This window comes from Bactrocera dorsalis, chromosome 4 (genome assembly GCF_023373825.1).
Source record: "Bactrocera dorsalis isolate Fly_Bdor chromosome 4, ASM2337382v1, whole genome shotgun sequence".
NCBI lineage: Eukaryota > Metazoa > Arthropoda > Insecta > Diptera > Tephritidae > Bactrocera > Bactrocera dorsalis.
Window position 1 is genome coordinate 27622557 of NC_064306.1, and position 119802 is coordinate 27742358.

A 119802-nucleotide genomic window follows, 5' to 3' on the forward strand; every position below is an offset into this window, starting at 1 on the left:
CTGGGCGATGTCACGAGATGCCACATGCCGGTCTAACATAATGTTGTCCATGATTTGATCGGTATTCGTCGTCACAGGCCTTCCGCCGGGTGGCTTATCCATATCGTCGTTTTCACCCGCTCTGAATCGTCGAAACCATTTGTACGCAGTTCGAAGTGATAGAGTACCATCACCCAAAACAACATTAATCCCACGGATTTCTCTTGCGTATTTGTGAAGGAAAACTTTAAAATAGCGTGAATTTTGGCGTTAGTGAACTCCATGTTTACACGTCTATAACTGTTGAACGCAATATCCAAACTAATTATGCATAGCGTCGTTTTGTAGGTTATGTCAAGACCTTTCAAAGTATGTTTAGTATTTCCAGATACGAGCTCTGCAACGCCTTATACATAGCTGCGAAATTCAAAAAACAAAAACTTGTATGAAAGTCTCTTATAACTAAATGTTATTATAGTGTTGCATAGCCTTCATAACAAAAACAATATTTTGAAGACAAATGCTGCGGGGCATAAAATGAAAAAAAAAAAAATAATAGTATTTCGGGATCCCGAAGACACAGTCCCGAAATTTCGGGATTCAGACCGGATTGCACATTATATATCTTTAAAAGAAAGCGAAATTATTCAAAAAATGCAAAATCACATTTCGCAGATTACATGTAGAAATGAATTTCTATTATCTGCGTGGAAAATACATTAATGCTGCTTTTAATTAAACAAAAAAAACTCCCAACTATTACATTACGCACACAATGCGAACTTCACTAAAGAAACAATAACAACAACTGACAACTGAATGCTTTGCAACGCGCCGCCATTGTGCACACCCAATATAAAATGTAATATGTAATTGCCCACCTGCGCTAATAAAAAATTGCAAGTTCGTTGCTTAAGTCTTTTGTGTAACAGGCGTTTACGCCAACCTGACAGCGCTGAAGAAACAACACAAGACACACGTTTAATATGTGTGTGCAAGCAAGTATGCGCAAATATTTAATGTGCAATTGAATGGACGAAGGTTCTCACGTATGTATTACAACAACAACATACTGTGATTACATACGTTCATATGTATTTCATTTGTTATCTGCCAGCACCTGTGGGGCTCAATAAACTGGTTGTTGTTAATAATAAAAAAATGGAAACGACTTTGCAGCGAATTACGTAAACATTGATGCTGCACACAGCCACACGCACACATATGTATATGCACAACTTTATGCTTGCATACAAAATCAAATTAAAAGCATAAAAGCGAGGAAAAAGCGGCAACAACAAAAATTATATAAAACTTTATGTTAAAGAATTCGAAAAATTTTCGCCGGCTACATTAAACAGCAGCTCCCAGCAATGGGCAACGGACAGCGGGCAACGTGTGACGGCAGCAAGCGGGAAAGTGCCAGAAGAAACGAGAAGCGAGCAGTGAGCAGCAGGAAAGGGCAGACAGCAGGCGTACACTGAGTGATGTTGATGGGCCGATAGGTTGGGCAATTGTTCGATTGGTCCCAACTTTTTTTTTTGTTTTTGCTTTTTGTATTTTTTGGGACACAGGTGAACCGGTATTAACGGTGTGGCGGCATTGCAAAAGCAAAAGGGTGAAAGTGACGTGCAACAATTCAATTTTATGCGCCACCGGCGCTGATAAAGGTCCACAACCATGCATATACAGGCACCTATATTTATGTATATTTTCATATGTATGTGTGTGTGCCTTTCAGCATTTTAATGGCCAACATAAGAAATCAATACACGTTGAACTCACCTGACAAGTGTTGTCGACTTTGACGTCAAATTGCGGTTAGTGATGGGTTCACGCCTCACCTCTGCTGCGGCAGCCAGCATTCTCAGCCTCAGCTGTGCTTTTTGCTGGTCGTGCACGCACGCTAACGTTGCCGCTACACGCTTTAGCGCTGCTTACTTCAGCTTGTGATTGTGTTGTATAATAAGTACAATGCGATGATATTTTCTTTTGCATACTTTGTAAATATATAATTATGTATATTATGACTGACTGCAACGGATGTTTGTAGCTGCACACATACATATGTATATACCTACCTGAAAAATATTGGTTTTGTTTTCATCTGCCATTGAAGTTGAAGATGTGCCACCACACCTCAAATTAACAGAAATGAAGAGACAACTAAGCGGCCATCAGTATTACTTGAATGTCAAACGGAACCTCGAAGCAATTACAAAGACAAAAAAAAAATAAAATTAAAAAATTAAGATGAAAAAGACAAAAGTTAATGATAATAGTCATTGACACTGCTTGTTGCAGCTGCAAGAGCTTCTACAAACTTCTCGAATACTTATTTGCATCTTTTGCTAAGCTTGATTGTATCTGTAGAAGACGTAACAGTCGTGCATTCTTTAATTAGCCGTGGACATTGCAAACTGTAAAACAAAAAAAGTGTTTCAGTATTGTAGTCTAGAAATTGTAAAAAAAAACGAATTTTCTTCAATACTCATAATCTCCGCCAACTACCGTGGGATAAGCCTGCTCAACTTCACATAAAAGGTTCTATCGAGAGTATTGTGTGGAAGAATAAAGCCCACCGTAAACAAACTCATTGGACCTTATCAGTGTAGCTTTAGACCTGGCAAATCAACAACCGACCATATATTCACCATGCGCCAAATCTTGGAAAAGTCCCGTGAAAGGAGAATCGACACACACCACCTCTTCGTCGATTTCAAAGCTGCTTTCGACAGCAGGAAAAAAAGCTGCCTCTATGCCGCGATGTCTGAACTTGGTGTCCCCGCAAAACTAATACCTGCTATATGGTGTAGAGGCTTGGACGATGACAACATTTTTCGACATCAAGAGAAAACTTGGCATGTGTCTTCTGACAGAGCATGATCACCATATGCCTCGACTGGCATTAGATGCAACACTGCAGCACTTTTCTTTAAATGGAAACAAAAAATCAATGCTTTGCGCAAATCATCACTTTTCGGTACAAAATTTGACATTTTCAAGACAATGAAAAAATATGGTGTTGTTTTTTAAATGACTGTAAAGTTATTGAATATGTTTGACAGATGTCATGCCAAAAACAGCAAAAATTTAAAGCTTGTTTACGACAAATGTTCCCTGCCAACATACTTATATCTTAACACTAACTTCATACTGGAAAAAACTAGCTTGTACGATTCATGACTACTCTGTTCTTTGGTGAAATATTTACTTAAAAGGGCTTTAGTTTCGAATTGCTTAATTAGTAAAAAGCAAAATTGGCGTGGTATTGAAAACTCAGAAGTACTCCTAGATTAAATCCAATTTCGTTTTGCTCAACCATACCACTTTTCCGGTGTCTCTTTTAAGACATTTGATAAATTTATCAAATTTAAGGTCAGATAAGATCATTTGTCGAGTACAATACATATTTGTCCGACATCAGCACTAGAGGCCATGCTGCAACTCACACCGCTCCAGCTAACAATCAAACAAACAGCGAAACATACTATGCTTTCAAATGACAGCAGAAGGTTGTGGTAGAGAGAAGTTAATCTCGTTCCAGCAAATGAATGCCAATGGATCTCCTCCCGAGGGAAAGCATTACCAAAAGCGTAAACTTCACAAGTAAGTTGAAAGTTACCGTCGGCCTTTCGTCTTTACTGGCGTAGACACCGCTTACGCGATTATAGACGAGTTAACAACAGCAAGGCTGATTGTTAGTTTTCATTGGGGGTGTTTTTTTTACGTGGCGGGTCCCAAACCCAGCCCACAAACCTATGTAGGGGATGTTTCGCCTTTTCACTTTAGCTCGCCTTCAAAAGGATGTTCTTAGGCTACTCAGAGGATACCTGGTCAAAGACCGAAATTCGTCGAAAGAAGGCATTGGTGCAGGCGTCGCATGATCGCCTATCAAACTTTTCATTTCTATGGCCCGTGACTAGTATTTTCCAAGCAGAAGTATTTGCTATTAGTCAGTGTGTAGAGATAAACGTACAACGCAGCTACCACTATGATAGTATCGCCATATTCAGTGAAAGGCAAGTGGGACTCAAAGCGATCTCAGCGTATGAGATTAAATTGTTATTGGTGAAGGAGTGTACAAAACGGCTGAACAGCCTATCAGCTCGCAACTAAGTACCCCTCATCTGAGTGCCTGGTTAAAAGGATGTAGTCGGCAATAAACTGGCAGATGTGCTTGCACGCTCCGTACTATAAAGGAGCTGCTCCGCAAGGAGAAGAGCGTAGACAGGGAAAGGTATTGGCAACAGCTCACAGGCATGTGCCAAGCAAAGTTGCTAATGGGTAGTTACAACCTTCTGAGGCAATCAACCTTCCGAATGACAAATTCCAGCTACTTGTGGGCACTGTGGGTTGTTTAAGAAGCACCTATCTAACATGGGTATAGCCTCTCGTGCTAACTGCCGGTTCTGCGACATGGAGCAGGAAGCTCCCGAGCTCATGTTGCTAGACTGCACAGTCTATCACGAAGATCCATGTATCCGAATAGTGATCACAACGCCTCAATAGCACCCTGCAATCTTGGTTTGCTCCAATATGCAGAAAAAAATCTTTTCCGCCGTATATAGTAGTGTAACTATGTATGTATATATGTATATCACAACACATTTTTCATACTAAATTAACTTAATTTTTAGTATTTCAATATCACGAAGACCGTGGAGAGACGATTCGGCGCCGTTCGCAGCAACTCGGAATGTCGTATGGATTTACTTGTCGCATTTTAAGTTGAGATGCTAAATTGAAAGCGTACAAAATATAGCTTGTGCAAGATCTGAAGCCACTCGACCTTCTCAAGCGACATAGGTTGGCTCTATGGGCTCTTAAAAAGTTCCAAGAAGATCCGACGTTTCGAGACAGAATTTGTTTAGAGCGATAATGTCCATTCCTGGCTCAATGGGTAAGTAAACAAGCAAATTAGCCGCATTTGGAACGAACAGCAACCTGAAGAGATTCAAGAACTGCTATTTCATCCAGAAAACGGTTTGGCGTGGTTAGCAGGCCTGTGAAATTATCTTACCATATTTCTTTAAAAATGATGCCGCTGAGAACGTGTCAATAGCGACCGTTATCGCGCCATGATAACCGACTATTTGATGCCTGAAATTGAAGCTTGTGATCTCAGCGACATTTGGTTTCAACAAGACGATGCCACTTCTCACACATCGCATCAATTAATGGATTTATTGAAAAAATACTTGGGTGAGCAAATAATTTCACGTTTTGGACCGGTCGATTAGCCACCAGGATCGTGTGATATCACATCGTTAGACTTTTTCCTGTGGGGATATGTAAAGTCTAAGGTCTATGCGGACAATCCCGCTTTGATTCAGGCCTTGGAGCAAAATATCACGCATATAACTCACCAGTTTTCAGTCATAAAGCTCGAACGAATCATCGGAAATTGAACTTAACGAATGGATTATCTGAGACGTAGCCGCGGCCAAAGTTTGAAAAAGATAATCTTCAATATATGAATTTCAAAGAATGTTCTTTCGAATGATAATAAACATTTCCCATTTAATTTGAAGATTCTGTACCGATAAAAAAGTTTCTATAAAAAGTAAGAAACCTCGAAACGAATCATCATTTATATGATCAATAATTTTATGTGAAAAAAACTCTTTTACAATGGATTGAGGTCGAATGACCTTACTGCATTCGTACCTCTACGGGCTTTGAGAATTCCCATTATACGGCAATGATAAAGTTAGGATATTGCTGTTACAAAGCTTCCTTGCTCAGAAATAATGCGCTTCAAGAAAATTGCAATTCCTGCTCTATTGTGTATTGAATTGCATTTGTGGCAAAACCTCAAACACCCAAGTCTGATGACAGCAATTACGACAACTAAAAAACGATCAATAAAATAAAAACTAATAAGTAACTGAGGATTGCACGCAAGCACTGAAAAGATTTGCGATATGGCTGCGCCTTGGAAGGAAAAAAATCGTTAAATGTCATAAAATCAACAACAACAAAGTACAAACAGCATTGCAGTGGCAGCGGTACAGATTTACGCGAAAAAGCAACAAAACCTTAAGTTATGTACAACTAGTTAACAACAACAGACATAACAACAACAGCGGCTCTTGAGCTGAAAGAACACACATTTTACAAGTATTTTCCTTGCTGTCAATGTGGTACATACAGTCAAGCATTGCGTGTTGTTGTTTTTAGTTGTCAACGTTGTGTTTACTGCAATTATTGTTGCCGCCATTGAGTTGGTAGTCATTTTTCTAACTCAGCGTATTGCAAATTGTTTACTTGTCTATTTGTGGCTTTATTTATTTGTACAAGCATAATTGCGCATTGTTGGCGTTGTTATTAGTGGGTTGTCAGCAGAGTTGTTGCTGTTAGTTTCAGTTATGGTTGGCGCTTTTTTTTCAATTTCCTTTACTTGGATTTTCTGCAGTGCCATTGCAGTTGTTACTGTAGTTGTTGTTTTGTTTTGATTATACGCTTTGCTTCGAGTGAAGTTGTTAGCGACCTTCAAGGCTTCATTGAGAATATCTAGCACATCATTTGCCAGCGATTGAGAGCGATTACAACTGAGTTGTTGAAAATAAACAATTTCGCAGGTCAGCTAATAAGCGCCGTTTCATGTGAGACAGTTACGTGTGTATGTCGGTGACAAGGGTATTACAATTTTTTAACCTATATATAGGTCATACTCGTATTAAGCAATTATAGGTTATATTAAAAAAAAATCTAAATGAACAGAATAAATTGGCGAATTAATTAGTGCCGGCTTGTCTATCTGTGGAAATAATACATACGACTAAAAACAATTATCTTTATACTTATTTCGATATTCCCGGAACACTTAAATGTTCATATACCCTATATGAGGGGGCGTCACTATCATAGAAAGAAAAAAAAACAGCTACCGGGGAATGGTCTTCTGATGTACCGTAATGCTCGATCTGGTTTCTAGTGACTTTTTCTTGTTTTCAATTTCAAGTGATAAAGAAATTATCGACAACGTGGTAGAATTTGAACCAAAAAAACAATACAAGTATACTAAATACCGAAAAGTTGAAACAATCGTTGTTGAATAATAAGATATTTGCCGAATAATGGCGATAAAGATTCGATGAACTACTTTCTGAGTCACTTGTCATCAATGTTTTCACTTTATAGGAACACGAATTTATTATAACCGACCTTCGAAAGGTAAATTTTATTAGAATATGACTTCTTCTAGGTTAGGTAAGACAGGCTTCCGCGCGGTGCATACTGGGTAAAGTTAAATGTGGCTTTCACGACCTTGTAGAACCCCTGAATGACACGGATTATGAATATGATGACGTATTTGGATTTGGTTTACCTGAGTATGCAGGGGTGATACCATTGCAGAAATGGCGAATGGGTTAATACCAAGACGGCAGTCTCGTTAAAACTCCGGAAGGCCTCGGAGTACGCTCCTCTCCCGTCAGCATTATGATATGTGTGGTAGGAGTAAGTTGAGATGACCACTTCTTCGCGCTAGTCGGCTCTGAACGGCTCATATGGGCGCAGGTGAAAACCGACCTACTCGAAAAAGGGCAGTGACTCTGGCGGCCGGTTATTGCTTAGGAAGACGGATCCGTCAAATACCAAGGTTATCGGAAAATTCACGTGACGGCAACGAAAAAGCTGAAATCGGATCGTCTTTTAGCAGCTAAAATCTTAGTGGTAAGAAGCACCCTTGATTGGGCCAAGAGCGGCGCTGATGAAAGCAGAGCGGGATTGAGCGATACCCAATCTTCTTTGAAGCGACAAGAGGGGGAAGCCTCCCTCTGTCAGGTGCGGCACCAACATTTAGCGAAGTCGCTAAACTCTTGCGGCTACAATGAACTCGACTTGAAAGCGATTCGCAGCGGCTATATCCGCAGTTTTCATGAAAATGGTAAAGGAAAATACCGGATCACCTCCCTGGTGTAAAAGTGCTGGATGGCAGCACGGCCTGCATAAGCTGGTAACGTGTGCCGATAAGTGGTTAGCATACCTTTGCAAAGAAGCTGTCAGCAGATTGGGGTAAATTTGGAAGGGAGCAAAACCAGAGGCGGTGGATAAAATATATCTGTCACTACGCCTTCGAGGTAATGCCTGGCACCCAGCTTTCCACCCGTAAAGAAATTGAGGAGGTGCTGCGATACTTCAGTCTATCTCTGGCCCACTTACGACTGAGGAGTGATCAGGCTAATGCTCCTTATATTCCTGAATAAGGAGTCCCTCAGTCTTCTCAGCGACACTAAAGGAACCAAAAGTTATTCTACGAATCTTCATAAGAGACGTCCGAGTGGATGATCCACAGATTCCAGGAGTGACGGTGAAGTGAGGAAGCAATGTTCAAACATGCCCAACATAGAAATTGACTCCGTCCCATTGGACGTGGTGAGTTCTGAAAGCTAATCGTCGACTGACGGTACTGTTTTCAATCGGCTGTTCGAAGAACTCGCATTTCTGGAGAAGACTTTAGATGCTGTAGGTCCTTCAGATTAATCTCCATAACAAAAGGGCGGCCGCCGCCATTCTCTTGTCTTTCGTTGTCTTAATTCAGGAGTCGTGGCTGAGAAGATACGGTATCTTTGCGTGAAAGACAAAAATTCACAGGCTGTTGGCGAACAATAACAAAGGTGGAATCAGAGCTTGTTTATTGGTTCGAAATGTTTTTCTTTTTACTAAATTTCAGCAAGAAGGTTGTCGGCCTATATGCCTTCTGAAGAAGAGCTCAGGCAGAGCAAAGTGGAGCTAACGTAGTCATTGATTTGGACGCTAACTCGACACACTCAGTTTCGGGGAGCGCGTCCATCTATATTACCATTTAGAAATTTCAGAGACACTGATTGGGATCTGTACTGCAGGAAGCTTCGATCAGCTCTTGTAATCGCGGCAGCTTGCGATTTAGCGCTCACAGCCATCGCGATAGATGAGTATTTTGCGGTCTTCAGTTTTGTGTGCGGAACCTTTATTGAAAGCTCATGTACGTTGAGAACTCAGGAAGACAAAGGGAAACCACATTGGTGGACATCGAAGCTGTCGGAAATCAGATCTTCTAGCAGAATAGGCATCTGTATATCATCAACTTTTGTTTTGTTCGAAGATTTTATTTTTGAATTCCACCGCTTATTTGTTAGAGAAAAGTTCTATACCATTGAAATAATACATATTTTTTTACCATATTAAAGAAATTTTTTCAAAAATATGGGACCTCGAAGAATGACATTTCACATACTCAATCTCTCCGCAAGAATTGTGCGGATAGGTTGATATAGATCGAATTACGAGTGGACGCCACGAGCATATTTTTAAATAAAATAAATTGTAAAATATATTTTCTATCACTATATTTTATTTATTTTATTCGTATTGTACATATGCATACATTTTTAGATTAACAAAAAAATACATTGTTTTATATGCGATTATTTTATTTCGATAATTTTGACATTTCGAATTATTTTCGTTGAAATTTCCTCATTATTAAAATTCAAAAAGTCGGAAGTGCAAAGTAACAACATCATTTTAAAATACTTATTGTTGATGTATTATATTTAACTATTTTAAAAATAATTATTGAATTATTAATTTTGTAGCTATAAAATCATACATATTATGGCTATAATTACATTAAAATTTTCGTATATTTATAATTCAAGTTTTTATTTTAAAGTTAATATTTTTTAATAAAATTATGCTTATAAGCTACTGTTACTTATACATACACATATAAATATAAATATATATTTTTAGTAAATATGCACAAAAATAACGGTGATTCGCAATCAGTGTTTCATTCTTTCTAAAACTAAGTGTATCGATACTGCTATTGGTTGCTTTTAGTTGATAGTCCCATTTTACAAGGGACTGCTTCGTGTTAAGTTGATTTAGATATATAAAATATATATAATATTTGTGTAAGTTATAGATATAGAACTGTAAGTAAATGTGCTTTGTGTGCATACATATTAACATTTGCTTACATATAATGCTTTTATTTTATTATTTTTTTTTTATTTTTGTGTGCACATATAAAAAGTGGGGAGGAGGTATTTTTGTAGTCAATATTTACAGTTAATCAGGTATAGTTAATTAAAACGGTAATAAAAAGTAGCAGTAAGAGCGCCTGCAGCGTTCATTGCATACATAAGTACTTGTATAAAGGCAGTTTGATAAAAAGTATATAATTGCTATAATCCATATTTGGATGTTTTATATTTTATTTTAATGCAATTGTAAGAATTTTTTTTGGAAAATATTTTGTTTTTTCAAACTTTAAATAGGTATAAAAATAAAAATAAAATTATTAGTTTATTTTTAATATTTATTTTTGTTATTTATGTATATTTAATATTTTATTTTTTATTTAAATATTTATTTTTGTCAATATGTACACAATTCATAATATAATATAAAAATATTTTTATACTCGTTTATATTCATATTTTATTATATTACTGCACAATAACTCCTTGTGGTAAACGAGCACTTTATTTTTTTATTAAAAAAATGTATATTAATTAATCTTTTAAATTCATTATTTTTATTTTTTTTCTTTTATGATCCACTAACTATTAAACTTCGTTGGTACTTTATAATATTTGATGATTTATTATTTAATATTTTATTTAAAATATTATGGTTGCCAATTCACCTCGGTTTGTATAATTTTATGAAAAATTGATTAAATTACAATAAATATTAAAAAAATGTGAAAGTAGGATTTAGCAAACTCATTATAAATTGGAAATGAAGCTTGTCACCATGTCTTATTTGGCTCCTCCACAACTTTTATTCGCTGCTTGATGAAGCCTGCGGTTCTACGCCACTTTAACTGTCTTTAGTTCTCAAAGTGAATCTATTAAATTATTAAATTCAAAGTTACGAAAAGCTAGGGTGTTCAAATTCCCTTTTTGGCTTTTGAGAAGTTAAAATTATGCGAATGTCGGAAAACTTTGAAATGAAAAAAAAATAATAGTAAATAAAGGCACTTTAATGTTGTTTCTCGAATATGCCAAAGTCGATTGAGGTTATGCTCATCAATTTCTACGAGTCTCGAAATTATGTATTATATGTACAAATTTATGACAAGTTTTAGTATAATTCAGGTAGTAGGTTAGGTTGGTTTAGGTTAGATGGCTGATCGAAAATCGCTCGTGAACTTGTACATAGGTAGGAAACTTGCTTGCAATGTTTGGCTTCGCAGCTGATATTAAAAAATAAAAGTATTTTTTTATTGCGACAATGATTGGGGATCTTTAATCAATATTTTCGAGAAATTTGAGCACTTCAGCGCTTGCGATCTTATAAACTATACAAACACACGTGAATTGACCTAATAAATTCTGGCTATTTTTTAATATTAGCATAAACGCATATGTATAGGTAAATCATATTATTTCCAGCTCAATAACTCAATTTATCTTAACTGCTTTGCCTTCGTTGCTTAATCTTTTATTTATTTATTTATTTTTTTACTTTTATTATTGTTTTATTTGAATATCTGTTTTAAATTATCACAACCGTCACATTTGCCGCACAAACAAACGACGATAAACAATAAATTCGTAAACGCTCGTGACCGTCAATCAAATCGAATCTACTTTTCACATGCACACTTTTAATTACATGTATTGTATATATATAATAAATTTACATATGTAAATATATAGCGAGTTAATTGGGCAGTAAAAATATAATAAAATCAAATTTCAAAAAAAAAAATTGCTAAGGCCATCAATGACGAATTGATTGCTTTTGTTTTCCAAAATTAAGTTCATGGCTGCACTTTTAAAATAAAGAAAAAGTAAAGACAATATCCGAAAACAAATTTGCTTGGCAATCAAACATCGCTAATTACATCTTTAAAGTAAAATTAATTATACAAAATAAAATCTATAAAGTAAAATCAAGTACAAAATATGCAAAATTATATATCAAATGACTCTTTCGTTGCTTAAGCTAATTATTTCTATATATATGTAGTTAGAGATTACGCCTATAAACACACATACGTCCAATAAAAACGATAAGGCCCATATGAAAAACGTTAAATGTCCGCTCAACATATTGGCCCGCCCGCATGAGTAGCTGTCAATCAAGTTTCGCATTGCTGCTCTTCAACTTCGGACACAGTCGCTTGCAACGTCGTGCATTTGCTTAGCAATTGTGACATTTCACCAGCCCAACTTCGTCGCAATTCATGCATTTCAGTGCCACAAATTCGGCCGTGAAGTGATTTCGATGCACCGATTTTTTCGAGCCATTACACGAGGGGCATGGCAGTAGGCGGTAGCCGCCGCATGTTTGACACGTGAATGTCGTGGCAATTGACTGTAAAACAAAAAATTGGAATTAATAATTAAAATTCATTCAGATGTATAATTAACATAAAATTAAAAATCATATAGTGCAATGTATTATTCAATAACAGCAAAAATATTTCAAAAATTAAATAAAAATTAAAAAATATATATATATAAATATTTAAAAAATTAAAATTTTTAAAAATAAAAAATATTAAAAAAATAAAAATAAAAAAAAAAAAATAAAAAAAAAAATAAAAAAAATTAAAAATAAAAAATATTTAAAATATAAAGTTAATTATAAAAAAATGACTCAAAATAAATAAGTCAAAACTCAAATATAAAGAAGAATATTAAATACATATTAAAAATCATTAAAATGTATTTCAACGTCAATCAAAAATTAATCACGCTGAAAAATACAATTACAAATAAAATTGAAAAAATAAATAAATAAAATACAGTAATAAATGAAAAACAAAATCCTTAAAATATAATATAATTGTAAAAATTTATCAAACTAAAATAAATAAAAATCAAATCAATTAAAAATAATAATAAACAAAATCGTTAAAAAATAAAAAGAAAACACGTATAAAATTAACAAAATTCATAAAATAAATTTCTATGAAAAAATTATTAAATAAAAAAATAACAATAAATTGGTAAAATCAAAAAAATAAAAAATGCACAATTATTAGCTAAAAATAAATGTGATAATTACTAAATAAATATAAAACTAAAATAAAAAATTTAGGAACTAAGAATATCTTAAATGCAGTCAGAACTAAAAAAGGTTAAAAAAATATATTTTTCAAAAAAATAGGAATATATTAATTAATAAGAAATTTTGGGTTTTTGAAATAATAAAAAATATAAATTAAATTTAAAAAAAAGTTAAAGAAAATATTTCTTAAAAATTAAAAAATTTAGGAAATTATTAATTAATAAAAATTTTCGGGTATTGGGTTATATAAGATATAAAAAAAATTAAAAAAGTTAAAAAAAAAAAAAATATTTATTTAAAATAAAAAATAATTACGAAAATATTAATTAATAAAATTTGTTGGGTTTTTGGGATTAAAAAAATTATAAAAGTCAAAAAAAATATTTCTTAAAAATTAAAAATAATTACGAAAATATTAATTAGTATACATTTTCGGGCTTATGATAAAATATAAAATATAAATTACTTAAAAAAAATTAAAAAGTCAACAGAAAAATATTTCTTAAAAATTATAAAAAAATTGTAAAATATTAATTAATAAAATTTTTTGGGGTTTTGAGATAATATAAATTAAATTAAAAAACTATTAAAGTAGTAAAAATAGTAAAAATATTTCTTAAAAATTAAAAAAAAGAAAATTAAGAAAATATTTTTTAATATAAATTTAATATAATAAGTAATTTAAATATAAAAAAATTAAAAAAGTTAAAAAAAAAATATTTTTTAAAAATTAAAAAACAAATTAAGAAAACATTTATTAATATAAATTTTCGCGTAATGAGATAATATAAAAAATGAATAAATTTAAAAAATATACATATACATGCATATATCTTAAAAATGAAAAATACGAAAATTTTAATTAATTAATTTTCAGGTTTATGTATAAGTACATATATTCGTGCGGTTTGAGATGGTGTAGCATGTGCTCACCACCTATTACTGTGTGTTTTCATTTACATTGACCATGAAATGCCACGCGTTGACAAATCAATATTTATTTGTGCGCGAAGGCATTTCCTTTGATCAAACAGCAATGTGCCATGGGCAAAGCGCTGAACCCACGTGTTGACAGAAAGCCAAACAAACGACTTACCTTGTATGGTTTGAGCAGCTGACGCAGTTCACCGGATTCATTCAGCCGTTCCACAGTGTCAGCATCCTGCAAACAAAAAAAAAGAAATAATAATACATAAATAATTAATGTTAACACGCGCAGTTAGGCGACAAAGCTGTTGTTGTTATACATAAATACACATGCACAAGCAAAAGACTTATGAAGGAAACTTGCTTGCAATGGTTGGCAACACTTCGCTTGCGTGAGGCTTTGCAGCGGATATTTTCGCAGAAATAAAAATAAAATTTTCCATTGCGATAAAGACAGTAGAAAATTATGTTATCTACGTCAAATGCTGACAACATATTTTTATAATTATTTTTATTTGTTTTGTTTTAATTTATCAATTCAAAACGGTATAGATAGCTATATTCATGTACATATAAAAAAAATCACACAGGCGAAGCAAAAAATGCTAAGAAACTGTTAATTTGAATATTCAACGTTACGCATTATTAAAAACACAGACACACACAAACATATGTTCTCACATATGTACATATGTATGTACGTATATTTAAATGATTACTTAATTTTGTTTAAAATTCTGTCGATTCCTGTGCGTGAATCAATCAATGTTACGTTATAATTTCCAGACGCTCATTAAATTACACCACACGCATCTTTCATTACGTAATCAAATAAAAAAGTGAAAAGGCAAAGAGAAATGGGAAATATTGATGGTTTATGGGAATTCAAATGTAATCACTGTTTTTGACTTCCCATAAACATTCACACCATTTTATTCGAGAAAAATAATATCGCAAATGTCTTAAGTAAATTATGATGTTTTGATGTAATAAGTCGAAGAACTGGTAAAAGAAGTGCGCATAATGTACTCATTTGTGGGGTGAGTTAAAATTAACATATCGAGTTAATACCTAGGTTAAAATTAATCAATAGGATACAAGTTTTTACATCGTGAATTCTTATAGAGTCTACAGTTTACCTAAAACTCTTTTTCAGTTGAAATATTCGTATATTTAAGAGCTTATAATATTTTTCTCTCTTACTCTTGCAACCTGTTGCTACATAGTATAATAGTTTTGTTCACCTAACGGTTGTTTGTATCAATGCGAATAATCGAGTTAAATATATGGTTATATAGGCATATAAAGGGTTATCCGTTTCGAGGTACTAAACTTTTTTAAAGAAAAAATACAGAAACTTCAAATTCAATGCGGAATGTTTATTATCATTCGAAAGAACATTCGTTGGCATTTATTTTTTGAATTTATTTATGTACGTAGGTTGCTATATACATATATTTTTGTATACTAAGTGTTGCCAGGTGCAATCTGACATTTCCATTGGAAAGTTTGACATTTTTTAGCATAACATCACTCAGAACGTTTTGTCATTTAATCGTGAATTGCTTTATTTACAGGGAATTAAAAAATTCATCTCGCCCAAAAAATGGAATTAACTCGTGAACATTTTAGTGCGATCATTTTTCACAACTTTCGACGTGGATTATCACGACAAGAGTGCATCGATGAACTAAAATCTTTGTATGATTATGAAGCACCATCCTATAGCACTGTGAAAAACTGATACAACGAATTCAATCGTGGCCGACGCTCGCTCAAAGACGAATTCCGTGAAGGTCGTCCAAAAACAGCCGTTGTGCCAGAAAACATCGATGCCGTACGTGAACTGATAATGCAAGACCGTCATGTAACATACCTTCAGATAGAGGCATGCCTATGCATTTCTCCCACCAGCATACATTCGATATTGCATGAACACCTGGCCGTAAAAAAGGTTTGTTCTCGTTGGATCCCGCACAATTTGACAATCGCTCAAAAAAAGGCTCGTGTGGATTGGTGTAAAGAAATGCTGAAAAAATACGATCGCGGTGCTTCAAAAGACATTTATAAGATCGTCACAGGTGACGAATCTATGTGTATGAGCCCGAAACAAAACAGCAATCGACCTTGTGGGTCTTCCAAGACGAGCCAAATCCAACGAAGAAAAAAACAAACAAACCATTTTCGTTGATAAATATGCCTATTTTCATTATTAGGCCAGAAATATATATAGCAGCCCTCGTACTACGTTTTTTTTATTTTTTTCTACTTAACTTTTCAAGATTAAATTGTTATTATTTTTAAAACTTATTTTGCAAGAATTAATTTAATTAAATTTAATATGTAAATTTAATATTTATCTAAATCGTCATTATATTTATTGATACTCTATCTTGTTTTAGTTTTCAGTCTATATTAACTGTAATTTATTTTTTCATAAATAATAATATAACAAATATGAAGGATTAATTTTTTATTTAATAATAAAAAATAGGATTCTTGTTAATAAAAATATCTACATAATTGCCTTTTAAGTAAACAATTTGAGGTCTCGTGGGAATTACATACAGATATGACAGTATCTATATACGTATGTACATATATATACTCACTTATGGAAAGAAATCAATTGTACAAGTAATCGGCAATTTCACTTTCTTCGTGAGTAAATTACGAGATGACGAACACTTGCTTTCGCAGACATCGATTGTTTTCGACTTTTGTTGTAACAATATACAATACATATATGTATATACATATGAATGTGTGTAATTGCACAGCTACTGCTAAATATTGGCCATGATAATGGCAGTGAGAGCAACGGTACGCGCAGACAGTGCGGCAAGAAGGTAATTGCAACTCTTTTTTATTAAAAACAAATATATGTACATACATACATATGTACAGTAGTACATGCGTGCTATGGTCAACATAACAGGTTTATAGTGCACGCGCAACTGTATTGAATGTTTTTTATGATTTCATTTATTTTTATTGCATTTTTATTTTTAAACGGACTGAGCGCGTAAACCTTGCGGTACTCGCATGAATTTGCAATGGAAATTGTAGCAGTACATTTGTTGAATTATTAATAACAGCGGGTGGTAACCACTACTTCACACGCATGCGCATGAAGCTGACAAGGTAGCGAGCGCTCAGGCGGCAAAGCAAAAAAGACTAAAGAAAACAGTTCAATGTGAAAAAGGCAGATAATGATGCGCTAAAATTGCGCTAATGTATAATGCATTTATGCATATGTATGTATGTATGTATGTATGTGAATGTTTAATTTCTATGCAGCGAGTGCGTCCCTAAGACTGTACTTCTGTATGTACGTATTTCTCCATGGGTGTACATATGTATGCGAAGCACTCGCAGCCTTGAGCAATCCGAAAGGCTCATTAATGCAAATTGCTGCACAAAAATTGAAGTGTCACCAGTAAACCCCTGCCTCACCTCTAGCTGCGACGTGCAAATATTTACCTTCCACGGTATTTATAACTAAAATTGAAATTTTCCGTTTTTTTATTTTTTTTTTTTGATTTCACTTTCAAATTCAAGCAGTAGAAACTTCAAAATTATTGCTTGGAAACAGTGGCTTAAGTCAATTTTTTCCTTTTTTTTGAGTTGTTATCTTTTGATTTCCTTGTTGACAATCTAGTCGTTTCGTTATGCTGAGCAGACACAAATGGTTTGTTTTAAATATTTAGTGTGTTAAGCGAAGAATTGTCTGGAAATATTACTGAGCACAGCTCGACAAAGCAATATTCGTCCGTTACTACAGTGTGTCAAATAGAGAAAAACTAATCTAGTTCTAACGTAAAGGACTTTACAATTACAAACATATTACTTTGCGTAATGCTAGCTGCTTCGAAGTTTTTTTATTATATATACCTTAGGTATTTATGTAGTACTTATTAGGTGTTCAAAAATTATATAATATAAAAATGTTATTGCAATAAAATTAAATTTTATATTTAGCATAGATATAGTCAAATATTATATTGACAGATGGTAGCGTTAATACGGATTAATTCAGGAATTGGTGAAGTTAACTCTGTTGCTAACTCCCAATTAGTCCTCAAAGAGTTAGTTGCATTTTCGTTGGTTAATAATGGCCAATTGTAGTCTATTGTAAATGAAAAACATGCAACACTGTTTTAAAAATAACATGTTGATATGTTTTTGTAATAAAAAATAGTTTTGTAGCAATTGGTCGGCTAACAACCGCAATGTTTATCTTCTATCCATTTTCTTTGAAAATATTATACAAATTACAATCTGCTGTTCAATAGAGTTTCAAACACGCATAGCTGCCGTTTGTCACCTACAAACTTGGATCTGATTAAGTGCGCAGTTAATCCGGATTAACGATGGCGGCTGTCAAGTCTATTATTCGATAATTTGTAAGTAAATTTTTAATGTCACTCTCATAAAACCCATTTGACAAAAAGTTAGTACAGTCGATTTTTACAAGACATTCGTCATAGACTGGAACAAGTATAATTATTTGGCACCAGGTTTGGCCAAAAAAGTGGATTCATAAGACATCCCAATCAAGGAACAAAAATCCTCTTCTATTACCCAAAGCTGGTCGTTATAGTATTAGGGCTATAAGCACTATTTACAGACAACTAGATTCTGTAGTAGTCCGAATAATTTGTTCAGAGATCATTGTGATTGCTAAGATCTAGTCTATGCCAAATTTGGGTCAGATATTTTGTCAAATAAAATATTTTACCATACAAGGGCGGTTCCGACATATGTATGAGCAGATTCTTGGAAGAAAAGAACGTGAGCAAATTGTCTAATCGATATTTCAAAAACAAAGAGACTAGGCCGCGTATATGTATATTGAAGGAACGACAGACGAACATTGCTAAATCGAGTTAGTTCTCATTTAACATTACAATGCAGCATATTATGATTCCATTTGCTGAAGAGGCCATGCCGCTGAAAAGAATATTTCACCAGGATAATGACCCGAAGCACACATAAACATATATTGTACGTATTCAAATCTAAATATTTTTAGTGGTAAACATAGCCTGGAAAATATGATCCATTTTTGCATTTCAATGGATGTTAAAACTGTTTGACATTTTACATAACTCACAGATATGTAAAGCTCTAACACCCACTACTATTTCACTGCTCGCAGCTGTATATTGAAGAAAAAATAGATGACCATTGCTAAATCGAGTTAGTTCTCATTTAGTCTTCGGGGACGGTGTAATAAAATAAATAATATTCGAAATTTATAAATTGGTTGGTCCATGGCGTTATGTAGTAAATATCTTCGCATAATAGTTCTAAATTTTTAATTAATTTTTTTTTTTGAAGTAATAATTTTTTACTCTTTGTGTTGGATAAATCGCAACATTAATGGTTAAAGATCAAAGATAGTCAACTGAGCTTAAATAATTAGTACTATTTGGCAGTTTCCTAAAAATATCCTGGCTTTGTTTGTGAAAACTTTTTTGTGTAATAAACCAAGTTTGATTCGGGTTTTAGTTGATTTTATTTGATTGGGCAGGGAGCATTTTTTTAAATATGTGCTATTTTAATAGTATGTGTAACTGGGAAAAATAGATAAAATCGAGTCAATACTACCCCCAACTCCATATTTATCTGAAAGAATTTGCAAGTTGTAAAAGTATAAAATGTTCGATTTCGATTCAAATGAAATGTTGACATTGACATCATTAAGCGATACTCTGCATTTATTTGGAATTTTCGGCTTTCAATACAATATATTTTGCATATAATTTCATTTGTGTTTCAAGACATCATTATTTTTTAACTTCTGCGAAAATGGGGCGCTTCGTCATCATTAATCCCTTAACTTTGCTTTTTATTTGGAATCAAGAAATGAAATTTGTAAGTATATTCCAATAGAACTTTTCATATTGTCTTGCCATATACATACATTTTATGAGGAATATTTTGCAAACTCGTTTCTTAGACTCAATAATTTGTTTTTGCGGCGTCCAACTAATCGTCAGAAAGTGTTGTTTTATTAGCGTCTATAAACTTATTTTTATGATCGATTTTCATTGTGCAACTTTGTATGCTTCCAAGAATGTGTCGACAACAAGATAATGCTTGAATAAGTGAAAAAAAAAAACAAAACAAAACTGAAAAGCCACAACAATACTCGAAAGTCGAGAGCGGTCTGAGAAGTGTGTCTATGCGAAAGGATGTCAAGTGGTCGCAACGCATTTTCAGCCTGATACAAAACGCTTAGTTATTGCGAAGAATTAAAATGAAAATCTGCAACAGCAACAACAAGTGTGTTAAGATAGCGCACTGACAGCTCGCTGCTGCAACATTGGCTCGCTACAATGCATAATCCATCACTTTGTGCTAGTGTTCATAAGCGTGTGTCACAACTGCGCAAGCCTACTTGTTTAATTTGTCCGAGACTAAATACCATAAATATCTGTTGTTGCAATAATAACAAACACTGCAGTTGCAGCTGCAGATTTAATGGTTTTAAAGCGACTTCTTAAGATTGTTTACCAATTGTCTTCTTCTGGCATTTTTTGCTAGTTATTTTTCATTGGTGAATGGCGCAACAAAAGAATCGCATCAGCACGCAATGAGGTGCTAGAAATAATTGTGTAAAAATGAGTTTTTCGCAATTTACGCTTTTGAAAATGCAATGGAAATTGCAATCCATTAGACAGTCTATTAGTTCCCTATTTGCACCAATGTATGGGTGTATGACTTGAAAAGAATATTTCGTGATTTATTTGTTTTGCGACAAGGTTTATGATAGTGAATTCGCAGACACTTGATACGCCTTTAAGAAGGTACTTTAAAAATAATGACAATAACGGTACATAAATCTTCGATTTTGAAAGTGCAAGCTGTGCAAGCTAAATAGCATTTTTTAAGTAGTTTTGAGTTGAGATTGCCATCAAGAAAATATTGGTTAACAAAAATTAGTTCCATTCGATTCGCTAAAATTTTTGTGAGGAGCGAATTGAGCTAACAGCTGGTGTAGAACTAATTTGGCCTTTAAGAATTTAATAGTAAGGTAGTAGTATAACATCTTGTTAAGGTGGCACCCCTACTTCCTGTGTTGAACAAGATAGCATTAAATGACCCCGATAATCGTATGAGTTTTAAAAGTAAAAATCAGTATTCGTTAAAGTAAATCGGATTCGAAAATTGTTTGTATTTAATTATCTTATGATAATGGTAAATGTGTTTCTAGTTTCATTGATGTATTGGACTTAATTTCCGAATATATCCACTTTAAAGCCATTTGTACAGACGGATGTCCTCGTTATCGGTATATGGGGGGAAAACGTAACTTTTCCCTAAATTTCATAAAGATATCTCGAATTATTGACCCTTAATGTTCCAATGCCAAACTAGTTAGTTCCACTTAAAAGTCAGAAAAAAAAGAGTTTTTTACATAAACTTCACAAAGAAGTTCATGCTTACCCTTAGTAGTAAGACTGAATGAAATGTTTCCACTCTCGAGCTACTACTTAGGGAGAGTACAATCAAGTGGTACACCGACGGCTCGAAAACGTCGGAGGGAATTGGTACAGGAGTCGCCACAAACTAAATACTCCATACTTATGGGAAATTTTCCGAGCATTCTTCAAGCAGAAATCTTTACCTTAAGTCGGTGCGTAGAGATAAACCTCCAACGCAACTATTGCAACAAACGTATGACCATACTTAGCGACAGTTAAGCGGCACTTAAAGCAATCAAGCCTACGGGATCAAATCGCTAGTAGTGCATGGGTCAAACTTAGGCTATTCGTCGCATTCTACACTGGCCACTGTAAGCTTAAGTAACACTTATATAATATAGGCCTAGCTTCTTGTGAAAATTGGCGGTCCTGCGACGGGGAGTCTGCAGCTCCAGAACACCTACTAGTTGAGTGCTAGAAGTCTGCAGACGCAGGATAACGACCCTTGGATTCAAATAGGGATCACATCGCCTCACTAGCACTAAGCAGTATATTGGAAATTATCCATATGCTGGAGCTAAGTGGATCCTTGTGGATTAGGAGAGGACACAATAGACCCAAGGTCTCGGTGCAATTCTTATTTATTTATCTTATCTTTTCTTAGTTTTTATTCGGGTCTTAGATAATAAGCTGACCCTGAACGCCTGATGGATAGATTATAATCTTTCTCATGCAGAAATACAGTCAGCGGTCTGCCTGTCAAAGGCAAAGAAATGTGTTCCCTGCGGTAGTGTTGCTTCGTAGTAGTAATGAGGCCCCATAATCACTGCCCTAAAACGGTCGCCTTACATTACTCAATTTAAATCCTTTTCGCCAAAGATTTCCAAGCTGTTAGAAGCTATCTCAGATCAAAGCATTATTACTAACTGTCTGACAATGAGTGCTTGTCGGGCATTGAAAAAATGCGAGCATTCATTTCAGAACAATTAGTCTCGCAATCAGACTGAACTAACAAATCGCGTAGTTTACCTAACTCAAATCAAGTTATTTAGTGTTGCAATGGAAATAATGCAATAAAAGTGTGATGTTATTGTAGGTGTAGTACCTAAAGGGTGATCCATGAAGAGTTATTTCAATGAATGGTTCTGGTAAAAACAAGAAAAAATGTTGGCCTCGATCGAATGGCAGCTATATGCTAGCCGATTCTGACAAATCATCAATGTGTGCATAATTTCAGAATGATATCTCAAAACGGATGGACTACGTTACGTTAGTATATGAGCTATCAGCTTTTGCTTGAGGTGGCAAATAATCCCGTCAGACATCACAGTCTTGAAAGTTTTCTTTGCGTTTCCTTTTATAGGGCCTCAGGACAATTACTTTTAAAATTTTGAGCTCAGATTTGGCAAGAAGCTGAACCCACTTATAACTTAAACTCTCTAGGTTCATACTCTCGAAGGCATGTTTCGTCAGGAAAATATTAAGTGGCATCATATGCTTCAGACTTTCTGTTTAGTCACCCTGTATATAAAACATTTTTAAGCGCATAGAAATTCATAAATGTGTTTGGTTACATGTTGACACATGTCAGACAAGTCTGCAGACAACTCTTTGAAGACAAAAGAGCGCGACAAACGCGACAAGCGCTCCCTTGCAGATAATTACAGCAGCGCGCCTTGCCGCGACACACGTTTTGGCCTTGCATGCGCGGCAAAGGAGGACGCTGCATAGGCGGAGGAGGAGTGATGTGCAGCAGCCACTTCGTGACTTATTCACCTTTATGGTTTTACTTTTGTCTTCATTCAAACGTCAGCTTCAATTGAGGTAGCAATTCTTTAAGGTTGTTATTGTACGACTTATTACTACCGAAACCGTTACAATGCTCGCTGAAAGAAAATGCTTGTAAGCAAAAAACTATATTATTGCAACATCTGTAACAACAACAAACAAAAAAAATAAAAAGATAATCTACAACAACAATATTTGGCCCTTTGCTGGCAAATGTTTACCACGAAAATGTCAAATGCAACGCTGTGCATCAAAATTGTGGCGTTGCAAGTTGTCAGCGCGGAAATTTTATTATAATTTATTATTGCAACGTGCTCAAACTTCTGTTACAAATGCCCGGATAATGCATATGTACATATGTATAACGACATGTACAGTACGTGACTTTTGAAAAACGGTTTTTATTATTTAAATTTTTATACCCCGTACAGGGCATACGACTTATGCATGGTGTAAGGGATATTAAGTTTGAATCGAATTTTGTGGCACTTAGTGGGACAGAACAATGAAACAAAACAAATGACTTTTTCGGCAAAATCAATTTATTTTATTCAAAATAGTCTCCTTCTTCTTCAATGCAGCTTTTTGCACGGTCCAAAAGCATGTCGAACGAGTGTTTTAGCTCGTTGGCCGGTATGGCCGCCAGTATGCCGGTGCAAGCCTTTTGAATGGCCTCTACGTCTGCATAACGCTTTCCTTTCATGGACAAATGCATTTTTCCGAAAAGGAAGAAGTCGCACGGTGTCATCGTCAGGTGATTACGGGGAGTGGTTAATGGTTAAAATGTGATTTTTGATCAAATAATCGGCCACAAGATGTCCTAATGTTGGATTCAGAGCAATTTTTGGTCGTCAGCCAATTTGTGCGGAACAAGCCATGCACACACCTTTCGGAGGCCCAAATGTTCGGTCAAAGTGCGATAAATCGATGTTTTGGAGATGTTCAATTCAATTTCCATGAATTAATGAATGATGATTTCGTTTGATTTTTGAGCAATTCACGCACAGTTTCGATGGAATTTCCGGTGATCAGGGATTTTGATTGGCACACATGTTGATCGTCATTTATGTCCTCACGACCACTTTGAAGCCACTCGCGCACTCTCCTACGGGATAGGCAATCATCGCCATAAACTCGTTTCTCAATTGAAACGTTTCGGTAAAAGTTTTACCAATTTTAAAACAAAATTTAATGTTGGCTCTTTGTTCGAAGCTCATTTTCGCACCGATAACACAAACATACTGACATTTAAAACGCAATAACTTCACTTCCAATCTATGAAAGTCATCGATAAAGATAGCAGATTCTAACGCATCAGTCGACATATAGATGGCGTCACCAGGAGGCGGTAGATTAAAAAAGTCATGTTTACTTTGGACACCTTGTACATTAAGACATTAAAATCACCCGGAAATTGGAATTAAATTCCCCGGTTGAAAACATGCCTCGTTCTGGACGATCTTCGACCAATTCAACTGATAAAAATATTTAAAAAAAAGTGTAGGATATAGTGCTAAATAATTGTCAGGCAAATATTAGAGAGACGACAAGATAGTTCGACATCTCTCACAAGTCTGTTCGAATGATTTTGATGGATATTTTAGGTATGAAACGTGTTCTTGCTCAACTCTTCTCGATAAAGCTGAATTTTTTCAAAAATAGTAAGATTGTGACCGAATTTAAAGCCAAAAACGCAAATAGTGCCATTGATCAACCACTATATTCACCAGATTTGGCTCTGTGTGATTTATTCTTATTCCCTAAACTGAAACTGCCGCTCCATGGAACCTGTTTACAGTCGATCAAAGAGATAAAACAAAATTCGCTGAAGGAGCCGTAGGCCACCCCAAAAAGTGCTTATAAAAAGTGTTCCGAGGACTGGGAAAATCGTTGGCATAAGTGTATTATTTATTTTTTCAGAAAACTGTCTTGTCACAATGTATACTTAAATTATCAGCGTGACGAGCTGAGTGCCTGTCTATTTGTGTGTTTGTTCGTCGCTTTTTTGTAAATGTATACTTACACCAATGTGTTGGCCTTCCACAAAGAGTTGAGGTACTTTTATCGCTTCCGAGTGCATTCGCTCCTTTATCTCTTGCTGATACTCAATGCTCATGAAGACATCTCGTTCTTCGAATTTCACAAGCAGCGTACGCAATATCTGCTTGACATTCGCACATTTGGCATATGTGTCACGTATAATACCCATACTCGTGGTGTAGAGCACCACCTTGCCGGCATCCTTTTCCTTGAAATTCTGTAAAAAATAGCAAGATAAAAAAAAATTAGTAAACTAGTTAATATAAGCACTATTTATTTATATTTGTTATTACAAAAATGTTTATTATTAAATTATTTAATAAATATTTATAGAAAAAGGAAGTAAGTATCGTGACAATATAAATATTTAGAATCATTTAACTGGCATCTGTATCATATTCTATTCGAATATTTCGATTCTTTTTTTCTAATTTCTTTTTTTCAGTTTTGAAACGGCGACTTTGCAGCGTGAGAAACCCTTTACACAAACAGTCTTTACAATTTCATTATCATACACTCTTTGCGAAACTTGTACACTGTGCGTCGAAGGATTTGGAGAATCATTTTTCTTTTAGGTTGGTGGTACTGTCAGTCATTTGGTGATCAGGCTATGTCTAAAAAAAATGTTTACAAGTGGTATAGTGAGTTCCAAGCCGGCCGTGAACGTGTCGAAGACGAAGAGCGTCCAGGGCGACCATCAACCTCAACCGACGAAGCTCACGTTCAACAAATCAAAGATTTGGTGTTGAAAACCGTCGATTAACAATTAGAGACCTTGCTGATGAAGTTGGCATATCAAAAGGCTCAGCCAATACCATTTTGAAGGATGTTTTGGGCCTCAAGCGCGTCAAATCTCGACTGGTACCGAAAACATTGAATTTTTTGGAAAAAAGGCGTCGCGTTGAAGTGTGTGAAACGATGCTTTCCGACTACCAGGTGTCATGAAACGCATTATAACTGGCGATGAGACTTGGATCTATGCTTACGACCCCGAAACAACCGATCAATCGAGCGAATATCGTGCCAAAAGAGAGCCGAGACCAAAAAAATCACGCCAAAGTCGCTCAAAAATCAAGGTCATGTTGACTGTTTTCTTCGATTATCGTGGTGTTGTGCATTATGAATTCCTTCCAACCGGTCAAACAGTCAACAAGGAATATTATTTGAACGTTATGCGTCGTTTGCGTAACGCTATCCGCCTAAAAAGGCCGGAATTGTGGAAAGACAATTCTTGGTTTTTACACCACGATAATGCACCATCCCATACTGCCCTCGTAATTTGTGATCATTTCGCCAAAAACTCGACCCATATCGTTTCGCAACCACCGTATTCACCTGATCTGGCGCCGTGCGACTTCTGGCTGTTCACCAACCTCAAAAGCACGCTCCGGGGACACCGTTTTTATACGATAGAGGAGATTCAAGCCGCAGCGAAGACGAAACTGAAGGCCATCCCGGAAAGTGACAACAACCAGTGTTTCGAAGATTGGAAAATCCGTTGGCATAAGTGCATTGCATCGGGAGGGGATTACTTTGAAGGGGATGAAATTGATTTGGAAGAACAAATAAAGAATTTTCAAAATAAATACAATGCCATGTATTTTTTGGGCACAGTATATATTCGTCCAAATGGCAGTTGAAATCAGTTGTTTTTCTGATGTTATGTTTCTTGCGGTAGAATACTAAAGGTCTTTGCATAAAATGAGATTAAAATGGTCACCACGGCTCAGTTGCATATCTCAACCCGTGTGCGCAAATTTTCGATGACCTTGACCCTATAAAAATGAAATATTTTATGAGAACTTTTATTGTTACAAATATACTCTATTAACAAAGAAATTCTGAAATTTTTAAAAATAATATTTTAAACGCCGCCATTGCGACGCAATTTCCTGTGACCCCTTTGGTAAAGTTCTCGAGAAATCTTGCCAACTGCCTTGAAAAACACAGTTGAGGCGGTGCACGGTCTAGTTGGTTGGAATCGTTCGCGTCGATTTCATGAAACTTCGGGAAGAGAGACTGACAATAAGGCCCAATGATGCAGCCATACCACAATCCGCACCAAGCGGTCAATATTTGGAATGCCATTTAATATGCGTTATATGATTATGTGCTTCAGCTAGCTTTAATCAATTTAGAAATAAAATCAAAGTTCAACCTGCATTCTTTTATTGGCGCCTACGAACTTGGCTGAGTTAATTAATTTTTATTTTAATTAGCAAATTTTTTTGGTCAAAATTGGTATGCCCGCAGCTAAATAAATGGGCGTCCAAGGCCATCCTTCGTAACAAACCAACAGCTGCCCACTAAAAATAGCGCAAAGCAACATTTTCCATGGCTTCATTAAAAATATATGAAATGTATGTTTGTGTGTGTTAGCTGGCTTTTGGACTGGGCTGCCGATGCCACTGCTGCGCAATACCTGTGTTACTATGTATGCGTTTGGTTGCAATTATTTTTAATTAAATTTGCAAATTCTCTATGCAATGGCATGCGTTCACCTAAAAGTGGCAGCGGCAAGCGGCCAGCGACCATGTAGCGCTGGCAACAAACTTCTCTTTAAGTTGCGGCAAATGCGCTCAGCAATGTTTGTTCCTTGTGCGTGATCACAGTAAATTGACTGCTAACATCTTTTCGAGTTGTTGTACTATAATTTTTTAAACTTTTTTTTACATTTTTTTTCGTTGCAAATTATGTGAACCTGTGCGCACTTCCATTGCCTTTGCATGCATGAACTGCTCTTGCCATCTTCAACTAATATGTTGCTGCACTGCAAGCAACAACAACAATAATACATTGACATTAAGGAGTAAATAGTTGTAGTGGCAGTTCAAAGTGGCGCAAAGTCTAGTTGATGAGCGCATCTGGTTTGCACCGGTGCAAGTTAGCTATACACATATGTGCGCGCACACACACACACACATGAGGCCCTCATTTGGTTTCCAGTTGATCCTGTTTGCATTCGTTGTTACTTTGTTTTTGTTGTTGCATGTCGTGCGCCTTTGTGGCGTAGCCGGTGCACGCATACCGGTTGCGAATCAAGATCATGGCTGCTATGACTGCAACAACAACGCACATGCATAGCCCGGCGCATGCTAACGGATTTTTTTGGTTAAAATAAGACTTTGCTTTTTGTGAAAAGCGCAGCCAAGGTCTAGTTTGAATGTGTTCCTACGATTTTATTTTGTGGTCGGCTGGCTCAATCTCATTTCTCGCATTGGTTTCTTGTACGAAAATATATTTTTAGATTTTTTATTATTAGTTTTTCTGCTTTTTTTGGGCCTTTGGAATTTGGTTCGTGGTGAAAATGCCACTATATATGTATGTATATATTTGTAGTTTTTGTAGGTTGTTAAATATGTGACATTCCATTGGCTATTGTAGGTCAATTGGTATTTCCTTGGGAGGATTTTATAACTCATAGAGGATATGTGAAAATGAATTATGGGGATTTGTTATTGTAAAAAGTTTATAGTATAAGTTAAATATAACTTTCAGAGACATATTTATGTTAGTGAACCCAAAAAAGAGAAAATAAAGCAAAGAAGTAAGAATAATTAAATAAAAAATTTTCGAATTCCTACAATAACAACAAAGAAACTATCATAAATATTATACAGCGGAAAATATATAAAGGGTGATCCAAGTAGAGGTACATTTTCCAATATTCTTTTTTGGCAGATCACGAGTGAGTCCTGTCAAGTTTTCATGTTATTTTTGTCCAGTATTTCAATTCATACAAATCGTTCAACTTTATTACGAAAATGCAATCTGTAATCTGTAAGGAATGTGTTTCGGCGCTTCGCTCGGCTCATGGTGAGTATATACGACCTACTGAGCGTAATATTCGCAACACCATCACACAACTTGAGACCCAGCATTCGTTATTGGAAAATATTCGACCGAAAAATAATGAAATAAATATAGCTGTCGCAGCTGAGAGTGCACCCAAAGACCGTGGAGAGCCAATTCGGCGCCACTCACAGTAACTCGGACTGACGCATGGAACGATTTGGTGCATTTTACGTCGAGATCTTAAATTGAAAGCGTACAAAATCTGCTTGTGCAAGAACTGAAGCCGTTCGACTTTCCCAAGCAACAAGCTTTAGCTTTATGGGCTCTTGAAAAGTTTCAAGAAGATCCGACGTTTTCAAGCCAAATTTTGTTCAGCGGTGAGGCCCATTTCTGGCTCTAGGGGTATATAAACCAAGAAAATTACTGCATTCGGGATGCAGAGCAACGTAAATAGATTCAAGGTTTGGTGCGGTTTGTGGGCAGATGAAATCATCGGTCTCTATTTCTTCAAAAATGATGCCGTTGAGAACGTAATCGTCAATGTTGACCGTTATTGTGCCATAATAATCGACTATTTGATGCCTAAAATTTAAGTTCGTCACCGTTAATCCTTTTCGTGTGGAAATATGTAAAGTCTAAAGTCTTCGATTCAGGTTTTGGAACAAACCATCATGAGTGTCATTCGCCAGTTACCAGTCGAAATGCACGAACGAGTCATCGAAACTTTTCTTCGGGGCCAACATTTAAAAGAGATAATTATCAAGAACTATATGCCAAAGAATGCTCTTGCGAGTGATATGAAACATGCCCCATTAATTTTGAAGTTTCTGTGTATTTTCATTAAAACAGGAGGGAATCTCGAAGTGGATTTTAGTTCAAGGTGCTTAAAGCGAAAGCTAAAGTTTTCTGCCAATAACAGGATAAAATAATTATATTCTTAACAAAAACATTCAAACCCGTTTTTCCAAAGTGCCACTGAATTTTTTCAACATATCCGATAATTTTTATGCAAACATTTGAAAACAAAACTTTTGCTAGAAAAAAAGTAAAATTGCGCCTCGATTGCTTGAGTGGTTACTTGGAGACAAATGAAGTTAATGAGTGTTTGAATAGTTGATAGTTCACCAGCTTTAACCCACGAAAAACGACCTTATCGACTACTTTAATTTTTTCTTTGAAATTTTTACGGTATCTTCAGAAAAAATATTTAAAAATTGATACAATACGCCTTTATTCAGGCTCCCAGCCAAATAATAAATGCAGCCGCAATAAGTCATGATCTGTTTTGCCTAATGGAGCTTTCGGGTAAAGTTTCCGCCTGTAAGAATTTTCAGGGCAGCCATTATAATTTATATTTTTTTGGTTAGGTGATTGCAAGCCTAAACTACTTTTATTTCTAAGGGTTGTTCATCTATTATAATTCCTAAATATGCTCGTAACATGATGGTGTGTTTGGATGATTTTACTGATCACTCACAAGCACACGATGCCTTAAGTAGAGAACAAACAGAAAAACAATAATAGTATAAAACCGGCGCGGTGTAGAAGCCATTAGTAATTGAACTCTATGTGTATAGACCCGAAAATAATTGTACAGTCAGTTAGAAAAGCTCGCCTGAACAGTAGGAAGCACTAGAATTCCCTGCCTCTCGATATCGGTTTTGTTTGAAAAGGCTTTTCATAAGAATGAGTTCAGAATTCTTGGAAAGATAGTGGGTGATGGTAATTTGGTATTCAAACAATTTATAGCTTTCTTAAAATTTATGCAATTTGGTAGTTAATGATCGTGATCCTGATAAAAAATGTTGTAAATTTTATTTAAGTGATATTCACTGTTCGAATTGTAGTCTATTGGTTAGTTATGCAAATTTCAAATCTCTACAAAATGCTTGATTTTAATATATTTTTGTGATTTTTACGAGTTTATTTTTTTCATTCCTCACACAACTAGACGAACGCCTTCATTAGTGCCAAAAAATAAAAATAAAAATGATATTGAGGTTTACCATATTCTCTTAGAAATGATCTGAGTGCGAAACTATCTAATCTCTGGAATCTGGAACACAACTAACATTCCAAGCTGTACTTCAAAAAAGTTAAAAAAAAAACCATAAAATTTGATGAGCACCAAAATATTTTCATATAATTTTCATAATTTAACCAGTGAGATAACATAAGCATCCAATTTCTTCATTACATGCGTCTTAAATTTGCATTGGCGAAAGAGAAAGAGATCATTACACAGAAGCAGATGAAAAACAAAACATTTACTGTAATCAGTAAAAGCAAATCTTATTAAAGTGTGAAAAGAAAGAAAATAAGCAACTACATATGTAAGTATGTATGTATGTATGAAGCTTTTCTTACTGCGCATTAGCCACACTTTTAGTGACCTCTTTCGCTGGTTGGGTAAAATGTAAAAAATAGCATACAAAATCATTATCTTCAATCAGGCGCACTAAAATCTCCAAAATCGACGTAAACACTCTACTGTACTACATACAAGTATATGTGCAGATACTTGAAGTATGTCTGTGTGTTTGGCTGTAGAAACATTTAAATGCGCATTTGTTCGTAAGCTTTTAAGCGTGCATAGCAGCACTTAACGGTTTAATGCCTTCTCCAAAAGCCATAAACAAAAGCGAATGCGCGTGTAAGTGAGAAAAAGGTGAAAAAAAACAAATTGGCAAAAGTTCTTAATGCGGAAGAAAATTATGGAGAATTAAGTGGCAACGTTACTGGTGAATGGCCATAAAATAATTATTGACGCCGCAGACAAGCTTTTTGCATGAACAGAAGTAATAATTTCTCTGTTTTTGTTGTTGTTGTTGTTAATTAGCGAGGTAATGAAAATGAAAAGCTACTAATTTATTTACTATAATCATAACTAGTAATGATTATACAGTGTTAAATTATTAGTAGAAAAAAATCAATAAAAAATATGTTACGTATACGCAGTGGCAGCGCAGCGCTCTAGGCAGTTTTTCATTTAAAAATATTACTATAACGGGTTTTAGTGTAAATATATAAACATGTATATATATATACACATCTCACAACAACAACAACTATCAACTGCCGCGCTCTTATCTGAAAGCGCGCTCATTCACTGTCCGTTTGTCGCCACTTAGCTGTTTGCCAATGTTCTTTCTTTATTGATGACAATAGAAAAGTGGGTTAACATGGAACATGTTGACCTTATTAGAGCAGCCGCTTGGCCTTCTTGCTTTGTATGCGTTTGTGCGTTTGTGCGCTTAAGCGCATTGAGTGTACTCAAGATTATAACGGCACATCTCGATAATGCTGTGTAATTATTGTGACAAGCAGGTAATGATGGTGATAAAATCATGACATTACTCTTGATTATTAACTGCGCAAATATTGCTGGATCATTTCTTGCTCGGCGAACAAGCGAGTAATTACGCGTGGAGTATGGAGTGTGCCGTTGAAGCTAGTTCGCAGAATGTTTGCGTTAGAATTGTGGTGTTGTTGAAGTCTAAATATGATTTGGCAAATATGTACAATTATAGAAATTGATTTCTTTAAAAGGTTTTCCATATTTCCATGTAAATAGTAATTGTTGCGTAATCGCAACTAACACTTAAAGTACCACTTAAAGTACTATTGGATTGCAATAAAAAATATATCGAATCAATTATTTTATTTAGATATATTTTCCCACACATCTTTTTCTATATTTTACAATAACTATTGAATATAATCACAATTGACTATAAATAATGCCTCAGCGAATCTTTTTCAATAATATCAGTAGTTTTATGTGAAAATATTTACTCTTACACTTCAGAGTGGCTCAAAAAATCTGGTTATTCCTTCGATCATTACCTGACAAATATATCTCGGAAGGTCGGGTGAAATTTTCAAGTCGTTAAGTATTGCCGGTTACTCAGCGACACTAAAAAGCAGCGTGTCCAGAAAAAAGTTTCAGTACCCAGTATAGTAGATTAATTTCTTCTGCTTACAAATACTTTCATATCTTCGAAACTAAAGAGTGAAACTAAAGGTAAAGATTTAAATTTGCCATCTTTCACAGTTTACGAAGTTAAAACACTATTCCCACCTTATTTTGTATGAAATTTTCGACCTGTGGCCGCCAAGCTTTCTTTGTTTTTTAAGATATTTTTCAATAATAAAGACACGTTGTTCTATCATGTAACCCTCCATTTTTACTAAGCATAAACTGCCAACTGTTGATTTGTTTTTTTTTTTTTTTTTGTTGGCAACAATTTACTACATAAATCGCAGCAATATTACCCTAAACTAATACGGCTGTGTATACTGATGTTGAACAATATCAAAAACTCCTTCAGAATCGGGAAAGACCTCTCCTAGTCTTTCGATTCCGCAAGGCGACTCCCTATTGTGCGACTTCTTTCAATCTACTTTTGGAGAAAATAATTCGATCTGCAGATCTGATTAGAGAAGTTACAATCTTGTATAAAAGTGTGCAGCAGCTAACGTATGCCGATGATATTAATATCATTGGCCCCAACGGCCGTTAGATCTGCTGTTTCCACACTAGACAATGAAGCAAAACAAATGGGTTTGATAGGGAACGGCAAGACAAAATATCTCCAGTCACTAAACAAACGGTCATCGCAATCTGGACTTGGCTTCCACGTCACTGTTGACAGTCATAACTTCGAAGTCGTAAATAAATTCGTTTATCTTGGAACCAGCATTAATACCAACCTTAATGTCAGCCTTGAAATCCAACGCAGAATAACTTTTGTCAACAGGTGCTACTTAGGAGTTAGTTAGTAGACAATTTAGAAGTAAAGTTCTCTCTCGACGATGTCGTCCGTATGGATGAAAATAATCCAGCTCTGAGAGTATTCGACGCAGTACCCGGGGGACGCAGAGAAAGATCTTAAGCTCTTGTAACTATTACAAAAGGCATTGAAAGGAAAAAAATTCTAAAAAAAATTTATGTCAAGTAAAAGAGGGTCATCAAGTGCAGCAAACCTATTGAGTTCCCTTTTAAGCTGCTAACTTTAATAAGTTTGATAGTCTTCAATTTTGTTGAAATAAAAATTTAAAACTCAGCACGATAAGATAAGAGATAATGCCTCAAATATACATACATATGTCAAATAATCCGAATTCTGCACCAATACATGCATTTATTTTTACTCGTACTTCTATCTCCAAAGCTAAATATTAAACAGCAATTTTGAGTGATTTATGATTTCTTGGCGCAGAAACAGGCAACTGGCGCTTAAAAGCAATGACTTTTTTACTTCTGTTTTAGCACAACTTCGCACGCACTCACCGACAGCTTAACCTTATTTTCACAACGTGTTACCTCTTTAACGCCACTTTGCCAATTCGAGAAACAGTGACTATGTGTATTCTTAGCAATAAAAATGTTCATAAAAGTAAACCAACGAATATGTGGCGACTCACGGTCGGTCTATTTGTGGTGCAAACCAGTTTATTAACAGCACGTGCCAATACATTTTTTACAGCATATAACAGTGATTAGTTGTAATATGTGGCAATCAAGGTTAAATGACGTGAGCCCTTTTAAAGATATTAGTTGTAAGAAGAAACAGTGTTCGTATAAGAAAATTAATTTGCATTCCCAAACAGTCTATCTATGGCTGGGAAAATTTCGATACCATAGAAGTAACAAAAATGCTATTAATAATGAATGAAACTTATTTCTTAATGAACAAACAATTCAAGATTTGAAGAGTCAATCTTTTAAGCATTAGGTCGTAATAGATTCAAAACTAGAGTTGTATGGGGTCTATGACTATATTCTCGCAGTTGTACAATTATTATTCCCATTTGATGCTTATTATTTTCCCTTCTTCTGATAGTTTGTGGATTCCATCCCAAAAGAACTCGACTAAATGAATGAAGCCAATCCTTGATGCCTTATTTTGATGTGAACTATATGAGGGCTGAGGGTTTTGCATCGACTGAACCAAATGTCTGTCAGAAGGGACAATATCTACACTGTACGGCAGAAGAGGCAAAGCTTCGCAAAAATTCATTTCGATTTTTCCAATTTACTTAGATAGTAAATGGCAAAAATAACTAAAACTTAAATAAAAACCGAGATGAAACATGACACACCCTGTATACTTTTTATTTTACCCATTTGTGAAAAAATATAAATACAAAACCATTATTTACAATATTTGCCTATAAATATATATCTATTGCGCTAATAAATTGTCTTTAAACAAGAAAACATAAAAAACAGTGAAAGAAAATGTTTATGCATGTGTATGTATGTGTGTGGTGAAATACGTGCAAAGAAATGCATTCATCTAAGAAATTGCTTTTTCTATTGTGCCGACCACTTGTGGCATGCGGTTATTTTGCATGCAATTAGTGCTTCCGTTATCTGACCAACTTGCTGCTTGTTGTCGAGCTGGTTCAAATGCTGTCAGCCAGCTGCTTGCAGCTTGTAGTGGTAGTTAGTGGTCTGCTGCCCATTGAATTTGCTCGCTGCTCGAGCGAGTGAGTAGAACAAACTCACTGCTACTTTCAAGTGGCGCCACAATGTGGCAATTTGTAAAGAAGGTTCCAGGCATGTTCCTGCCTTTCTTTCACTTAAGAAGTCACAAGGCGCTCGAAGATCTCGTTAATTGATTGAGGTGCGCCAAAAGTGTTTGGTACAACAGGAAAACAATAAAATAAAAATTATCGCAGTGTTGCGTGCAACATCCAGTTGGCTTTGTTTGGCGTGCTGAACAATAGGCGTGTGATATTTATTTATCTTTATTTCTTTTAATGACTTCGGTTTATTGCGTTTACAGGGAGTGACAAATTCCGGTTAAGCCGTGAAAGCGAAGAGCTTGAAAACAGAAATGCATAAACGAAAGAAATGTAAATGACTAATGCATCATTTGCAATGTGATATGTTGAAGTTTCGAAAAATGAGGAAAACATTTAATGCAATTGATTTTATTAACAACACAAAAGTCATTACGGTGTTTTGCTGTTTCCGCTATTATTTAGCATTTAACTGTTATATTTGTTGAGCTGCAGGAGTAGGTGGTGCGGCGTATTGGTTTTATCTCTACCATACTTTGAAGAATGAAGACTGCCACTGTTAGGGGGGAAATATTTCAGTTCGATTGTTTTTCTTTTTTTTTTAATTACACTGGTTTACAGTCAAAAATTTTCCATGAACGCCACTATCCAATTTGTATGTGAAATGGCTCGCTGATTTCGAAAATCGAGTTAATTTTTTTTTTTATGGATACGTTTTTGAGATATTTGCAATTTACCGTTATTCGACCAAAAAAAAAAAGGTGTCTTCATTTAATCATGTATATCTCACTGACCAGTTGAGCAATCTTACTGCAAATTATAGAAAATAAAGTGAATGAAATTTTCTAAAAATATTGTCTACTTCATTTTTCCATAGGCCTTATAATTTCTGAGAAATTGATTAATAACTTCGTGTTTTTAAATTTTTTTATGAAAAAATTAAAAAAAAATAAACTTTGGCAAGAAAAAAATTTTAAAACAAAGATATTTTTAAATTCTTTTTGTATTTTATATGAAGTCCTGTTTCTTTATAAAAAACGAAGCTACCAACGAACAAAATCCATGGATAAATAGAATTATCCAAGGAAAAAAGCTGAGCTACATGCCTCTCGTATGCAACAATTTCAATTCGTGTCACCCCATGTTAAGGTGGCAATATTATAGAAATCGCCACGAACCATTTGGCAAACACTATACGAAGGAAGACAATGTATGCTATTGCAAAGACATTCCAGGGTTATTCAAAGAGTTTGGTCAACCATATGATTCCGAGGAGTGGCGATTGTTCATAGACAGCAATAAACTGAGCTTGAAGGCCGTATTACTGCATAATGGCAACAAAAAGCCCTCGATCCCGCTCGCGCATGCGAGGTAATGGAGAAATTGTTAAAATTCATCAAATATGAAGAGCATGATTGGAAAATATGTGCCGATCTTAAAGTCGTTGGAATGTTATGCGGTCTACAAAGTGGCTACACAAAACACTGCTGCTTTCTCTGCAAATGGGATAGCCGAGCTCGTAAAGACCACTATTGCATTAAGGATTGGCCGGAAAGAGTTGAATTTACAATTGGTGTGGATAATATCAAATACATCCCACTTATAAAGAAGGAAAAAATCATTCTTCGCCATTGCACATCAAGCTCGGCCTCATTAAAAATTTTGTTAAGGCGTTGGACAAAGAAGGCAAAGCATTCAATTATTTGCAAAATTTTTTTCCAAATATTTCCCAGGCCAAGATAAAGGAAGGTTATATTTGTTGGACCCCAAATAAAAAAGTTGATAAATAATGACCAATTCAAAGGACTATTGTCACCAGTTGAGGCAGCAGCGTGGGATTCCTTCGAAATGATCGTTTCTTCTTTTCTCGGTAAACACAAAAGTCCAAACTACGAGAAGATAGTGAGCGACTTAATCAAAAATTATGCCGAAATGGGTGATTATTCAAAACTAATTTAATTGAATTATATAAAATTGTATAATTTTACTTATTTACATTTTTCTTTTTTCTCCAGGCGTAAATATGTCTCTAAAAATTCATTTTCTGCATTCCCATTTAAGTTTTTTCCGGCAATCTCGGAGACGAAAGTGACGAGCATGGCGAAAGGTTTCACCAGCAAATGAAATTAATTGAGAATCGATACCAAGGTTTCTGGGACGTCGGTATGATGGTGACTACTGTTTGGTTTTCTCATAAGAGAAACCGATCCTAAACTAAATAAACGACAAAACAAAACACATAATCATTTCGACTATAATGTAAGAACATCAACTTAAGACAAAAATAACACATTGTTTTAATATACAGTGGCGGACAAAAGTCTACATACACCCCCTATTTCCATTGATATGAGAGTACAAAAAGTTTTTAGAAAAATGTGTTGATACAGTTTTATTCTAATATCTATTATAATAACAATTAACTAAAAAAAAATCATTATTTAACATAAAACAACAAATTTATGGAAGAAAAACTCAAAAATTGCTTTGACAAAAGTCTACATACAGTTCTAATCTCCTACTTTGTACATTGCAATATTAACAGTAAGGTAACGTTAGCCTTTTTCTTTTATTTCAATATGTTTATTGTTTGATATTTATTGAATTTAGTTGTGGTTTAAAACATTTCAATAGCTATAATGGCTCCGCGAAATGAAATATCAATTGATGTAAGAAATTTGGTGATAAAGAAAGAAAAGAAAAAAAATCATATGGTGAAATTTCTAAAATTGTAAACTTGAGTCGAGCAACAGTACAGACAATTCTAAAAAAACTTTAAAAATAATGGTTCCAACGAAAATAAACCGCGCAGTGGACGCCCAAAAAAACAATCTCGTAGAGACGTCAGCCTGATTCTCAACGAAGTAGACCAAAATCCAAAAGTAAATGCTCCAAATATAGCCGAACGCGTAGTAAGTACATCACAAATGAGTATCCAACCAAAAACAATAAAAAAAAAAAACTCTAAACGATAACGGATTCCACAATAGAACACCACGGAAGAAACCTTTTATTTCTGAAAAAACCGGAAACTTCGTTTAAAGTTCGCCAAAAAACACAAAGAAAAGGAAATGGATTTTTGGAAAAAAGTTTCATTTACAGATGATTTCTAAATTCACTCTTTTGGTAGTGATGAAAGTGCTAAAATTTGATGGAAAACTAACGCCACGCTTGAACCGAACAAAGTAGTATAAATTGTGAAGCTCGGTGCGGCAGCGTAATGGTTTGGGGAGTTGTTGCGGCTCTGGAGTTAGAAATTCGGACTTTATTGAAGGTGAAATGGACGGTACTTATACTTAGTCTCTGTTGGAACATAATTTGAGGCCTTTGGTGGATAATTTAGGGCTCGGTTCCGGTTGGATATTTCAACAAGATAACGATCCGATGCATGCGGCGCAAATTGTCAAGGATTGGTTGCATTATTATACTCCAAGTGAATTAAATACACCACCTCAAAGTCCAAATATGAATATTATTGAACATGTATGGGAGATTTTGGAGCCGTAGAATTAGAAAGAACCAAATTTCTAGCTCTGCTCTACTCTAAGAGCGCATATTGGGACCTTGGAACAGCATTACATTTGCAGCGTTGACAAATTTAGCAGAATCAATGCCACGGCGTCTTCAAGCAGTTTATAGATACCAATGGGGACCCAACTAAATACTAAAACGTCTTAATACTAGCATTTTTTACAGTTTTTCGCACTGAACTAAGATATTTTTGTACTGTATGTAGACTTTTGTCAACACAATATTTGAGTTTTTATTCCATAAATTTGTAGTTTTATATTAATTAATGGATTTTTTAAGTTTGTTGTTATTAGGAAGAAGATTAGAATAAAACTGTATCAACACATTTTTCTAAAAAGTTTTTTGTACTCTCACATCGAAGAAAACAGGGGGTGTATGTAGACTTTTGTCCGCCACTGTATATTACTAATATATAAATAAATGAGTTTATAAAAACTAAAAACGACAGGAAAATTGACTTTTTACTTAACAGAAACATCGCCTTTACACACTACATACGCATATACGAATACATTGACTTTGCGCGACTTGGATATATTTCTTTGATCATGTACAACTCTCCTATTTATCCATGGATTTTGTTCGTTGGTAGCTTAGTTTTTTTATAAAGAAACAGGACTTCATATAAATAAAAAAAGAATTTAAAAATATCTTTGTTTTTAAAAAATTTTTTTCCTTGCCAAAGTTTTATTTTTTTTTTAATTTTTTTCATAAAAAAATTTAAAAACACGAAGTTATTAATCAATTTCTCAGAAATTATAAGGCCTATGGAAAAATGAAGTAGACAATATTTTTAGGAAATTTCATTCACTTTTATTTTCTATAATTTGCAGTAAGATTGCTCAACTGGTCAGTGAGATATACATGATTAAATGAAGACACCTTTTTTTTTTTTGTCGAATAACGGTAAATTGCAAATATCTCAAAAACGTATCCATAAAAAAAAAATTAACTCGATTTTCGAAATCAGCGAGCCATTTCACATACAAATTGGATAGTGGCATCCGTGGAACAAAAAACAAATTCAAATTTGTGATCCAGTGTTATAGAACTTTAGTATTAGCGATATTTCTCTTACATCTACTTGTTTATACATAAATATACATGATCCCACTTTTCAACTGGGAAACTGGAAAAAGATGGCGAAAAGGTATGTTAGCTAAGCGCAACACTCTAAATATCTATACGGATGGCTCGAAAATAAGCGATAGAGTTGGTGTGGGATATACTGTCTAGAATTAGGCATAAAGGAGTCTTTTAAGTTGCCGGACCACTGCAGTGTATTTTAAGCTGAGATCTTTGCTATTGCAAAAGCCGCGGAGCTGGAGTGTAATCCACCTGCAGGCAATTCCAGAGTCAAAATATACATAATCATCTAAGCAACAATCAATGAAGTAGTGGAAATGCCAAAAATGGTGTACGGCTAATATCCGAAAACGTGATCAACATTGGGACGCTTATGCTTTGTCTATACGACGATCTGAACAGAATCATGGCAAAGAAAATCAAAGCCAATGAAACGAGCTACCTGGGTGCAAAACTGCAAAAGTCATGTGCAAAGCGCTAGATCGAAAGTACAGAAAATTCCTATTGGCACTTGATAACAGAGACTGTAATAACATGATCGGAATATTAACCGGTCACTGTCTGGTGGCGACACATGCCCGCACAATGGGGCTGACAGATCGCGAAGACTACAGGAAATGTCAAGAGCAAGGCATGATACACTGGAGGAGGTACCGATAGTGAGGCCACAGAGCTTGTTAAAATTCGCGACAAGCTTAGGCATCCTAAAGTATGACTTCTCCTTTTGGACCTAGTAACTAAACTGCATCTGGTATCACAAAGGACCAAAACTGGCCCATGTGAGGCTCATTGGCCCAGATTAACCTAACATAACCTAAAAATTTTGTTTGAGAAACCTCTAATGATACAAAATATTGGAAATAGATGTAATATTTGTAGTAGAAAGTAATACAATATTGCTCATTTTAGTATTGGAATTTATTTATCATTTATTATCGGAGATAAAAAAGTGCATTTACAAGCTTGCGCTAATACTGAAGCATAAAAAAAACTTTCTCACAATTTGTCGAAAGTTTATTGGAGTTAAGTCTTGTCAACACTTCTGGATTTAAAATTTTTTTGTTTCATTGAATTGACTTGTCAAGTAGACAAAGACAAGCGAACGGACTCTTTGTACTTTTATAGACATTCACTCACTTTTTACTGCCAATAATAGTAATAGACGTTATCTATATACATATGTACAAGTTAAGCTTAATTTAATCTAAAAGTGCAATTAATCAGTGAGCGCGCTTTGAGCGACGAAATTGTGGCGATAAAAAATCGACTTGCCATTTCAAGCATTAAAACCTACTTATACATACATATATATTATATGTACATGTGTATAATATAATATAATATCAGCTAATTAAGCTGCAAACGGCATAAAACATTTGTGAAATTTTTTCCACGAGCCTTTACGTGCCGAATATATATCTTATTACTCATTATAATCGGGTGAAATAACTGTGTGTGTTCACACTTATTTGGCTGGCTTTACACTTCGAATTAGTGTAAAATGTGTAAGTGTGGGTATTTCACCAAAATCGAATGTAAATTACTAACATAAATATGCACATAAATACATATATACATATATATACATAGCATATGAAAGCAAAGTTGCAACAGAAGTAACGCTAGCTGAGGTTAATGTGAAATGTTGTCGGCATGCAAAGCTGAGCTTAAGCTGCATTTTTGCATTTGTTTGTATGCAAAGACAGACAGCTGATCGTGTGAATATGTATATATCTGCATCATTTGGCCTAATACATTATATAAATACTTAAACGTATGTATGTATTCATTAACCACTGCAAAGTTCAAAGCCACGGATGCAGAAAAGTGATGGAAGTTGGCAAGAGACTGAAGTCAATGATTGCTACTAGCAGGGTTGCCATTTCGGTTTAAATTAATAAGTTATCAATTAAAAGAAAAGAGACTTTTAGTTACTTCAGATAAAATTTTACGGATAATTTTTGACATTAACTATGATATAACTCGGCTTGGTCATGTTGTCCGAATGGACGAAAACCTCAAGCTCTGAAAGTATTCGACACAGTACCCGCCGGTCAAAGAAAGGAAGACATCCTCTTCATTGGAAAGACCAGGTAGAGAAGGACCTGGCATCGCTGAATCTCCAATTGCCGCCACGAAATTGGCGAAAAGAAAAAACGATTGGCGCGTTTGTTAACTCGGCTATAACCGCGTAAGCGGTGTCTATGCCAAGAAATAAGAAGACGTAGGTCGTTGGGCGGTATAATGTAGACTACCCTTAATTTGAAGACAAAGTTCTAGAAGTTTTGCCGTAATTAGTAAATGATGCCAGGCTAATAAAACTAGATAAAGCAAGTTACTTGAGGCTTGGTGCTTAATTTAAACAGGAAGCTTTCATGGAAACCAATCTTAGATGCAAAGGTAACGAAAGCAGCTACAGCACTTCCATTCCATTCACTGCGCTTAGACTTTTTCTGTAAGTTGCCAGCAGAGAAGTCAGGACTTAAACCAGTGGTCGGCATGAGAGGATCTGTTACTGTGTTGGTGAGCACTATAAAAAAAGTAGCCCAGTGAGAAATTGGAATTAAAATTAAGCATCTAATCTAAATAATTAATAGTATAATGAAAATTAACAAAATGTCTTTTAAGAATATATTCCCTATTATCTTTAAAATACTTGGAACATAAAAGGTATTTAGAATCATAAAATATTTCTCGCAGGGCATATTTGGTTTTGCGCTATAGTCTTACGTGATGTTAATCTGTTGCTGGCTCGACAACGACTGAACGATAGAGCGTAAGCGTACGTGTGAAGTTAGTTTGCAAAATTTTGCTAAGAAATGCCGACCACTGACTTAAACTTAGGGAAATCTCCCTATTAAGTGGCTGTAATAAAGCATATTTTTAGACACTTAGTATGTTCTCGTTTTTATCGAAAACCATGTTATACCGAAATTCTATACAGCTAAACTCAAACTTGCTCTCCAATATTGCTTTTCCTTTCAGAAAAGAGTGTGAAAGGGGTGTGGCGGTCAGAGACAAAATGATAAGCAGTTACATAGATGAGTCCAAACTAGATAATCGAGTGAGAAGTGGTGAATTAGGTTGATACCAGGATCGCCTTCCGACTACCAGATCACCGCAGTGGCTTCCAAGCTGAGATCAAAGCAATTAAGAAAGGCCATGTTGCTCTGACAAAGAGTAGATATATAGATAGACAAACGGCTTTGACATCACTAATGCCTCTTAGGGTTTCATGGAAGATAGTGAAAGAATTCCTTGATGTCTTAAGTCTTAAATATGGTTAATCTAACATTCTTTTTCATTGGTTCCACGATATAGTGATATTCCTAGTAACTTCTAAGCAGACGAACTAGCCAGAGCAAGCACTAGTCTACAATTAGACCCAGAAAAAGACGGAATATATATGCCTATAGTTGCTTGTAGTATTTTAATCGATATAGGTATAGCTGAGTCTCGCTGGACTCAATCTCTAGTTTGCTCAGCAAGTAGGCACAAGTGGCATAAATGGAATGTGGTATGCACATGCCGACTATTTAAAATCAAAACGAATGGCATAACAACACTGTGAGTGTTAACAGGTCACTGTTTAATTTGCAGACAATACAATGATTTTGGTAGAAGCTCAGGAGATGGTAGAGGAAGATACTATAGAACATCTGCTATGCCTTACATTAGGCTTTGTATAGGAAAATAATCACAAACATTGGAAAATAATCACAATCAAGGGTATCCTATAAATGCCTCAGAGGTTGCTCATATAAAACTTTTTGTATTCTAATTTAAAAGTTATACGAAGTGTCTCATAGTCTTATGTTATATCAAATCTTGATTACTGACAAAAATTGTGATTTTCGCATTTTAACCTTGCCTAAAAGAATTATTAAGGAGGATGGAACCATGTGTAGAAGTTCACGAGAATGAGGAAACTTCCCTGACCGCCATTCACTTGGAAGTGGCCAGAAACAATTATTTTACACATGGCTCAGCAGCTCACCGGCTTTAAGACTTCCGGTCTTAGACCAAATATCTTCTGGGTAGCCAAAAAACATCCGTTTGAAGGCGAGCGAATGTGAGAAGGTGAAACATGCCTCCCCAAGGTTGGGCGCTGGGTTTGGGAGCCGCCAAGTAAAAAACCCAAATAAAAAAGGGAAACAATCTCGGCTATAACCGCGTAAGCTGTGTCTACGCCAATAAAGAATAAAGGAATTTTAATTATATTGAGTTCAGTTTAATTGGTTATCTATGAAAGTTCTAACTCCACGCTGACTAAATAATTAAGATATTTTATCAAATTATTTCTTAAGAGAAATAAGTTCCAACTTTTAAATTTAGAGTCCAACCGGAATTTTGTGAAAATTTGTATGCTACGCTTTTACTATTATTATTATTATTTTTTAACGTGGCAACACCGACTACCATGTCGTGCTAAAAAGAGCAGTACCCTCAACTTGTTCGTGCAGATTCGCAGAAGTATGGTTTTTAATTGGCAAAACGTTTTACAATAGCAACAACAAAGACCGCATCAGCAGCCATAACGAATTGCCTGACCACTTTGCTGACAATGATCGTCCGCCAACATCTTGTCCAACAGAAAAAGAAACCGTTAAACAAATCTGGCCTGAGTTGGTGGTAACTAACAAGCGCGTTTCAACGACGGCTTACGGGTGAGTGGGCTAGCAGCTGGCACAATGTGAGTGTAAATATACATATGTATGTATGTATGTAAAATCACACACCTGCGGCAAATAAATTTATAAGTGTTGTTAAAATCCATAGGATATAAATAAGCAAATAAATAAAATGGGAAATTAAATAAATCAACAAGTGAGCGCTTAAGAAATACTTTAAGGCAACAAGCGGACAATGCTTACAAATTTACAAACATACATACAGATGTGCAAGAATGTAAGCAGACAGTTGGCACTTGGCTGGCTCGCAAGCGCACAAATTGGTAATGGACCGCCTGCAGAGACGGACGGTCAAAGCCAATGACATTGCCGGTTGCCCAACTAGACAGTCGTCTATATATGTACAGTAAATACATATATAGTATATAAGCTATACATACATATGTACATGTTGTGTTCACTTTGCTGTTGGCGATAAATCCAGCAATTTCTAAAAACTGTCTATTAACTTCATGTCAATTTTAAACGAAATTTGTTTGTAAGCTTTTTTGGCAAATTTTTGGTGAAAAAGTGACTGCCAAACTCACTGTCGCTTATAAGTTGACTGGCATTGTTGGCGATTGGCATGCCTGGAATGCCTGTGTTTTTGACACTTTTTCACTTTATTTGTCTTGGCACTTTAGCTTTGCTTAATGTTACAATTAGCATGTTTGGCATTTACCAAAAAAAGTATAGTGGATATACAGTTAAACTCATTATGTCTGCGATTCTTAAATGTTTTTAAGAAACTTCAATTTTGTGCATAAATATTTACTGTTTTTTATTATCTGAACTGGCAAATTCTTTCGTTTTGTTAGTCAATCGTGACTTTTTAGCTATTTTTCTTTGTTATATATTTGTAATTTACAGAAATAACAAAATACAGTTGACGGCCAACTAATTAGCACAGGCCATAAAGTTGTTCACTTGTGTGTAAATAACAACTAACAATGAACAGCTGTTTCACTTACTTAAGTATCGCTTGTATTATGTCATACATAACGTGTCAAGACTATGACATGAAATGTTAAAATGTCAAAGTTTGCAAGTTTGCTGTCACGGAATATTTAAATTGCACCGAATGACAAATATTTGAAATGCAATTTACTTAAACTGAAGTAGTAAACCTATAGCAAGAAGAGGAGATCCAGGCTTAAAGGAAACACTTTCCTATTTTTTGTATTTTGACAACTCAAAAAGCCTTAACGAGTCTAGGATTTTCCCAAAAGACTAGTATAGGATTTGGTTTGAACTACACTTTTTTTTATAAAATGAAAAATGCTTTCCGCATCATCAGTACTGTCATCACAGCAACGGTATGTGCCATTTGCAGTTCACTGAAAACATCTCCTCTAAAGAACCGTTGCCCACCCTGTATCCACATTTGCATTACTTGGGGGTTGGCGCTTTTTTCTGCGTAGCTGAATTGCTGTGAATTTCTATATTTTGCTTTACTCACCAGCATGACGCTGATTAAATTGTCCGCTGGATGGACCAACAGGGTTTTCTATGGCGGTGCATAATCGTGGCCATCGCACACATTCAAAGAACGTGTGTTTAACGTCGTCCTCTGTCGAATTGTTGCATAGGTTTGACAACTCTTCGACTTTCCCCATTCTGTGGAGATACTTTTTGAAGTATCCCTCTGGCCACTACCTGATAATATGGCTCCGTATAATATGACGCTGATTGCGTCGACATTAAGAGCTATCTCTTTTCTTTCATGGGGCCCCCATTTGCCCATTAGTCTGCTAAGCTGAGAGTTGATTTTCGCTGCTCTTTCTGCGACGTGCTGGATTTGTACCCAGAAGGTTAGTCTGGGGTCCAGTCTTACGCCTAGGTAGTTTACTGCTTTTTGTGTGCTAAGAATGTCCGTAGTTGTTTACGTACTTATTTTGATGGGTATGTGCTTATTGGTTAGCAGTAGTAGCTCCGCTTTTTCTGTAGCGAGCTGGAGGTTGTGTAAGTGGAGCTATGCTTGCGTCCATAGCCAGATTAAGCTTTTTTCGCGCTTCTTCTGTGCCTCGTGCTGTAATTACTGCTGCAATGCCGTCCGCGTCCTAATAATGAAAATGGGCATATTTATGAACAAAAATGTTTTTTTTCGTTGGATTTGGCTCGTCTTGGAAGACCCACACGGTCGATTGCTGTTTTGTTTCGAGCTCATACGCATAGATGTGACGATTTTATAAACATCTTTTGAAGCACCGCGATCGTATTTTTTCAGCATTTCTTTACACCAATCCACACGAGCCTTTTTTTGAGCGATTGTCAAATTGTGCGGGATCCAACGAGAACAAACCTTTTTTACGGCCAGGTGTTCATGCAATATCGAATGTATGCTGGTGGGAGAAATGCATAGGCATGCCTCTATCTGAAGGTATCTTACATGACGGTCTTGCATTATCAGTTCACGTACGGCATCGATGTTTTCTGGCACAACGGCTGTTTTTGGACGACCTTCACGGAATTCGTCTTTGAGCGAGCGTCGGCCACGATTGAATTCGTTGTAACAGTTTTTCACAGTGCTATAGGATGGTGCTTCATGTTCACGCGTTAATTCCATTTTTTGGCCGAGATGAATTTTTTAATTCCCTGTAAATAAAACAATTCGCCATTAAAGACAAAACGTTCTGAGTGATGTTATGCTTAAAAATGTCAAACTTTCCAATGGAAATGTCAGATTGCACCTGGTAACACTTAGTGTTGCCTAGTCCAGAAATATTTGTAGCAGCCTATGTATCCAGCCATCTATCGCTGTTAAAGGTCTTTCGGACAACTAAAGTCGCCAGCAACGCTGTTCTTTTGTATTTATGCCATCTCCATGGTTTAATGAAAAAACTAGGTATATCTCTCATAAACTGAGAGACTAGTTCGCGTAAATGCAGACCGTCAAGCTCGTCACACTGACGTCCTCTCATACTTACGCCGAATACTTTATATTGTATATCATCATTTGATGAAATTAATTACAAACAGTTTAAATTGCATTGATTGTTGTTACACACAATGCAAATGGCAATTATTTCCTTCGTATGCATACATATTCATTTACAAGCCAAAGCGATAAAAATTTTGCGTGCAAAAACATTATAGTCATCATACGCAACTAAAATAAATCGAGATTATAAAAAGTTGTAAGTGAAGCGTTAACAACATAAATATATGTACATGTGATTATATATGTACATATTCGCATATGTATTTACTACAGCTGTAAGTTAGCTGGAAGCGTTGTTGTTTTTTCGTTGATACCGCATTTTGATGTCTTAAGACCAGCAAAGACAATTGGCTATTTACCTAAAGTCTCTTGGCAAGTTCCCCTTTGTCTAAACATGCCGGGTAATAAAGTCGTATTTTCCGGTTTTAAATGTTTACCAACAAATTAATTATTATTATAAAAAATCCACGAAAATTCAAGCATTTAACCTACTAAAAAATTATTATTTAATAACTTGCTTTGTCTGACTACTTATGTACTTTTATTTTTGCAAAGTATATGTGACCGGATGTGAAGTCATATATGTAAGCTTTGTTTCAATTGGAACACTATTACATAATGCATATATGTACATATTTATAATGGTCTTACGGGATTATCGTGTGATTCCGGCTCATTTTATAAAGCAAGGTTTAGCCCAAACAAACATGCAGAAAATATTCCCAAAATAAAATAGGTTACAAGAGGCCCAAATTGATAATGCGGACTACATTGCTGTGACTGCTGCGAAAGAACTTTCCCAAATTCAAAACTTCTGATATGCGACCACAACAAATATTAAAGTTTGGCTCACGAAAGCTAAACTGCAGCTGCCCAGAGAAAAGACAGAATCGGTGCGTATTACGAGCAGAAAAAAACTAGAAACGGTCACCTTAAATATCGATTGATACAACGTTACAACGCAAAACTCACTGAGGTACCTTGGCATTATGATTGATGATAAACTGAATTTGAAAGCACATGTTGAAAAAGCTACAGTGACAGCGGTCCTGTCAAGAATAATGAATAACAATGGAGCCCTTCTAGTCAAATTCAGCCTATATAGAGTGGCAAAGACAATGGTATGCAGCAGAAAAGGACGCTTAGGCGCATTAAGAACGTACCAGCCTGGATTGAGAGACAAGACGGGTAGACAGATTTTTATCTGACGCAATTCTTGACGGGCCATGGCTGTTACAGAAAGTACCTCTACAGATCCGACCACGATAACGACATAAAATGTTCACTCTGCAGCAGTGCCGATGAACGCGGAGCATATCTTGTTCTCCTGCTCGAGATATGTAGTGGAGAATAACGAATAACAAACCAAAGGATGACGCCCGACAACATTATAAGTCAAATGCTGCAAGCAATAGCGATCTAAGAACTCAGGAAAAGAGAACGGAAGCGGAAAAGCTTAAGATCAGCTTACTCCAGCAGGGAGTTTGTGAAGAGGCATTCTTGCACAGCTTGGTCCTCCGAAGTAATGCTTAATGGCAGGTCCAATTACAAGCTAAAGTAGCTGGAGTTAAGAGTCTAGTACGTAGGCAAATTGTTCCGCAAGTCCAGTCAAATTAGAAAACACTAACTGCCCGCGAACCTGTATTAATGACGGTCATGTTAAACATTTTAAGCATGTGATTTATGCTTACGGAATGTTGAAGCAAAATCTCTCGTCAGTTTGATTGATGCCACAAGACATATAAATCTGATATCACCGGCATCCAAAAGCTAAAAGGTAAGGGTCCAGGAGAAAAGACCATTGGACCTTGAGCCGCTACTACGGGGAGCATTTAAATGATCACCAATTTGAAGATGAATTTGTGAAACGAGGAAACAACGTCGCTAACTATTATTTGTCGTTCACCCTGGTGATTGATGAAAGATACGTTAAAACGGAGATCTGAGGAACAGTTCGTTTGGAGCTTCCTTCTCATGTAGTATAAGATATAGTTATAGTTTAAGTAATTATCAATTTTATATGCGTTACATAAAAACATTGATTTCCACAATGGACGAAAAGTGTTTAAGTTTTCTTATCTTTACAAAGTAACAAATATTAGTCCTTTACTAAGTAATAAAACTATTTATCAGCAATTTCTATCAGGTCAGTAGGTTAATGTCGCTCAATTTTATGATTGCTAAAATAATATTTCTAATTTTCTTTAGCATTATCATACAGCAATTTTTACATTAAACAATTCCCAAAACACATGAAGGAAGTGAGAAGAGATTGTTGAAAGAAATGCGCTAGTCTACAAATAAGGAAGAGACCAGCTGCCATAAAAGTAGGACAATGCACACAATCATTGAGCGATGATGAAGAGATTGTATGAAGCTGTAAAACGAAGCCTAGGCGCTGATGTTTAAATAATGCTATTGAGAAAAAGGAAAAAAAAAAACAAGTAGAAGATGAAGATCTAAGAAAAAAATGTTTTTGTTTTTTGACAATGAGACGCGTTGGTAACGCTATTTTAATATTTTTCCTCGGTAATAAACGTTTTTATGTGCCCACATATGAAAACTGTAGATTTTATTATACAATTTGCTATAAAAACTTGTATGTTAAAAAACCACAAGAAAACAAAAACATTTTTCTTGCATACCATATTCCCCCACTGACATATTTTGAATGGTAATAGTAATGTAGCCTGCAGAAATGTTTTTTTTTTGATTACACACCTACCTACATGCAAAATTATTGTAATATACATATGTACATACTTAAACACAATATATCTCCATTAAATGCATTGCCAAAGCTCGCTGTTTTCATTCACTAAAAAGCGTGTTTGGTGGGCGGCGAAGCTGAGCGCTTTGTGGTGCAGTGGAGCAGACGCCTGGCAATGATTGAGATGAGTGAGTGGGTGAGTGTACGAGTATGACTTTGATAGAGTCAATGAACATATTTTTTTTGCAGCTATTTTACGATTGCTCACGATGCTAGTTTTGTGAGAAAAATAATAAAAAAGAAAGAAACTATTAAAAAAACTGCTGACAACTTGTGTGCTTTGCAATTAAGTTGAATTGAATTGTTGCAACTCCATTTACACTGCTTAGCTGTTGCTCTCGGGTGACTGCAGCAGACCGAAGACATGCTGATTACAAGGTAATTTAACGCTTTGAGGCGCGCTTGCAAACAAAAGATGCGCCACTTTCAATTAAAAAATTCAAGAAACAAAAAAATTTAAAACAAACAACAAAAATACAAAAATAGTTAAAATAGTTAAACAAAAGAAAGCGCCGGGCGAGAAAGCAGCAAATCCATTGAATGAAAAATTAGCACAAATTTATGAGCCACGCAAAAACAACTACAAAATAACAAAAACCGTACGAAAACGCTTTGAAATTAAGTTAATCAAACGCAGTGAATTTGAATCACTCAAATCACTCACTGACATTGCTGACATTTCTGAACTTTCAGCACGGTAGCTGACTTTCTTTCGCATTTCGTGTGTTTACATGCACCTTACAAGGGTTAATCGCTTTTTGTGAATGAGTACGCGCCGCCCACCCACTGTCTAGCCGACAAAACACGCCCGCTGTGTGGCTTAGCGCTTGAAAAAGCACTTAGTTTCACATTTCTTTTCGAAGCTTACAACTTGTTCCAATATGATTTGACTTTCGGCGAAGCTTAATTTCAAAGAAACTGAAAAAATTTAATAAAAAAAATTAACATGAGAAAATTGTCTGGGCAAACAAAAGATTGGCAACTTCTCTGACTCACACTTTTCGTAGGACCTGTTGGAATATTGTTAGACATGTTGTTGGTGTTGTTGCCTGGCACATGTAAACAAATATTTTTTGAAAAAAAGAATTTTCAAATAAAAATTTGACATACAGCTATCGTTGACAGCTGACTAACAGCGCGTTCAGCAGACAGCGGGTCTAAACCCGCCGATTACCAATTGCGCGCAATGAAAGCAGTAACAAAAGCAACGTCAATAACACAAAGTGCTATCATATGTACGAATTGACCTGCTTTCTCTTTTCATCGGCTTCGCCTTAATCTCTTGGCGCTGTGCTTTGTATTTGCTCCCGTATTGATCAGACGGTAAGACTGACCGCCAACGTCGTTGTTGTTGCTTTTATTATTGTGCCAACTGTTTTACTTTTAACGTAATCTACCGTGTTGTGTTTTATTGTTTAAACAACAACATTTTGGGCGACAAATATTTGCGGTGTGGCAATATGAAAGCATCCCGATGAGGTCAGCTTGATGTTACACGCTAGGAAAAACATAATTTGCCTGAACTTTTTGGTTGAACTTGAATTGGTTTGGGAACGCGGGATCCTTACGATATAAAGCACATTTATGCCCGGCAGCTTCAAGGAAATCATATGTTAACTAACAGAATTCTAGGCGGAAACCACCCATTCTATCCGATTTGCATCGAAGATATAGTATAGGTCCTCAACACCTGTTATGAATCAGCTCAACACATTTCGCTCAATGTTTTGGGTGTGGACCACCTCATTCCTAGATTCCTAAAAAACTCTGAATGACTTAACAATAAGAAAAACAGTTAACATCGATTATTGTGGTCCGATCGGAACAATTTGTTCGGATATTATATTGTTGCTCTAGAAAATAATCTATACCAAATTTGGTGAAGATACATTGTCAAATGTGAAAGTTTTCCATACAAGAACTTGATTCCGATCGTTCAGTTTATATGGCAGCTATATGTTATAGTGGTCCGATATCGGCCGTTCCGACAAATGAGCAGCTTCTTGAAGAGAAAATGACGTTTGCAAAATTTCAAAAGGATATCTTAAAAACTGAGGGACTAGTTCGTATATATACAGACAGACGGACGGACAGACAGACGGACATGGCTAAATCGACTCAGCTCAACATACTGATCATTTATATATATATTTTATAGGGTCTCCGACGCTTCCTTCTGGGTGTTACAAACTTCGTGACAAACTTAATGTACCCTGTTCAGGGTATAAAAATCAGTATCCTACTGAATGGTATTTAAAATCAAGAATTCTTGTTGGGATCAAAAAGCAATAACAATAATCAACTCCATCGCATTTTATGCATTTATAACAGCACTTTATGAAAACTGTCAACATGTGGCATCAGTTGTGTCTCCAGGGGCTGTGGCAGAATACTTGCATATATCGAACAAGTCTGCAGCATTTCAAAGTTTTTTTATCGAACTGGCAGTGTTCAAGGCGCCATAATACAGATACGTGCATATTAAGTTGCTGTTGTTGTTTTCACCGTTTGCTGCCGTCATTGCAGTTTGTTGGTTGCATTTGATTTCTGGTTTTATGACAATTGCATTGCCATCATCATTTCACACGGCGGAGGCTTGATTTCGTGTATTGGAGCGCATCGCTTGAGACACTGTATACATATACATATGTACATACTAATAATGTATATATATATGTATATATATCTGTATACACATACATATAAACATGTGTGTGAGTATACAAGCATACAAATAAATACATGTGTATTCAAATACATCAGTTGGAGTATCAAAAGCTCAATGGCCGCTAACAAAGACTTGTTTTGTTGCCTTGTTTGTTGCGTTCGTTTTTCTTTTTGTATAGCGGTAAACTGCAGCAATACACTTATGTATATGTGCATATGTATAGATATATATATCTACAAATTATTTGCTATACATCTCCATACATAGTATCTATTTGAATTATATTGATATCTTCAGAGATGTTTACTCACATTCGAGTATTATTTGTTAATTTTTTATATTTTAATACGCATACGTGTCACAACAGCAATGTAACATGTGTCATATGTATGTATATGGTATTTAACATAAAAGTATACTTATTTATATCTATGTAAGGGGAACGCTATAAAGAAAAGCTAAATTAAAAAAAAAAAATTTCCTTAATTATTCAACCTATGGCACTGTTGATGATGCAGTTATGTTCCAACATTACGATACCATTTTTTAGTGAGATAGAACAGGAAATTGTCACTGGGAACCACATCCGGAGAATTCGGGATTACTTAAGGGGTTATATACAGTTAGGATCAAAAAATCGATTTTTTTGTTTTTACGTTTTCTTAATATATACCTACCTACCTATACACATACAAAATTTTAAGTCGATCCGACGAATATTTTCGAAGTTATAGACACATTAGTGAAGGCGCGCCGACTACAAGTAAAGTGCTTTCAAAACTTTAAACTCGTTTTTCTCGAAACGGTGTTTTCAAAGTCGGTGAGCAAGATTTCTCAGAAACGGCTGAACCGAACGGTCTGAAATTTTTACACAAGCTTATTAACTATATTTTTTTAGTAATTAATCTAAGGATTTCCCCATCCGAATTTTATAAATAATTAAAGACACGAATTTTGGTCGAAAATCGAACCTTTTACTTTGAGTAGCCGCCATTTTATCAAAACATTTTTTTTTTGCTAATTACTTCGATCAATCACTAGATTATTTATTATATTAATGAACTTTTTTCGGTTTTTGCATTTTAGATGATCCAGTCCAGAGATATCGTTCTCACCGCAAGAGGCCTTTTTTTGCGGACCTCTGCAAAATTGGCAATATCAACGTTCCCGATAATTATTTTTGGCAAAAAAAAAACATGTGAATATAGTTTAAGGTTGTCATAATATACCTGCCAAGTTTCAAATCAATAAACCAAATAGTTTGCTTAGAAAAAATTCTTGAAAAATGCCTTTTTTTCGACCTCCTAACTGTATATAACCCCTTAAGCAATTTGAAGTTCAAAGTAACTTTTTCAAGCTTTGTACACAAGTTATTTTTAATACCGTGAATAGATCGATTATGAACTTTTGAACATTAAAATTTTAACAAAATGTGTTTTACTTTTCTTTATATCTTTTGAGTATGTGCTATTTCGATCTAATTTATATACTCGTATTCTGTCGTTCTAGAGACCAATCACTGCATTTTATCTCCCTGAAGTTTCAGTTTTTTCACTAAAAAAGTGAAGTGTGCCAAGAAGACACTAGATTAGGTTAGGCTAGGCGGATTCGTCAGCGTACCGGTGGAATCACACTTAGACTGTTGTGTGCAGTCGTTTGTGAAGCCAAATGAAAAATTAATGTGAACTTCGTTAGTTTGTATGGTATAGTGGTCCTATACCGGTTCCGACATATGAAGAGCTTCATGTGGAGAAAAGGACGGGTGTAACCAAAAATCGTGAAAACAATCGCATATGTGGATGACCTCATAGTGGTAGCAGTGGCTAAACAACTGGATGACCTTCGGCTCAAGTATATCACCCATTGACATCCAGGGAGAGGAATTCGCGCGATTGGACCATCGAGCCGTCTGTAGGGGTAAAAAATGAAAAGAGAACCAAAAGTATCCTAACGTGGCAGCAACGGTGGCGAACCTCCACCAAAGGACGGTGGATCTACAGAATAATCCTCGACATCCATTTGTGGATAGATAGACAACGGGAGAACCTAGACTTCTATCTAATCCAAATACTGAGTGGACATGGATGCTTTAGAAACTATCTGTTCTGGTCGTGAAGGCAGACCTTAAACCGTACTGTCCGACTTGTATGTACAGAGTGCATAGTGGACTCTCGGCACGTATGTTTTCAATGCCCACGTTTTTCAAATGTATGAGAAAAGATAAAATCTTCACTAGGCGGTAGTTTTTCGGTGAAAATTTTGACAGCACTAATGTGTCAGTCCTGTGGTAAATGGAAAGCTGCCAGCGAAGCGTCAGCTCAAATTATGGCAAAAATCAGGCATATACAGTTCATTAAGCGTCAGTCAGTCCGTATGAAAGATGAGACTTAAAGTCTTTCTCTCTCCCATGACGTAATACTTAATCCGGTGGGAGAGATATGAGTTGGAAGTAGGGTGGGTAGGTTTGGCGAAATAAAGCTTCCGGCACATAGCTTAATTGACTCAGCTCGTCATGCTGATTATTTATATTTACATACTATATAGGGTCTCCGATATTTTCTTATGGATGTTACAAACACCGTGGCAAACTTAATACACCCTATGGGGAAATAACAAATTTGGAAAATAACGGACACCCAAATATGAATTTATAGTGAGCATTTACCAGATTGATGGCGGCGATAATTGATATAAGATTTTTTTTCACTTATGTGGCAACACTTTGCGCGACTTTGACTTGGTATAAAATTTATTACTGGACGTGGAGTCAAGTTATGTTCTTGTTATTAAATGGGTATGAGAGGGAACTTTACGACAAACATTATTTATTTGCAAAGGAAGTACTCAGAATAACCTCGCTTTTATACTTTTTATTATGCAACCATGCATTTTGAACTTCAAAATTCAAAAACAGACTGTAATACAATTTATTATTTAATATGTACACACATACACAGCGGCATATGCATGTAAGTGAAGTACTTGAATTTTGAATTAAATGCAATCACATTTCACGGCTTTCATCATTTCTTACGAAAAGGTATATTTCTTGCCTTTCGTTTTTTCACTTGGCACTTCTCGCCACTTTTATCGCCACTCAACAAGCATCTTTATTTAAGCAACTACTAATTTGAAAATAAAAACACGTACTCTGCGAGAAATTGCCTTGTTACACACGCGCAATTAACGTGCAACGCCGCAGCAAGCGCATATGTGCTGGCAATTATAATGTCAGCAACAACAACAACGAGCAACAATGTCATAATAAATAGCATAATGCATAATGAAGCCCTTAACAATTTTATTATGCCATAATTTACGGTTATCAAGCAGCACGCAAATGAATGCAATGGCAACAATTACCCATACAAGTACATACATGGCAACAACAGCACAATCGGCTGTCAAATATAATAACTGCAACAGCAACGAACTTCATTTGAAACTCGCTGGGTTAAACAAATGAACCGCAAACTCAGGTAGGCATTACCAAAAATGAAGTATGAATGTGTTTCCTCGTGTTGTGGTTTTTTTATTTTCAAGCAAACCATCAAGACAATACAATACTTAATGACAGCGCTGTGGTAGCTGCAACTGTTGGTGGCAATTGTTGTTGTTGTTATAACTGTTTTTTGTTGTTGTCATTAAAACTGTTTTTGTTGTTGCAATCCCTTATTACGATTCTGCCATTTATGTGCTGACACACACTTTGTTTGTTGTTGTTGTAGGTTTTCATTATGTACGTGTGTCTATTTATTTGTATGTGAGTGTGAACGTGTCACTGCAGCAGTGACTGTCATTTCCACTTCCACTGCAAATGCCACTGCGTCCGCGACAATTGTCTTCCAGCTGTGCATTCACACAGCCATCCTGACATTTGATTGCTTAATTCCTTTGGTTTCTTCAAATTTGAAAGGTTTTGTGCTTTGTTTTCGTTTTTCGGCTTTGATTTTTCACTTTTCGGTTTTCCGTTATGCATTTCGTGGTGCATTCACCGCGCGCAAAGTTAATTGAATCATTAAAGGGTATTGAGCGTGACTCTACGGGCCATAAAGGCGGTCAAGTGTGATTGTAGCATGGAAATTGATACCCTCGTACGTATGTATGTATGTATATATAAATGTAAGCATATACATATGTACATATGTAAATCAAGGTGTGTAATATGTGTATGATTGATTCACTATTAATAATTGGTTATGGATGCGGTGATTCAGTTATTTATAATGTTTGTACATATGTATGGTAGATGAGTATATGTATGTTGGTGAAAATGATGCAAGTTTCACATGCTTCGATCAAATGTTGCAAGTTACGCAAAATAATATTTATTCAAAAACAAATTTCAAATTGTGCAATGAAGCAAATAACCAGAGATTTGAGTTTAGCAATAATATTTGTAGGTAAATTGGCACTTCAAAAAAAAAAAAATAAAAAATATATGTGATCTTTGGTTATTTAAAAAAAAAAAATTATTAAGTAAAAAAAATTAATTAATGATATTTAGCATGAAAAATAATTTTCCTACAAAGGGAACTCTCAATTGGTTCGCTGATGAGACGATATGACCATTTAGGGACATTGCTTGTGAAAGTGTCTCCAATATATGCTTATTTTTGACAGTCTATCAAAAAATAAATAAATAAAAATATTTGGAAGTATCTACTAACCGTAAAATGCTTAAAAGTTCTTCACGAAAATCTTGAAATTAATGTTATTTTCAAACAGAACTCCCCGCTTTCAAAAAAAAATTAAGTTTCGCAAAATATTGAAAAAGTTGCAGAGACTAGAGGTTTAAGTCGATATAAAAGTACTAAAGTCATTTTGTAATTACAGAATTATGTTTCTTAAATAAAATATATACCAAAGAAATCTAATCAAAATAATAGAAATTCAATTCGGAGAAGTATAACTTTTCTCAATAAAATACATTTGAAGCCTAATCTTAATCCAAGCTAATAGGTTTGACAATTAAGTAATGAGACTGATTTTATTGCCGCGCTTTTGGCAAACCTGTGGCCTTTAAATTCCCTTTCTCTTTTTCCGGCATCTCTCCCCTCTCCATTGATATATGTATCATCGCTCTATCTTGTTTAGTTTGCCTGCTGTGCCAAGTTGAGTAGACGTGTGTTTGGAACAAGTGGGAAACGATCCCACGCTGCTTGATCGCATCACAAAATGCGAACTGCGATCGTTGCGATTTGCGATTTTTCAATCACAGTGAAAAAATCACCGGTAGTGAAATATCGATCACTAGTTATTACAGGCGATGAGAGCTAGTTTTTCCAATACGACCCAGAAATCAAACGCCAAAGGTCACAATGGTTGCCCCCCGCCCGAAAAAAGCTCGCAAGAGCAAGTCGAAGGTGAAAACTATGATTATTGCTTTTTTTGATAGCCGTGAAATCGTTCACAATGAATTCGTTCCACCGGGGAAAATTGTGAATCAAGTCTACTATTGCCAAGTACTCGAAAGATTGCGAAAACGAGTCAACAGCTCGTAACTGGATCCTTCATCACGACAACGCGCCGTGCCACACCGCCCTCAGCGTGTCCCAGTATTTGGCCTCTAAAGGGATCGCCGTGTTGCAACAGCCGCCTTATTCGCCCGACATGTCACCCTGTGACTTTTTTGTTTCCTAAAACCAAATCGGTGGTCAAAGGAACCCATTTGGAGTCGATTACGGACATCCAGGCGGCCGTGACGAGGGTACTCGCGGACATTCCAGTCGAAGCGTTCCAGAAATGTTACGAAGCATGGAAAACGCGCTGGAATCGCTGTATAGCTGCCCAAGGGGACTACTTTGAAGGGGATGGCAGAGTTGTAGAATAATTTTCAAATATACGGTTTTTATGGTATCAATTATGCTTCATACGGGTCATTCATCCATCAGTTACCAGTCGAAGTGCTCGAACGAGTCATCGAAAATTGTACTCAACGGATGAATCATCTGAGACGTAGCCGCGGCCATTCGAAAGAGATAATCTTCAAAAAATAAAAGCCAAAGAATGTTCTTTTGAATTAAATTTGAAGTTTCTGTGTGTTTTTTGTTTTTTTTTTTTAAGTAGGGAAACCTCGAAGTAAATCGCTCTTTACAACAAATACAATTTTTAACTGCTTTATTTCAATACATTTAGTTTGCAGTTTGGGGTATGAAATTTTGTTTGAATGTTTTTAAAAACAACTTAAAAAGCAAGACTTTAGAATTTTAATTTTGCACTAACATAACTAACATAACTAAAGTCATCATTCAACCTCCTTTTTCGTCTTCAGTAAAATTTTCGATTTCCGATAGCCAAATCCGTTCGGTCGAGTGTAATTTGTGGCCATAAAAAGAATTTCCCAAAACGCAAACGGCTCCGCGAATCTGTTTCCACCATCTTTCGGCGCTTGGAATTATCAAGCATACTCGTGCAGAGCTTTGCACTTAGTTTGCTGAAGTCCGCAGGGCAGCTAAAATCCTGTTGCTTTGTATTTTTCACAACATAACTAAGATATCTCAAGTGTACTACATCATCAATTCAATTGCCCTCCAACACTACTCGTTCCATTAAGGCTTATTGATTCCCATAACTGTTGTTTGCAATGAATAATACTGAGTGAGTGCTCACTTGGCGAACATGTTCAACGCAAAAATTCAAATGTATGTAATTATGTGTGATGGGAATTAAGCGCCGCAGGTCAGAAGCGTACATTTATTTGTTTAATGAAAGTTGGTAAAGTGATAAATGCAATAACATGGATTTCTGCTTCAACAACAAAAATGAACAAAGAACGTGTAATTAGGAGTATGCAAAGGAAAAAATCAAATGCTGCTGGAGTGAAGTACACGAAATAATGTTTACGGAATACCCGGAATTCGTTAAAGTGAATAAAAATTAATGATGCTGGGAATTGCGAATAAAAACGTGTATTGGCTTCGCAAATTTAAAAGCTTACAATGCCTTTACCGGAAGAACCTTATGTTTCATTGGCAAAAATTTTGAATTTATGTAATTTTATTTTTAAGTTTGCCACGAATATTGTAATATCCAGAAGGCTATAATGCAATCTCCGAACAAATTGTTCAAATCAAAGAACTAATCAGCCAAATTTGATTGAGATCTGTGGAGTGGTTTCCGAGTTAGAATAGGTAGTTCTAGTGGTAGTTAGGAAAAAATCGTATTTAAGAGAATATTAGAACATGATCGGCTCAAATTTGATTAAGATCTGTGGAGTGGTTCCCGAGTTAGTATAGGTAGTTCTAACGGTAGGTAGGATGAAACGTATTTTTTCTTTACATATCATCAATAAAAGCGAATAAAAAGGCTTACAATTTACAGTTATTTTAATTGTTTTTTTGGAAAGAGGTAGAATTTCAAAATTTTCCGCTGGTTTTTCCCATATTATGATAGGCGATGGATCTGAAATCCTAAGTTTCATAGTTGAAGCTTGCAATATATAAAAAGTAGCAAGATGTTTCATTGGTATTCAAAGCAATAAAAAGTGACATAAGCTTAAGAGATATACTATTTGTATAATACTTAGAAAGTATTTTTTAACACAAAACAGCGTGAATCGACATCGATGGCCAATTAAAGCATACAAAATGATTCATTGTTGAAATATTTTCACAAATCACATTTCGACTGTCCATATGAAACAGTGAAGCACGTGCAAGACTTTAAGACGAATCAACTTTCGAACTTGCGATTTCCCACCGGAAGCGCATAGTTTTAATGAAAATAAAACTTTTGAAGTCAGTGCTGCAAAACGAGTATTAGCATTTTCTTTTGGCAAGCCAAATAAAAGGAAATCGCACCGATTTTGGCAAATGTTTCTAAGTAAATGTTTTTTACTTTCAATTGTCACAGAAAAGTAATGACAGCGCGTTGTAAATAGTGGCTACTAGAAAATATAACCATTTTTTATACCTAAAGCATTTACATACATATGACTTTATTTGGCATGGACCGTTATACTTTGTTGGATGTTTTTGTAAATTATGACAGTCACGTCGTCCAAACAACCGGCATAAAAACCCAAACAATATAAGGGGCGTCAATATTTTCGGTCTATACCCATAAAAAGAGGGTTAAGAAAAAGTGTTTCGACTTCTTTTAATTTATTTGTAAATAAGGAACTGTTGGCGTAGAAAAACACTCATAAGTAGCGGCTGTTTCGTGCAGAAATGGAGGCGGAAGCCATAAGTGAAGGCGCATTTATTTGTTATTTTCTTTTATTTAACTCCATTTAATGGGTGATTTCATAGATAAATTTCGCTAGAAAACTTCCTACACTAAGTTATTTGCAGTATTTATTAATTAATTGTGTTATAAAAATGCAAAAATTGCGGAAAATATAATTTTTATGCTAATTATGTGTAATAGTAGTGGTGAAATGTTGTACCGACATACAGACACAGATAACGGCGTTGTGTGGTTAAGGCAAATATTACGAAACATGCGCAGAATGCACACGCAAGCGCGCTGTGTCTAGACACTTTGGGTGGAGAAATGCTATGTCTATAAACTTTCACTGTGTCAGTGACTTTCTGAAACATTTCATAATTGTGGAGATTTTTATTTGTTTTGTAAATCGTATAAGTTTAGTGCTATTTAGTTTTTTTTAGGAATTACAAATGTAAATAATGTTTTACATTTTTTTTATTTATAATGAAATCGATATTATGTATATGGTTTATAAAAGAATTTCAATGGTTTATACAGAATATTTTGAAAACTTTTATTTTAAAATATTTAAGACATTCTACTACCAAAGCGTTTGGAAATGAATTTCGTCCGTTACGAACTTGGATTTTCATCCAGTTCAAATCTATCAATTCTACGAAGTTATTTGGAAAAAATTCTAACGCAATACCAACACAAATTTGAAAGTATATTCCACCCAAGTTTCAACACCGAAAGCTCTCTTTCTTTCTCTTTGAGATCATTTATTCGGTTCGACAACATCAAGACCGAAAATTAAATAGAATAGATAAGGTTCAGCACGCAGTGAAGAAAATATAGCACCTGTAGAGAGTCAATCTGCCGTCGTTCGTAGTAACTCGGACACATAGAAGCATTTGGTCTCAAAAAGTCTGTAGCAAATATTTTTCCAAATTCACTTCACGCTACACAAAACACCAATTGAAATTTCGAGAATAATAGAAAGTGTCGACAATAAGGACGTGCGTACTGAACGAAGACTAGGTTCCGACTACTTGTCTGGCAATATAGCGGGCTGGGAGTCAATCATTTTATCGGCTTATTGTAATACGGTTACTTAGGTTCTAAAAAAAGTAAATTTTGAGAAGCTTCGCTGTAGTTTGTAATTCTCACTTTTGTCCGGTTATTGAAGGACAAACTTCTTCTATGTATGACGTATGGAACATCTTGGCGCATTTGCCGACGAGATTTTAAATTGAAAGCGTAGAAACTACAGCTTATGCAAGAACTGAAGCCGCTCGACCTTTTCAAGCGACGGCGATAAGGCTCAATGCATATGCAAGCAAAACTGCCGCATTTGAGAAGAAAAGCAACTTGAAGAGATTCAAGAGCTGCCATTTCCTCCAGAAAAAAACAACGGTTTGGTGTGGTTTGTGGGTCGGTAAAATCATCGGTCCATATTTCTTCAAAAATGTCGACGGTGAGAACGTAATCTGATGCCTGAAATCGAAGCACGTGATCTCGACGACATTTGCTTTTAATAAGACGGGTTCAATCAATAGATTTGTTGAGAGAACATTTCGGTGAGTAGATAATTTCACGTTTTGTGCCAGTCGATTGGCCACCAAGATCCATTAGACTATTTCCTGTAAGGATTTGTAAGGCCTAAAGACTATGCAGACCCGCTTCGATTCAGGCCTTGGAGCAATTATCATGGGTGTTATTCGCCAGTTACCAGTCAAAATGCCCGAACAAGCCATCGAAAATTGAAATAGACCATTTAAGACGTAGCCGCGACCAACATTTAAAAGAGATAATCTTAAAAAAATAGATGCCAAATAATGTTCTTTCGAATGATAATAAACATTCTCTGTTAAAATTGAAGTTTCTGTATTTTTTTCTTTAAAAAAGTAGTACCCTCGAAATGGAGCACCTTTTATAAAAAAAAGTTTAATGCTTTATATATTGTCATTTACCATTTTTATTTGTCTATATACTGTTCTCATTTCTCCATTGAATATTGATTAATATTATCATATCGAATGACCGAAAATTCCCAGGGGTATGCTATTTGGAAAGATTCTGCAAGCGATTAGCTCAAATAAAATTAATAGCTTAACTAAAATTTATAGTTTATTGCCTTAAAAACAGCAAAAAAGTGAAAATAGCTGCTAAAGCGTTGAAGATTGCACATTTATAATGTTAAATATAATAAAGAAGTTTCTTTGAAATGCTGCTGACATATTTGTTAAAAAAAATATAAAAAAATAAATTCCAAAATTCAAGCACACAAACCTAAATTCTCAAGAAAAATACACGTGTAAAGCAAAGGCACTCAAAGCGTGGCGAATAAAGCTGTAAAATTAGCATAAAGGCAGAAACAACAATACACAAATATATGCAAACTTAAGGTTCTTAGGAAAGCATTTACAGCGGAGAAAATATTTGGATGCTTCAATTGTTTTTGATTGAGAAAAGATTTGACAATGAAAGATTGCTGTCATAAATCACATATGCAAAGAGAAACTATTTGACAAAGCAAAAAAACAAACAAATTAATAAAAAAAAATATTGAAAACAAAAAGGAAATTTAAACAAAGATCTCACGCTTCGTGGTCCAGTGATGCGAGCAACAAATGGGTGTACATGTATTTTTGCTCAATAAATGCCTAGAGCAACCTGAGATTAACATCGCCACTTGGAGCTATAGAAATCACTGACATTTTTTTTTTTGTTTTTGTTGTCTATTCATAAAGAAGTGTTAATCAAAACACTTAGTATGGTCGAAAGCCATTCAAAGCTCAAGTGCCCGTTTCAATATTTCATTGGCTTGAGCGGTAACGATAGTGTGAGTATCAATACTCAGACATTCCAGTGGGCTTAAAATAAGAATGCGCACAGTTCCGTTAGTTACAGTTCGCTTCGCTTAATTTGTGTTATGAAAAATAAATAATATGTAGTGGAAAGAATTCAGTACTATTGCTGTTGGGGTTCTGAATACAAATTTCAAATGCAAAAATTAGCCTAAAGTTCACGAGAATTTCTGAGGAAACTTGTTGTACCACTTTTCCAGTGAAGCTATAGAAGTTTTAAGTGCTATTTACTACATACATATACATATATGTACATATAATACTTTACAAGTCAAAAAAAGGTTAGTAGTCAAATTTATTTTTTCTTAACTAACCTTTGATGATACCTTCTCCGACATAAGAATGAGCTAGCTTGCATTGTCGCGTCAAAAATTCTTAATTCCATATGAAGGCACAGAATACCCCGCTTGAACCCTCATATCCAATTAAGAGTTATAAAAAATGCTTGTTGTTTTGGTTATTTCCATTATTCATGTTGTCATGAGTCGCCACTTCACACCGTTATCTCCGCTCGATCGCACAGTTGCATTCTCGATCCCTGTGATTTTCTATGCATTGCAGAGAGGCAATATGAGAGTTGACATGAAACCTTTTGGGAATGCGAGTTCAAATCCAGGACCATAGCATTAGTCAGGATCTAAATCAATTGAGATTGTATCGCCAATCTAATGGCGGCGTAGCATCAAACGTACTTGAAGCCCTGCCAAGGCTTTAACGGAACAGATTCGCCTGCGCGATAATCCTGAAAGCCATTTCTAAAGATATTACTATTGTTTGCTACGGTAATGAATGCCACTACCGTCTGCTCAAGCTTAACGTTTCCAAATCGTTTGTAAAAATCGTGGTCCTACTTCGTTGCTTGCTTTCTTAGTTTGCTATCTGTGCCGCGTCCTTGGGCGGGAGTTTCTCATTTGTTATTCACAGCTAACCTAAAACTTTGCAGACCGCCAACTGTGACTCCGGCTAGTCAGAAATCAGGGATTTTTGTACAGGCAGCCTCTTAGGTGTTGTGGATTCTTATTTCGAGACGGCATATATTCAATTCATCACCACAAATGCATAGAATGTTTCAGGTATTTTCAGTCGAAGCCTCCACTCTTGAACAGGGGCTGCTTATTGGGAATTTGCAACTAACCTAGGAACTTAGGCCGTCAAAAGTTCGGCAGGCTATAGCAATTGGTGGTCTGGGAATAGTTTATAGATAGACTGGTATTATTTTAGATGAAATTTCGAAATTGGAAATGTTCGTTCATCCTAATACATACCAGAATTTGCAGTCGCTTTCGCATTCATCGCTTTATTCAGCTATCATTCTCCCCAGCTCAAAGTGTATTGAAAACGAAAAGTCCTAAAAGCCTGATGTAGCGTCACTTTAAACGTCCAGTTATTATATAAAACCCAAAATATGCAAATAAACATTAATTAATTCATTTAATATATCTTGGCGAAAATTTTTAAACGCTATCATTGGCGTTATCTTAAGTTTTACGGATTTGAATGCATTCATTAAGCAAATTTAGCGAATAAATCGCAAGCGTCCAAAGCTAGCATAAATATTTATTTTATTACTTCTCCCTATTTTAACTGTTGCTATGTTTTCTCCGTTTTAACCTTGAAAATTTGGAAAAAATAGCAAAAATCAAATACTATCATAAATAAAATTAGCTAAGCAATGGATAGCTTTGCATCAAATTTATATGAATGTGGTAGCCATTCGGCAAATGTTTATGTGGAGTAGCGTCTGGGACTTATACAGTTTTATATATGTATTTGGCGTAAATTTTGAAAAGTTAGATAATATATGAATACTAATTCAAAAAGAAAAACATGCGAATTTTACGCTTTCTTATATGTACTATATGTGGTCTGCTGAACCAAAAGTAAAGGCGTCGGTAGCATTATATACTATATTTTATACGGCAATCAGCAGTGAAGCGCTACGAAGCTACGTTTTTGAGCTTTTAAAAATGTTACAAAAATCTAAATTCATATTTGTATAAGCGATTCTTTCATTTTTTAAATTTTTTTCAAGCAGATGGTGTGTTTCGGTGGCACCAGGCCTTTTTAGAGGCCCGAAAGTGGTCACTGCTGAATGAGGAAAACGATGCTCATTGTCTTTTTGACATCAAAGGCATCGTCCACCCTGAATTTGTTCCTCCTGGACAAACCGTTAACGCCAAGTTTTACGTGGAAGTCCTCAAGAGACTCAAGCGAAGGGTCAATCGAGTCCGACAAGACATCGCAGTCGATTGGAAGTTGCACCATGACAATGGCCCGGTTCACACCGCATTTCTTGTGAACAGGTACCTAACCAAGGTTGGCATCCCACGCTTCCGTAACGGCTCTATAGCCCAAATGTCGCCCCCCGGACTTATTTTGTTTCTTTGTCTGAAAAGCCCGCTGAAAGGCAAGCAGCATCACCTCGGCTCTCAAGGCTATTCCGGAGAATGCCTTTCGTGACGACTTCAATGCTTGGAAATAGCGCTGGCAGCTCTGTATCGACGCAGAAGGAGCCTATTTTGAAAGTTTTTAAAGAATTGTAACGATTGGTTCAATGCATTTTTTTAAATCGACTCCGTCATATTACTTTCCGGACAAGCTATATACAGTAGAGCGGGTAGATTTACAGGAAGCTAAGAAATAAGGAAAAATCGCAGATGCGGGAAATGTTCTACAGATCATTTTGAAATTTGCTTAAGAGAATATGAGTCTTAAACCGGTTTTGACGCAGCGATTTTCAAGGCGAAGTGTCTTCATTTTTTGGCATATCCAAATGAAAGTTAATATATTCTATCTTTCTAAATCTTTGGCTCGAACCGGTTTTAGATTTATAGTCTCTTAGGCAGAGTTGTTCATAGTGATGAGTAGCACATATCTACATACGCGATTTTATAGAATAAAATCAAATCAATTCAATTTATTCTACCAATATTACTTTCAAAAAAAATTTTTCATAAAAAAGGTGTTCAAAATCATATATGCGTTAAATTTGTATACTAATTGTATACTTCCATTTCTGCGAATCATCCAGTTTTCAAACGCAAATACCCAGAATAAATAAGCATAGCAATTTCGTGATTTTAGAAATGTGTAGTGTGAAAAAAATAAAATTAAACCAGATTAAAAAAAAATAAAAATAAAAATAAAAAACATAAAAATAAAATATTCTCTGGTAATCCCTAATTACTGAAATTCTTTTATCTATGTATGCTTATAGTCTACTACTGATCTTTTTTCAATCGGCAGCACTAAAAGTGCTTTAATTCTAATTTTATTATCATTACACGTTTTGGTGACGCCGAAAGATATTATAAGAAGAGAGAATTATAAGAAGTTTAAGAACCAGGAGGAAAGGGATCAAGCATAAAATGTTCCCATGAATTAGCATATTTTAATATTTTACCGAAAATTAATTCGTCTCTTTTTAGCTCTTTAATTCAATGTCTAGCATTTCATATTATTTCGTTGTTTAAAGCATTATTTGAGTTAATAAGTTATTGAGCTGTGGTTCAGCTCATTATATAAAAAATTAGATATTTAATTAATCTTGAGCATTAGCATTGACCTTTCACCAAATGACCCGCATAACGGAGTGAGTTTTGTGCTTGACTACTGTGTTTGACTGGTTCGAAACTCAAATGCTGTTAAAAAAACTAATTTATATAAGATATCATCTATATTACACATATTTATATGTTCTTTCAAACGTTTTTACTGTCGCAGAAATAATGTAAATGATATGTGTTTTAATGAAAGATTAAGCAACACAACAAGAATTGTGGGGCCAAGCAAAGTTGTTTGAAGCTTGGCCAAACAACTGTCAGTAAGCAAGCGTCATATTACGAGCTTTTATGACTACTAATTCATAACCGCTGCTTTTTCGTTTTAAAACGAGCAACAGTTAACGATAAACGATCATTTTGTAAATTTAATATCTTCATAATTATTAAATTGGATTGCTTAATTAGCCTGCGGTTTGCTTGCCGGTTCTCAAAGGAACCAAAAAACACTGCATAACCGCAATAATAATTGTTTGAACGCCGTTTTATAAGTAGATTACATTGTGGCCTTAATAAGAAAAAGACATTTCTCTTCAGTGTTGAACATCGAATCTATTTGGTTGACATGCTAGTTCCTCAGAAATGAAAGTTAGGTTACGTTATATAGAGAGATTTCGCACAAACTTCATAAAAAAAATCACTCAAAATCTGACTGCTGCAATGCAATATAGAAACCCATCGCTGCTTAAAATAATCTGCCGAGCACACTCATAGACATTACAAAAAATGCAAAGATGCTATGAAGATCTGCAATTCTGTCAGATTAATTATGCGCTTTATACGAACCTATGAGTGATTAGTAGTAATTCTTTCTCGCCTTAATTTCCTAATATATATGTCACAACAGGAAGCTAGCCGCACGTTGTTCGTGTGTTTCGAAATCGAAAAATTGGGGTTTCGATTTCAACGACACACTAAAATGAAAATAATTGCCAATTGGCCATATTTTGAAATCCACAACGAAAACACGAAACTAAACACCGACATTTTTAACTGATTGGCACTTAGTCATAAGCAAAAATTGCGCGAAAAGCAGAAAAATACAAATGCCAATATATGCGAAAATAAAAATAAAATCAGCAAACGCAAGCAAAACGCTACTTGGAATTGAGGTGATACCAATTAACGTAAATTAACATTCGCTTTGCTGCAACCAAATACTCAAGTGTGTGTGTGTGTGCGAACGGAGAGCTTGTTTAGCAAAGCGAGTAAATTAGCAGACCTGCTGCGTAAATGCGCAGTCGCGCAAACAAAACAGCAAAATAAAAAGAATCAATTAACTTAAGAAGCGGTGGATTTACTGAAAGCAGCAGGTTGCAATTACCGATGCCAGTTGTTTACATATACATATATTTCACAATTTATACTTACGTACATATTAATAGATATGTTGGCTGGCTGTGAAGTAGTGTGTTTTAGATGGATTTAGCACCATTACAAATGGTTCGCATCCTGAGAAAATCGAAATACGATTCGATTGTAGTCAAGGATTTTTAGTTGGCAACAATCAGCAATGTACTTTGATTTAAAAATTCTCCTAGGTTGGAGCATCAGATTGAATTTAGAGACGTCAGTGCGTATACGCAACTCCTTTTCGTCCTTTTTGGATGGTATGTATGTATATTGCCTATTGTATTGGAATGCCTAGAAATTCTTTGCTTTTAACCAAATGTTCAGAGGCAGCAAGGGAGAAGAAGTAAAAAATAAATTTTTATTTCCCCTGTGCAATTTTAGGATATATCCAAAACAAAAGGACGAAAAGGAGTTGCGTATACGCACTGACAACTCATTATAGAATTTGAGGTTACAACCCAGGAGAATTTTTAAAGCATAGCAAAGGAAATGTCTTTTAACATTCTATTCTTACTCAATGCGTTGTAGAGTTAAAATGTTTATATGGTCGAAATTGTTCCTCATTAACTTGTGTCTAGCTCACAAACGGTTTAGTCTGGATTTAGTGCATGTGAAAACTTAAAAAGATGCACTCAACTTTGTAAGGCATATACTTCTTGAAAAGATTTTATTGCGATTCAATGCAATTCTTATGGTTCAGAAAGCCTCTAAAATTTGAGGTCGGACAGGTCGGTGATTGCATCTTATCCGTGGGTGAAACGCCTGATAACATAAAAAGTAAAATATTCCAAGGTAATCCCTAATTTCTGAAAATCTCTTATCTATGTAGGTTTATATTATAGTACTGACCCGGCAGCACTAAAGGTACTTTAATTCTAATTTAATTATTATTACACGTTTGGAAACGCTGCAAGATATTACATATAATGTTGAGAACCAGGAGGAAAGGGATCAAGCATAAAATGGTGCTATATATGTATTAGAAGATAATATTGTCCGAAGAATAACTTATTGTCGAAAAAACCAAAAATTCACAAAAAACTTGTATTTTTGTCAAAATTTTGGTCTTTTTTGTCCTGTTAAATTTCGATTTTTGATCGGTTAAAAAACCTGGTAGGTCATTGCATGGAGAACTATATGCAGAAAAAATTAGTTCTTTCGGAACATTTGTCTCCGAGTAATAGCTGCAGCAAATTTGAGAAATGCGGTTCTGAAAAACTATTTGAGACAGTGATTAAAAATTTAATATTGTTATCTCTTATTGGTATGTCCTACCGAAATATAATATATGTATATGTTTTTTAATTCCTGACTTAAGCTCTTTTTAAACCATTTAAATTTCCTATACTCCAAGGGCACTCCTAATAAATGAATTTCATCCAATGAATTTCAAAGTAGAATTTGGCGACAAGGCGACAAGTCGACAATACAAGTTAAAATTGTAACAAAAATAGTCCAAAGGCCGTAAAAAAATTTTAAAAGCTTTCTAAGTATGTAGATATGAGTATACATTTTTCATTATATAATTAATTTGATATAATTGAAGCTAACGATATCTTTGCGTGTGAAAAAATCATAAATTTAACAAACCAAAAATCCACTTATGACATAACAAATTAAAGCCTAAGGATATACGCAAACAACGCCCTTTAACAACAAGAATCGTAATTTATTGCTGAATGTGTGTTCTACAACAAACAAGAACAATGTAAAAGTGTTATATGTAAGTATCGACATACGATATGCCACATGGAGACACAATAACCTTAGGCTTGTATCATAAATCTTCTTAAGTGCCGCAAAAACCATGCCATTTACATTTCATCATTGAACCATAATTAATTATTGAGTGATCAGTTTCAGCAGGAGACGAAAAGTCTTTGAGCACAAAAAACCAAAAGCAGTGATAGCAATAAAAAATGACCACGGAAACAAAGCACAAAGAAGCATAAAGCAGCGATTAATAAAGTCAAAAATTAAACAAAGCGAAAAGTATAAAGCAAACCAGTAAATATAATTTATTGCTAAAAAAAAACCATTTGTATATATTATTCAATGCGACTCGTTCGACAGGTTGTATTAATAACAACAAAACAAAAAATTAAAAAAATATATAAAATTAGAAACAACGAAAATTTTATTTTTATGTGTTACTCATTTCGAAAAATTGCCGTTAGCTATTGGCATAAATAATTTGAAATAAGAAAAATATGCCGTACTGTGCGTTAGACTACAGGTTTTGAAGATACTGTATCACAACGGGTTTTTCTCGAAACAGTGTTTTTGAAGTCGGTTGGCAAGATTTCTCGAGAACTACTTAACCGGTCTTCATGAAATTTTAAACTGTCCTTTGAGGTACAAATTTTAAAGATTTGGACGAAGGACTTTTTTCGATTACAACTATTTGAAAAAAAATGTCACAATTTTCACTGAAATTTTCATTTTTTGTAAAAAGGTCTGTCAAAAAACCAATTTTCAGTTCCAAGTTCTCAGTTAAGGTTCTAACTAAAACACGTATTTTTCGCTTTAGATGATCTCGTAAGGAGTTATCCTGCCAAGGCAGGCGCATGTGTTTTCCGACGGGTCAAAAAAAATTTATTTTTCAAAAAATTTCAGAATTTCTTTGTTAATAGTGTTGGTTTGTAACAATAAAAATTCGAATAAAATATATCATTTTTTATATGAGAAAAATTTTTTTGAAAAAATGCTGGTATTTATCTTAAGGAACCCATGTAACCCCTTAAAAGCGTATAAGCTTTTGGCTTTTTGGCTTTGGCTTTTTTTTAGATTATAATCTATAGTGAAATTGTAGAAAAAATATAAAAAATCAGTCATTTCTGCTTAAAAATCGAAAAATTGCTATCTTTTCTACGAAAGCAAACTTTAACCGGGAAAAAAATTTTTCTTAATTTTTGTCATAGGAGTAACTAAAATTTAACATGTAGATGTCAGACCTAAAAATCGTGTTGACCGGTGTTATTTAAAAGAAAAATATATTCAAAAACTATTAACTTAGCTTATAATAAAAGCAATACTTTCGAAAAAAATTAATTTAGTCGTTATACACACGTATATAAGTACCACTCGTATATAAAAGTAAGTACCAAGTATAATAACATTTTTTAATTCCACAAAATCGCGTTTCTTGCAAATAAATTTCAAATTCGAAAGAATAAAACTCGAGCATTACTCATTCCGAGAACTTGTCCATTAAAAGCATGTGCGCTTAGCACATATACAAGATTATAATGAATATATAATTCATAGAAGTTGAAATATCCAGTACGAGTATAAGCGAGTAATGAAATTAAAATACTGGAAAAGGTGAGAAAGGCTACACTATAAATTTGTCAAAGTAGCAACTAGAAAAATATTCAAACTCACCGATTAAGAATTAATAAAGCATGGCAAGGTGCATTAATATATACATACATATGTACATGAACTTATGTAAGTGTTTACATTTTTATGTCAGAATTCTTTATGAAGGTTGATTACCTAATAGAATCAATTAAATCACATTAAATGAATAATGACAAATCGATTGTAACAGGTTCTAATATAAAAAGACATATAACGTACCTATGTATGTAAGTATGTATGAATATTTGCATAATTGGATATAAAAATAGTTATAGCATTACGAAAAATGACGTTTTCATATTAAAAATGACTTGTTTGGAATGCCATAACCTTCCAGCATGTCATGCAATTAGAGTGCTAAATGACCTTTTTTTATTTGATAGGTGCGTCGACCCTTAAAAACTTTAACAACGAATGTCCACATAAACTTTTCAAAAACAGTTTTTAATTATTGGCGAAAATAACTAAGATATCTGTATGTCGAAAGCAAATACTAATGTGAAAAAATAGTTAGCCATCTGTGCCAAATGTCACATTAAATCATTAGTGTTTAGTATACGTTTGTCTTTCTGAAGTACATAAAGTGCATTCGGCGAATTTCACGACGTGAAAAGTGAAATTATTCAACAACGTAGTTCCATTAAATTTTATATTTCCGCAAAAAAATAGGAGAATGTTGGAAATAATTGTTTGCTACGAGCAAAAGTTTTTTAATTGGTTTAAATTATTGTAAGAGGGTCGAGAACACGTTGTCGACGAACCATGTCCAGGACGTCCATCAACATCATTTGATGATCAATGCGTCAACAAAATAAAGGAACTAGTGCTTGAGAATCGACGATGAATAGTCAGAGATCTTATCGGCATCGTTGAAATATGGAAAGGATCAGTGAAAACCTTTTTGAAATATCATTTAGGTCTAAGAAACATGAAAACACGATTGGTTCCAAAATCACTGAATTTTTTGAAAAACAGCGTCTCATTAACGTCTGTGAAATAATACCCTCTGACTACCAAGGGGTCATGAAAAATATTATTTTTGGCGATGAGTCTTGGATCTATGCATACGACCCGGAAACAGACGATCAATCGGTCGAATATTGTGGCAAAGGTGAACCGAACCTGAAAAAACCACGTCAAAGCAGTCCAAAATTAAAGGCTATGTTGATAGTTTTCTTTGATTATCGAGGTGTGGTGCGCTCCGAATACCTTCTAACCGGCTAAACTGTTAACAAGGAATACTATTTAAGTGTTATGCGTTGTTTGCGCGAAACTATTTGTAAAAATAAGCGGGAATTTTGGACCGACAACTCTTGATTTTGCACCACGATAATGCACCGTCGCATACCGAGCTGATTCTTCGTGAGTTTTTAGCCAAATTTTTAACCAATATCGTGCCACAAACATCGTATCCGGCTGATTTAGCTCCTTCTGAATTATGAACAAAATCGTACTATTTTTTGCTCATAGTAGTATGTACCGATTCCTACCCTATATTTCACTTTTCCATAAAAAACTAGAGTGTGTCGATGTAAGAAGATTTAACATAATAGAATATATTTGACAAATACACCACTTCTTAAACGTCAATGAATAGTTTTTGGAGAGCTGAATCACAAAAAATTCTAAGAGGAATATAATGGCATATTCACTGAAAGCACTAAGGGCCACCATCATCTCTACGGAAGAATTTTCACATAATATAGTATAGTTTAATGCGATCTGTCTACGATTGGATAACCGAATTCGACCTTCCTTAAGAATTATTATTCGTAGATTCATCCTTAATTTAAAAACAGTAGTCCTTCCCCCACGAAAAACTCTCAATAAAAAGTGACTAGATAAGTACACGCGCACTAACAATTTGGCACCTTCATAAGTATGGGAAAAAGTTAAACTCGTTGCAATTTGATTTATGACGCATTATGCCTGTACTCGCACACACATGCATACATATTGGCGGCTTTATATGCCACAAGCCACAGATTAATTTGTTGCTAACTGCAATCTGATTTACAAAACATAAATTTTACAATTTTCCAACCAACCACGTTTGCATAAGCCGCAAATACACACACACTCACAAACAGAAATGTATGCAGCAATGTAAGTATGGTGTACTGTTACACACGATTTGCAAACCAAGTCAAACTGACAGTGATGGAGTGCGGAAAATCAATGCATACGATAGGCGGACGGACAGACAGACAGACAGACAGATTGTGTAGATCGGTGGCAAGGTGTTGACGTAATGATCCGACAGCCCGGCCGCCGTTTGCGGCAGCTTGTGGCAGGTTGCTGCACATTTTCACTCACTGCGTCCACATGCAACTGTACATACCATATCGAGCAGTTTTTATTTTACGCGATTTTCACTGTTCGATTTTTGTTTGACATATTTACATACAGTGCAGCGATAGATTTGCGTATGTCTATGGTCACAGTTATGAAATGCTCAATTGATTTTACATACTTTCTGGCTTCGATATTTTCATAAATGGCTTCACACGAACATATGTATGTATGTATTTTTATGTGTCGTTGCGGCTTACGAAATTTTAATGCAATTTTTATAGCTTCTTTTATTACATATGTTTTTACGACGTGGGCGTGAAAATTTCACTAAAGCTACAATCATTTCAACTTTTTCATTTTTGCTTATGATTTTGTAAAATTTTTGCAAAGAAACTCGGTAAATGTGTCGCTGAAATGTGTGTCATAACAAAGTGAAAATCAATTTATTTTTTATTATCTTTTTAGAGTCAAATTTGTGGGTATATAAAATATGAGTCAACTTTAATTCGAAAAGCTCAAAATGGTAGATTTTGTCCCTCGTTCAGGATTGTATTAACAAGATATTGTTTTTTTTTTTTCTAGCTAAGCAATGGTATCTGAAAATACATATGCTGTTATATATATTTCTGGCCTAGTTCAACACTAAGTGTTGCCAGGTGCAATCTGACATTTCCATTGGAAAATTTGACATTTTTTAGCATAACATCACTCAGAACGTTTTGTCATTTAATCGTGAATTGTTTTATTTACAGGGAATTAAAAAATTCATCTCGGCCAAAAATGGAATTAACTCGTGAACATTTTCGTGCGATCATTTTTCACAACTTTCGACGTGGATTATCACGACAAGAGTGCATCGATGAACTAAAACTTTGTATGGCTATGAAGCACCATCCTATAGCACTGTGAAAAACTGTTACAACGAATTCAATCGTGGCCGACGCTCGCTCAAAGACGAATTCCGTGAAGGTCATCCAAAAACAGCCGTTGTGCCAGAAAACATCGATGCCGTACGTGAACTGATAATGCAAGACCGTCATGTAACATACCTTCAGATAGAGGCATGCCTATGCATTTCTCCCACCAGCATACATTCGATATTGCATGAACACCTGGCCGTAAAAAAGGTTTGTTCTCGTTGGAGCCCGTACAATTTGACAATCGCTCAAAAAAAGGCTCGTGTGGATTGCTGTAAAGAAATGCTGAAAAAATACGATCGCGGTGCTTCAAAAGACGTTTATAAGATCGTCACAGGTGACGAATCATGGATCTATGCGTATGAGCCCGAAATGGTCGCCTGTTTCTTCGGCAAAACTGAGTGGTACATTTGTTTGCCTGAGGTCTTCGGAGAAATTCGAAAAACGAACAAGAGAAGACGAATCATTGTGCACCATGACAATGCGAGCTCTCACACATCGGCTCAAACCAGCGCCTTTTTGATCGGCCAAAACGTCGAATTGATGGGCCATCCGCCATACAGCCCTGACTTGGCACCCAATGACTTTTTTTTATTCCCACACATCAAGAAAATAATGCGTGGTCAACGATTTTCGTCGCCAGAAGATGCTGTTGAAGCATTCAAAAACCATGTTTTGGAGATGTCTCAATCGGAGTGGAAAAAGTGCTTCGAAAATTGGTTTGAGCGCATGCAAAAGTGTATAAATCTTGATGGAGAATATTTTGAAAAACAATAAAACCATTTTCGTTGATAAATATTCCTATTTTCATTATTAGGCCAGAAATATATATAGCAGCCCTCGTATTTGAAGAAAAATTTGCAAGTTGAAAATAAACTCTGATGATTAACTTGTTTGCTGATGTGTTGATTGGTATTTGAAACCCCATTTTCTATAATTTTAGATACCTAAACACAGATATAAGCCCAGACCCTTGAGTTGCGATTGTGTTTTTCACATAGTCTGCTGCAACACTTTGATATTGCGAACGAGAAAATATTTTTTTACATATTTAGTCTACCTAATCCTTCCCCACGGTTGTGCCTGGATTTGGGCTGCGCCACTTAAAAAGGCAGACGTTCCATTGCCCAACCATGGAGCAATTACCCGTCTGAAGAACAACCAAGTGGACGATGGATTGGCGACCGAGCTGTGCAAATATGCCAGCGAAATGCATGCATGAGCTTCTTTGTAGAATATAGTCGGACGAAAGGATGTTTAATGGTTGGAATTTAAGTCAATCTACTGCTGGAGCAAATAAATCGAGCTGCAGAGCTGAATAGAGAAATTACATTCTTCTACAAGAGTGTACAAGTGCGCCGTTAGTTCTCCTTTCTCCAGACTGGATAGAGAAGCGAAGGAAATGGGTCTGGTAATGAACGAGAGAAAGACATGTCTGCTGACATCGAACAAGCCGTCACCGTCACCTCACTGTTGACAGTCACAACTTCGAAGTCGTAAATAATTTCGTCTATCTTGGAACCAGCATCAACACCAACAACAACGCCAGTCAGAAGGGTTTTGGGACTTGCGGTATGCTTCATAATAGTGCTAGAAGAATAACTGGAAAATCCATAGTCGAAAAAGATGTTGCCTTAAGTAAACAAATATTTTATGACCCATCAAGTCTGAGTCTGAGTGTTCAGTAAAGATAATGTAAAGTATTCACCATAGAGTAATCTAAGAAAATTCGACATAGATCAATGCAAAGAGATTGCTTCAGATAAACTAATAAAATTTTTCCGGTAATAATATGCCAATAAGACAGTCTTTAATTGGGCAGAGACTTTATTCAGAATACATAATTGCATCTTCACTTCCTTTCTTTGGTTTTGGTCTCTGAAAAGCATTTTTTCTCACACAGTAAAGAATCTCAAAAAGTATTCTTTACGGATGAGTTTATCATATTTAGATGAAAGATGTTCGGCTGTTTGAAAAACAACTGTAGAGGTTGTTTTATATAGGGTTTAAAGTCTGTTAACCTGTCAGTCAGATAACCATACCGTTAAGTGTTATGATGGATAATACAACATTTGTTCAAATGCTAAGTGTGATCAACGCTTTTGATATCGTATCAAATTTTTTCATTAAGATTGCTTTTATGTAGCTATTCCGCTATTCTGAAATACCCGCATACTTTGCACTTACTCCGCTCGGGACGAGAAAGTCATATCCAGCGAGCTTTAGTAAGAAACTTATAATGTTTTCAGATTAGAAGTTGTATAAAAAATCAGCTACAGATAATTAGACAGATGGATATATGTATAATATTTCCAAAAAAATTCCCTCTTACATGAAATTTGTCATTAATATTTTTGTCTTTATTTTTCACGTAAGCAAAGAGAAAAATATTATTTTTGTTACGAGTGCTTCCTATTAGCATTGTAATAAAAACCTTCCGTGTAATTTCAAAAATATAAATTTTATTAATAAACAACATACTTGCACAAACAAACACACACTTGACCGCATCAAAATCGGTTGATTCCCAATGGTTTATCGACGAAATCGAATGAGAAATATGAAAAATGCGCACAGCCAGGTGGAAAGGTGTGTCTGTCTGGCCAAAAGCACTAACTGAAAATTTTAAAAACGAAAATACCGGTCAGTTAGTCAGTTGTCCACACTTAGTTGTGCCACATGCCGCTGCCATTAGCACCTGGCTGCTGAAATAAGCTGCGTGCATTAAATTCATTAGAGCGAACGGGCGCTTGACGCAGACACACGAAGAAACTTTCAGGTGCGTAAATCACTGTGTGACAAGTTGGGAAGCGCACAATAAAATCGAGACCAACACAATTTGGTTGTGGTGGATTTAACGCTTTCCACATTCCAAAAAAGCAAAACAAAAAACCAAAACCAAGCAATAACAAAAACACATGTGGCTTAATAGTGCTTTTATTAAAGAGTTTGAGCGTGAAATGAAATAGGAAAACATTTAATTTGTGTTTTATTTTTTAATAGGATCAGTAGTATTGGAAGAATTTGGGTTATTTTCGATTGTCACATAGCTACTTTTATCAAGCATTTCGTTTTATGCTTATATAGTATGCATGTATCAGGCGGAGATACTGTCTCTTTTTCTTTTAACTATTGAAATCAAAGGCAGTCAAACCACTATAGAATAACTAGGAAAGGGCAAGCTGTTTCTCGTCACGATCAGGACCGATTCTTATTCAAAGAAATCTAATGATGGACCGAAAGTAGATGGTTACTAGTCAAAGATTGTATGAGTTAGGACAACGTCAAGCGAAAAATTTCGTTGCCTAACTGCGATAAGCCGGCGCAAACGATCCAAGTCAGGATTGATGGTTACAAATGTTTCGCCATGTGTTTGGTGGGATTAGCAGGGAATCATTTACTATGAGCTGTTTCTCTACGACCAAATTCTTAATTCAGACTATTCTGTCAATGATTGGATCGTCTGAAGGAAGCGATCGTCCAGAAAAACTGTATTCTATAAGGACAACGCTGAGCCACACACAATAATAATGACAAGTCAAAAGTTCCGGGGGCTTGGTTGGGAGCTTCTTACGCATACACTTTATAGTCTGAATCTGGCATCAAGTCTTTACGACCTGTTCCTGTCTATGGTGACTAATTTTGCTACTGAAAAATGGCATTAAGACCATATACATACATACTTACATATCTATTTATATGTGACCTGGTCTACGAAAAGGGAGCTAACGTGCGAAAACTAGTTTTCTGGGAAACAGCGGTTAAAATCATCTTCCATCCGAATCAACTAAAAAGTGAAAATTGATTTTTTGACACCCAAGCCCCCTTTCCGTAACCAGGTCACATATATTGGCTCAATATAATAGCAAAATCTGATTTTGAGGCTTTAGAGAAGCTTTTAAGCTTTGTTTGGAAAATTATTTTATGATATACATAATTGTAATAGCAAATATTCGACTTTTGATAAACCAAGTAGTAGATTGTGAATACCTTCAGAGCTTTGGGGTCTCTAAGCTTGTTCGAAAACCCCATTATATGTTTGGAGACAACTTGAAAGCTTGCAAGTGTATACCTCCATCTGTCGGATAAGATCAATGTGCACATAAAAAAAGCAAAAGAGAAGAAGAAGATCGGCAGGTATCAGGTGGAGATGCACATATGTACATACAATATGTTAGGTGCCATAAGCGCACGTTTACACATAACGAAGCTACAAAGAAATTATTTCTGGCAATTACAATGACTCACATATTCGGGATTTTACGATCAAAATACAAGCAATATTGTACTTTGATTGAGCAACCGCCAAACAAACCAATGACTGTGAGAAATAAAAACAGATAAAAGCTCACAGACATACACACGCAAGCACCTAAGCAACGCGCGCACCCACACATACACATGCGCACAAATTTCTACTTTCACCTGCGGCACTGAAGAAAAATAAAACGTGACTTATTATGCAGCTAAACGAACGAAATAATAGATAAATAAAAGTTTTGAGAAAAACACCTAAGCAGAAATACACACACATACAAACATACACGCACACAGACACAATTGTGCCTACCTAAGCGTTAGTTGGCTTTTTGTTGTTGTTGAATAAATGATTCGCATGCTTATCGAATGACTGTTGCTGTTGTTGTTGCTGTAGCCAATGACCAGATAACTGCATTTTATTTAATTTAATTAATCATTTGAAAAAAAACCGCAACAAAAACTTAAACGAAAATAATTAAATGAAATGTGAACGCTGGCAAATTTGACTGATGGCCGCGTGTGCAGATTTTATTGAGATATTGTAATACCGCACATTAACGCAGAGGCGGCGGAGGAGTAGGAGGGCAAATAACGCAAAGCGATAATGCTGACTGTGTGTATGCTTAGTTGCATGTTGCAAGTGCAATCACACTTGCAGTCTCAATTAAGCTTAGTCATTACAATGGTTATTTGTTAATTCATGTCTGTATATATGCATATATATATGTATATACAACAGCAAAGCAAGAAAGAAGCTTAACTAGGGCTGCACCGAAGCTATAATACACTGCACAACTAAAAATGTTTCTCATACAAGAACTTGACTTTGATAGCTCAGTTTGTATGGCAGCTATATGCTATGGTGGTTCGATCTGAACAATTTCTTCAAATATTATGCCGTTAACTTTGGATATAGTCTCGTACTAAATTTCATGAAGATACCTCGTTAAGCAAAGAAGTTTTCTCATACAAGAACTTGACTTTGATAGCTCAGTTTGTATGGCAGCTATATGTTATAGTGGTTCGATCTGAACAATAGCTTCAAAAATTATGCCGTTAACTTGGATAGAGATCCATACTAAATTTCGTGAAAATATCTCGTTAAATAAAAAAGTTTTCCATATAAGGACTTGAGTTCGATTGGTTAGTTTGTATGACAGCTATATGCTATAGTGGTTCGTTCTGATAAATTTTTTTAGAAAATTATACCGTTAGCTTGGATAGAAATCCTGCCGATTTTCGTGAAGATATCTTGCTAAATAAAGAAGTTTTCTATACAATAACATGATTTTGATGAATCAGTTTGTATAGCAGCGATATGCTATAGTGGTTCGTTCTGATAATTTTTTTTAGAAAATTATACCGTTACTTTGTGCCTCTAATCCTGTCAAAATTCGTGAAGATATCTTGTTAAATAAAGAAGTTTTCCATATAAAGATTTCAGTTTGTTCGGTCAGTTTGTATGTCAGCTATATACTATAATGCTTCGATATCGGCGATTTCGACAAATGAACAGCTACTTGTAGAGAAAAATACGTGTGCAAAATTTCAGAACAATACTGCTAAAAATTAAGAACTAGTTCCCTTATATATGTACAGACAGATAGAAGGACAGGCGGACATGATTACAAAGATATAGCTCATCACACTGAACATTTAAATATATATTTTATAGGGTCGCCAACGTTTTCTCTGGGTGCTATAAACTTCGTGACCAGCTTAGCATAACCTGTTCAGGGTATAAAAATATAAATGCGCATCCAGCGCATGTGCAGCCTATAAATTGCGCCTAGGCGAGCTGCAGCTGCTGAGCTTTTGCATTGTGCACTCTCAGACCCGGCCAAAGCGCTGACAAGCACGTCAAGCTGTCAACAACAAACATGAGACACAACACCTACATACAGACATACGATGTTGTTGTTGTGAGGCTGGGAAACTGATGCGCAAATACGCTTTTGTCAATACAGGTGTGTCTGTGTGTGCTCGCAGCCTTCTTTTCGCCTTCTTTTAGTTTGAAAATAATTTAGGTGAACAAAAAAGGAAAAAATATTGAAATTCCCCAAAACATAGTAAACCATACACACACATGCACATGTACACTTGCAGTAAGCATGCTGGTGTGGGTTTAATGACACGCTGTCTAAGCTGTTGACTGATTGTCAAAGAGGTGTGTTGTCCTCGTTATCGTGCAACAATGCAACCGCCGTCTACCTGTGTGTGCTTTATGCCAATATTTATGTTTAGTTTTTATTTATTTGCATACCAGCTGGCATTTTGGCATGCAAATGTTAGCGGAGCACTATACGCATACACATATTCGCTTGTAGGCTTAAGCTATTTACGCGAGACAGTTTCTTATTTATATTATTTTATGTGGCTATTAAATTTTGAATGCGTTTGCTGCTAATTTTGTAAGCTATTTACACATAAACTTTTGAAAAATTATGCACAAAGTATATGCGGTGTTTTATGTTCCACGCTAGGAATGTTTTTGTAATATTTGTAGATGTCAACAATGCATTCACGCCTCATTTAGCAATAGGCAACCTAGTGACCTGGTAGATGTAGAAATCTTAAACTAAGGATACGTAAAAATCTTTTGACAAGTCAAGTTGTGTGGCAGCTGTATTTTATAGGGGTCAGCGAATATCCTCGTATCTACATATATCATACATTGTTGCAGTGTTACGGCTATATCACTTTGCACCTCGAAAGCGTTGGAATCATAAACACATTGTTCTTCTCCATTTGCTACAGTCTCCGGGAGATGTCATAGGTGCTATGCGCAAACCCCAGTAAGAAGGGTTCAAAGCAAAAGTGATATACAAAGCAGCGGTGAAAGTCCACGAAAGGCTTAGCTGCAAGACCAACCGGGCGAAGGATGAAGAGAGAGGTTGGTTTGGGCTGCAGCATAAATGGAAGAAGACCGAGTATATTATGCATCGAGGCCTCAATCCTCGTATCCGAGGTTCACAAACCGGACCGAAAAAGGAATTGCAGCCAAACGGCAGAGGTCCGTTGAAAGTCAAGCAACAGTGCCAACGAAACGACCGAGGAAAACGTACGAGGCAGTAAGGCCATACTTCAGACTCGATCAAGAGAAACCATTAACGTCCAGGGTGACAGCGACGGCCAGAGACCCCTCACCGCTATGGGTAAAGGAAACGGTTGCAAAGCCGTAGTTGCATTTCACCTATACCGAACGTGAAGGGTTTGATACCTCGCAAGGTAAAACTGGAGTATGCACTGCGGCTTCTTAGGAAACAAATCCTGATGTGCCGACGGAAAGTTGGAGGGTGTTGAAGGTTATCAACTGTGGCAAGGAGAGGCAGAGCACCAACCCGACCACGCGAAGAAGTTCGGACAAAAAAGTGAAGGTGTTTCAAATAAATTTGCATAACAGTAAAGTGGCCTCTGTCGAACTCATGTTCATGGCGAGGATCAGCTACGATGCGGCTTTAGTTCAGGAATAATGGATAGCCTCGGGAAATATGGTATCTTGACTAAAGTCGCCTACATACTATACGTACTTCCCGAATGCAACAAATAGGGTAAGAACAACTATTCCGGTAAAGTCATATATTGATCTAGGTGTGCCTCTACTTAACTTTAGGTGTTTCGTACTCCCTCGTTTTTTGACCATAGATATAGTATGTCAAATAAGATTCTCAAACCTCAATAAAATGTAACCTTCAGAAATCTTAAGAATACTAACCGAGATCTATTTCGGAAGAGGCCGAGCGGAGCGACCGAGATAGCTAACAAACAGGAAACAATTTTCAAAATTCTTAGCCTTTATGAAAGATTCCTAAATTTCATGTATTTACGAGAATTTAAATAAATTTCTACTTTTAAAATAATCTTTGGAAGATTCCTTATAATCAAAAGTTTCAAAAAATTTCCTGAAGAAAATAGAATATAATAAATTGATTTAAGTTTTCAACTTTTTTACATTTTCGAGGAATTTCCTTCTTCGAAAAAATTTTTTGATAGTGGTTTTTAAACACATTTTTAAGTTCGTAGTCTTTTTTGAAATTTGTGTGAGGTTCTCGCATATTTTTAATTTAATTCTGCGAATATATAATTATTTCATCGATATTTCGTTAAAAAGAAACATTCCATGCCAGAAAAGGGAGTCCTTATATCCAATATGAGCAAAAAAGGAAAAGATACTGCCAAAATTGCTAAAATAATACATTGCTCTCCAAAAATGTTATAAGATGCTCTTTATGCAACAAAACAGACCCACCATGTGTTAATAAAAAAATACCAACAAAACCAGGACCAGGTAAAACCGATATTAGTGTTGAAAAATACATAGCACGGAAGAACAAAGCGGATCCTTTTAAGTCAACCAGAGAAATTATGATCGCAATTAATGACGAATATGGCGTGGACGTGTCCAGAAAGCTTGTAGGAAGACAACTCAACTTATCTCAACTTTTTGGACAAATTACCAGCAAGAAACCACTCCTGCCAAAACGCCACACCAAAATTCGACTGGCATTTGAAAAGGCCCACAGAGACAAACCAACACAATTTCGGAAGAACGTGTTTTTTAGCTACAAAACCAAGATAAATAGAAAGGTTCCAGTTGGAAAATAATTTTTACGTTGTCCACAAGGTCAATCCCTTAAACCTAGGTATACCAAAAAAAACCATTAAGTATGGCGGTGGAAGTACCATGGTCTGGGACGTGTTTTCATGGCATGGCATCGTGCCAATTGTTCGAATAAATGATAAAATGGACCAGTTTTAGTATTTGGATACACTGAAAAATAAAATGTATTTCAATCCATGCCCATAAACTGGACATTTATGCAAGACAATGATCCGAAGCACACCGCAAAGGTAGTAAAGTATGGTCTCGGCAATAAAAAATTTAGAATATATGAGTGGCCTGTGCAAAACCCAGATCTGAAACCAATAGAAAATTTATGGAATGATATAAAGTTCAAAATAGCAAGCAAAAAATTCAAAAATTTTGATGATTTATGGGCTGGAATTGAGGAGCCTTGGTATTCAATCCCAAAGGAACGATATCAAGAACTGGTGGACAGCATGCAGCAAAGATGTGAACGGGTGCTTAAAAATGATGGATATAGTACAAAATACTAACGAAATTAACAATTTTTTGCATTTTTTTAATAATTTTTATAAATTTTTGTACCTTTTTTTCGTCTTTTTTTTGGCGATAATAAAATATTTATTGTTTTAGTGTTATAGTTATATTAAAGTGAATAATTTTTAAAATAAAACGCATTCCTCTTTAAATCCGTAAATGATAAACCTAAGGAATAAATAAATGTTTTCTTATTTTATGACCAAGTGTGCTATTTATGTGTCCATGGCTGTATGTCTGCATAATACTTTTAGTAGTGAATGCTTTCGGCAATCGCTAAATTTTTGCGTTGGTTCAATTTTAAAAGTTAAAAGCATAAAAACAGTCTATTATATATTATTTTTTACTGAAAAATCCAACCTTTCCCCCACACAGATTATAAGCTTTTATGAACAATTATCTAAAACACTAATCAATAAAACAAATTTTTTTAGAAACCTTCGAAAATATGTCTTTGATTGAATCATTATAAATTCAAATACTACAAACACATAATAAATTTAACTTCTTTCTAACATACGAATTGTCAAGTGTGACGATATTTTGCCTTTAACAAGATTTTGACACTTCTCATTTACAATACGAACAACATTTACCACGCTTTCGAGCCTAAACCGCAAGCTTTGTTTTATTATTCATACAGTCATTTAGAAATGTATTTAATTTTTACGCCCATCACTTCCGTCGAGCTGCTCTCATTTTTTCAATTTTTTATTCGAAAACACTTCAAAACGCCGAACAATGCATCAAAAGTCAACAAATTTATGTATTTCCATATAGACAGTATATACATATATGTATGTGTATGTGCAAACTTGTAAATTTATGTACATAAATTTGACTGACGGTGAGCTTTGGTCTATGACAATTGTCTGCATTATTTTGCCACAAGGTTGTCAATCCTTTGTTTTGGAGGCAGTTTTATTTAGCAAATTGTTGTTCTTGTTTTAATTTTTCTTGACAGTCAGCTGTTGGCTCTGTCAGTTAGCTATTGTTTGCCTGTGTTGCCTTTTCAAATTGAGTTGTGACATTATTTTATGTAAATTGTTTGCACCTTTTTTTGGCTGACTCTGTGCACTGTGAGTGAATACGAGTATATGGGGTGCACTATGCACGTGAGAAAGTACTCGCATGGTGTATGACAGCTGCTGCAATCAGATAAATGTCATGCTGAAGAAAATATGTGAGAATCTGCGTTTTTCGTAGAATACATGAAACTATAGCTAGGGAGTGTGCGTTTGTAAGCTCGTATATACGTACTTGTATATATGTATGTGGTAGAAGCTTGGAAGAGCGCGTGAAAACGCAAGTGTTATTTAATTAAGTTTGATTAGGTTGTGTTGTATGTGGGCAAAAAATAGTAAGACTTTGTTCATAATTTTAAAATTCATAATTTACTCTTTAAAATCTTTGTCGTCTCTCTCAAAATAATCCCCTTGGACCCAATAGACTTGTACCAATGTTTTTTCCATGGATTCAGGCTATCGGACAGTTGAATCAAGTGAAAGAACACATTGTAACCCGGGAGCTGTACTAATCCTCTTTGATTTGATTGGGTTAAACGAAGTGTGATAATAACAGGAAATTGCACAATGGACTAAGAGTCGTAGTGCAAACCTCAAAATTTAATTTATCTATCTATTTTGTACTTAATAAAGAGAATACTTATTTGTTTTTGAAAAATAAATAATAGATAATATTAATTATTAATTTTCATTTCACGAAAAATATTTTTTTCAATTTTAAAAATATATAAGAATATTCATTTGTTGTTAATTCTTCTACTCTGCTTTAAGAATATTAGATCTTCTTGAAAAGCATGGAAGCCCAAAAAAATAGAATTAAGACGGAATACTAAATACAAGGTAACCCTAAAAATCCCGATCCCGATCATCCGTCAATTTATCAACAAATAAATCACCATGTTTTAAATAATTTTTTTACTCTTCTCCATCACTGCTTTTATAGCTCAAAGCTAACACACAAAATAAATTAAAACTGTCTGCCTCACTCACCTTTACATTTGGCTGCTGCAACTGCAAGAATGTGGCTATTCCATTGCGCACACGATTCTTGACGCCGCGCACCGTGCCCTTCGACGAACGTATAGTCGAAGTGGCCGAACCGCAACGTATATCCTTGTAGCCGGCAAAGGCATCGTCGTGCAAACTCTTCGTTTCGTATTCGGAGAGACTTTCAAGATCGCCACCGCCCAAACTGGCCGAACCACCACCAACACTACCACCATTAATACCACCAAGACCGCCAGTTATGTCGAAACTACGGAAATTTTCATGTTCCCGCACATGGAAATTGTAATATTTATCTGCCTCATATTTGCGCGGCATCGAGTTCATTTTCGTATCAACGAACGTACCGTTATCCGCGTTTAAAACGAACGTTTTATTCGGCAGCGACGCGCGTTTATTGCTGTGACTATTATTAACGGTTATATTATTACCGTTACGTTCCTTTAAGAATTGCTTATGCTCCACATTAATATAATCCTGCTCGTTTTTGTCAATTGGCGTAGCAGGCGTTGTCACATCACCCTCACCATCCGCATCACTGCCACCATCAGCGCTGGCAGCACTGCCAGCATCACCATATTTCGCCTCGAAATCATTGGTGGGAAACTTGCGATCGCGTATATCGCGCAACAAGGAGTCCGGCAGAAAAGAGCCCAACATTTTGACGCAAGCCAAGGATGCGGCGTTGCCCGTCGATTTGTGCGCTGTTGGCGAAACCGACGATTGCCGTATGAATTCGGTGGAGTGCAGTGAATCACAACTCAGCGAGGACGATTCACTCTCCTCGCTATCGGTGAAACTGCCAGCGCGTGCGTGGTCACCATTCGTATGCGACTTCGTAGTGCCGTTTGTCAAGTCCAACGCTGACTTCTTGGCGCTGCCATTTAGACGTATTTTGGTCGCTTTCATGTGCAATTCCATTTTGGGTGCGCTACCGTTAACACCATTCTGTGTGACAGCGTTGAGTTTCTCGAGTGTGCCGAGAAACTTGTTCTGTGTGGTTGGTGCGCCGGGTGTTACATTACCATTACTCTCCAGATCGCTACCTGTGCCGCTGTCTAGTGTGTCGCAAGGTGAGAATTGACCACTGGATATAACATAGTACATATACGAAGGATGTGTGACATTTAAATCGGTAATGCTTGTATTCGACGTAGCGTTCGTGTTGTTCGCGTGACCGTTACCATTAATATTGGCATTACCGTTACCGTTACTGTTGCCGTTACCGTTTGCGATTGTGATCGCGCCTAACAAGTTTGTTGCAGCATTACCGCCCGACGACACGGTTACCGCGCCCGTATTGAGAATCATTGATGTCGTCGTCGACGTTGCCAATGTGGCCGCTGTAGGCGTTGTAGCTGCAGGCTTTTGCACCATTTTCTGTACGTGGTGGCTCTTGTTGTATTCGTTCGCGTATAATTCGTTCGCACTTTCACCCGTCGGTGTTGCCTGAGTGGAGTCAATTATTTGCACTGGAGCACTTTGTTGTGTTAATTCTTTAATTTGATCTTTTGCTGGGGCGTACTGTTGCTGGGGCTTATCTTGCACTTGTGCCTCGTTAAGGGTCACTACCGACACTTGTTTGTCATTCTTTTCATGCACTTCGTTCGGTTTTATTTGTATCTTCAACACATGTAATTTCGGTTCTAATTGCGTATTCAAATTCGTTTCTTTTTGATTTGTTGTTATTGGTTCAACACTGCGCCTGCGTGTGGCTGCGTCTGTTTCGGTCAGTGCACTTCCACAATCTGCTCTCGTTGCCGTTAGTAGACTATTCACGCCGATCGCATTCGAATTCGCGTTCACGTCTGCACTTTCCAGCTGCTCTTGGACATCTGTATTGCAGAGACTATGGCCAGCCGCATGGCGATCGCGTTCGCTAACGTTCATCGCATTCGTACAGATATAATGTTCAAACGCGTTTTGACCATTTCCAATAGCACTAGTCACACAACTTTCGTCGCGATATATATTAGACGTCGCAGTCGGCGCAACAAGTGAACCAACTTGATCAGCATGCTGCTGATCGGCATGAACGTCGTTAGCGCCGCGCTCATCATTATCGGCATGCTGATCATGTGCATCATCATCAGCAGCATGATTATCAGCTTTGTTGTTGTCATTTTGCTCATCGCCATTGCACTTAATGATCATCGAGCCGCGCTGACCATTAACATTCGCTTGTGCTGTCGGTTTCGTGTGCACAGTATTGTTGTTGCTGCTCGGCTGCTCATTTTGACCATTTGTGTGCGCCATAACAACACCTGCGGCCGCCACATTTCTATTTACTTGCGATTTTCCAACATCACTTCCAACACCGTTAGCTAAACGGCCGTCGTCGTTTCCATTCGTTTCGTGCACGTCTTCGTTGCTCACAACGCCGCCATCGCTGCGTTCGGTTTGACCATTATTGGCTTTTCCTCTTTCACTCACCACTTTCAACAGCAAGTGTGGAAAAGTTGGCACCGCCGTGGATGTTGTTATTTTCTGCTTGATTGTGGCGTAACTAGTTTTCTGGTCACTCTCGTACTCACCACTCTGTATGCGATACGAGTGACGTCGCCCATCATCGTCGTTCAACGTTTGCTCATTATTTGCTTTGACAAAAACATCATCATTATTGTGGTTATCATTATTGTTGTTGTAATTATTATCTATACCGTTAACACCAATACGTGTTGTTGTTGTTGTTGCCACTAATTTACTTGGCTGCGGCTGCAGCTTGGTGAGCACTGTTCTAGTTACCGCCGTTGATGGTGTTGGTGCCATTTGTGTTTTCGTTGTTGTTGTATTTTGATAGATGGTGATCTTGGCCGCTTCGGTCATATGTGTTGTTGGTCTCAATGTTTCTTTCTGACAATTGTTGACTGCGTGTGGTTGTTGTTTTTGTATTGTTGTTGGTGTTGTTGTTGCTGTATTCTGGTCAATTAGTATGGAGATGCCACGCGTTGTTGGCGTATTCGTGTTTATAACAGTTTTCGTTGCCATTATTGTTGTTGCGCCGCTTTGTAGGTTGGCTCTAATAGCTTAAAATGTGATTACTAAAAATTGCTTGTGATTACTGCGCAGCTGATTACTTCTTTTGCGCTTCGGCTTTTGCCTCGTTTTTCTTGGTCTTGCACTATTTTCCTCACTTCGCGCTTCACCGCGTTATTGTTGATCTTCGCTCAAGCTCCGTTCTCTTGGCGCACTTATACATACAGACGCGAATCTTCCTCCGCTTCTTCGCTCTTCCGTCTTCGTTATTGCTCCGTTTGCAACACCTCGCCTCGCTTTTTGCCTGATTTGCAGCGCGCACTTTGTTCTTTTCCAAAGCAAATGTGATCTTCCAAAGCTTCGCTTTTGTTTCTATGGCTTTTGTCTGCAGTTTCTTTGTTTTCGTTTTCTTTTTTTTCGATCTCACTGCAGCGTGATTTGCAGTTATGCAATTTGTGGCGTGTAATATAATCGCTGTAACTCCCTAACAGTAGTTACTGGCACTGGGTGTACACTCAATGGTCTCTGGGCACTTGTCGGCGTTTACACGTTTCTACATGCACTTCCTGATTTGATGTCTTTATAATTTTCTTTTGTTGTCTTCATTGCACTTATTGTCATGCAGTCGCTGCAAGTAATCCCTTTGCTTAGTCGTTATTTTAATGAAACTTAATTTTTTTCACTCGAAGTGTTTTATCGCATTTTTTTTTTTTGCATTAAAATTGCAATTGCAGCAGCAAAATTGCGCATTACTTTTAATTTTTCTATATTGTTTATTTCTTTATTTTCACTGCTCCTTTTACTGGCAAGCATTCACTCGTATATTTTTCAGACGTTTTTGTGTGAAAATTGCACTCCGTTTGAAGTTGAGTATTTCTCGTTGTCGTAACTGTAAATAAAAAAAAAAAAATACAAAATTTAATGATGGAAACGATTCTTTTAAAATTCATATAATTTGCAAATTTTTTAAATTGTCTATATATGAGTATAACATATTACTTACAGGCTTCATACATACTCGTATCTTTTATATTTTCAATTAATTTTGAGTTTGAAATTAGATGGCAACGCTATTTTTTTAAATTATGCTAATCTACTTGCTTACATACATACACATATAAAATATTTTTATACTTTGAACTGGGTATATTAAGTTGGCCGCGAACAATACCTCGCCTGTGGGGATATCTCTCGGAGTGATGAAAAATGATTGCGCCTTTGTCGACCTTCTGGATGAATGACACTTAACCTAGGTGGTCAATTTGTTCAAATATTTCCTGTTCCCATGATCGGATGGCATCTTACCAGCGCAACTTGTTGGCACCTATCTATGCGAACACCATTACACTAGGTTACATACCGGTGGCCTGGAGACGAGTCAGAGTTACGTTCATCCCGAAGGCTGGTAGGGGCTCCCACGTTACGCCCATCAGCTTCTCATCTTTCGTACTAAAAACTCTGGAGAGATTGATGCACTGGTATATAAGAGGCGCATTTCGAGGGACTATCTATCAGGAGCGCAACATGCTTATTGTAAAGGCGAGTCAGTGTCATGGCTTGACGAAGCCATTGGATTTCGCTGTTGGGACCTTATTTGATATTGAGGAAGCTTTCAATAATGTCCTGCCGGAAAAAGACTTTACGGCTTTGGACGGTCTAGGGGTTGAATCAAACCTCAAACACCTCCGTCCATCGTACAACGTCTTCCAGGACGTTAACGACCACTTTAAAAGCTTGATGATCATGGCTGCCGGGTGATTGCCTATGGAGATGATGTAGCACTTATGGCCAAAGGAAAGTTCCTGAGTACCATGTACGCGGATATAGTGAAATATCTAGAGCTCATCATAGATAGGAAACTTTTATGGAAGCGGAATATCGAAGAATGAGTAAAAAATTTATAGATTGTCTAATACTGTTGTAGAGCAGACATTGGCAAAAGGTGGGGTCTCTTACCGAAAATGAACTTCTGGCTTTATGACACCATAGTCAAGCCCATTATATTCAACGGAGTCGTTATGTGGTGGATTGCTCTAGAAAAGATTACACTTGCAAAAAAACTCGAGAGCATTCAACGGGCAGCGCTCATCAGTACGTGTGGTGCACTAAGGTCCACTCCACCCATCACATTTAACCCATACTTGCACATAGTGCCCATAGACATTGTCGGACGGTGTATGGCTACGAAAGTTGCTATCAGACTCAGAGAATCTGGGTTATTAAAAGAATACGTATCTAAACACTCGGATATCCTCACACACTTTGACTTCTTATCAGGTCACTTGGATCATGGAGTCATTAAACCGAACTATAGCAGTTCCTTTTTTGTCCATTTACTGACGAGGGAGTTCTGGGAGGAAAGAAGCCGTGTCAAGAGCTATTTATGAACTCCAGGTCTATCGACTCCAGACTTCCTGAATACTCCTTCAGTTCTTGAAATATTGATCTGATATTTTGCACTCGCGTTTTTCTTCGCTAATAACGGACCAGTATGGCAAACAGCTGTCATACAAATTGAACTAACGCAATCAAAGGCTTTCATGGAAAACGTTTTGAGTTGACGAAATATCCGAAGATATCCAATGCCCAAATAGTCCAATGTCCGCAGAAATTGCGTATTTTCTAGAATGTTTTTGGTTTCGATCGTCCAGTTTTTATAGCAGAAATGTATTAAAGTGGTCCGGTATCGTCAATTCCGACAAACCAGCAAATTGTGGGAGTTGTCAAAAAAAATTCGGATCATAATTTTGATTTCGTTAGGAAGGTTTTAGCATCTGTTGGAAATCTATAGAGAAATTTATTTTATATTTTTATACCCAGCTTTTTAGGGATATGTTTCGATGTAATAGATTTAGAGAACTACTACATAGGCTAAAATTATTTGTCCTCCCCATTTGGCCTAATTTTAGTCACGGATGCTCGTTAATATGGTTTGCTGATTGATTTATATTCGAGACGGTCAATGAGAATAATTCCACAAAAGCCACAAAAATTTGTAGCTCAAACCTTGCCTGGGGAATGTTGTGTTTTCGAGAGTTTTCAAATTCGTCTCACTTTCAGCAGGCAATAACATTTCGTCGAGGATCGAAGTTATAGATTTAGGCAGTAGAGAGTCATCTCTGATAGATCTAAGGTTCACCGGCTATATTAATAATTAAATTGCTTCAAGCTGCTTTCTACGATAGCAGCAAAGGCATTCAGCGTTAAATATGAGTTTTCCATAAAAAATAACAGTATGATAATAAATTGAATATGATTGAATTAAAAGCGCTCAAAAATAGTGTGCAAATCGCGAAAAACAATCTTAATAACCAATAAATTATAGACGCAATAAGCAGAAGCTGCTCGAACCGGTAAGACTTGCCTTTAAAAATACCAAACAATTTAGAAATGTACATAACTTTAAGTCAGCAGATAATTTGCTGATGAGCACCAATCCACGGAGAAACAATTGTCATGCTAATGAGCCAAAACTCGGACGTAACCAAGCCAGTTGGGTTTCTCAGCAAATGCATAAATAATAATCTAATGATTTGCTTAAGAATAACAATAGACGAAAGATCATGGTGAACTTGTTGTCTGTTTCTTGTTTCCTAGTAGATATCTACATATCTGTATAGATCGGCACACTTGTGAGCAAAATTATACTATATGAATATCTGAAAATTTTGTTAGAAATAATGATTTTCAGATCATATTTTTTAATACAGAAAAGATAGCATACAACTTTTATTTCATTTTCGTAATTCACATTATTTTCTATATGCCACTTATGCACTTTATCAAAGAGTGATCCATTTCGCGGTTGCTACTGTTTTAAAGATAAAACACAGAAACTTCAAATTTAAAGGGGAATGTTTATTATCATTCGAGAAAACATTCTTTGGCATTTATTTTTTGAAGAGTATCTCTTTCAAATGTTGGCCGCGGCTACGTCTCAGAAGGTCTATCTGTTGAGCCCCTTTTTCGATGACTCGCCCCAAGTGCGAAAATTTTGCTTGTTCATATGTCCATTGGGTCAGAAATGGGCCTCATAGCAGAAAATTTGACTCGAACATGTCGGATCTTCTTGAAACATTTCAAGAGCCCATCAAACGAAGTGATGTCGCTTGGGAAGGTCGAGCGGCTTTAGTTCTTGCACAAGCTGTATTTTGTACGGTTCAATTTAAGATCTCGACGCCAAGTCGTTCCATTCGCCGTATTGACTCTCCACGGCATAACACCAGGAGATGGTGAACCTGATGCTTTAATCGATGACGATGGAGCAGACGTTCCATCAGTCGACCATGAAGAAGTTCGAATATCAATTACTTACAAAGCGGTGCAGACCGATGATTTACCGGTCGAACTATTCAAATACGGATGCAAAGAACTGATAATGAACATGCATCAGCTTCTTTTTAGAATATGGTCGGACAAAATCATGCCCTACGATTGGAATTTAAGTGTGCTTTGCCCAATCCACAAAATATGCGCCAATTACCGTGGGATAATAAGTCTCCTCTACATCGCATATATGGTTCTATCGAGCATACTGTGCGAAAGATTAGAGCCGGACTTCCACAAATTGTGGGCTTTATTAGTATGGCTTCAGGCCTGCCTGGAAAATAAACAACTGACCAGATATTCATCGTCCGCCAAATTTTGGAACATACGCGTGAAAAGGTTGTCGATACATACTCGTACCACCTCTTCGTCGATTTTAAAACTGTTTTTGACAGCATACGAGGTTTCAGACAACGCTACTCCCTATCGTGTGAGAAAATAATTCGAGCTGCAGATCTGAATAGATAAATTCGTCTATCTTGGAACCAGTATTAACACCAACAACAACAAGAAGCCTCGAAATCCAACGCTGCTACTTCGGACTGAGCAGGCATTTAAGAAGTAAAATCCTCTCTCGACAAACAAATACCAAATTCTACAAGTCACTGATCATCCTCGTCCTGCTATATGGTGCAGAGGCATGGACGATAACAACATCTAATGAGTCGCCCTTAAGAGTTTTCGAGAGAAAGGTTCTAAGAAAGATGTATAATCTTTGCGCGTTGGCCCCGGTGAATATCGCACTCGTTGGAACTATGAGCTGTACGATATATACGACAACATTGCCATATTTTAGCGAATTAAGCGACAACGACTACGCTGGCTAGGCCAAGTAATCCGAATGGACGAAAACACTCCAGCTCAGCAGAGGAAGAGAATGACCTGCACTCCGTTGAAGACCAGGTGGAGAAGAATCTGGTTGCACTTGTAATTTCCAATTGGCGCCAAACAGCGAAAAGGAAGAACGACTGGTGTAGACTCGGTTGTAACCGTGTTACAGACTATATGTATTTACATAGTCAGTTTGTTATATGTATGTAATTCGAAATAAATATAAATACTTAAATAAAACACAATGATATATAACATGAAATTTTATAGCGTTATGCTATTTTTCTGTACACAACTGTACATAACATAAACATATTTATTCATATTTTTTTTATTTTATTTTTAGTTTTTTAACAATTTCGTTTCAACCTGAAGACACAATTTTGCGCATTTACTTTTCAGAGAATGCCAAACCCGTGTCTCTGACAAACTGGATTTCCTAGCCACTTTACTATTTATAACTTCTTCACATTGGTTTGTTCTTACAAAATCGTTAAAATGAATGTTAACTGTTACTGAGGTGCCTTTGTATACACATATATCACATACATATATTTACACATTTCAGTTTTACTTTTTAATTTTACGGCAATTTCAGTACCTAAACTTAACTAGCCGTAATTGCTGGTGAGCAACAAAATAAATGGGTTTAAGACCAATTAGAAGTTAAAAACACAAAAAAATATATATAAAAAGCAAAAGTTCAATGAAAAAAGCTATAAAAAGTCACGCCGCTCAGTGGGTTAAAGAGTTGTACTTTTGATATTATTTTGCAATTACAAATATCAACACAAAAACACTGCAGCCGCCTCAGCAAGTGTTATTACAATAAAAATAAAACATTAAAAGCAAAACAAAAAAAAATTAAAAATAAAAACAAACGTGAATTCGAGACAACATTTGCATTTTTTTATTATTGATGAGCTTGCAGGCAGGTTGGTGAAATGAGAACTCATGGTGGCAACAGCTAAACCGGTATATACTCGCACATACATACATACACACAAACAGGCAGACAACTTTATAGTCAGGCCGGTTACGATATAAAACAAACCAAAGTCAAGTAAAACTCTTAAAGTTAAACACGCCACGACAAGGCTGCCCGCCAGTCGTCCTTACAGCGCTCTGACTGCACTTGGTCATTAAAAAATTATGACAATTTTTTGTTTCGCATTTAGTTCACTATGCATTTTTCAAGTACATTAAAGACACCTGCAAGCAAGTATTTTCAGTGTTATGGGAACAAAAGGAAAGGAAAGGGAAAAAATCGCGTTTTTGTCTCCAACTGCATATTCAGAGCAAATTAAACAGGATTTTATACCTTTTATTCTCAAAGAAGCCTTTCCAACAGGAAGTAAATGAGACAATAAGTATAAACAAACTTTAATGAGGGGTCAGCGAAATGTTCAAGAAAATGTTCACTTTGATGCAGATTGTGACTAGAAGTCCATCCACCGGGATGAATGCCAGGATTCTACTATAAACTCCACACCAAATTTGCGCTCTTTATATATACCCACTGTAGTAAATGCCACAAGGACCTGTCAGTCTCAGTCCTTGTCCGTCCATTGCACTTCTTGGACGGCGGTGCTGTAAGCCTTTATTTTTATGAGGACTTCAACCAGCTTGGCAGCGACATCCTCCCGCTTAAGGGACCGGACATTCTAGGTGCATGCTCTTAATTCATATTTCTTAACACGTTTGCAGGGGTCGTCATCAAAAGGGGGGTCACTTACACGAGGCCGTAAGTTTTCCTTTTCATTGGTAGTGTTTTTTGCGTGGCGGGTTCCAAACCCACCGCACCACCCTGGGGAGGGATGGTTCGCCTGCTCACTTTTGGTCGCCTGCAAAGGTATGTTCTTTGGCTACCCAGAGGATACTTGGTCTAAGACCGGAAGTCGTGAGCTGCTTGAGCCATATGTACAAAAAATCAGTTTTTGGACACTTACAAGTGAATGCCACTCAGCGAACTTTCCTTACTTTCGTTAAATTCTATACATGACTCCATCCTCCTTTACAAATCTAAAAAAAAATCGCCTTTTTTAGGATGTCAAACAAGGTGTCCCTTTAAACATCTAGAAGCCGAAGGACAACTTTTCGATAAAAAAGCTGGTAGATCAATTGGAAGGGTCTTCGCAGAACTCATTAGATTACTAGCTTTCACTGCTTAGAGAATACTTCGATCCTTTTTCCTCCTTTGTGCACATTTTATCAAGAGGCCTAGAGGGCAGATGCTGTACGTGTAGGGAAGAATGATTAATCAAACTAGTTCTTAACATTATCTGCTACCATTTATAAATTTATAAAAAAAAGTCACTCTATTATTTCTTTAATAATAATGTGACTAGAAGAAGGTTTGGGTTAATTTCTATTACGAGTAGAAACCAGCCAGCTGACCTGCTGACTTGGAAACCAAGAACAAAAATATGAATTTACATACAGTGTATAGTTCGACTGACCACTTTGCAAGTGAGGAATTTACGGCAAATCAACACAACTAAGGATAACATTACAGAAGAAAATGCTATCAAAGATTTAGATTTAGATTCAAAGATTTGAAAATCTATCATTAGTTCTCAAACTATCATTGTTCGCTATCAAAGTATTCGTTACTTTAATACACGTTTTATATAAATAGATTTCAACTCTAATTTAAAAAAAAAATTCACTTATTGTCATAAATATTTGATCCATTATACCAACAGAGAAATTCCCACAGTGTAATTGCTTATTATTGTGAGTAATTGTCACTAATAAGTCGCTAATAATTGTTATTAGTGACTATAAACGATTTGCTCCAAATTATGATTGTTTTTTGTTTTTGATACAACGCGGTAACTTCCGCTCTACAAAAGCCATTATTTTATGAAATTCTTTTTTAGCAAATGGCGATAAAAGTGGATATAGCTATTAACTCTTTGTATTTATCTACATACACTTAAACATCAGGAATTTTCCAATTAACACACGTTCGTAAATATATTGCGTTTTTACTGAATAAACCGCGTGGGAATTTGTCCAGTTAGCATACATACATAGATATTGTTTATGCCAATGTCTTTTCGCATATTCTCACGAAAATTTTGTAGATTTCAGTACATTTATCAATATGAGTATCAGTTATCCTGACACAATTACGTTAATTACGGCGTTGCATTGAATTGCATATACGAGGGCTGCTATATTTATTTCTGGCCTTCGCAACACTAAGTGTTGCCAGGTGCAATCTGACATTTCCATTGGAAAGTTTGACATTTTTTAGCATAACATCACTCAGAACGTTTTGTCATTTAATCGTGAATTGCTTTATTTACAGGGAATTAAAAAATTCATCTTGGCCAAAAAATGGAATTAACTCGTGAACATTTTCGTGCGATCATCTTTCACAACTTTCGACGTGGATTATCACGACAAGAGTGCATCGATGGACTAAAATCTTTGTATGGCTATGAAGCACCATCCTATAGCACTGTGAAAAACTGTTACAACGAATTCAATCGTGGCCGACACTCGCTCAAAGACGAATTCCGTGAAGGTCGTCCAAAAACAGCCGTTGTGCCATCACAACATAGATGCCGTACGTGAACTGATAATGCAAGACCGTCATGTAACATACCTTCAGATAGAGGCATGCCTATGCATTTCTCCCACCAGCATACATTCGATATTGCATGAACACCTGGCCGTAAAAAAGGTTTGTTCTCGTTGGATCCCGCACAATTTGACAATCGCTCAAAAAAAGGCTCGTGTGGATTGGTGTAAAGAAATGCTGAAAAAATACGATCGCGGTGCTTCAAAAGACGTTTATAAGATCGTCACAGGTGACGAATCATGGATCTTCCAAGACGAGTCATTGTGCACCATGACAATGCGAGCTCTCACACATCGGCTCAAACCAGCGCCTTTTTGACCGGCCAAAACGTCGAATTGATGGGTCATCCGCCGTACAGCCCTGACTTGGCACCCAATGACTTCTTTTTATTCCCACACATCAAGAAAATAATGCGTGGTCAACGATTTTCGTCGCCAGAAGATGCTGTTGAAGCATTCAAAAACCATGTTTTGGAGGTGTCTCAATCGGAGTGGAAAAAGTGCTTCGAAAATTGGTTTGAGCGCATGCAAAAGTGTATAAATCTTGATGGAGAATATTTTGAAAAACCATAAAACCATTTTCGTTGATAAATATTCCTATTTTCATTATTAGGCCAGATATTTATATAGCAGCCCTCGTAATATTAATAAATATATAGATATTTATGCATGTATGCTAGAAAAAAAAATTCTGTTAAACTTACTGTTAGAACCTAGTGATGGCATATAATAATATATATAGTATATATTATACATAATTATATACATATCTTTGAATTGACACAAACTTTTTCTATAAGAAATCAGATTTTCTCCGTGCAACTTTAATAAAGTCAACCTTTACAAAAAAATCGCTACCACCATAGTTGGGTCTACGCAACCTAAATGGATATTTAGGCATCAATATTTCCTTTATTCACTGTGTACATGAAGCACTTGAATTTGAGAATTGATGTGAAAGAAATTGACGAAAATTGTTTGACTCTAGTTATGGGACTCGTGTCACACGTGTGAATGAGAAAAGAGTCCCCGTGTGAACGTTGTCTAAACAAAAAACGCCGCAATTTATCACCACAAATAAATGTATGAAATACTGCATAAGATTACAGTGGAATGTGGAAATATACAACTATGACGTGATAGTGTCAAGTTACGGTTGCATTTATAACTATTTCATGGACGCTTTATACTATCAGGCTTTTTAGAGTTTAAGGGTTTAGAGCGTTTTTCCACAGCTCAGGTTTTCAATGTCGGTCTCATTGACAATTTCAAAACTACTGCACACATTCTTTTCAACACAATTGTCCATTTTTTTGCAAAATTAATTAAAATTTTTCAAAAAAATATGAGTTTAAAAAATATTTCTCGACAAGGCTACATAGTATTTTAGTCGAAAGATCGTTCCGAACTACCAGAACCGAGCAGCGTTATCAAATGTAACTATAAAACTACCAACGCTTTCCCAGCCTTCATTTGAACCCACTTAGTGGTACAAGTAACTTGAGGGCTTGCAATTTTAAAATTCTCATTAAAGGTTCATCAAAGGTTATTCTTTCTCTGAACAAACTTTTCTAGATCGCATAAATTAAATAAAACGGCTTTTAATAGTAGAAAATATTATCAAACAAACATTAGTTTAAGAAGTAGTTACCATTAAATTACATCAACAAACACAAAACTAACAAAAGCAATTTCAAAATACAATCATGTAAAAGGTAAATTAATACTTTTTTATTTTTTTTTAATTCCCATCAAATGTTATGTTATAACAACAATCCTTTTACATTCATAATATCATAAGGCACTTTTTCTGGAAATCAAGCGATTTTTTTCTTAATGTTATTGGGTAATTTCTTCGTTTTAGAAGTTTGCCTTTAAATTCGAATTATTTCCTTCGAATTTCGAAATTGAGCTCATTGAAAACACCATTATTAATTACAATATGTATGTTAGCTTATCAAATATGGCGGCGAAGAACTGATAAGGAGCATGCATCAGCTTCTTTGTAGAATATGGACAGTCGAAAACATGCTCAACAATTGGAATTTAAGTATGTCCAAACCACAAAAAGGGAGACCCCACAGTCTGCGACAACTACCGTGGGATACGTTTGCCCAACATCGCATATAAGGTTCTAATGAGTGTTTTGTGTGCAAGGTTAAAGCTCCCCGTCAACAAACTGATTGGACTTTATCGATTTGGCTTTAGGCCTGTAAAATCAACAAACGACCACCATACGTCAAATCTTGGAAAATACCCGTGAAAAGGGAATCGACACGCGCTACCTCTTCGTTCATTTCAAAGCTGGAAACTTGGTATCCCAGCAAAGCTAATACGGGTGTGAAAACTGACGTTGAGCATCACCAAAAGCCCCGTCAGTATCGGGAAGGACCTCTCCAAGCAGTCCGACACCAAACGAGGTTATAGACAGAAAGACTCCCTAAGGCGTGACTTCTTCAATCAATTTCTGGAGAAAATAAGAAGCTAAAAAGAGAAGGTCCAAATTCTATAAGAGTGTACAGCTACACTCGACAAACAAAGACCGAACTCTACAAGTCACTCACCATTCCCCTCCTGCTCTATGGTTCAGAGGCATGGACAATGACAACATCTGATAAGTCGGCGTCGCGAATTCTCGAGAGAAATGATCTGCGGAAAATTTATGGTCCTATGGCATTGCTACGTTGGCTATATCGTGTAGTCCAAATGAATGAAAAAACTTCAGCTCTGTGAGAATTCGACGCAGTACCCGCCGAGGGAAGCAGAGGAAGAGGAAGACCTCCACTCAGTTGGGAAGAGTTTACAACTGGCGCGCTGTTGTAAAATGGGCTATAACCGCGTGAGCGGTGTCTACGCCTTTAAGGAAGAAGATTTGAGCTTTTAAAAAAATGCAACCTATTTGCGTTTTCCTCTCATATCAATGTAAGTAAACACATCAAAATCGGTTCTTCGAAAAAAAAAATATTTCAAAACTTGGTCCCGTAGCCGAACGTTTCTTTTTGGGTGTTACAAACAGCGTGCTCTGTGTTCTACGCATAATCAGCGATACTTTTACAAAGTTAACCAAATGGCAGAAAACGAAATACGCTTATGGGTTTCAAAAAATCGAATTTCTTTATTGTTTTATTAAATTCTACGGCATATCTAGAATATTGTGCTCAATTTCCAGGTTGATCCGAGTAATAATTTCGAAGACACAGCCTTGAGATAGGCTAAGTGCGCCATTTTTAAACGCGTTTTTCTCGAAACTCTGTTTTTGAAGTCGGTTGACAAGATTTCTCGAGAACTACTTAACCGATCTTCATGAAATTTACAGAGGTCTTTGAGATTCAATTCTTAAAGACTTGGATGAAGGATTTTTTTTCGATTCGAACTATTGTATTTGAAAAAAAAAAAATCATTGTCGCGAAATTTTCACTTAAATATTAATTTTTATGTTATTCTGCCAAAAATCCAATTTTCAGTATTTTTTCACTCGTCCAAGTTCTAAGTAAAGTTTTCAACTAAAACACTTATTTTTTCACTTTGGATGATTCTGTAAGAAGTTCTTCTGCCAACGCGGGCGCATCTTTTTTCTGAGGAGCCACTAGATATGGCGTCGCAATGGCCGAGCTCAAAATATTTCTTTAATTTCAGAATTTCTTTGTTTGTTGTATGTATATTTCTAATCAAATTATATATGAAAAAAATTTTTTTTGAAAAAATTTTGTTTTTGTCCGAGGAAACCAATGTAACTCCAAAACACAATTTTATTTAATTTAAATTTAATATAAACTTGAAATAAACAATTTTTTTCATTTTCTTCCGTTATTTAAGATAAAATTTTCAATTTTAATCTTTAATCCGATTTTTGAAATAGGATACTTGAAAGTTACTTTTAATTAAGATTTTTGAGCTTACAAAATGAAAGGCAAATTTTAATTTAAAAGTTAGTTCAATTGTCCCTTCAATGCACTATTGGCAACCCTTATTGAAAATAGAAAAACCAATAACGGTAGAAAAACCAAAACTATAAAAACAAATGTTGAAATACACAGCAAGGAATTTTATAATAAATAAAATTTATTTTTGTTAATAAATTATTAAAATTTCTTTCAAAATTTTCCTAAAGGTTAGCCTGCTGTGACAATTCGCACTAATGTTTGTATGTATGACATTTAAATATGCTAACTCAACAACAACAAACAGGCATTTAACACACCTTCCAAAACAATTACTCAAAAAATTGCTGCCGGGCTGAAAACATCTTCAAAATAAACGCGTTGACGCTGCCATGCTAAGCGTGTTTAAGTAACAAACGTTCTCGTGAGCAAATGTGTAACTATGTACCTAACTGTATATGCGGTTGCACCTTTCTTAAGTTTTTAACAAAAAACACGTAAACAGATTTCTCACGTTTCTCTTACTTTGTAATAGTTTGTTGCTGTTTTTTCATACTTTTCTTTTACAATGCTACGCTGCTACACTTTTTACGCTTCAAATTCGCTACACAAACATTTCACCACAATTTCGTGGCGCTTAATAGACACGTTGTTGCATTTAATGATTTTTTACTCGCCACGCTTTCAAGTAACTTAAGTTTGTTTTGTTGTTTTTTTATTATTATTTTTTTTTTGTTTGTGTTTTATTTGAGTGGAAAATACATTAACTGGGTTGATTGGCACACACACATGCGCGTAAGTGCACAAAGGTTTGTTTGTGGATTCACTTCGCATGCATTAGTGAATTTTTCATATTCTCAATTTGGTGCTGCTGCTGATTTTCTTATTGTTGTTGTTGCTACTTTTGTTGCAGCTATTTATTCACTTAACTTTTTCCACTTGTTTGTCCTTTCTCTCTCTTTCTTCGCGCAGAAAAAAAATATTATTGACTTTCACGAAATGCGAATGCCAAATATACTAGCATAGCAGGCACACACACACCCATATGCGACGCAAGTAGAAGTTCCCAGTCGCAATAATAAGCGTTTTGGCTACAAAAGAAAGCCGAAAGCCGGTGTAACAACGCGGCACGGCGCTGCTGATCGGAAGTGTGTTGCTCAAGTGGCACTACTTACAGCTTATTGTGGTTGCTGATTGTTGTTGTTAGCAGTTTTGTTGTTGTTGTTGCTGGCTGTGTTGGCGGTAGTGTGACGCGCCTTGTTGCATTGCTGCAGCTTCAATTGCCGCTAGTAGAAGCACGTATGTTTGTTGCTTTTTCACTGCAAATTGTTTGCTTTTTTTGTTGTTGTTGCTGTTATTGTTCAGCAGCTTTTCGCTGTGACATTCAAGTCTGCCGTTGCAGCAAATATTAAATTTCCAGTATCATCAAGCTCACTTTACTACCCCACTTTTGTTGTTGTTTTTGTTGTTGTTTTTGGCAGGTTGGTAGACAATAGACCGCGCGGCAACCCAACGCTGTGGGTTTATAAGCAAAAACTGTAGTGTTAATGGCAAACACACACATGCGCGCGGTTTTTATTTTTATTTTTTTTTTTTTAATTATTTTTGCCTTTTTTAATTTTTATTACGATTTCAAACTGATTTTTCTACTTCAGGCTGCACAACTTAGCACAAATTCACTTGGCATAAAATTTATGGTAACGCTCTTATAACGGTCTCGTTGGTGGTAAAACGCGCGTACGCCTCATTCAGTATCACGTCGGCGACTAAAACTGCCTGCGATCAGGCATATGGCGCTTTGCCACTTGCCAACGAGCTAAGCCATCCATCCATCCACCATTCAGCAAACCGCAGAGTCAGCCGCCAAGCCGCCGAGCAGGCAAGCAGCCAAGACGTCAAAGTCAAAGCTTCAATGCGAACAGTTGCCGCGCTGTCGCTGCTGGGCTCCACCAAAAGCGCCGCGCTAAAAAGCTTTCGCTGCGATGCGACGTGCGGCGACGGCGCGCTTTCGAAAACAAGTCGAAAAAAATACAGCTGAACGGGTATTTGACGACTGGCTGGCGAAGCCGACACAGCTCGTCAGCGCACAAAAATTTTAAATAAATGTGAAAAATAGAAACGCAGTCGACGGCGTCGTCAGCGGCATTTGCGAGAATTTGCTTATGCGGCGCTGCAACTCGGGCGCGCTGTTGGCGTTCGGTGGCGCGCATGCGCTGCGCTACCGCTACCGATGCGGCTGCGCAAACGGCGCGCGCTGCTGGGCGTTTTTTGTTTTTATTTATTTCTGTTCTATTTGGTTTGTTTTGCTTCGTCGGCGTGTTGGCAAAAAGGTTTTGATTCAGTTATTTTGTTTTGTGCTGCTTGTGCTTGCGCGTTGTTGTTCTTAGCTGTTAAAGTAGTAGTTGGCACAACTTGACTTGGCGTGGAAATAAACAAAGCTGCTTACATACAAACCATACATATTTACATAACTATTTATGTTTAATGTCTACAACAATAGCCATAACCTGACATTTCTGTGTTTCGCGCATTTAACATTATAAATACTTGAAATTCTGCAACAACAACAACCTATGAAACCGGGTTTTATTTCATTTTTTGCGTTGATCAGATTTCTTGAGCTTTTGTTGTGGCCTTTTGATAATATTTGTGTGTGTACGTATGTATGTAGTATCGCTGATGAAGTATTGAAAAACGACAAGGTTGAAAGTGATTTTATTGGTCTTGTAATTTTAGACACACGAAAAAATAGTATCAACTGATTCCAATACTTATTAAGATAAATTCAAAAAAGTTGAAGGTGGCTTGGCGAAGCCGTTAAAAGTTCCTCTTCTTCTTCTTCTTCTTTACTAGTGTAGACACCGCTTACCTGGTTATAGCTGAGTTAACGACCGCGGGCCAATCAATTCTACTTTTCGCTATATGACGCCAATTCGAGATGCCAAGTGTGGCCAGATCCTTCTCCACAAGAGGTCTTCCTCATCCTCTGCTTCAAACCTCTCGATCTACAGTATTCTCTTCCATCCGGACTACATGCCCTAGTCAGCGCAGCCGCTGTCTATTGATTCTTTATTCAATGTCATGGTATATCTCGTAGGACTTATCGTCCCAACGACTGCGGAAAGCCCAGGAAACGTGTCCTTTCGACGGGGTTGGACCATAGGGAGACAGTTGTCAGATGTGTAGGGTTATCTGAGCATGCAAATAGGTGGTTAGAGTCATGCGGAGACTCGTTGCACGCTGGACATATATATTGTATGTCGAAGTCGATTCTGGATAAGTAGACGTTTATACTGCTAAAGTATTCAGTACGAAGCTACGCAAGGGTCGTTCTCGTTTCTCGCGGCAACTCCCATTCACTGCACCGCGGTATTCGCCGATGAAAATGCGCAAAGGACCATAAATATTCCGATTGACTTTTAGAGTTCGGTCTTTGTTCGTCGGGAGAGGACTTTACTTTTCAATTCCCTACTCAGTCCAAAGTGTTCGCAAGAGTGATTCTGCGTTATATTTCTGGGCTGATATTGGTGTTAATACTGGTTGCAAGATAGACGAAATTTTGTGTATCATAGATGAGCTCCAAGCGCTCATAGAACTTATTTTTGGTCACATCATCCTTCTCTTCCGTCGGGGTGTGGGTGCAAATCAGCGATATGTTGAAGAACTTCGCTTTGATGTGGATTGCGGCTAGACGTTCATCCACCGGGATGAATGCCAGGACTCGGCGACAGAGTCCCTCTCCCACCACGAACCCCTCGCCGAATTTGGGCTCCTTTTTATGACCACTGTGGTAAATGCCACAAAGATCTACTCGTCTGAGTCGGACAATGGCACCTCTCAATTAAGGTACCGGACATTCCAGGTGTATTTCTTTAAATCGCATTCCTCAGTACATTAGTTGTGGTCGTCATCAAAAGGGGGGTCTCTCACCCGAGGCTGTTGTGACCAAATTTGTCGAAATGGATCGGCTGAAGCTTCCTCTCTTTTAGCCGTTACCCTTGACTTACGGGTTGGCTCCTCATCTTACACAAGAGTTGCGCGGCGAGGACATAAGTGAAGGAATTGAGTATAGCCCTGCGACTGTAACTTTATACCCAGAAGCATGGCTACATCCCATTACGGCCCAAACTGATCGTATAATCCAATAAGGTCAAAGTATAAAATTTTACATTATCAAAAAGCTTCTGAATTGACGCTGATTCCAAAATATTCATATTTCTAGAACGATTATTCAGCAAAGGCTATGCTTTACTAAATAAATAAAAATATTGATAAACCGATAAACATAACCAAGGGACTTGGTTTCATGACCACAAAGAAAACTGTTTTCCAAAACTTTTCAGTGTAGCCCAATCCAGTGGCCAGTATTTTAAATTCCACAACAGCTGCGACAAAACTCCAGCGAGCGAGAGCGTAAAGAATGACTGGCATGCTAAAAATGTCGGCAGCCGGCTGACTACAGCGATAATAATAATAACAATGACAACAGTAGCGTTGTCATTAAAAAAAGCAACAAAAAAGCACGAAATTCAAGCAACAGCTGCAGCGTTGACCGCAACAAGAGCGCAAGCGCAAGCCAGCACGAAAAATATAAAACTTCTGGCAGACAATATGCAAACACAAACATACATACCTGTATGCACCTACGAAATAAGTCGCATTTACTTATTAATTTGTAGTTCGGCATCTAGTTGGAGTCATTCAGGGCGCTGCCAGCAGTGCTGCCGATCGAACCGCAAAAGGTGAACAACAAATTACTACGCTGTAAGAGGGTGAATACCCAAGTAGAAGCCAAAAGACACAGTTGCAATGTAGATATATGCCCTGCGAGGAAGTTAATAGAGTTGAAATTGGTATATTTTTAAGTTTCTAATGACTACTACATCCTGTTTTTTAACACTATCAGAGGCGTTCTCAAGTGGACCATATTTAACTTCCTTTTCGGACTTAAGTATTAGTTATAATAATGACCGAATCCTCAGGGTTTTAGCCATTTGATGAGCATAATACTAATAACTTTTCAAACTTTCCAACTTCATCTTGAAAATGAGAAAACTTCACACGGATATAGCTGATCAAAAGGCTATAGTTCATGTATGCCTACATAGGTCAAATCTTTGACAAGCGTAGTAGCATTATAATTTATTACTCTTCTTATAGTACTAGTCTATTCGAACTTTGAAAATATGTATCTAAGTAATTCAACAAGGGATTAGATACCCAAAATCTGAGGGATTTGGTCAAAATCTTCAATTATTTAGGATCGCCATTATTGTGAACACATTTGGAGCTTTTAAAAATGTGGGTTCGCAATGAAATGAATAACTACTGTTATCATTCGAAAGAACATTCTTTGGCATTTATTTTTTATCTTCCGTATGATGGCTACGTCACAGATGGTCCATCCGTTAAGTTTCGATGATTCGTTGGAACATTTGCCTAGTAACTGGTGAATGGCACGCGTGATGTGTTGCTTCAACGCCCGAATCGAAGCGGGATTATCCGCATAGGCTTTATACTTTACACATCACCAACAGAAAAAAGCTAACGGTGTGATATTACACAATTTTGGTGGCCAATCGACCGGCCCAAACGTGAAGTTATCTGCTCACCGAAGTGTTCTCTCAATCAATCCTTTGATGTGATGTATGGGAAGTGGCTTGTTGGAGCTAAATGTCGCCGAGATCACGAGCATCAATTTCAGGCTTTAGGTTACGTTCTCCCTGGCATCTTTTTTTGGGAGTGTGGACCGATGATTCGACTGGCGCACAAACGACACCAAATCTTTGTTTTTATACCCTGAACAGGGTATATTAAGTTTGTCACGATGTTTGTAACACCCAGAAGGAAGCATCGGAGACCCTATAAAGTATATATATAAATGATCGCTATGTTGAGCTGAGTCGATTTAGCCATGTCCGTCTGTCTGCCCGTCCGTCTGTCTGTCTGTATATGTATATACGAACTAGTCCCTCAGTTTTTAAGATATCCTTTTTAAATTTTGCAAACGTCATTTTGTCCTCAAGAAGCTGCTCATTTGTCGGAACGGCCGATATCGGACCACTATAACATATAGCTGCCATATAAACTGAACGATCGGAATCAAGTTCTTGAATGGAAAACTTTCACATTTGACAAGATATATTCACGAAATTTGGTACAGATTATTTTCTAAGGCAACAATTTAATCTCCGAAGAAATTGTTCAGATCGGTTAACTATATACAAACTGAACGACAATTAATCAACAACAATTTAATCTCCGAAGAAATTGTTCAGATCGGTTAACTATAGCATATAGCTGTCATACAAACTGAACAGATAGTTACTAACAGAAATGCACCTGTGAAGGGTATTTAGCTTCGGTGCAACCGAAGTTAACGTTTTTTCTTGTTTCTGGATGAAATGATAGCTTTTAAATCTCTTCAGGTTACTCTTAGTCCCAATTCGTCGCGCTTGCCAGAAATTAGCCCCATCTCTGAACATAATTTGGCTCGAAAACGTCGGATCTTCTTAGATCTTTTTAGAGCGCATAAAGCGAAGCGATGTCGTTTGGGACGGGCGGGCAACGACAGTCTTGTGAATGGCACCGAATCGACGGTCTTCGGGTAAATTTTACGAATGTTGACTCATAATAAATACTGGGCCTCAAGATTGGTGATAGTGTTGCGGATAGTATCCTGGGTAGGCCAATTATGTTGCTCATAAGTTGGGCGAAAGAGCGAAACTCATTCTTTACAGACGTGAATTTTCATTATAAAGTTAAAGGATTTGTAAATGTTGTTCAGATTTAGGTCTTTCCATGATGGAATGACAAATAATACTGAACAAAAATAACATGACGATAGTTTGTTTCCAGAGTCGGGGAGGAAAACTTCTCCGAAACGACTGGACGGATCAACTTGTATTATTCATACGACCTTCTTAGAAATATATCTTAACTAATATCGAATGAATAAGGTTTTTGATAATCATTTCGAATACTCAAGCACAATCGGAAACCAACTTGTTTGGGAAACCTCTATTTTGTCAAAAATCAAAATTGCGGCTAGTAATAGAACCGATTTTAGCTTGTGTTTGGATTTGAAATAATTTTAAGCAGAAAAATCTTCCTTACCGCCTGAAACATTTTTCCATTTCCAGAGATCCTCCCGAAGAGGGAATACGAGATCAAGGGAGTTAATTGAGTTGTAAGTGAATATAACAGCTTAAGTCAATATCTACTTCAGAAGAAGGTTTACAATAGAGAAATATGACCTATGAAAATACACTTCCTTATTTATTTTAATGAACAGAATTACTCTAGATTTCATTCCTCGACACAAATATCTCCTTTATATAACAGATGTGTGATTATATGACTACGAAGTCACTTCAAAGCACTTCATTATGTTTTCCGACCGGGTGCATAGAAATTATCATACTCAGCTCAGGCAGCGAAATGCTGCAGCGCTGTCGCAAACCGGCAGCAGCAGCAACAGCGCGTAGCGGCAACTAACAGTCAGGCAGTGCAGCAATTTGCACAGTTCGGCTGTCGATTTTGCAGCAGGTTGACTGTTGTTTGGTTCAGTGAAAAAATGCGGCAAAAAATTGCTGCTGAAAGATCGTAATTACATATAGACTTGTAAATATGCATGTGTAGATGTGTGTGTGCGGTTGGTGGTTATGCCAACATTGTGCGGTTTGCGATGTGGGCTGGCTGTGTCGTTATTTTGTGACCAATATTCAGCGGTTGTTGTTGTACAGTTGTTGCTGTTTGCTTGCTGGCACAAAAAGGTGTTGCTGTTGTTGCAAATTTTTCTCCACTGCAATTATTGTTCAAGTGTACACAGCATTTGCATTTTTGCTGCTGCAACTATATATTGACAGCATATTATTATTGCCTGTCTTGTTGTTGTTCTTGTAAATATTGCATTGCTAGTCGCAACGAACTTTTCGCGCGAAAATTTGCAAAACCGCGTCAACTAATAATGCAATAAAAAGCAACAGCAACAACAACAGTTGAAGTTGGAAATGTGGTATACATACATACATACACATACATAAACAATGAACAGTAAACAACAACTACTTTAAGTGAAAACAAAATCAAGAAAAAACGCTCACTACAATTGCGCCAAAGCTATAATACCCTTCACAAATATAAAAGACTCTTTAAAGAACTTACTTTTGACTGATCTCTTTGTATGGCAGCTATATGCTATAGTGACTCGATTAGAACAATTCTTCGGAGATTGCGCCCTCGCCTTGAGCAATAATTCATTTCGACTGTCAATAACCCTGAGATTTTAGATATGACGTTAGCCTATGACCCTTCACTCTTCACGACCGTGATTATTGTCAAAGTACAGAGCCGCAAGTCGCTGGCCGATAGAACATGGGAAAAAGACAAAGACACGTAGTTGGCAACGTACAAGGCAATCGGCCGGCCGGTCCTTAACTCCACCGTACCAATATGGTCAACTGGATGCAGTGAAACGCAGACGAGGAAGCTGCAGAAATATCAGAACACTGCACAATGGATGTCTCTTGAGATCTCCCATTAAACATCTGCACATTGAGTTCGTCTTTCCGCAGCCATGTCGACGACGTAAAGCAATACGCCAACTTAGGACGCATCAAACTTCCGAAATGCACGGAATGTCATTCACAGTGGAGCCATAAACACTTTCACCGACTCCCTCTCAGTGAATGGCGTACTTTAAGTCAAACTACCATCTATTGCAGACCTTAGTTTACACAGCCATATTAGTTATACGGAGAAACTAAGCCCGCCATTTTGTTCTTCTTCAGATGGGTAATTCGAACTTCTTCATGGTCAGCCAATGCAACGTCCGCTCCAACGTCATCGATTGGGGATTCGGGTTCACCATCCTCTGTTGTTACCTATACCTATTTAGGGTATAAAAAATAGAAAATACTGCAAAAAACGCTTTTTCTTCGCTTCATTTGTTAGTTTCAATTTTACTGTCGTCTCGGCGAAAATTGTTTCTAACACAAATACGTAGTTTTTCCAATTTCTATACTTTGTAGATTTGTGTTTCTAATTTGCTTTACATTTTTTATTTCTTGTTTTGGAAATTTCGTCGATTATCTGTTGTTGTTGGCTTCCATTGGCGGCTGCCAAGTAGCAAACGAACGCTCATAAAACGCTTTCGCATCGCTCCATTATCGCCTTACTGCCTGTCTGTCCGTCCGCTGGCGTTGCGTTTTCAATTTTACAGCAGTTCGTTGGCCACAGTTCACAAAGCATTGATTTGCATGCATTTTCGTTCCGCACACTAAGTCAATCTGACTCAAACTACTTACACATATGCCATGTATATGGATTCACATACTTATTTTTAGGCATTCGCGGCTCATCTTTCTTCACTAAAATGCCGCGCGCTTTATTGCCCGCCGCGCAGATGAGTTATGAGCTTTTGTCTCTGCGCATTTGAACCAATCGACAGCAGACTACGAATATTGCAAAACGAAAACGTAAAGACCGCAAAATTAATTAAATAATGCATATATTTGGATAGAAAAAAAAGATAATCTAACTGTTAGCGCCTCATCAAGTTCAATTAAAGTTTTTCTTCAATGAAAGTTTTTTCCAAACAAAATATTTACATAACCTCTAAGATATTACCAACATAGTGAAGTTTTAAAAAAATTCAGAGAGAGAGATGTAGAGGGTAGAAAAGAGAATTTGTGAAGGTAAATGGTCAAAAAATTTTAAAGGAGTCCAAAGTTGAAAAGGCAGAACACATCGGGAATTTATTAAAAAAATTCTCTCAATAGCAGAAGATCGATGTGGACTTACATATATAATTTAAAAAAAAAAGAAAAGTCTGTAAACTTCTTTTTCTTTACCAGTACAACCGTATGTCGCTCTGGACCGAGAACACAAAGTGATAAAGTACCAGTTGTCCCTATCCTTTGCGAGGCCACGTCAGTTGTACATCCAGAGAGCAGACAGGTCGTTATGCACTTGATCCTTCCACTGAATGTGTGTTGATTCCATGGCTTAGCCAGTGCAGCCGCTGTCTCAGCGAATAAACTATGTCAGTGTCGCCCTATATTATCGTTCCATTGATTGCGGAACTCGCCGTTGCTAATGCGAAAATAACCATAAATCTTCCGTAGAAAACTCTCGAAAACTCGGAACGTCGACTCATCAGGGGTTGTCATCGTTCATGCCCCAGTACCATATAGCAGGACGCAGATGATGAGCGACTTGTAGAATTTGGTCGAAAGAGGACTTTACTTCTCAACAATTAACTCAGTCCAAAGTAGCACCTGTTGGTAAGAGTTGTTCTACGATTTCGAAGTTATGACTGTCAACAGTGACGTGCGAGCCAAGTCGCTAATGCGAGGACTGTTTGTTTGATGACAGGAGATATTTCGTCTTGCCTTCGTCCACAACTAGACCCTTACGCTTCGCTTCCTTCTCTATTTAGCTCTGTAGCTTTATATTCTATGTGGTTCCTCATGTCCCTATAGAAGGAAATTTGCTTCGTCGCATTAACGTCTTAAATTTACTTAGGGGCGAATCAGTTTTGAAGCCTATTTTTACAAGAATGTAAAGTGTAAGAAATTATGTTTATTAAAGGATGAGCCAGCTCAAACCACTTCCCAAACCGTTAATGACTATCGTATTATGTTGTCTGTTTAATGGCGATTTCAAAGGGAACGTTTATTTTGAGCTTTTGCCCAACAATACGTTGATTAATTCTGAAGTGTATTGTGATCAGCTGAACAAATTGAGTGATGCATTCAAACAAAAGAGGACAGAATTGAATATTGAATAGAAAAATTGTAATTTTCCACCAGGATAATGCGAGACCTCTTACAAGTTTGATGGCTCGCCAAAAGCTTTTGCAGCTTAATTTATATGTGCTGCCACAACAACCATATTCTCTAGCACTTTCGGAATATTACTTGTTCCAGTTTCCGCAAATTTTTTTGAATGGTAGAACTTTTACCTCGAATCTGGACGTCAAGAATCACACATTTTTTTAGCGTGGATCAATCTCTTGCCCGAAAGATGGCAAAGTGTATTGGAGCAAAAGCTAGCCACACAAATTACTATTACGTTTTCCAAGTTCTAGAGTTATATTGCTAAGAAACATTTGAAATGAAAATTTCACTGAGACAATAAAAATACTATTGAAGAACGATTTCAAAACATAATCTTCTAAATATCATTAAAAATTGTGAATTGTATTAAATACATATAAGGAGTTGCACAGAGCCCTTCATTGCTATTTGTGTAGACGTCTCCCATTCATATCTAAACTAACTATCGATAGTTGAATATCTTGACTCTGAATATTTCTTTTAATGTAATATCAAATAGTATATTCAAACAGTTAAATAAATTAATTTGCTGGTTTCAAGTTTGATTTATGTGTGCTGTATAATATACTTTGGCAAGAGCACGCGAACATCTGCAAGTGCTTGGAACAAGCATCTATGTAAGTACATTGTTATATAGAGACAGGGTGCCTCTAGAGTGTATGTTACAAATAAAGTGTAAATTCACCTTATCATATTGTAATCTATCAAGTCACGATCACTATATACCTTATGTTACGTTAGCCTCGCCAGAGGCAAATTCCATCTCCTTGACGCGCTCTATACAGGGAACTCCCCAATCGCGTCCAGCCAGCTCTTGGAATTGTTCAGAGTGCTGAATCTTTGTGACCAAATGTGATATAAGAGGGCACATTAGATCATAGGTCGCAGTACAAAACCTCAATTAATTTCTATCTATCTGTCTGTCTATCACAATGAAGTGATGTTTGAAAATCATTCGTGTACATATTTTAAAGATAGCAATATTCGAGAAGAGTGAAGTCGAACTCAATTTTGAAAATGTTCACATATACCTGAAGAGCAAATAACAGAAAAGGAGTGTGAGTATATCTTGGGTGCTCATGAATTTAGACTAGCTTAGAACCCTCAAACGTTGAGACTTTATTCTGGGATATACTAAACATGCATTTGTATGTTTCAAACAGAAATTTTATATTGACATTTTCTTACAAGCTGGCGGCTACTGGACCAACTTTCAAAATCAGCTTTCTTCTTCTTTCTTTCTTTACATCAAATTTTGGAAATCCTATTTACCATTCTATCTCCCCTTGCGGGTAGGGGGGACCCCATCGGTTCGGGGGGAAACCGAATATACCCGTGGTAAGGCATGCCTGTCGTAAGAGGCGACTAAGATCCTGGCCGCCAGTCCAGAGTTGTGTGGAAACTCAACTGGTAGTAGCTTCGGTTACAAGGTCATACCAAAGACTTTAACCTGGTACCACGGGGAGCAGTTAGCCCTTGGAGGTAACTCCAATCTGCTCATTGGGTTTGGCCCTTTGTGGAGATTCGTGGTGGTTGTGGTTAAAACCCAAATCGCGGGAAGAACTGACTTTGTCAGTTCGAATGTGGAGTTGCATTGCAACCTGGTGCCGTGCACATAGTACGGTAGAGGTTTTAGATGGGCGTCGAACCCTACCAAGGTGGTTAGTGTGTCCATGCCACACTGCCAATTGGTACTGAAAATGTTTACCCAGTTTTCAGGGCGCTGATCAACGCATTGTATTGATGCGTTGTGCTTCTGAGCACCGTAGATTTAAGCTGTTCGACAGTAGGAACTTACGTTAAACACACTTCACAGTTATCATTCTACCAAATTGATTAAAAAAAAACATTTGTCGAAATTTTTTTTCTAGGTTGGTATGACTGTCAGTGACGTCTCTGCGAAATGTGACATCAAAATAATCATTAGAGTTTAGTATAAGCTTATCTTTATGAAGAACACGAAGTGCATTCGGCGATTTATACGATTAGTGAAAATAGAAGTTACATTATATTTTGTGTCCGGAAACAAATTTTTAGTGCCTAAAAGTTCAGATGTTGGAAAAGGCCTTCGGTGATTATTTTTCTCGTGAGCAGGATAGACAATTAACAGTCAGAGATCTTATTTGCATCGCTGAAATGTCAGAAGGATCCAGGAACAATTATTTGCCTAAGGAAAGTGAAAGCACGATTAGTTCCAAAATCACTCAATTTTTCGAAAAACTGCGTCGCGTTAATGTTTTCGAAACAATGGGATGTCAAGAAAAGTATTATTACTGGCAATGAGTCTTGGATCTATGCTTACGACTTGGAAAGAGGCGATTAATCGGCCGAATATAATGACAAAGATGGGCCGAAGCCGAAAAAAACACATCAAATCAGGTCAAAAATCAAGGTTATGTAGACAGTTCTTCGATTATAGACGTGAGGTGCACTCTGAATTCCTTCCTACCGGCCAAAATGTCAACAAGAAATACTGTTTGAGTGTTATGTGTCAAATCATGGGCCGACAACTCTTGGATTTTGTACCATGATAATATACCGACGCATACTGCATTGATTCTTCATGAGATTTTTACCAAATTTTCAACCAATATCGTGTCGCAACACCCTATGCGATGAACTTAGTTCCATGTGATTTCTGGCTACTCAGCAAACTCAAACGCCCGTTTTGGGAAACCGCTTTGAGTCAATTGTAGACATTAAAAGTGAATAGCTACGCGTATTGAAGGCACCTCCGGAAATTGACTTTAACAACGGTTTCGAGGATTGGAAAAAATGTTAGTGTGTATTGGGGTCAAGTGGAATTACTTTGAGAGATACAACTTAGATTTTGAAGAATATATTAGTAATTTGAGAATTATAAACAAAGTCTTACTATTTTGTGATCATAGTAATATAATATATACCTGTGAAGATTATTATAGTTTTAGTGCAACGGAAGCGAACGTTTTTTCTTCTCTTTTTAGATCCTAAAGCATTCTTTAAGCTGAGAAAAAAAGTTATGATATTTTGAAAATCATAGAACGGCTTTGCCAATTGTTTATTATTTATCTATTGCCTAGCTGATTGTGTGTGTATGCAACCGGGATATCTTGATAATGATGTTCTTCTTCTTTACTGACTTCCGCGGTTATGACTGAGTTAAAAGGGGGGGGGTCTCCCATCTGAGGCTATTGTATCCTTTTCATTGGGGGTATTCTTTTACATGGCGGGTCCCAACCCCTGCGCTCAACCATGGAGAGGGATGATTTGTCTTTTCACTTTAACTCGCCTTCAATCGGCTGTTTTTTTAGCTACCCAGAGGATACTTGGTCTAAGACCGGAACTCGTGAGTTGCTTAAGCCATATCTGAAAGAATCGTTTCCGGCCACTCCCAAGTTAATGACGCTCAGAGAACTTTCTTCACTTACGTGAACATCTAAACATGACTCCATCCTCCGGTTAAAGCTGTTAAACCCTTCTAAAATTGAAATTCTTGGCAATGATATTATTTACTTTGTCTCTTCAAAAAAAAAAAATTCATAAGAAAACACACTTTATTTATTATTGGCATAAGAGCAGCTCAAATTTACGCTTTTCCGTACAAAACAAAAAACGCCAACACCTCTTCCAAGTACCTACAACCAATTATATAGTATAAATACTTGCATACAAGTGCAGAGCGAATATTTCGCTTTAATTACACAAAAAAACGAGAAAAAAGTAAAAAGAAGAAAATTTATATGCAAGAAAAGCGCAACAAAAGCACTTCCTGTACTCGACGAATGAACAGTTCTTTTGTGTTGCATTTTTTGTTTGGCTGTTTGTTTATTTTTTCTCACTTCTGTATGAATTGTTGCGCTTAAAAAATTCCATGGAAGCAATTTTGCAGTGGCTAACAGTAACTAGTGGCCAGTGGCTAGTGGCTTTTGCCTTAGTGACTGCCAACCACGCCAACTCGCTGCCGGTGGATACCAAAACACACACACTCGCACATTTTTCTAACCATAATTGCAGACAACAGGCAATCATATCAATGCTCGTGGGCAAAGTTGCTTATGGACGCATGTGCTTATGCACTTACCCAGTGCTGGAAAACAGTAATATTTTATACCTTCAGTATTATTTTTATTTTTTTCTATATTTATTTTTTTAATTTTCTTTAGTGGGCATGTCTACCTGATTCGCAAGACTACTTCCCACTTCTGTTCATTTCCACTTTATGCACTGTTGCCTACCAACACCTCACCACACACCACATCATAACGAAACTAAATAGCAACAAAGTAGCAACAATAAAGTTGTGGCAACAACAATAACAAACCCAAGCACACGTCAATTATGGGCAAATCTTTGACGATCGGCGTTTTGGTTTAGTTTATCTCGTTAATCGCTAATTTTGTAGTGAGTTACAGATGTTGGATAAGAAAGAAGAAAAGTTGCAATTAAAGCAGCAACAGCAGCGGAGTTTAGTTTGTGCGAAAGTCTTCATTGACGTTTTATACCTTGTAATCATGATTTTCTATATGATAATTTTACTTTCTTTTGAATGTTTTGTTTTTTGGCATATTTTCTGTTTGTTTGCACAGCCGCTGTCGATACCCCATTAAACACGCTAATAACACACTAGGCACACAGCATGCCTAAACAGCTCATAAATAATGGTTAAAGTGAAGCACATGTTGTTGCATAGGCATACGAAAATATGTTTACATTTCTAACATTTGAGGAGAAAATATAAGTTAAGATATATAAAACCACATAAGGAGAGGTTCAGCTCAGACGGAACCTAATATACCTGATATAATAGGTAAACACTCTACAGCATTTAAATAATCATCTCCGATATGCCTTTTCTCTGCTTGCTACCCGCAGCTGTTCAAAAATGTTTATGTAAAAGCAACAACAAAATTAGTTAGTCGAATTTGACAAATAAAATATAGCTCATTATAGTATCATAACTGCTGCTTCAATATTATCTAGCGTTATTTATTTATCATTAAAGAACAAACCTTAACTTCAGCTGCACCACAACCCTAATACCATTCCTAGGATCATGTTTTCCTTACAGGTGTTTAATTTTGATTGGCCAACTTGTATGGCAGCCATATACTATAGTAGTCCGATCTAAGGAATTATTTCGAAGAGTTCACAATTGTCGTCGACAATAATCTGCGCCGAATTTCGTGATAATATCTGGTCATATGAAAAATTGTTCGATACTAGAACTTGGTGAAGATATTGATGGCCCGGCGTAATCAAGGAATGACTTCGTAATGTTCTTAGGAGACGACTGCAGAGTGTTTTTTTTTTTCGAAAACATCTCAACAGAAACTAATTAAAGATAAGCGCATTATTGAGAGACTTACTTATTAACGTTTAATGAAAAGACGCGGTTATAACCAATTTTACAACAGCGCGCCAGTCATTCTTTCTTTTCGCTGTTTGGCGTCAATTGGAAATTCCAACCTGGGTACTGCATAGGATACTCTCAGAGCTGGAGTATTTTCATCCATACAGACAACATGACCTAGCCAGCGTAGCCATTGTCTTTTAATTCACTCAACTATGGCAATGTCGTCGTATAACTTGTATAGCTCATCGTTCTAACGACTTCGGTATTCGCCGTTGACAATGCGCAAAGGAGCATAGATAAATCTAAATGAAATCGATGTCATCGGCGTATGCCAGCAGTTGTACACTCTTGTAGAAGATTGTAACTTCTCTATTCAGATCTGCAGCTCGAATTATTTTCTCCAGGAGTAGATTGAAGAAGTCGCACGATAGGGAGTCGCTTTGTCTGAAACCTTGTTTGGTATCGAACGGCTCGGAAAGGTTCTTCTCGATCCTGACGGAGCTTTTGGTATTGCTCAACGTCAGCTTACACAGCCGTATTAATTTTGCGTGGATACCAAATTCAGACATAGTGGCATAAAGGCAGCTCTTTTCAGTGCTGAAAAAGCAGCTTTAAAATCGACAAAGAGGAATCTTGTTGCAGAATATGGGGTCTCCTTTTTTGGGGATTGGGCAGAACACATTTAATTTTCAATAGTCGGGCATACTATCGTCAGACCATAGTCTACAAAGAAGCTGATATATACTCCTTTTTAGTTCTCGGCCGGCAATCCATCGGCACCTGCCGCTTTGTTCTTGATCGGGCATTGGAACGTCTGCTTCATCGCCATCCTGGTGTTATGCTTTCACTACCGTTAAGCAAGCTGGAAAATTGTTCTCTCCATAATTTCTGTATGCTGTGGGCACCAGTAACTAGATCACC

General features: G+C 36.3%; 1 protein-coding gene across 3 annotated transcripts; it reads right to left on the reverse strand.

Annotated features, from left to right (window-relative positions):
• Nucleotides 1-11341: 11341 nt before the first annotated feature.
• Nucleotides 11342-104552, reverse strand: LOC105225012 (uncharacterized protein DDB_G0283357). 3 transcript variants are annotated; one of them, XM_049455410.1, is made up of 5 exons: nt 103881-104552; nt 87086-90965; nt 25171-25404; nt 14096-14161; nt 11342-12300 (listed from the first exon to the last, which is right to left on the reverse strand). In XM_049455410.1, the coding sequence occupies exons 2-5, from the start codon at nt 90086-90088 to the stop codon at nt 12127-12129; spliced, it is 3477 nt and encodes a 1158-aa protein (XP_049311367.1). In that variant the 5' UTR covers nt 90089-90965; nt 103881-104552; the 3' UTR covers nt 11342-12126. The 3 variants fall into 3 exon arrangements, with proteins under 3 accessions (XP_049311367.1, XP_049311369.1, XP_049311368.1); XM_049455412.1 differs by having other exon boundaries at nt 103231-104552; XM_049455411.1 differs by having other exon boundaries at nt 103026-104552.
• Nucleotides 104553-119802: the final 15250 nt, after the last annotated feature.

What these genes read in the sequence shown, in the direction of transcription:
- LOC105225012 (XM_049455410.1), bottom strand. Translation starts at nt 90,088, where the DNA reads ATGGCAACGAAAACTGTTATAAACACGAATACGCCAACAACGCGTGGC. An exon ending in TGGAAGGCCAACACATTGGT is followed by an intron (nt 14,162 to 25,170) that starts GTAAGTATACAT and finishes TTTTGTTTGCAG; the next exon opens with GATGCTGACACTGTGGAACG. An exon ending in AGCTGCTCAAACCATACAAG is followed by an intron (nt 12,301 to 14,095) that starts GTAAGTCGTTTG and finishes TTTGTTTTACAG; the next exon opens with TCAATTGCCACGACATTCAC.